The sequence below is a fragment of the Pavona decussata genome, unplaced genomic scaffold, assembly GCF_977016875.1.
Source record: "Pavona decussata unplaced genomic scaffold, jaPavDecu1.1 SCAFFOLD_322, whole genome shotgun sequence".
Taxonomy (NCBI): domain Eukaryota; kingdom Metazoa; phylum Cnidaria; class Anthozoa; order Scleractinia; family Agariciidae; genus Pavona; species Pavona decussata.
The window spans coordinates 269,600-411,641 of NW_028145712.1; the positions used below are offsets into that span (position 1 = coordinate 269,600).

General features: G+C 39.7%; 10 protein-coding genes and 1 long non-coding RNA gene across 13 annotated transcripts; 7 read left to right on the forward strand and 4 right to left on the reverse strand.

The window, feature by feature from the left end:
- Positions 1–523: 523 nt before the first annotated feature.
- Positions 524–14,084, reverse strand: LOC146453798 (centrosomal protein of 57 kDa-like). 3 transcript variants are annotated; one of them, XM_085096198.1, is made up of 9 exons: positions 13,927–14,084; positions 11,998–12,166; positions 11,463–11,642; positions 9,399–9,640; positions 8,534–8,614; positions 7,224–7,301; positions 7,013–7,108; positions 2,753–2,964; positions 524–1,623 (listed from the first exon to the last, which is right to left on the reverse strand). In XM_085096198.1, the coding sequence occupies exons 1-9, from the start codon at positions 13,945–13,947 to the stop codon at positions 1,251–1,253; spliced, it is 1,452 nt and encodes a 483-aa protein (XP_084952324.1). In that variant the 5' UTR covers positions 13,948–14,084; the 3' UTR covers positions 524–1,250. The 3 variants fall into 3 exon arrangements, with proteins under 3 accessions (XP_084952324.1, XP_084952323.1, XP_084952322.1); XM_085096197.1 differs by having other exon boundaries at positions 8,537–8,614; positions 13,915–14,084; XM_085096196.1 differs by having other exon boundaries at positions 13,915–14,084.
- Positions 14,085–14,172: 88 nt separating this feature from the next.
- On the forward strand, positions 14,173–44,673 carry LOC146453799 (presequence protease, mitochondrial-like). The gene is made up of 31 exons (XM_085096153.1): positions 14,173–14,358; positions 15,076–15,143; positions 15,819–15,865; positions 16,467–16,573; positions 17,028–17,179; positions 19,089–19,203; positions 19,433–19,529; positions 19,923–20,030; positions 22,470–22,522; positions 23,036–23,162; positions 23,469–23,557; positions 25,162–25,293; positions 25,913–26,026; positions 26,266–26,362; positions 27,412–27,489; positions 27,905–27,997; positions 28,936–29,035; positions 29,645–29,713; positions 29,803–29,850; positions 30,646–30,775; positions 31,916–32,036; positions 33,460–33,536; positions 34,749–34,914; positions 36,563–36,663; positions 37,689–37,797; positions 39,171–39,283; positions 40,340–40,393; positions 41,013–41,081; positions 42,360–42,474; positions 43,316–43,449; positions 44,018–44,673. Exons 1-31 carry the CDS (start codon positions 14,297–14,299, stop codon positions 44,124–44,126), a joined length of 3,054 nt encoding a protein of 1,017 aa, XP_084952279.1. The 5' UTR covers positions 14,173–14,296; the 3' UTR covers positions 44,127–44,673.
- A 1,531-nt stretch (positions 44,674–46,204) lies between these two features.
- On the reverse strand, positions 46,205–57,292 carry LOC146453800 (uncharacterized). Its single transcript, XM_085096167.1, has 3 exons — positions 56,916–57,292; positions 49,397–49,753; positions 46,205–48,600 (listed from the first exon to the last, which is right to left on the reverse strand). The coding sequence occupies exons 1-3, from the start codon at positions 57,211–57,213 to the stop codon at positions 46,667–46,669; spliced, it is 2,589 nt and encodes an 862-aa protein (XP_084952293.1). The 5' UTR covers positions 57,214–57,292; the 3' UTR covers positions 46,205–46,666.
- A 131-nt stretch (positions 57,293–57,423) lies between these two features.
- On the forward strand, positions 57,424–73,690 carry LOC146453801 (uncharacterized). Its single transcript, XM_085096154.1, has 9 exons — positions 57,424–57,958; positions 61,716–61,858; positions 63,199–63,348; positions 64,187–64,242; positions 66,640–66,790; positions 67,124–67,251; positions 68,505–68,736; positions 69,986–70,832; positions 72,092–73,690. Exons 1-9 carry the CDS (start codon positions 57,725–57,727, stop codon positions 73,016–73,018), a joined length of 2,868 nt encoding a protein of 955 aa, XP_084952280.1. The 5' UTR covers positions 57,424–57,724; the 3' UTR covers positions 73,019–73,690.
- A 2,135-nt stretch (positions 73,691–75,825) lies between these two features.
- LOC146453802 (threonylcarbamoyl-AMP synthase-like) lies at positions 75,826–82,774 on the forward strand. The gene is made up of 5 exons (XM_085096217.1): positions 75,826–76,030; positions 76,752–76,959; positions 78,244–78,481; positions 79,056–79,192; positions 81,423–82,774. Exons 1-5 carry the CDS (start codon positions 75,973–75,975, stop codon positions 81,484–81,486), a joined length of 705 nt encoding a protein of 234 aa, XP_084952343.1. The 5' UTR covers positions 75,826–75,972; the 3' UTR covers positions 81,487–82,774.
- A 2,040-nt stretch (positions 82,775–84,814) lies between these two features.
- LOC146453803 (putative ZDHHC-type palmitoyltransferase 8) lies at positions 84,815–88,423 on the reverse strand. The gene has a single exon (XM_085096204.1). The coding sequence runs from the start codon at positions 88,329–88,331 to the stop codon at positions 87,315–87,317; it is 1,017 nt and encodes a 338-aa protein (XP_084952330.1). The 5' UTR covers positions 88,332–88,423; the 3' UTR covers positions 84,815–87,314.
- A 31-nt stretch (positions 88,424–88,454) lies between these two features.
- Positions 88,455–90,977, forward strand: LOC146453804 (uncharacterized). The gene has a single exon (XM_085096205.1). It carries the CDS (start codon positions 88,572–88,574, stop codon positions 89,580–89,582), a length of 1,011 nt encoding a protein of 336 aa, XP_084952331.1. The 5' UTR covers positions 88,455–88,571; the 3' UTR covers positions 89,583–90,977.
- Positions 90,978–91,930: 953 nt separating this feature from the next.
- On the forward strand, positions 91,931–97,196 carry LOC146453805 (heterogeneous nuclear ribonucleoprotein Q-like). Its single transcript, XM_085096193.1, has 3 exons — positions 91,931–92,494; positions 93,650–94,186; positions 95,733–97,196. The coding sequence occupies exons 1-3, from the start codon at positions 92,072–92,074 to the stop codon at positions 96,675–96,677; spliced, it is 1,905 nt and encodes a 634-aa protein (XP_084952319.1). The 5' UTR covers positions 91,931–92,071; the 3' UTR covers positions 96,678–97,196.
- A 6,955-nt stretch (positions 97,197–104,151) lies between these two features.
- On the forward strand, positions 104,152–108,934 carry LOC146453806 (uncharacterized). Its single transcript, XM_085096139.1, has 5 exons — positions 104,152–104,317; positions 104,443–104,511; positions 104,857–104,901; positions 105,110–105,160; positions 105,694–108,934. Exons 1-5 carry the CDS (start codon positions 104,152–104,154, stop codon positions 108,846–108,848), a joined length of 3,486 nt encoding a protein of 1,161 aa, XP_084952265.1. The 3' UTR covers positions 108,849–108,934.
- Positions 108,935–113,722: 4,788 nt separating this feature from the next.
- LOC146453807 (uncharacterized) lies at positions 113,723–117,177 on the reverse strand. Its single transcript, XR_014859420.1, has 2 exons — positions 116,781–117,177; positions 113,723–114,587 (listed from the first exon to the last, which is right to left on the reverse strand). It is a non-coding gene; the product is annotated as an uncharacterized LOC146453807 (long non-coding RNA).
- Positions 117,178–117,606: 429 nt separating this feature from the next.
- On the forward strand, positions 117,607–121,632 carry LOC146453808 (heterogeneous nuclear ribonucleoprotein Q-like). The gene is made up of 3 exons (XM_085096190.1): positions 117,607–118,152; positions 118,822–119,358; positions 120,186–121,632. Exons 1-3 carry the CDS (start codon positions 117,706–117,708, stop codon positions 121,029–121,031), a joined length of 1,830 nt encoding a protein of 609 aa, XP_084952316.1. The 5' UTR covers positions 117,607–117,705; the 3' UTR covers positions 121,032–121,632.
- Positions 121,633–142,042: the final 20,410 nt, after the last annotated feature.

The window sequence follows — 142,042 nt, forward strand, 5'->3', positions numbered from 1 at the left end:
CTCGAGACTCTCTATAGGAGGAAAAAGGGTTAAGAAAGAATGTTGGACTAGACACTGAACGTGTAGAACGTCAGCTTCAAGTAAGCTTTGTATTTCGTTGCACTGTACCCCTCGTTATTTCTTCCCTTTCGTTTGTTTGTTAAGCTTCTTAGATAGGTCTTTATTTCTCATGCATTATCGTTCCAATGACCGTTCCTTTTGTGGATATACCACCACATTTACAAGGTCCTCCTTTGACATGGGTTAATCAAAAATGTATCGTCTCTGCCGATGAACTTATCATTGAAAAGAAGTGAGAGGGCTGTGAGGAAAAAACCACGACGCCGTAAAAATGCCCTAGGGCGCTAGACTAATGCCCGACCCCCGGGACGGACAATATGTAAAAATGCCCCACTAAATACCCGTAATACCCGGGGGGAGGTTGATACTACTGGAATTGACTGATACATAACGTCTAAACATGGTGTACACCTACGCATCTTCAGTTAGAAGGAATAGGATATTGAAACGTACCAGAGAAATGTTTTAAGTAATTGCGTATATATCATTTATTGGAATTTACAGATTGTCAGCTCATCTGAATTTACATCTCATTGCGTCACTGATATGTTTGTACAAGGAACCATATATTATTAAATAAGGAGCAAGAAATAAAACCCGTACATTAATATACAATGGAATACTCTTGACTGTGAAATAGACTGTGAAGTGAAGACAAGGCCAAATGAAGCATTCAGTAGACAACGGCTATCTCAAGGCTCAGGGCAGGGGATTCCGTAAAGAAAGTTTTTAAAGGGAGGCTCCGTCCGAACGCAGAGCCGTTTTTACCCTCTTACATGTAGTATGCGAAAGAGTTAGTGGCGAAATTTAAAAATAGCATTATAAAAGGTCGCAAGAAAGACTGTGCATAAAACGAGAAGAAACTTTCAAAAGAGAAAATTTTACATAGACCCAGCCAAAAGATATCTGTTTTAAAGATAAATCATTTCAAAAATTTCCTGGCTTGCCTCGATAGGAAGCCACAAAATGCTTGCTTTGGCCTAAGAGATCAAACCGATTCACTATAAAGTAGATGATGAGTATTAATAAGATTAATTAGTTATACGAGAGCTACATTTGAAAGTTGAACCGCGTTTCTGTAAGGCCAGTCTGTTTGTAAACCTTACCCCTGTATATTAACTTTAAACCCACCTACTCTACCCCCCACATGTAAACTTTGTCATTCCCCACCCCATCCCCAGCCCCAGTCCCTAGTCCCAGTGATACGGATTCTTCTCTAATGAATTTTTAAGTGTCTTCACTCCTCGGTAAACGGATAACGTATTCTTCGGTGCCCCTTCCGGAGGGGAAGGTTTTGTCGCTTTAGTTTTAACAGTCGTTATCACTTCAACCTCTCCACCACTCGCCGGTAGAACAGCGCTTGCGCTCTTGGGTCTGGCCGCTGGTCTTGATTTTTGTTGCTTGCGTTGTTTTTTTGCCTTCTGTTGCTGGCGCCTAACCACCGCTATTTGTTCTCCTTTTGCTTCCATGCGGGCTTCTAAGCTTTCTAGTTCTCGCCTAAGATCTTCCTGTATTCTTGGATCATCCGATTCTTGTATTTGACGAGAAAGTTCGCGGTGTTCGCTGTGAATAAAAAGTAAAGATAACATTTGAACTCAAATAGCTCTCTTGCTGCTGTTTTGGAAGCTATTTAAGGACAGTGCCTACTAATACAGCGTATTTTGTGCTGTTTATGACTATGCAGGAAAACCAGATTTTAGCAAGGGCTATTGGAATCCGAAAAGAAAATTGGGGGATAACCACTCATTTTTCAGAGATAATCAAGCAACAATAATTCAAAAAGCAGTAAAATACAAAGCAACGTATGGAGTTTTTCCATACTGAAGCTTTATTATCTCTGAAAAATGCATGGTTATCCCCAATTTTCTTTTTGGATACCAAGAGCACTTGCAAAGTTCTGCTTTCTCCGCACAGTTTTAGACCCCGCAAAAATATCCCTGTAATAGTAGGCACGACCCATAGGAAATCCGAGTATCACGAGATGCGCAGTAACAAAAGTAGGCACCGTCCTTAAGTCTGTTCAAGACGTTCATATACGTGGAAGGGGTGGGAAGAAAACTGTTACACGAGCCAATAATAATTAAGTGGTAAGGGGAGACTTGGGAGTGAAGACGATTCCCTCGAGGGATGATTTTCCTATGCGCGTTTTGTCCACCCTACTATCTCTAGAAGAAACAACAGACTACTTTTAGTCTAGGTCCATATACACAGGCCAGCGTTTCAAAACCTCTCGTTGATTGTGTCTTCGACTGAGGCCCCGTTTATAAGGAGAAAACTGTTGTCCCGGGAAAGAGGGTCACCCTCCCAGCCGAGTCAACTTCAGCCAGGGTTTATATGAGAAAAAGTTGGCCCCTTTTCCCGAGCCAACAGCGCTCGCGCATGCTCTGATTGTCTCGCCTTGACGGAGTCGACCCGGCTAGGCGAGCCAAAGTGTTTATATGGGAAAAAGTTGGCCCGGCTAGGAGGGTGACCCTACCATCGAAAAAGCGTGCCCCGGCTAGGCGGGTCACCCTTCCAGCCGAGCCAATTTTTTGTTTCTCATGTAAACGCTCCGCCAAGTTTTGTAAGGAAATGTAGGAAAAGTTGGCTCGCCCAGGCGAGTGACCCTTCTACCCGGGGCAACTTTTCTTCATATAAACGGACCAAACGGAACACTTCCTTATAAAAAAAAAAAAAAACTTAATATACGTACAAAGTTATGTGTCCAAACTCATCCTGCAGTCCCAAAAGCAGTTCGTCAAAAGCGTTTTCTGAGTCACTGGAGCGCGGTGTTGAGCCCGTACTTGGTGTGTACCTCTTCTGAGCCCGCCTTGCGGCAGCGTTGCATAGCGCGGGGTTGTGGGCCTTCATTAACGACAACACAGTCTGTACATTGGCGCCAAGCGAGTGCGACTTCGTGGTTGACTGAAAGGAAAATAAAAAATTGACGTAGGGTTAGTTTGATACAATTCACACTTGCTTGTTGTTCCAGGTCGGAAAAGTACATGTCTTGGTCTGAAATTAAATAGGGTGTGGGTTTGGAAAACCGAGTCGCAGACCCTCACCAAAAAGTCTGGGAAGTACCCCCTCCCCCCCCCCCCTCCCCGCTTCGGGGTAGTCGCACTTGACTGTTATTTCCTTGGGTATATTTGTATCTTTTAGTGCTTCAGTGTCCCAAATAACACTGTTATGTTTTCATCCTAAACAAAGTTTTCCGCCTGCTTTTCACGTGAATTTTGTCGTAGATATTATTAAGGACGGTGCCTACTAATAGCGAAGTATTTTTGTGCGGTTTATGACTATGCGGGAAGAGCAGATCTTAGCAAGGGCTATTGGAATCCAAAAAGAAAATTGGGGGTAACCATGCATTTTTCAGAGATAACTTAGCAATAATATCTCTAAAACTGAAGCGCCAAAACATAAACCAATGTATGGGATTTTTTCCCTAAATTGAAGCTTAATTATTTCTGAAAAATGCATGGTTACCCTCAATTTTCTTTTTAGATACCAAAAGCATTTGCTAAGTTCTGCTTTCTCCGTATAGTTTTAAACCGCGCAAAAATATTCCTGTATTAGTAGGCACCACCCATAGGAAACCCGAGTATCTCGAGATGCGCAGAACGTATGCGCAGTAACAAAAGTAGGCACCGTCGTTAAATTGGAAGCAGGTGCCGTCCCGCCACGGGGGCAGAGTAGGAGAGGGCCCTGGGAACGAGGTTGGTGCCGTCCAATTTGGTCTGTTTCTATCGCGTGATAGTTGATGAGGGCGAAGCTCGCATCAACTATCACGCGATAGAAATCGCCAGCTCATAATCTAATTGTTTTAGTATAAATCTACTGGTCGTTCAAAACTAAACAAGTAAATTATTTATTTCCTCATCGCAGACACTTCGAAAACGGGAAGAAGCGGGCGCCATTTTGTTGGAAATCGCTACTCACTATCTATCACAGACTAGATAGCGAGTAGCGTAGCCAATCAGAGAACGGCATTCGTGATAGAACACTAGTAGATTTATACTAAATCTCATTAGATACTAAAGGAGACTGACTCCTTCCAATTTAACATGAAAGACTATCTCCAAACACACGGAACTGCCGTGGGCACTAAAATGGCAGTAACTTTTGCCAACCGATCTTAGCAAACCACTAACGTGGAAAAGGTTCATTGACGATGTATTTTGCTTGTGGAAAACAAACAAACAAAGAAGAAATAGAACTTTTCATTGAGCACGCAAATTCGTACCACCCTTCCATAAAGTTTACCGCTGAAGTCTCACATCTTGGACACAACAGCCCGGGAGGGTACTCCCTATAATGGCCTATACGGGGAGGCTCCACCCGAAAGGGGTACCTTTTCACGCTTCGGGTATATGAAAGGGTTGGGATTTCACTAGTCGAAGTATTTAAACCATTTAACCGTCGTTTCGTCTATGCACCCTGCTTGGTGAAGGGCATTAATGAGGTGTTTAATAACTCTCTGGGATGTATCTCTTACCATTGGTTTGTCTAGTGGCTGATAGTTATTTCTATCATCAAATTGTTTCTGTCCCTCGTTGATTTTGTTTTCTCTGTTCATAACGACGGTTGTTGTGCCTTTATCTGCTTTTTTGAGAATAATTTCTTTGTTGTTAATAAGCTCCTTGAGAGCTGGGCGCTGGCAGATTATTTTTAGGTTTAACCAGTGGAGTTTCTTCTTCTAAGTAAGTCTCAAGAGCAACTGATCGTTGAATCGGTGGAATCCAACTGGATTTCACGTGAAATGGATGCTGATCAGTATTTTTGTCATGATAAACATATTGAAGGCGCATCCTTCTGGCAAATTGGTTGAAGTCTGAAATTAGCTGGCGCCTCATCTGGTCTTCTTTCGTGACAAGTGTTGGAATGAATTTCAAACCTCGAGAGAGTAAATTGATCTGTGTGTATTACCCTACGAGCAGAGGCCCTTCGATCTTCCTAGATAAGTCGGGAAGATTGATAAGTCCCAACTTATCTAGGAAGATCGAAGGGCCTCTGCTCGCAGGGTAATTGTGTATCTGAGAGGTTTTTGATGTGCTGCTTGCGTAACTCTATAGTTTCTCTAGACTTTTTTTGTTGTAAAGTATTTTTTCCGCGCTCTTCGTTTGTAATTTCTAACAGTGAATGTATTTCTATTTGTCCCTTTCTCCCTTCCCCCTTTTGAGCCAGAGAGCACACTGGGATACGATTCACTTTGTTTATTCTTGGAATCATCAATCTTTGACAGCAATTGCGTTAACATGTCGATATTCGTTTAGATATTCGATACTCACTACTCGTGTTTACATTTCCATCTCTTGGCGCCGATGGCGTCCTGCTTTTTCTAGTTTGAAAAACACTAGTTTTGTATTCTCGCGCTAAAGAGCGAATAAATTCTTGTTCGGCAATTTTTCTCGGTAGCATCGAGCCTATTTCTAAATTGTTCGCCTGGCGTGATATTTGCACGCGCGTTATATCTAAGAGTCTGAGGACAGGTTCCGTCCTTGATGTTTGCCCTCAGTTTCTTTATGGCCGTCTCAGATCTTTCGATCGTAGTATTGAGGGACGTAACTTCCATGGCTCGGCGCGGCTTTTTGCCGTCTTGGCTCTGATGCCGGTTCGGCGTATCTGGTTTCCGTTTACGCTCGTTGGGCTTCTTTGATCCTGCACCAAGCTGGTTTTGCACTGGATTTCTCATAGCTCTTTCACGGGTAGGCTGAGGTGCTGGATTTTCCCGAGTTGGTTGAGCATCTGGGATCTCAATATCCCCTGTGTCTTCTTCGGTCTCGCTAAGGTCAATATCGTCTCCAATGTCTAGAACGGACTCATTGGGATCTTCGGTAGCTGGCTGGTTATGTCGCAGTTGATCATCTTCTGTTAGAATTTGAAAATTCTCCATGTGGATGCGTAACTGAGGCAAGGCTGCAGTTTCGATTCTATTTGGATCTCGTCAGTTGCTAGAGGTATATCTCTTGGATATAGGTAATGTTCAAATATCAAAGCCGTATTTATGTCGCTTAGCGGATCCAAAATGCGCGCCTGTTTTTCTATTGGTCTAGAGATTCTGACCAATGAGCAACCTCGTTCCCAGGGCCTCTCCTCTTCACGTCCTAGTGAAGAGGAGAGGCCCTGGGAACGAGGTTGACCAATGAGGTGTGAGCGCGCTGTAAATTTCGATCCGAGAGACAGTTGTGTTTCTTTCGAAGCCTTTCTCGTCAGTATAAGGAGCATCAGTGATTATTCGTTCCAAAAAATACATGGTCTTGAGGAGTGTAAAGGTCTTTTCCTCAACACCAAAAACAAAACATATTAGAGACTTGCTGATGGCGTCGCACGTTTGTCTGTTTGTCTCGCACGTAGGCATACCTCATAAAATCAAAAAAATGCTTATTTTTCGGTGATACTTTAGTAAATGTGAAGACTGAAAACCGATGGAAAAAAATTCGTGCACAACCTTAAGGTGCTAAAAAAATTCTTGCACAGCTCAAAGGCGAAAAAAATTACTAAGAAGACAAAATTGCCCAACCCCCTCCCCCCTCAAAAATAAAATGGTCCATCCCTTAGCTTACGAAAACCCTACAAACGTTTAAACCCTAAAACGGACTGAGACCGGTAAAATAAGAATATTAAAACCGGTCTCCCGGTTAGAGCACCAAATCTCCCGGGAAATACTATTTCACAAATTTCGTTATTTTCGTGATGTCATAAAGGGAAACGGCCCTTGGAGGCTCTTGGCTGTTGCTGACACGGTTCTGCTGGCTGCCCCTGAAGATTTCTAGACGTCTCCAGATTTTTGTACTCCGGGGGTTGGCAGGTATGAAATATCGTAATCTGCTTTTACTCGTTCTGGACGTTGAAACACACTACGCGGTCATAGGACTTTGTTAATCACCAATATGAGTATTTACAGACCACGCAGTTCTTATCCCATCATTTTATCACCACTTGTACCCCAGCCTTCACAGTTTTGTTTACTTACCTGACCAACAACAAATGGAATATTTCCTAAGTTTAAACGATAATGATCCGAGGGTTTGGTGGTATGGGTCGGTCTTTTCGGCTTGGCCTTTGGAACCTAGAAGTAAGAATCACATAACTTAGCCTAACAGTGTTATTTCTTAATAAGTCAAGAGCGGAACAAAAACAAACAAACAAACAAACAAGCAAAACAAATCCAAATCCAGACGTACTTTTCTTTTCTTCTTCTTAGGCTTTGGTGGAGACGCCATATCCATAAGTATCCTATTAGTTTCTGCCACTGATTCCAACTAAAAGGGAAGAATGTGTTAGAAATGTGATGTTAGGTCAGTCTTTGGCCTGGGCGCAGTTGTTCAAAGCCCTGGGTTCACGTGAACTTTGATTCAAGTTTAATTTTTAATCAATAAAGATTCTTCAAAAAGAATTTTGTCCCTTAGTTTGACTTGGGCTTTTTTTAACGAACGAGTTGTGAAAACCTTGGTTAAATTTTAATCGGGAGTTAGCGTTTATCGGCTTTCGAACACCCGGACCCTGAAACACAGGCATACTCAGAAAAAGAAAATCTGAGTGCTGCTACAAGGAGTTGAACCTAAGACCTTCCGATTACTAGTTGGGATACTCTACCACTGAGCTACAGGAGACTCTGGGGAGGTAAATGTAGGTCATTAAACTAAGAACATGTCATATGAACCTAGTTAAATTTGAACCTTGACCAGGCAAAAAACATGGACAGCTTTTTTAGTCCATTAGTTTTATTTTTACGTTTCCTACCCCTACTTTAAATTTCTTATTTTTAATTTTATGATTTTATGGTCACCATTACATTCATAAAACAGCTGAAGAATAAATATTACTCCTTTTGTTTTTAATATGAAATTTTATTTGAAAACAGCTGTGAAAAACCTATAGTGAGGAACTTGTATTGTAAAGTATCGCTTGCGCAAGAGTTTTCAGCACAAAGAGGGCAGCAACACGGATTCTTTTGTAGTCTATGCGTCGACGCGAGACATATTAAAAGTGTTTCTTTCAAGCCTTGGACTTTAAGACATTCCATTAAATATTCTTACTACAGAAGAGCGAAAGAGCCAATTGCTGTATTTTTTCCGACAGAGCGCACAGAGTGCCTTTACCATTCTTTGTTTCACTTTTCAGCATCAATAAGCTAGCTTGAATTTTAATCATTAAAAGTAAACTAAATTCAGTTGACCTTATCTTGCTCCCTTGAAATACTTCTAACATGATTCATTGGTGAGAGGGTGATAGCGGAGTAACAAATAGTTACGAGAAGAAATGACCAGAATATTGAGAAATGTGTCATTAAAAACAATAGGCCATTTCCGAGCTGCTGTGAACCTCATTATGAAAGCGAGGCTGAGTATAAAGCTTTCCATACAAAAATTAGTTTTGTTTGCATATGAATGAAAACTAATTTTTCACAAAACTTTGCACTTAGCCTCGCTTTCATAATGAGGTTCAAAGCAACTTGGAAATTGCTACTTATATATGTATGATAATTACTAACAACCTCGGCTGTCTTGTCCTGCACAAGTTTTCTTTGGTGAGCCTCCTCTCTCAGCTTGTCTTCTAATTCTCTGATTTTACTCTTAAAACAAGATTAGCGCAATGAGTTGGTAATACATGAATGATACTGAATTTGGATAAGCACTTCCCTGCTAGCAGAGGTCTCTGATGCCATCAGAGACCTCTGCTAGCAGGGAAGATAAATACCAGTATATATTCAAAATAAAGCTATTCATAGTTTCTGATCCTGGCCATACATGTACACAGCCAATGGCACTTACTAAACGTTTTCTTACATTCAAAGTACTTTCAATTGCTTTCAGTTGAAGGGCTTGGGGCATAACCAACCTATAGTGCATTTCAGATTGCAATTTATTGTCAGTTTTGCCTCAGATTCACCGGCAGGATTTCTGCATGTGGCCTTGCATTCCTTGAGTAAACGTTGCTCCAATGTTTTATCCGCTGCTTTAAGCCTTGTTTACACGTACAATGTAACGACGCAAGCATTTAAGCACAAGCACAAGAGAATGGAATGATTTACATTCTCTTGTGCTTGTGTTTGTGCTTGCATCATTGCGTCGTACGTGTAAATGGTAAAACCAGGACGACGCAAAACAGCATATATTAAACATGGGAGCAACGTTTCCTGAAGGAATTCAAGGCTACATGTAAAAACTCCAGTGAATCTGAGCTGAAACAACAAAATGCAATCTGAAATGCACTATACATGTTGGTTGGTTATGCCTCCAGCCCTTCAATTAACAACACAGTAAAAAGTAACTCCTATTAAATACAAATATTACTTTTGGCTTTTAAACAATAGCAAAAAGCTTGTTGATCAAAGCAATACATGTACAGTTACTCACTTCAGCTATAGAATGCTGTGCTGTTAATTTCATATGATCTCTCTCCAACCCAGCCAGTTTACCCAGCTGCCCTCGGATATCATCAGATGATTGCTGAGCGGCTTGTTTGGCCACCATGGCCGATCTTTGTATTGCACTGTCCCTATCTGCTTCAGCGGTCTGAACCATCTTGCGCATGTAATCCAACTGTTTTTCAAGCAAGTTACAGCGTGCTTCTGCACTTTGTAGATCATCTTCTAATTCTAAAAAAACAAATATTTCCCATAACTTGTAAGTAATGCTTATTATGCTCATCAGACTAAATATTTAATATTTATCTGGATACTGTGTAGTTATTTTTAAATTTACTGGCCTCAGACCCATAAAGTTGCTCTTAGAGGAGGGATATTACCTTCCGCTCCAAGCAAAACTATGTGTGGCAGAATAAACAAGCAATATAGGGAAAAACATAGCGTACAAACATTGTCAGCTTGGGGGTGAGGGGGTTGACGCAATGCAAGCTATTACATGTACATGTAACTTACAAGATCCTGTACAATTTGTATAGGAAATCAAATGGTGATAAGTGAAATTAGGAAATAATTTCATGCACACTTTTTCAAAATTCTAAAAAAATTCCCGAGCCAAGAAATAACTAGAAATTTCAATTGAGAACAGGGCAAAAAACTCCCACTCGTCCGCCCGTCCGAGACGAGTACTCTCATATCTTGGACGAGTGGATTTCCAAAAGCACTTGTCCTACGGGACGAGTAGAGTTTGCCTAAAAAAAGATGTTCTTTTCTACTGAGGTCTGAGTTCCTAAGCATTTTGGACATTGTAAACTAGCAACTTTCCCGTTTTCGCCTCTGTTTTCCGAGAATATTTGGTTCTGTTGTTTCGATGAAGACTGGGATCCACATACCGTATATGGAAATGACGACCTCGCTTGAGACAAGGTGAACGATGCAGTTAATGTTGTGGCAAGTTTTGTGATTATAAGAAGTAATAAAATCTGTGAAAAAATATGAAGAAAGTCGAATTCGAAAATTTCAACCAACATGGAAAAAAGAATTTCCCTGGGTTAAAATTGACCTGGAGAAGAATGAAATGTTCCGCATTGTATGCCGCAGGTATCCAACAGTAGCCGATAAAGCGAGTCGGCTTTATGTTGGCATCAATGGATCGTCGGCCACTGATTTTCGCCGTGATTCTCTGGTGAGTCACGAGAAGAGCCATTCTCATTACTTTTGTTTTCAATGAGCTAAAAGCGAAAAACCATAGCAGGCGCCGCTACAGCGAATAAGCCGTAAAATCGACGAGGAGTCAAAGGAGTCATCTTAGATCGCAGTTTTAATACCTCATAGATGACCTGCATTTTCTCAAGTTGTGTATAAAGAACGTGAGTGATCCCCGATGTGTCTGTATGAAATGGTGTTGTATTGGAAAGTGCAAAAAACAACATAAATTGAAATAAAATAAATACTCGAGATTTGGTACAAAACAGATTATACAATTTCTACGTTTTTTTATGACATTTTGTTATTCACTTTAATAATTTTTTCGGACTAGTAAATTTAACTTTCGGACAACCAGAATCTGAACGTTACTCGTCCAATGGACAAGTGGAATAATAAAAAAGTTTTTTGCCCTGGAGAAAATGCAACCAAAATTATTTCTTAATTTCATGAGTATACCATTTGATTTATCTTTTAATATCATGGGCAAGAAATTATGCTCACGATTGTGAGTTTCTGACTTGTTTATTTTATCAAAAAAATGTTGCATGGCAATTTCTTAATTTGATGTGTGAAATAATTATAAATTAAGGCTGAAATTTCATGCCAAAATTAAGGAGTAAATTACCGTATTTGTCACCCATGATGTTATTATTAAAACCTGACAGTGTAAGGTTTCTACCATAATTTAAAGGTACACTTCCACGGAAACCCATTCTTATTAATTATTAATAAGAGAAGTACAAAGAAAAACAATCATGTATTAACTAATAAAGAAAATAAACTAAAGGTGAATTTAGATTTTCTTTGTGCATCAATTTTCCTTCACTCCCAGAATGCTGCAACTTACGTTGATTTTGTTTTGCAATCACTCCTTGTGTTGATTCTCGAGCAGTGAGTTCTTTCTGCAGCACATCTTTATAATGCCTTGACTCTGTAGCTAATTTCTTCAAGTTATCCTCCGCGTCTGCTCGCTCCAACTCAAGATTCCGAATTTTTTCTTGTAAGCCCTTTAGTGCAGACACCACAGCTATTATGAAAAATGGAAATGATAAATCAGAAATATTTACCACATGCTCTGGTTCAATGAAAAGTAGCCTGGCTGTTTGACTTTAGGTTTAAAGCCTCAGAAAGATTTACCAGGCCCCAAGATCCAAGTTGATTCCATGTTGACGTTCTGGTGAGCCATAACTCAAATACTTTTAATCAGGACATTACTAGTTTTGATAGAACATCCACAACTTCTTGTCTAAGAGCATGACAAAAGGGCAGTAACCATGTACATTTAAAACTACTAATACTGACTTTGTAACTCACTAAATAAAAAAAAACATCATTCTCATTAAAAGTCTGCAGTAAAGAGGGGACATTATAGACTACTTTACCTCGGCTGTTAGTGTGGGAAAAAGTCGTCCTTGGAGACGGATGGAGATTGTCTTGAAAAGAAGATACAGAACCAGTGGCTCCAGCGAATGAGGACGAAGAACGGACACTAGCTCTGTGCGGTGAGTCTACGCCATATCCTCTGTAACCAGGCTGGTATGAAGGAGGGGACTACAACGAACATAGGCACTGATAAATAATTTGTCCAAACGGTCAAGAAAGCAGCAGACTGACAATAAATTGTCAAAGAGAACAACATTTTTTAGTTTGCAAAACATTTTTTAGCTTGCAAACTAGAAAACATTGTTGTCTGTTTACAATTAATAAATAATTATAACAAAGGATTCCGCAGATTCAGAGGTTTGAATAATGCAAAGGTCTATCAGTGTTAAGCTGCAGGGTGGGGAGGCCAGACAAAGGATGGGCATTTCAACTTGGCTGAAATTTTTTGTTCAATTGTCCCAGTGCACAGCATTTGTGAATGGTCAAAAAGGTCACTAGTAAGCATCTTTGAATATTTTGTTAAAAACCATTGAAAGAGTCAAAAGTCCCCATTATGGGCAGATGATTGCTGTCAAAACCCTTGCCTATACCCCACTTCCCCACAGTGACCCAACATTGATAGGTTGATTAAGCCTTATTCACTTAATGATTTCTATGAAACTATTAACCCTCAAAACTCACAAGTTCAGTTATCAGGTAAAATCACTTAAAGAGGTAATTTGATTAATATGTTTCACTGTCTACATATGACTACATGTTCTTATAACTGGTTTGTGTACTCATGTGCACACCTTTCAGCTTTAGTAATGCACGCCATAATATTAAAATTACACCTGTGTATAACATTAATGGAGACAAAGCGTGCAGCTTAGGCACGCATGGAATAAAACCATACTGTACCAGAGAGACATGACTGATGAAATAATACTATTTAGTACTATATCAAGAACACTTTTTACAATAACTGTTAATATTCCTGCACACTGATCGGCTCGTAGCTATTGTCTATAAGAGTACAGACAATAAAAATGAAGTAAGATGTAACATGCACTCTTTTTCAATGGAAAATAAAGCCAATTCTGCTTGTACCTTTTCCATGTTATTGTAAATAACAAATCAACGGCAGTTTTCTATGGTCTATACTCTTATAGACCATAGAATGATGCTGTAAAATTTCATGGTCTATTTAACAATTGTTCCGCGAGTGCATGTTGGATATGAGATGACAGATAGCCTACAGTGCATTAAGCACTGAGTTGGCTATAATCATCTCATATCCAACAAGCACGAGTGGAATGATCTTTTTTTGGTCGCTGTATCTCAGACATGGTATAATGGCCGATATATCATAGCTGCTAAGCCAATCAAATCGCTGAAATTGCATTATACAATGATCTTTTTCTTAAATAAAAGAGTACAAACCATGGAAAGCTGTTTCTTAATAAATACATTGCAGATGTAAGCAGCTGCACCGCATACTGCTTGGTTGTAACCGTTTCATGCATAATCATGACCTTATCCTTGTCCCAGAGATTTTCTTCCTTCTTGTACCTTAAAGAGGATTGAGCCGCAAAGCTGCGACAACGAGCTGCAACGTTCTTGTCTCGATGCGTTGCGGCTCGTTTAGTTTGGGGAAAGAGAAGAAAACCTCCGGCACCAGGGTAACATGACCTCCAACTTGCAAATTGCCTTACAAAAACGCTTCCACGGTTTAGTGTTTGCATCACACCGAATACTACTTTTTGTCTTAAAGCCGATTAGTTATGTCCGATCATCAAAACAACAAGAAAACGGATGGCCTTTTCAAGAAACGGATGTGCATAAAAAATAAACAACTATGCCGAGTCAAAGTCAAAAGCAAGCTGTAGATCAGAGTGTAGGTCGAGGACATCGTAGCATGAGATGTAGATACCTACAGAATGTCTTACCGCACCATCCCTGTAATCCATACTTCCTCAAAACACGGCTACATAAAAGAATTCTATGCAAGCTTTGTAATCGACGCGAAAAACAATCTTTTACGGACAAAAAGAACTCATTTTCCCTAACACTTTGTTACGATAAACGCTTCTTTAGCGTCCGTTGTCTACAGCGATTTTCTGCTGTATGACTGCGGGCTCAGAAAACAATTCTTACTGTCCCTACACCAGAGAGGCATGATTTGAACAGGCCTGGATACCTAGTTACTTGCCGCCATGTTAGTTTGTGGTACATTTCTAAACATGTGGGAAAAATGCAAGCTTATCTGTCTAAAAAACTGTTAACTCATTTGCGGCTTCAAGGGTCATCCAAGGAACAATGTGGAGAGCCAACCGCTCTGTCCTTTCACCGCAGTGGAATCAGCTGTGGCGCTTCAAAAGGTAGTCGCAACTCTTACACTGCTTACATCATGCGCGCGTGAATCGAAGCGGAGGTTTTCACAAAAATCTTGTTTTATAAGCTTACCACATGTACACCGAGTTGACAGCTCATAATGCCTACAGTCTGAACAAGTTAACTGCCAGATATTGTTGAGATTTTGGTATGAGGTGTAGTATAGACAGATGAAGACGGAAGGTCTTGAGTAAACTGCCCAGCAAGCTTACGTAGTGTGACCGACTTTCAAAACCTATCAATTCGATATTTACTGTGCAGTTTGAATATGTCCGCACCCAGGAGTATTACGTGAATTAAACAATTTTTTGATTTATTTCGCTGCTTTAAAGGTGGAAAAGTGATATGCACCTACCCACCCATTGTTCTCCACCCCCCCCCCCCCCCTTCCTATTCTTTGATTTCATTCATTCCATTTATTGACACCTTCCAATAGACAATCGTTTCCATGTGAGCCAAAGTTTGTAATAAAGTGGTAGGTTAAGAGATTAGGAAAACAATCTTCACTACTGATCAAGCTTTGGTATTTCACATGTTCAATAAGCATTCACAGAATCCACTTCTACGCTACCGTAATTACAGCATTTAACCACCAAAACACAGCTTTATCCAACTCTTTTGAGGGCAATTGAGTGTATGTTATTGGTAACCGGTGGAATAGCAAATTGACTAGATCAGTAGGTGACACTGTTCACTGTTTGCAGAAGTGCCCTGAAACGTGGCCTTTGTGTAATCAAGGAGGAGAAGAAACCCAACTGTTTGGAAGCTGCAAGTGAGTTGACAAGTTTCTATTCTGTACTACATGAAGGAACCTTAACATGTGTATATTGTAACGCTCATAGACTAGCAGAAGCATTTGATCAGGCTCACCTTGATACATTTACATGACTGTGTATCACATTTTTGGCATTAGAATTCATGACAATTTTGAACAGAGTTTATCAGATACAGGTCAATATTTCACTTGTGTGTATGTTGTGGTTTAAATTTTTTTTAAAGCAGTTTAATTTTTTATTTTCCTTTGTGGAGTATTCATATACATAATCTGAGACAAAGGGAAAGAAAAATCAGACTGGTTTGAAAATTTTTGAACCAAAGAAAATTTTGAACCACAGCGTTATATAATGTTGTATAGTGTTGTGGTTCAGTTTTATCCTTGGTTTAAATTTTATTGTGCATCATTTCAAACTCATTATCATACATTACTGTATCCAAGAACAATAGGAAGATGAAATAAACCAAGGATAAATAATTATTTGAACCATAGCATTATATGTCTTAAAATATTTCTTAATTTGAACAGTTCACCTAATTTAAATCATACAATTATTGTATGATTTAAATTAGGTGAAATAAATAAATAAATAAATTAATTAATTATTTTTAATTAATTTATAATTACATTGACTCATGGTTTTCTTTCAAATTTCTACTCTTGTTTGAACAGGTCATTTTAAGTCAGGTGACAGAATAAATGGCTATACAGTCAACAAGGTAAGTTTCTAGCAATCTTCTCCCTTAGTTGCAAAGTAAACATATTTCGCTAAGTATAGTTTTCCCCAAAATTATCTTATGGTAAGAGAAATTGACATGTTGAGCTTAAAAGCTTGGACATGATTAGGAAGGAATGAGGGAAGGTGTACAGTGATCTGAAATTTGAAACAAACACCAGTTTCACTTATGCATAGTATACTGCAGGAGGTTATTATAAATTTGTAGCACTGTGGTAGATGAAAATAATCAGGATTATTGTTGTTCAGAGATGTTTTGAATTATAGTGATTAAAGTTTGGGATGTACAAATTCAAACCACTACATATACATCCTAACTGGGGCCTGATTAGGCAACAGGGTGAGAATGAGGGAGAAACAAGAGTGCTGTCTGGAAAGTGGAAAGATAGTAAGAAGCAAAAGGAACAGAAGGAAAGGAGTTGGGCCCATCAACGAAGGGAAGGGACTGTGAGAAAAGGCTAGAGGAGATAAGAAGTTTGAAGTATTGTCTCCCCACTTTTCATCACGAATACTTGAAGACTGGGGCATACTGCTTTGTTCAACAGTGTTGTCTTTTAATGTTGGTCCTTTTCTTTTTCCCTCAGGTTGTATCCATTCCTGAGCTGTTCTTGGTGTCTGTACAACTGACTCATGACAAGACAGGAGCACAGCACTTGCACATTGCGCGAGACGATTCCAACAATGTCTTCACGTAATTTATTCCTTCCATGCTACTTTTTATTAGAAGCAGATAATACTAACAGTGTAAAGATCCGACAACTTAAAATTAGGCATTCACCCATTTTAACTCAATATTTTGCTTGTTCTCCCTAACAAATGGTGATTACCCATTTGCACACCTGGATACAGCTCTACGATCTCCATTCGACAGGTGGTTCATCTACGCATCTACCTAATTTTACTGATGTACTGTAAACACAGGCAGATGTTAAGTTGCACCCTGAGTTTAGAGGCTCAAAGTTTAGGGGAAAAAATTTTTCAGAAAAGATTCATGTTCAATAAATGTAACCAAAACTCAATACTTTTCTTTGCCAAATTTTATAAAAATCACAGGTGAATTACTTCTCATCACTTACAGTATGTACACATATTTGCATGCCTATGTTTTTATTTGTGAATTTATTTTTAACACACGTTTGTTTCAGCGTGGGATTCCGTACTACCCCTATGGACAGCACAGGAGTTTCTCACATCTTGGAACACACTGTGTTATGTGGCTCACAGAGATTTCCAGTCAGGGACCCATTCTTTAAGATGCTCAACCGATCCCTTTCTACCTTCATGAATGCTTTCACAGGTACTAGTTTTACAGCAGTTACCAATAACACGCGACCTATCGCCCTCAAAATACTCCGATATAGTTGCCTTTTGGTGGACGTCAATGAAAGAAAAGCCGTTGAAATTGTTTTGAATTCTGAGAACATTTCAAGACAACAGAACAAAGAAATTGACAGTTTTATCTGCTGACAGATGGTAAACTTTATTAAAGTTGATTTCCAAGACAGGTTATCTAAAAAATGCGCATTGTTTAGACGAAGCCGTATTTTTTTATGAAACATTTGAAATCGCCACACCTGACAATTAAATCAGCAATCCGTGCAAGTGAGCAAATTATCACATGCAGTGAAAATCGAAATTTTTAATTCAAAAATACCTTTTATTTGCGCTTGATCTGGCTGGAGAATCAATTTAAATAAAGTTTACTTTCTCTTAGCGAAGTAAAATTCTTAGTTTCTTGCAGGGTTACCTTGGAATCTTGTCAGAATTCAAAATAATTTCAACGACTTTTCTTTGATTGACGTCCACCAAAACGCAACTTTATCAGACTCTTTTGAATGCCGTAGGTCGCGTGTTATTGGTAACCGCTGTAACTCCCATAAGTCTCCTCAGTGATACAAATCCAAACTAGAAATTGGAAGGTCATAGGTTCCACTCTTGTTGAAAGAACTCAGATGTCCTTTTTCTGAGTATACCTGAACATTTCACTGGCTAAAAAATTCAAAATCCGTCTATCTTTGTTTTTCACTTGTTTTTAATCCAGATGTGAGTTTTCCAGTACTTGAAGCATATACATTTGACAGCAGAAGTGGGAAAGGAATGTACTAATAAAACAAATTGGGTGCGCCTAGATTAAGTTGCATCTGTTTATAACCCACCGATCAATTTTCGTGCGATTTAATTGGCTCCTTTAATTTATGTCACGTGGTGCAAATTCACAGGACGGTTATCACGCATCAAGCCCCGCCTGCGTCGATATTTGCTCTCCTATTATTTCCATTGAAAAGAAACAAAGCTAGCTCAAGAGTTTCACCTTTTCATCTTTATTATTTTACATGGAAGAAAAACAAACTCGTTTTGCAGATGTCCAGTCATGTTTACAGCAAAAAGTTGGTCGCAAAAGCTGTTCCGGAAAGTTCAAAAATGTCAACCAAACATGCTGTCAACGTCTTTGAAAGTGTAGAAAGTTACGAGTAGACTTTCAGATTTAGTCCTATGCAAACTAAGTCAGTTTGTCAAGTTTTGGTCCAATCACAGTGAAAATAAACTTCCTGTAAACCAATCAAATGTACTTGTTTACGTCAATCACGTGCATCCGCCATCGGATCATCACTGGCTTTTTTACAAGCGGTTTTCACGCGATATAAAATTAATGGGAGGGTTATAAAATAAATAAACCCCTTTCTGGCTTGCTGGTATGTCAGCCGATAATGTCCTTGGCTGAGAGATTGTCCTCAAAATTTCACAATTGCCCTCGAAGCTTCGCCTCTCGGCCAAATTTTCATTTTTCGGACAATCTCTCAGCCGCGGACATTATTAGCCGACATACCAGCCGCCTGAAGGGGTTTATTTCTTAAATATACCTGTATATAATAAAAATTATTATTGTATGACAAACAATGCGTGAGAACAACATAGAGATATCATGCACAGCAATGGCATGATTGAACAAAGCATTATTTAATTCCTCCCTTAACTTCTTTCCTTCCTTTTTTTGTTTTGAAATCCTTATTACAATGGTCTTGTCAGTTTTCTCTTCTTTTTATTTTTGTTCCACTTTTAATCCATGATTTGTGGTCAGCAAAAACCTCAAAGTAGCCAGCAATATCACCCGTCACCCATGCCCTTTGATGACCCTGTGTACATGTACTTGTCAGTACATGTACATATAACTTACATTTCTCCCGTTGTTTTGTGTTATTTGACAGCCAGTGATTTCACCATGTATCCTTTTGCAACACAAAATGCCAAAGACTTTGAAAACTTGTTGTCTGTTTACCTGGATGCTGCATTCTTCCCTCAACTGAGAGAGCAGGATTTTAGGTTAGTGCGTAGACATTTAACGAAAACATAATCAAGTGCTACAAAGATGTTAACCAAAGGAATGTTTAAGGTCACAACTAATTATAGTATTTTTTTAGACCAAATTCTCGCAAAAGGGGGCAATTACTTCTAAGTTTCCTTAACATGCCTGAATTAATAATAGAACTTTTCCTTTAAATACTGGCGCCATTAGTTAAAAGTAACATTTCTGTGATTATTTTTGTTCCAGGCAAGAAGGTTGGCGTTTAGAACCAGAAGACCTGTCCAACCCCAACTCTCCAATAGTTTTCAAAGGAGTGGTGTTCAATGAAATGAAAGGAGCTATGGTAAGAGAAAATTGGCGGTTGGTAAAGTCATCAAATTTTAAGGTTTAATAAAAAATAATTTAATTTTGTTGCATAAGAAGTGTAATATTATAATACAGTCAACTCCCGAGGTATCTAGGGTAAAATTATATAGAAAATGACCTGAAAGGAAAGGAAAATTGGTTCTAGTTAGCGCGAGGTTCGAGTTAGCGAGGGTTCGAGTTATTGGGAGTCGATTGTAACTTATTCTCCTCAAGTAAAACCATAAGAAGTGCATTGAGGAGAAAATGGATTTTGATAGTTCATTAGCCACCTCAGCTGTATGTAAATAATGAAAAGTGGTTTGAAAAAATTTCAAATGAAACACAAATTTAAACCACAATGCTTATCATGTGTTTTCTGCCATTTCTTTAGTCAACCCCGGAGTCACTGTTTGTTCATCACGCCCAAAGGAACTTGTTACCCAGTCATACATACAGTCACAACAGTGGAGGAGACCCTCTATGTATTCCTGATCTGACAGTAAGTAAACATTAGGCTTTAAATGAGCAGTAAGAGGGCCTTAGCTTTATCTGAGCAGTGTTTACTTACCAAGTGATAAGAGGTAAAAATTGCCAGTGAACAGGCTTTCATGTGGTCAAGCTCGGTCTGGGTGGGAGTAATATGTCAACAAGGTACAGTGATTATATGCCAGTCTTTCTGTGTGATTAAGTCAGAATGTCAATAATATTCATCAATACAGTGGAATTTTTTTTCATTATTCAATCCCTTAATTTTTCGAAACTCCCAATTCTTCAAACCAAAAATTTTTTCCCTTGGACTTGCTAGTATATAAGTTAAGTTAACTTAAAGTTACCGTGTACCTTCAGAGAGAAAGTTTTTGGATTTTCACTTTTTTTAGATAAAAATAAACTTCCCAGTAAGATCTTACAAACAAAAAAAGAATTTTCGAAAAAGAGTGAGTATTTGCCGAGAAATTGGGACGTAAGCGATTTCCACTGGAAGTTAAATTTTACTTTGATTGACAGCATATTGCTGCCGGTGTAACCACCCATTGCGATATTTGTGCGAAAGGTCTTTCTATAGAGATGTGTCTTAAATCCCTCACGTTCACGCACTTCGAATATCCTGTATTTAGTGGAAGAACTTGCGTTTTTTCGAGTACGACACTGACATAAAAGAAGACAAAAGCTTTAAGCTACACTTTAAAGTAGGTAAATTAAGGTCTTAAAATCTTCCAGCGAAGCGAATATTTGGAAATACGCTTGTTAAATGTTTCAATTTGCGAGTCCGTGAATCGCACTTCATGAGCTTCCTTTTTTTATTTGCGGCTGAACGTTATCAGATCACTTGTGTTCGGGTGCGTCAAACTTACAAGTCTCGGCAAGCGAAAACAAAACAAAAAAGCAATTGAAAAATGACGCTAAGAATCATGTCTTGATCTTTTCTCATGTCGCTATAAGATAACTAGTAAAGGGTAAGCCGCCGCTTTTGCTTGTAGTGTTTTCACAAAGACTTACTGTATTACGGTTATTTCCAAAGCGTCAAACAGAGTCAGCTCTTTTAAACGGTTCCGTTTAAACATTTTCTTTCAAGCATCAAACGGATACTTGTTTCCTATTTGCAGCATTAACAATTTGGGACGTTCATTCAAGAGCAGATTTTCACCCGAACTTTCGATAAGCAATTTCCAAACTTCGCTATTCTCAACAATATTTCACGCGAATAGATTTATTCGCCGGCTTTTCGACAGAAGAGCAGCAAGAATTTTCGTTTTGACTGAGACAATACATGCGGTTACGGTGGTTCCCCAATAATTCCGTAGCGCTTATAATTTTACCCTCCTCAGCTTCTGCTTCAATCCAACAGCTTTGCTTGATGAGGTCGGCTTCAGTCCCCATTTTGTTTTTCCCATAATCATTGCAGATTACAAAATCGACGTGCGCGTACAACAAACACAGCAGATATCCAACAAAATGGTGAAGGAGTTGATTACTCTGGAACGCGAGTACGTGCAAAACTGCGAGAAAATTTTCACAGGAGGTGACCGGAAGAAAAAGTAGCTTGCAAAATGATTGGCTAATTTTCCATAAAGGCGTTAGGGGGCGGTACTTGTTTGTGTAGCGAAAAAATTTTTTTAAAGCGCTATTTTCTCAAATTTTAATTTTTGCTTGCAGGGGACACTTTCGAGAGTTACAACTCAGCAACGATTTGGCCGATTTCAGTAAAATTTGGCCAGATGCTAGAAAAATATATAGCCAACAAAAACGTGTCGGGAATTCGATAATTCTAAAAATTCTTCCCTTGAAAGCCATTTCCATGCATTCACTCCGCATGGTTTTCTCGCAGTTTTGAAAATGTTTGGTAACTTTTGAACAAAATCGAATCAAGGAAAACCCCAACACGCTTTTTAAGATTTTGGGATCCTGACCTGGAGAAAAAAAACAAACTTCCAGAATATAAAAATTGCATTGAGTTGGAACTCTTGAACGATGACCTGGACCTTCAAGTTCCGACTTGATTGAAAACCTGGGAATTTATTTTCTTGGAAAAGCAATGAAATATTTGAATACCCAGTTCTATAAGCTTTAATTTGATATAGGGTTTTGGGTATCTGTGATGTAACTGAGTGGCGCTATATCCGTTTAACTAAAGCCACCCCTGAAGGTACACGGTAACCTTAAGTTGCTTGTATATAATAATAAAGGGTTCTGAAAGCAATCATGTACAGTGGATGACAGTGAATGACAGTTTCTGTGGTGTGAATGAACTTACTACATGTACACTCTGCAGGAGTGTTACTGACATTGCTTTTGCCCGCATAAAGTTTTGTACATATAATCCATTGCAAAAAGTTGATTTTGTTTCCAGTCCTTGAATGCATCACTCTGCATGCCTATCCTATGACAAACCATGATGCATGTTTAATTGATTAATTTTTTTATATATTATTCTCACTAGTGGCAGCAGTTAAAGGATTTCCATGCGTCACATTATCATCCCAGTAATTCCAGGTTGGTGTTGTCGTTTGTTAATAATTAAAAATATGTTATTTAAGTAGATGATTAAATGATTAAGTAAATGATAAGATGATTAAATTAAAAATTAAGACACAGCCTTGGGGGGGGGGGGGGGGGGGGCAGGGGAACTCTAAACCAGACCAAGTTCAGCTGCATTTGAACTAGGGGGTTGCATCCTGAGACAGTGGAATAACACTTACAAGAGAATATCAGAGACAGAGCAAGAGCAGTCAAAATTGTAAACTAATGGGCCTAGTGCCAGAGATTTTCTTCTGACCAGTAGTTTCATCCCTGGCCATCTACTTTACAGAAAAACAATGCATCAACAATACCCTAGAGAAAAGTCCTTGGTGTTTGTTGTTGTTGTTGTTGCTGTTTTTTGGCATTTTTCCATCTACATCTGATCTGCATTCAAAAGAGAGTGACAGCCCTGAATTAAAATGCTTTTAAAAATTTCATAAAGATTTACTATATAGAAAAGATTTCTTAATATATTTTTCTTCCCAGATTCTACACTTATGGAGACCTACCCCTTGAAAGTCATTTGGAACATATTGAGAATAAAGTGTTACGTCACTTTGACAAGATTTCTGTAGCAACTGACATTCCTCCTGAACATCGCTGGACAGAACCTGTAAGTCATCTTTATAATTATGTAACACCGACTGCTGAATAATACAATACAATACTTCAAGCAAACTTGATTGAGGGGTATCACATAAAACTCACAGACTCACTATAAACATGTCATCTGTGAACTCTTACCTTTAATTAGGGGACTTTTCGTATCCATGGTTAATCCAGTTTGAAGGTACGAATATCACACATTTTGGTAGGAAGTTATGCATGGTACAGCTCTGTGTATTAGGACTTATGTAGTTTTCTGAAGTTCAGTTCTGTTGCTTTGTTAAACTCTTCTTTACTGTTCTGTTCCATAAAGAGAGAAAAGCATGTGAGTTGTCCTGTTGATCCCATGGCAGCAACTCCTGACAAGCAGACTGCAGTTGGATTACATTACTTAACAGGAAGGTTTGTGATTGTATTGTTTCATTTGCATCTTTAATTAGAAAGTAGAAATATTTATTTATTATCGTGCAGTTCCAGAAAATATCCATACTCCCCCCCCCCCCCCCACCCCCTTCATCACCCAAGGAAATTCCAGTAGTGTTTATATAATAACTTCATACTTTGCTTCTAAAAGTTTGACTTTTAAGCCCCCACCCCCTCGGAATTGCCATGACTTTCCATGGGGTGGGTATGGAATTTTTTCCTAGAATTGCACAATGACCTCTGCCTCACATCTTATTTATTTATTTTTATTTATTTTGGTACACCACAAATACAATGTAAACAAAAAAAATAGATGTAACAATGGCGAGGAGACCTAAAGGAAACTATGAAGCTTATATTAATTAGGTCTCCTCAGTTATTATTTTACAAGATGAAATCAAAGAAGAAGATAAGAACACGACGATGGATACAATTACAATTTCATACAATTACAATGTCAAACGGAAGGATATATTATGAAAAGAAAAGCTACAAGAAAAGTTAATACTTAAACACATTTGTATGAAAACTACTAATAGTTATAGAAAAACGCCTTAAGTGCTTTCTTAAAGGAGATAGAGGAGGACGAGTTGATGATTTCGGTACCCAAGGAGTTGTAAAATTTAGGTCCTTGGTAAAAAACGGAAAATTGTTTGATGTTAGTTCGACAAAGAGGCAAATTATATAAATGAGAGTTTCTTGTATGATATGAATGAATTTCTCTCTGTTAGGTGAATTTACTGTCAAAGTTTAAAGGAAGGGTACGGTTTTGGTAAGAGTACATGAATAAACCTAATTGAAATAGGTGTATGTCATGAAATTTTAAAATACCAAGTTTTCTCATTTCTAACATCTCACATAGATCTCACAATTTTAAGAAAATGGAGAATAGGACTGTCAGGTTCTCATAATTGTGCCAATGATTTTAACTAAATTCAACTGTTTGTGGGCACAAGGTTGTCATTTGTTATGTACATGTTAGGGACATTAATATTATTGCAAGTACTACATGTATCTTGTGTTTACACCTGATCTTAATGAGATACACTGGCAGTGCCAATCAATGTGGCATTATACATCAATCAACAACACCCGGTAATTATTATTTATAATTTATTAATAATAATAATAATAATGATTATTATTATTATTATTATTATTATTATTATTATTATTATTATACTGTATTATTATTAGTGTATGTGCCTAGTTTAGAGTTTAGGGAATTGCAAGGCCTTTCTCTGTGTTTTCCTGTATTGCGTAACATTGTGCAGTTCTGGAAAGAAATTGGAAATTCCTGGGGGAGGGAGGTCTTAAAAGCCCAAATTTTAGAAGCAAAGTGTGAAGCTTAACTGGAATTTCCTGGGAGGAGGTGGGTTCAAGCGAAAAGCCTTTCATGGGTGGAGTATGTAATACCATATTATCTGGAACTGCGCGTTCTTACTCCACAGTGCAGCTCAAAGATAAACAAACATCGCATACGCTTACCATACGCAAGTAATACATGTATGCGTATGTTGTCATACACGTACGTCCTGCCTTTGATATTCATTGCATGTGTTGACATTTTTTTCTCTCTTCAGAAGCACCACAGATGCCTTTGAGAACCTCACTATGGTCATCCTGTCATCTCTTCTTGTTAGTGGTCCAAACTCACCATTCTATCAGTCTCTCATTGAACCTAACATTGGTTCTGACTACTGTGCAGGGGTGGGGTAAGCATGACATTTTGTACATTTTTTAGGGGAGAAGGATGGCGCAGTAAGGGGAATCTTTTATTATCTCTTGTATGTGTGGGTGGGGTGCGTGTGTGTGTTTGTGTGTGTGTGTTGTGTTAGCATCGTATGCAGGATGACGTAGCACGTGTATTTATTTCGTAATTAGTTAAAAAGAATACAAGCAATGTAAGTATAATTTCTGTAAGTAGGTCAAGCAATGTAATGTAATTTAGTAATAGTAGTGTAACTCAAATAGTCATGTAACGTAGTATTGTTTGTATGTGTCGTAGCACTCGTTTCCCACCAATGTGGCCCGGGATGGATTCCCAGCCTCAGTGTTACATGTGGGTTGAGTTTGTTGTTGGTTCTCGTCCTTGCTCCGAGAGGTTTTTCTCCAGGTACTCCGGTTTTCCCCTCTTCAATCTGAATGATTGTGCAAGCACTCCCTGCATATATTATTGGCATGAAATAAATTGGATATAAATTACATAAAATTATACAGTACCACCTTACTATAAGCTTAGTAGGAACTGGAACACACCTGTATATGTAGCACTCTGACATGATTGTGTTTTAATTGAGTATCTAAGCTGTGATTTGTGTGTTTTCCCTATAGCTATGACAATGCAACAAGAGATGCATCTTTTTCCATTGGTCTCCAAGGTATCAAGAGAGAAGACTACCCAATGGTTGTGGAAACCATTCATAAGACCTTTGACAAGGTTATTGAGTAAGTGTTATTGAGTTGTCAACTATTCAGGCTATAAGTGGCATGACTTTGTACACTGTATTAAACCCATTTGACTATCTGCTGATGGTTGAGGTTTTAACTACTTCAACTGAGATACCTGCTTTTTAAGCCTACTGCTGATATAACATGTTATTTAAAATTAGCTTTCGGCCACTCATGTTGATGTTCTTACATAATAATTGTTTTTGAATAATGGAAATTTATTCTTATGATTGCAGGGAAGGTTTTCCATCTGAGAGAATAGAGGCAGTATTACACAGCATAGAGCTGGCCACCAAACATCAAAGCAGTAATTTTGGACTTGGACTGATAATGGTACTTACAAAATACACAATCATTACTTTCTCATTGCTTACTGAATTTGAAAAGACAGGGCTGTGAATGAACACCTTATGTCAGTAGGACCCTGCTGATTGATACATGTACAACCATCAAGTGCTGGGTCACGAATAATGTGCAGTGGGCCTGCACCTTTCAAAAGCTCTATTTTCATTGGACCCTGATAACCTACAGCTCCATTGTTTTTTTGTGTCTACGTGCATTGTTTCATTGTTGTTTCTTTTGTTTCCTCGACCAATATTGCAAGACATTGCAAACGGAGCAGGTCGCACCATAATGTGGTCATAGTAACGGGTGGTCTCACGTTATACATACGTGTAATGTCTTTTTATAAAAGATGGCAATGATTAACTCATAACCTCCCGTAAGCGACCACCCAACATGTCAAGCCCAGGTGGATGGTTACCGAAGGTGGCCGCTTACGAGAGGTCAGACCTCAAGGGGTCTAAATTTTGAACTCATTAGCATAAGGTGACTCCAGAGGTTTAGCAGCCACAAAAGCGTTTTTCAACTTTCCAGAATTATATTGCCAAAGAATTTCTGTCAGTATCCAAGTTGATGGTTTACCTGTGGTAAATTACCTAATACGGCAAATGGGAGAAGTTTATTTCGGGACACCCAGTGCCTGATCCAATTGTGCCATTCATGCCCCCTGAACTACCCAAGAATGTACATGTGATAATGGTACAAACTAAAAGGCAAATTGTCCAACTCCTGACAGGGGATAGATATGAGGGCATATGGCACGTATGTGACAAGTGGCCGCTTACGGGAGGTTAAAAACAAATGAAAATTGCAAACTGGTCATGGTCGCCTACGAGAGGTGGTCGCTTACAAGAGATTCCAACTATAGTGATTTGACTGGGGAAATTTTAGTATATTCAAAAAGTGTTCGTTCAAGAGAGGTGGTTGTCTACGAGAGGTGGTCGCAAGGGGAGGTTTGACACTTATTATACTGCCATTGGGCATAATCCAATACCACAGCACTCAGTCTTTGAATCCCTTTATTTATTATTTTCCCTCAGGGGATTATGTCAGTGTGGAATCACGACGCCGATCCTTCTGATTTTCTTCCCATTAATGACCGTGTGCAGCTGTTTAAGGTATGTGGCAATTACTTAAAACTTTTGGTGATCAAATTTGTTTACTGGCAATATGCATGCCAACCGTGACCCCCACGCATCTCCCAACCCCTAACCCTTGAATAAGCACCTCCTAGATGTCATAAGTAGCCACCCTCACCAATCAATCATAAGAGAAATTATCAGAAATAGTGCACATCAGAATAAAGAAGGTTTTATGTTCTCCATTTTAATTAATTGTTGAGGACTAGAAATCATCCACATCAATTTGAGATTTCCAAGAACCTTAGTTAGCACTTATTCAGGGAAATTCAGTATAATAAGAAATCATGGATTTTCTGCTAAACGCTAACAATGCACTTTACAATTCCTTCCTTTTCATTTAACATCTAACTAACATTTAACATCTTATTCTTTGCCTTTAATGTACTTTCAGGAAAAACTTGCAAGTGGCCCATTTCTTCAAGACAAAGTGAAGGAGTGTTTTAAGGACAACCCACATTGCCTGACTCTTGTTATGAGTCCTGATGTATGTACATAGATCTACTACTGTACCTTCGAGTTTATGTTTCACTTAACCCTAGTGTCCCACCAATGTTCAAATCTTTGCAACAATAAATTTTATTTAATCAGAATCATACCTGCAAGTTTATCAAATATGTTTCACTTAACCCTAGTTTCCCACCAATGTTCAAATCTTTGCAACAATAAATTTTATTTAATCGTTAGTTCTTAGAATCATCATTTCAAATTACAATAAAAGAATGACTTTTCCAGGAAGCTTTTTGCTCATAGAATGGCCAGTGATTTTTCTTTGGGGGCTACTGTGTCACAGTCAGAAAGAAAGTTTGAATCAAGAATCTTCAGACAATACTTAGACAGCACCTCTTATCCTGAACTGCATTGATGGCTCCCCATGATATGAGTCTGTGAATGTTTATATGTTTTATATATAATTTACCTTTGCTTAACTTGACAGGGACACTACAACACCTTGGGCCAATTTCCATAGGCCTTTGACTGTATTCCATTCCCCCTCCCAAGGAGAAGTCAATCCCAGGTCAAATTATTGTGACCATAAGGCATTCAAATAATCCAAAACTACATTTAGTCAACTGTGTATTTACTGCTATCCAAAAACAAAAATGAAATAGGTCAATCTTGATATTAATATTAAACTTTTAACTTGGCTCTGAGGCTTAGGGGAGTAAAACAAAAGAAACTATATGGAGGTTCAAATGTGAATAATTAATTTCTTTTGTCCTAAATTCTGCTTAGCCTTGGAGCCAAGTTACAGTTTTAAAATATTGAAATGATTTCAATATTTCAATATTTGGTCTATTTCTTTCCGGATCTTAAAGTTTCCACCACTAAACAATTGCATGCATTTCCTAGTAGCAGTGCATACTTGTCCACATTTCATTTTGTTCCATAGAAGGTTCACTCTAGCACTCTTTCCTCCAACAGCCAGAATATGAGAAAGACCTAAACAGAAAAGAACAAGACAAGTTAAAGAGCAAAGTGAGCTTATTATCTGAAGAAGACAAAACCGTGATTTATAACAAAGGTGAGAAAGTATTCTAACTGTACTTTTCATATTTTAACCGTAAATCAGTTGATTAAATTATCTATCAGTAATAATTTTAAAAAAGTGTAATATGGTTTTGAGCAAATATTTAAGAAAATCTTCAAAGGAATGTTGCTAAAGCCAAATTTGATAATTCATTTTTTTTAAGGTTGGCCTATGCATACATGTATCTAATCTGTTGTGCCCTTATCCTAGACACACTTAAATGTTACTTTGCAAATGCCTCCACTAAGGAGCATATATGGATAATGGTGAACTTCTAGGAACCTTAACAAATTGCTGGGGGTGGGGGAATATTGGTAAATTTCTAGGAACCTTAACAAATTGCTTGGGCTTGGGGGGGGGGGGGTGGAGGGGGTACCTAATTCAGTGGACTACCATTCCATCTTGGGAGGTGTACATGTAGCAATACTCCCAGTTGCCTCATGCTACAGGCAACCATTGGTTGTTTGTCCGACTGTCTGTGGCTTTTGTGTGACTGTATCCATTTTAGGCTCAGGTAATAAAGGCAACAATTTATTGAAAGGTGACCTACCGTGTACCTCCTTGCAAGCACTCTCTCAAGTCTCATTTTTCCCCACTTTTCAGGTATTCAACTGGCAGAACAACAAAATGCCACAGAAGATGTGTCCTGTCTTCCAAAAGTGGTACTCTCGGGTATGTGCTACAGATTGTATTAACTAGAATGATACAACTATGTAAACATTTACCTTTTTTGAACTGTTTACTATTGCTGGTCCTTTTAGATATTGATCCTTACATCAAGCCTGTAAGTCTGGAGCACTACATATCAGGTATGTAATAAAAATAAAATAAAAATGTAAAAAACACCAAAAAACTATCACCCCATGCAAATTACATGTAATGAAACAACCTTAACAGGTATTCTAACGAGCCAAATTCTGAATCAACCACATTGAATTGAAATGTAATTAATTGAATTCTTATTGATCAAGTAATAGATCAAACACGAAAAAGTGTGTTTCATCAGATATCCAAACACTGAGAAGTTGGTTGAAAAAACAAGGCGTAGCTGAGTTTTGTTAAACAACTTTGAGGTGTTTGGATATCTGTCGAAACACACTTTGGAGTCTTTGATATGGATTCTCAAATGAAGGGGTGCGTGGAAAAATGTCTTAAGTGACATCTGATTGACTGCTTAATTCTCCTAGCAAATTGCCTTGTTCTTCCTTCTATGAGCAAAGGAGAATTTGACATAAGATCAGATGTCACTTAGGGCTTTTTTCCACTCACCCCTTCAAATGATTAATAATTTTTGGAGAAATTCAAGGCTAAAGTTGGCAATTAGGAACACATATCCAAACCACGGTCACGGTAGTGATGTTCTTTGTTTTCTTTTGATGAATTATTAATGAGTTTGAGAAGCACTTTTGAAACATTAAACAATGCCTTTTGTTCACCAGTTAAACCATCAAGCATGGTTTATCATCATGGTGGAAAATGTGTGAGCATTTCAAGTGAATCAAACTTTCCCATGCACAGTGCTGCATAATGCAGTGAGTTGTTTAGAAGTGTGCACCATAAATCATTACCTGGTGTGACTGTGTATTGTATGTTGTTACCAACAGCTGGTGTTCCTGTACAGTATTGTGAACAACCCACCAATGGCATTACGTACTTCCGTGCAATTTCCAGCATCACTGATATTCCTGATGATCTGAGACAATATCTGCCTCTTTTTTGCTACATCCTGACCAAGTATGTCAGCTTTCATAAGCTTCAATAATCATGATTTTGTTCAATGACAAGAATGCAAGAATTCCGGAGTCTCTTAACCTGGTTATCTTGTGCGAAAATACCTCAGTATTAGAGGCACGGTCCAGAACGCTATCGTGAGTGACTAAGGTCCCGTTCAGACTAGGTGCCTGTTCCTGGTTCTCGGGCACGGGCACTAGTCTGAACAGAGCTTTTTGTCGGTGCCCAAGCAAAAATCTGAGCACCGTGCCCGGGCACGGGCACTGCCTCCAAGGGTAGCACTCGGGCACCGTTCCTGGGCACGGGCACTAGTGTGAACAGGATTTTGTCAGTCCCCACGTTTTTTCCTCATGCCTCCTTACGATACAGCAAACAAAATGGCGAGCACTGAATTGACGAAGGAGAACATTGGGCACCAAGGAGTCTGAACAACATCCTTTTTAGTGCCCGGGCACAGGGCCCAAGCACAGGCACCTAGTCTGAACAGGGCCTAAGTTACTTCAGATGAGCTCAATTTTGGCAGAGGCTGATTGTCATGCAAGAAACGTACTTCAGTCTGCATTTAGTTTTTCAGCCAAAGGCCTCAACACCAAGAATTCCCCACTCCAGAAACTCGGGGAGACTGGCGCGGGTGAGGGAATATGGGCTCGTTTGGGTAGACAGATGGAACTTGCGCCAATGAATAAGCGCATTTCTTAGCAATCAGTTGTATCTCAAATACTCTTTTAGGTGAAAACAAGAGCTATGCTACCCGGAGAAAATGCCAAAAACTGCACTTATTCGTCAGGGCGATGTCCATCTGTCGACCCAAACAATCCCACGATAACCACTCTTCTCACAATTTCTGGATTGGGGAATTAGCCTAGGTCAAATCTTTAATAGAACGGTTTTCAATTGAGCGTCGAAAGGAATTTTGCATTTGGTTTGGTTTTGCATTACTACGCTCTGTGATTGGTTAACAAAACTCGCGCCATTTTCTCAACCAATGGGAATCCAAGCCAAAACCAATCGTGTTTTGGCCGCACGCGTTTTCCCGCCCTTGTCACCAGTTACATGTATTTGCTTCAAAATCTGATTGGCTCGTTGTGTTGTTTACATCTGTTGCGATTGGCCAGAGTAATCACTTTGCTTGTTTTTCTATAGGATGGGTGCTGGGAATCTGAACCATCGTGAATTGCATCAGTTGATCAAGAGGAGGACAGGTGGAATGTCACTATCAACACACGTCACCACCCACCACAGTGATGTGAATGGATTGGAACAGGTAGGGTGGGGTGGGGAGAATGACTCGTATGGACTTGAGGGGAGGGGTGTGGGGAGTGTTGAGCCCAATGCATGTGCCAATCCATATAATGTTCACGATCTGACTCTTAGGTTTGTTACTGACATCCTGAAGTGTGGCCATTCAAGTAAAAGACCCTAAAAGCTAGTGAGCTGTACTTTTCCGACCGTGCTTTTATCAAGTTTCTAAATAAAATCCTTAATTTTGACAATTATAACAAAGTCCGTTAACGCACAGGTCACCAAAGCGTATGTGACACAGGCTACCATGCAAGCGTGATTTAAGAGTTTGTATGGAGTTAATATTAAATCGAAATTTAGACAACAATTTTCCCTAAAAATCCCACAAAAAATATACTAAAGTCTGAAAAAACTTACCCGCTGTGTTTTGCTGTGTTTTCAATGTTTATCTCTCAGCAGCTGGTCCACGTGCATCACTGTATTATGTTAATGGAAAGGTAGGAAACTACAAGTCGAATTTCAATGAAATTTGGCCCGTCATTTAAGGAGAGCACTTCCAAAACCTCACCTCGGGAGGGGGTGTGTGTGGTTTGTTAGGTGCCAAAGGCTTCCCGTGGATTTCCCCGGCTGGGCACATTTTAGTACTCGTGCCTAGGTTTGACCGTGAGTTTGTTCCAACATTCCAGCGACACGGCTCGGTCGGCGGCAAAAATGGCACCCGATTTGAAATGAACTTTGTTTTCAACGAAGGCCTGTGTCTCAATAAATAAACTCCTCCGTAAATGAGCTACCCAGGAGGGACCGCACATCATCCTTCTTGCCATATGGTGAGGCAGGTAAGCGAGAGCTTAAGTTTCAAGCAAATTTTAGCGAGGTTTTGGAAGTGCTCTCCTTAAATGACGGGTCAAATTACACTGAAATTCGACTTGTAGTTTCCTACCTTTCCATTAACATAATACAGTGATGCACGTGGACCAGCTGCTGAGAGATAAACCGCTCAAAACAGCGTTTGGAAGCACTGAAGAGCATTGAAAACACAGCAAAACACACCGGGTAAGTTTTTTCAGACTTAAGTATATTTTTTGTGGGATTTTTAGGGAAAATTGTTGTCTAAATTTCGATTTAATTTTAACTCCATACAAACTCTTAAATCACGCTTGCATGGTAGCCTGTGTCACATACGCTTTGGTGACCTGTGGTTAACGTGAATAGTATTGACCCGTTATGATTTTCTTTTCTGTTTTTGTTGTTTGTTTTTTTTTTGTTGTTGTTGTTAACTCATAAACAATCCGCACATGAATGAGATTCTTCAAATGAAAACTTAGAAAATCCTTTATTCACATATTTATTCTAATGCACTTGGAAATTAAATTATACTGCAAAGGAGAATATTTAGTGGCAAACTTTAATGAAATTTGACTTAAAGACGAGTTTCTCTCTTTCAGGGCCTTGAATTTTCCTCTCACTGCCTTGACAAGAACCTTCCACACATGTTTTATCTTTGGGGGGAAATATTTGCCAGGTTTGTGTTGTGAATTTATCGGTTTTCCACTTCTCTTTCAAGTCAACAGCCGTCGTATAATCAACATAAAATCACCTATAAAAACAAGATGAAAAAGGTCCTTTGATAAGCCTTTTCGTGTACTGCATTCTTAATCGTTACGATCATGGAATTACCGCTAGATTAAAATATCATGTGCACTATGACAGCGGTTTTACACTTAAAGGAAACCTCCACTGTTGAAATAAATTAGCATTAAATTGTTGAAAATGCAATCTAATTTAAATTTTTTTTTTTTGTTTTTTGTTTTTTTTGGAAACCATGGAAATAATATTTCTGTGTCGGACCAAACAGCATTTGATTATCGCTTATTTCGCTTTTAAATTTCCCGGGCGGCGCCATGTTGGAATTCATGACGTAACACGGTTGCTCAATTGTTTCACGCGAAAGAACTTCCGCTCACTAACAATGGCGACAACCGTATGACGTCATAAAATCCAAAATGGCGGCGCGCAGGAAATTTAAGAGCGAAAATGGACGGTAATCGTATCTAATTTTTAGCGTACTTGAACGTTATTTCTATTTTCAGACTAAAATTTAGAATTTAGACATTTCCAACAATTTAACGTCGAAGTTTGTCGCCAGAGTGGAGGTTCCCTTTAAGTTGCATACCACGAGCATAGAGTTGCTGTTCACTATAGTTTATGTGCAATCATAGTATACGTGTGTAAGCTATGTTATCGTAAGGCACAAAATCTCAGGTAACTGTACTTGCAAACATAAGATGGAGAGCATTGATACCATTAGTTGCACGATAGACGAGACACTTTTATCCAAAAATCCATCCCTCGATAGTAAATAGACCCATCTCCGAAATGGCGGCAACAGATTTGAATGAGTTAAAATTGAACTGAATGAAAAACTGATACTAGCACTGGAAAGAGCACCTTTACTTTAGTAACCTTGCAAAAGTTCAGCATATTAGGTGTTCTATCAGCTTAGGAAATGTAAGATGAAATTTGACAAATGTACAGACGTTTGTATGACTGGGGGTATACGACAAACCCCCAGTCATACAAACGTCTGTAAAGTTTTCATTTTTCAACTTACATTTTCTCAGCTGATATTACACCAAGCTCTATAGAATCGGATATTAACTCAGGTAATTTCTTGTGTAAGTTGCTAGGAAAAAGTGGTGTAACAGAACCTTTGAATTCGTCATATTTGTTTCAGACCTAGATTGGATGACACCAATCTTCTCCGTACACTGGTGAACTTGTTTGCTTCTGATCTGGCGACGTCTGTTAGTCATTCAGGGCATATGTATGCCATGATGATGGCATGTAGTTCCTTGGCCCCAGCCTCTCACCTAGTGGAACAGTTTGGAGGACTCTCTCAGGTATCTATAGCCTGCTTGGCAGGCGCTAGGAAGGAAAGGGATCGGGAGAAGGGTAATCGAGCACGTGCGCGACGCGCGTGGAGAGCTCCCCTCGCGTGTCGAATTAGGCGTGATGTACGAGTGGAGCTCCTCTCGCGCGTCCCATGTGCGCCCGATGTAACCTTCTCCCGATCCCTTCCCCTTTCAACTTACTGTGCAGGCCAAGTGCACACAACATTATTTCAGATTGTATAGGCCGTTGTAGTTAGCCAATTCCTGTATTAAGGTGCCCTTATTCATAACTGATTTGTTCCCAACACATACCTTCTAAAACAGGGTTCACAGCCTCGTGGAAGGCTATGCTAATTTACCAGGAAACAAGCATCATTTTAGGTTGTACGTTCGGCCATTCTTGTTGGGGAGTTCTTATATAAAGTTTTCCCTGTTCATAAATGATGCGTTGCCGGCGTGTATTATCTAAAAAAAGAAAAGCTTGAACGCCTTGCAGACGGCTATGCTAACACTGTTCTAAGCATTTTACCGAGTTTAACGCAACAATTATGTATACAATTTATAATTAATAGTAAACGTGATGTACGTAGAGTTTGTTAAGTTATGTTGTAGTAGTTACACCCAAATAGAAATGGAAGATTTGTTGAAAGAAACGTGTTCAAATGAAGAGTACAGTGTGTTCTAAAAATTTTACCGACATTCTTTAGGTAGAATGATGACTTACTGGAAAATTGCGATCCTTCGTCATTTCTTTGTCTTGCACTGAATCCTCTGCAGCGGCCACCTTCGGAGTGAATTTTCCATTCATTGCAGGAAGGGAGCCGCTATAGGGAGGCTTTAAATTGGTGGATTACATGTCTGCCCGAATTTTGGAGAAGGTTGCCGATGAAGACTTGAGTGATCATCCTCAAATGACACCGAATCACGGATTTTGTGGCCCCGGGAAAGAGCAGAATGATGTAAAAGAGAGAAAAAAGGAGGAAGAAGGGAAAAGAGAGGGGAAAGACTATGAAATCTTTTGTCTTTATATTAACAACTTTGGCACTCTCAAAGAAGCATGACTTGGGCGCGCTTGTTTTCTAAAATCTGGCTAGACATGTATGTGTGAATGAACACTTCTGTTACTGCGCATACGTTCTGCGCATCTCGAGATACTCGGGTTTCCTATGGGTGGTGCCTACTAATACAAGGATATTTTTCCGCGGTTTAAAACTATGCGGACAAAGCACAACTTGGCTAGTGCTTTTCGTATCCAATAGAAAATTGGGGGTAACCATGCATTTTTCAGAGAAAATAAAGCTTCAATTTGGAAAAAAAATAAACTCCATACATTACTTTGTATTTTACTGCTTTTTAGAACAATTGTTTCTTAATTATCTCTAAAAATGCGTGGTTACCCCCAATTTTCTTTTTGGATTCCAATAGCCCTTGCTAAGATCTGCTTTTTCCTCATAGTCATAAACCGCACAAAAATACTTCGGTATTAGTAGGCACCGTCGTTGAGACAAGAAAACTTGGCCTTTGTAAGGAAGTGGCAGTTTTAGAGCTTCAACTGTATTATTTTTAAGTACTCAGCATGCAAACAATTCCATTCATTACTCTTTGTGAAAAATATTATTAACGGCAAGTGATATTGCTCGATGTCGTCTCACTTTAGGTCTTATTTATGAAGAAGCTGGCTGAAATGGAGGATTTAACTCCTATTGTTGAGAAATTCAGCACCATAGCAGTGCATGTGTTGGAGGGGACACAATTTAGGTGAGAAGAGGAAAAAAACACGAGTAACATAGAGAAACTATCCTTTCGTTATGTGGTGAAATGGCCCTCAGGGTTTTTTTTTGTGTGTGATTAGCACAGATATTCTAGATTTTGTTTGGGGCATTTAAGAACGGTGCCTGCTTTTGTTACTGCACAAACGTTCTGCGCATCTCGAGATACTCGGGTTTCCTATGGGTGGTGCCAACAAATACAGGGATATTTTTGCGCGGTTTAAAACTATGCGGAAAAAGCAGAACTTAGCAAGTGCTCTTGGTATCCAAAAAGAAAACTTGGGGTGACCATGCATTTTCAGAGATAGTAAAGCTTTAATTTGGAAAAAAATACGCTATTCATTGCTTTGTTTTTTGTTTTTGTTTTTTTTTTTTTTTTTGCTGTTTTTAAGAATAATTGTCGCCTCATTATCTCTAGAAAATGAACCGCTACCCCCCAATTTTCTTTTTGGAATTCAATAGGCCTTGCTAAGATCTGCTTTCCCCACATAGTCATAAACCACACAAAAATACCTCTGTATTAGTAGGCACCGTCCATAATGAATACTTTTCATGGGTATTAAAAGCATCGATGTTAAGGGTGTTTTGAAGGAATTCCACGAATGTGCTGGTGCAGGAGTTCTAGGCTTGCACTGTGAACGGCAATGTTACACAAGATTTTTCGATGGGAATTCAAAGAATATACCGACACAGCATGACCAGTATTTCAAACTTACACTGTTAGTTCCTTTCACCATAAAGGTCCCTACAAATCCACTGTACTGTATATTGTTGAATCTGAAAATGTGTTTGTGTGCAGACGAAGTATTACTTTTGAGTGTGTGGACAAACCTAAATTGCTGGCATCAATTCAAATGAAAGCTGATAAGGCGACCATTTGTGTGGCACTGTTGTCCTTTTATTGCTGTTTTAATTATTTTTCCCAAGGTTTCAGTCACGGCTGTTTTGGTTTCAACACCCACAAAAAGAGTGAATGTGATCGAGTGATCTCTTTACTGCTTCGTATCATTCCAGGTGTGCTGTGAACACAACCGCTGAAGGCCGCGAGGGAGTGGAAACTGCTTTGGAGGGCTTTTGTGATTCTCTTCCCAGTGGAGTATATGAGGAATCATCTCATGTGAAGGTATTTTCATTAAAGACCGTCCTTGGTTCATTTCTAATGAATCGCTCATTACTTTTGTCATTAACATGGAAATGGAAACGCATTGACTTATATAGCGGCTTCCAATTGAGTGTCCTAAAACCAAAACCAAAGTCATCACTCTCGCCAATCGTAACAGATGTAAACAACACACTGACGAGCCAATCAAAATTCGAAGCAAATACACGTAACTGGCGCTAAGCGCGGGAAAATGCGTGCGGCCAAAACACGATTGGTTTTGGTTTGGATTCCCATTGGTTGAGAAAGTGGCACGAGTTTTGTTAACCAATCACAGAGCGTAGTGATGCAAACCAAAGCAAACGCGAAATTACTTTCGACACTCAATTGAAAACTGCTCTATAGCACAAATTCTATATGTGTGTTACTGTACAGCCAGCACTATAATGGAGTAGGGGGTAAGTTCCTAAAAGAACTGCTGTGCTGCGTCGGTGGGAAGTAGAAACGAATGTTTGGTTTATCAACAAACAGCTCAAGTAATGTGTAAAACACGAGCAGCAGTGTTTTATCGGGATTTAAAACCACGAGGCGCAGCGGAGTTGTTTTAGATCCGATAAAACACGCGCTGAAACACGCGCTGTGAGTTTTTTTGAACGGCTTCAAAAACATTCCTGGAAAAGCGTGTGTCAAGAGAGTTCATAACAATGATGCTTTTGTGAACGTTGGAAATTAGCATACGAGAAAAACATTTAACACTGCATACTAATAAGGAGGAGGTTTTATCGGGTTTTAAAACCACTGCACGTGATGTTTTCTCGACCATTTGATAGGCCAACGGGCTTATGAATTATTAATGAGTGTTTGAAAGTAAATTGGCCACCGTAAAGAGATTCGAGTGCTGACGTTTCGAGCGTTAGACCTTCGTCAGAGGGAATCAAGGAATTATATGAGTTTTAGTATAATTAAACGTGGAAAACACGAGTAAATTAGTCGAATGAAAAACGTTCTTTGATTCCGCGGGGATTGAGATTGCTGGTTTGGAAGATGAATTTTTGTTCTAAAGTTTTGCGGCTTTCTGTGTTACCATGATGAAGAGAAATGCCACAAACTGCCATGTGTTTGTATGTTTTGATGAAAAGAAATAACGAGAGACCAGGCTTGAGATTGGCTAATGCCAACGATTGGGAATAGTCCTTTCAAGTCCCTTTATAAAGGAGTTATCACTGTTATAAGACACAGACATGTTCCACACTTGTTGATATATCAACAGTATGGCAACATTGCGATATCTTTTTCAACTTTCGATATTTGTATCGTGTCAAAAGATATCGTGGTCAGTCGATGCCGGCATCAGTATATCATTGCAGCCCTAGCTATAACTTAGTTGTCATTTGTAGAACCCAGACTACCAACCGAAAGGCGTGAAGACTCATTTTGAGGTGCCTTTCCCAGTCAATTACATCAGTAGGTGCCTTCCTACTGTGCCCTACACCCACGAGGACTTCCCCAGGTAAGTCGTGTAATCTTGTCAGGGTGGTGATTTAAACTAAGGGGCTGTTTACATGGAGGTGGGGGGGGGGGGGGGAGGGGGAAGATCCTAGTACAAGGAAGGTCCTAGAAGCCAGCGGATAATACTAGCGCCATATGTTTTCTGTATTCAGTTTACATGCAAAAGGTTGTACTTGGCTCTAGCGCTAGGATTTCTCTAGCTGAGAGTTAGGAAGATCCTAGCACCATGTAAACTACCTTCGCTTGGAAGTTCCTAGCACTAGCGAGGGAGAGGGACTAAAAACAAACATGGCGGTTGCCGGGCGTTCACCTGCAAAAAACCGACAGTTATTTTTCTTTTCCTTCTCCACTTGGTAACCACCCCGACCGAAATTTCTGCATGTAGACTAAACGAAAAGTTGTTTCGCCTTCTAGGATCTTCCTAGTACTAGGATCGTCCTCCTTCCCTGTAAACAGGGTTTAATCTAAACGTTTTTCAGCAAGAAATCATACTGCCACGGATTCATTGAATTCTGCTGAAAATTTTTCTTCAGCAGTAGCCTTGAAACTGCTTGCCTAAAAACTCCTCGGATTCTGCTTGGATGGATTTAAAGCGGTTGTCATACATTCCCGCCTTCGGTGTAATTAGCAATGTTGCTGATAAGCCTCTTGGCAAAAAAGTCAATGTGGGAATTTTGTTCGATTTTGCCCTTATCAGGACTGGTGTAAACTTCACAAAGTTATCAAAGAGGAGATTTGAAGTTCACACACATTGTACAAAAATATAACCTTCAAAGCCACAAATTTGCAGACGACATTATCGAGAAAAGAAAGTCGTTTGTGCGGCCTTCCCTGTCTTCCTTGAAAGCGTTTTAGAATGTCATGTTCGCACCCGTCAAGCTCTCCGTTGAGACAATGTAACCAAAAAAAAAAATCCATTGTATTCAGCGGATGTTAAAATGGATTGCTAAAATTGAATTGTGTAAACTGTTTTCTCTCATCGACCCCGAGTCTCTCGCGCAATAATTTTCAGTCCCCTTTGAACAGATTTTGACTTTCAATTTCTCTTGTCTTTCAGGTTAAGAATTCTTGCTAACATGCTTTCAGCGAAATTTCTACACCGAGAAATAAGGTAAGCATTGGTTCAAGTAGGATATGTTTAGGAGAAACCTGAAGAATGAGTTATCTGTACTTCGGTCTTTTAGCGAAAAATATTGTCTGCTCTGCTTGTTAAGTTGACGATGATTTGATGTTACATTCGAGTTTCTTCAGTGAAGATGTTTTCGATTGTTTGTTGGTATTTTTTTTTCTTTTTTTTTTTTTTTTTGCTGCTGCTTTTGGCTCAACATTTGCCCGGATCTACGGTTGGTAGAAAAGTCCAGCAAGAGCTACTGTTACTGACCAATCAAATGGAACTTTTTGTTCTTCCTCACTTGGCGTCCATTTCATGTAATTTTCCTCAAATTCAGATTGGTTCATTGCGCTGAGATATATCTAGCCTGGGGCGTACGATAGACGATGCCTTCACGCAGTTTACGACGTTGCGTATGTTTTGTTTTGATCTAAAATCTCACGCGCTGCTTTTTAGTTGCAAGAAGAGGCAGTAGTCTCGAAACATCTGGTAAAAAAATGTTTTCCAGCCGAGATATCGAGTCAAAACAAGTTTAATAGGTTTACGACAGTTGTGTTACTCAATATCCGATCTCTTATATTTATCAGCAACCAGAGCTTATTCCAGGTTTTCGTTTCAGGGAAAAAGGTGGAGCATATGGTAGTGGAGCGAAAATTAGCGGCGGCATCTTCTGCTTCTATTCTTACAGGTAACAAAACGGCAAATTATCTCTCACTAAGCTGTGAGAGCAGAAGCCTTTTCCGCCTTTTCTTGATTCACTCGTAAAAGACGTCTTCTCTCGCAGGCTGGGCTGAATTTTCCGCTCCGAAAGGAGCGGCCTTGTTTAGTGAATCATATCCCATCTTTGATCATGGCGGTCTGTAAGGGACAGCTTTGCTAAGCGGACAGCAGTTAGGGACACCTCCTGTAAGTAGACCGTTCTTGTCCTGTTGCTAGGGACGCCACCTCCCAGGGGACAACTCCCATGGTGGGACATCATCACATGTGCTGTGGGTCAGTAGTGAACACCTCCCACAAGCTAGGGAATTCCTCTCATCCCAAGTCAAAGTGGACAGCTCTGATAAGGGTTCTCTTGTAAGAAAACACTTCTTGTAAGGGGACTTGGCCCGTAAGCTCGCATATTAAACGACGTTCTTCACAGTAGAACCCGCACCACTGAAAAACACCTCCTATGAATGGACACCTCCTCAGTGGATACTTCGAGCGCTTTCCATTAGTGAGGACTGGCCGGCCGGAACAGTCATTTCGTAAGTGGAGTGCGCCATATGTAAGGTCGGGATCTACAAATTCTTCGAAGTTGCATAATCAGAGAAATCAGTGCCATTTTCAAGAAATTCGAAGAGCTGGTGTATAACCAAATTGGAGAATTCCGTCCGCGAAATGACCGGTCAGACCGACTAATTCTGACAGATTGAAAGTACCCTTAGTCATGGTTGCAGTCAAACACACTACATTTTAACCTGTCGTACGTGGACACCCCTCGTAAGCTGACGCCCAGTTCCACATACAAACACTACATTCTTACCTCTTGTGGTGCCGGACATAATGCCAGTTACACTACATTTTTAAAGTGGCACCTCTTCCGAGCTGGTACTCAAACGTGTTCCGCTTATTTATTTATTTATTTATTTATTTATTTATTTATTTATTTATTTATTTATTTATTTATTTATTTATTTATTTATTTAATCAGGGACAATTCATCAGCTACAAGTAAATAAATCATTACAAAGGTGTATGTTGAAGATACTGAAAATTCAGATATAAAAATTAATAAAAAACGGCTTTCCACCAATGCCGTACCTTAGAAAACTTGTTTGAGTGCACGTTTGAATTGCCCAAGGGACTCTGCTTGCCTTACGTCGCATGGAAGGCTGTTCCACCGAATGCGCCCATGTAAGTAGAGCTTAAGGTTGTGATGGTGCGTATGTTGATAAAGTATCATTTATTTTATCTCTTTTGCCAGAGATCCCAATTTTGAGGAGACATTGTCAGCATTTGAGAACTCAGTTCAGTGGGCAGCTGAGGGAAAATTTACAGACCAAGACATCGAAGAGGCTAAGATTTCTTGCTTAGCACAGGTAAGTGTCAAGTGAAGGATTCGATTAAAGTTGCTTTACTGAATTGTTTTCTTCCATGCAATCTGTGCGCCTCTCGCGACGAAATGCTTTAAGTTCAGGAGATCAGTTGTCTTACCTTGTAGCAAGATGCTGTTACACCAAGTAATTTATTTTCAACTTGCAATGCACCGTCATTGATGGAGACAAGTTTCATGATACTTGTAAGGGTAAATGTGTCACGCGTTGCAGGTAAAAACTCGCAGCCGTTTTCTACTGGTAAGTGCGCTTTATTCACGAAGTTTGAATATTATCAAGTGCTGTTCTTACTGCTTATAAGCTCCTCAGCTCTAACAACCTTGTAATTGTCCCAAAGTGGAAAATGCGTACTATTCCAGTGTGCAACATTTATCTTGCAGTGGGGGGGGGGGGGGGGGGGTTTCTCATGGTTTGGTACCCCTTTGGGTGCTAAAATATAAAGTGACCTCCGTCAGAGGTATGGTGGTACCTTTTTTGTTATTGAGCCGAAAAGTATGACAATGCTTTCAAAAATCTTTACGAGTGGGAGGCATTCGAAGGAATAGCCTTTATCGCTATTACAAATTGTCAAAATGTCAGTTAGTGTATTGGAATAGAGTTGGTACCTCTAAGGGTTAAAAAATTGTTTGGACCACGCCCTCAAAACAGAATTCTGGTGCCTTTAAGGGGTTCTTTTCAAAATTTCCAACCATTTAATTCTTCAACTATCACTTTTATATTGGAGTTCCCCACCCCCCACTCCGTTTGTGAGAAACGCGTTGGAAATTGCGATCAAACAACCCCTGAAGCACTCACCACGTCTTGCTGATTGTACTTGATCTCATAGCTTGACAGACCAGTATCGCCCAGTAATCGTGGCGTTATGTACTTCACTCAAGCCGTGACTGATGAAATGCGCCAAACACAAAAGGACCGCCTGTTCAACGTCACCAGGGATGACATCGTTCAAGTGGCTCGCACGTGAGTATCATGTGCTTTGTTTGCGGAACTATCTCGCCGCTCCTTACCTCCACGTCACTTCCTTTTCATCTGGCATTCGTGAACCTTTCCCTGGTGGGGGTGGGCTTGGGAGGGTGGAGGGTAACCGACAGCAGTTCCTTTTTCATCCTCGTAGGGGTGCGACATTTAACATTTTCGTAATTTTTAAGGTCGCAAATATAGGTTGCGAACGAGAAGGGTAGCAATTAGTTTCGAGCATTAGAAAGGGACAGCAAACTTCCTGAGAACACATTTCAACGCAAAGACTCGTTTGTCGTTGAAAAAATAAGGCTACGGTTTTTCTTATAGGTATAATAAAGAAATACAATTGTTTTGTTTTATGTATGTGAAAGGGCGCCATTTCTTAAAAATTTGGTCTTTGAATGGAGAAGGAGTTGAGGTTCCGGGTGGACCCTCCATGTTTGCAGCTTATCGCCCCCATCCCCCCCCCCCCCCCCCTCTCCTCCACCCTGGAACCGGAACCTGCTGGCCTCTTTGTTTCTCTGTTTTAGATCTCACAGACAAGAATTAATGTTCTCTTTATATGTAGATACCTGGCCTCTCAAGTCATCCCTAACTCGATCGCTGTTCTTGGGCCTGGAAACAAGATTACAGCCAATGACAGCTCGTGGATTATAAGAAGGGAGAGTCTGAGTTAGCTGTCACCGGTTGCAAAGCTGAGTTCCACCAAGAAATCTCGACAAGGAAACCCAGCCAGCCCCTGTGGGAAATACGTGATCAAGAAAGACCGCGAACGAATCTCGTTCCGGTTGCGTTCACAGTCATTGCCAGATGATTTGTAACATCAGTCTCCTACGCAGCTGTTATTAGGGTCGTCATGCAACATCCACAAGCGTTGCGTGACCCTAATAACGGTTGCGTTGTATGGAAATGGATTGCAACTCGAAAACAATAGGCGGCTAAGTTTTTTTAAAAGTCCTTACCCTTTTACCTTGGAAAGATAAAAGTTTTTTCTCCATTTGCGAAAATAACTTCAATCACATCTTCATTTTGGAGTTGTAGGAGCATTTTATGCTTGACACAGTTCACATGAAAAAGGAAAAAATTCCTTTCTGTAGCCCCTTTGAAGCTATCGCAATTGCGAGTTTTGCCACTGTCTCACTTAGTATTACCATCACTTTCTGGAAGCAAGTAAATGAAATTTTTTATATCATGTATGAAAGAAATATAAACGCTTGAAATTACTTTCTGTTTGCGTATGGTGAATTGTTTGCCCCATATCTTAAGTACGGCTTCGATAAAAAATGGATAAAATTGAGCACGGTTTTGATTGATGGTCCTTCTGTCTTTCAAATTATGTGTCATTTGCCTTGTTTTCAAAGGTTGATTAATGTCTTCTTCGTTGTCAAGAGAAGCGTTTACGTGCCATGCCGTTCATCTGTTAGCGTAAACACAGTCGTGCTGTGTTATGGAGCAACCTTCTCCAAGAGTCTAAAAGAGCCAACTCTTAACGGGAGTTTAAGGAGTGTCTGCTCTATCTGTTCCTGATTCGGAGGTATCCATTGACATATTTTTATTTCGTACATCTCATTACACCTCACGTATATTGCATGTGTTGTAGTGGCCAGGGTAAACAAATAAAAAATCATGATGATGTGTAACGAGGATAACACTTCGTAGTCGTTGATGTCGTTTCCTTTCCGAGAGCACGTGAGCCTCGTGAAGTGGAAAAGAAGTCTTCTCTCGCTTCACGCTCTGGGAAGGGAAAGACCTACACAGGCACCCTTAGATGCGTATAAACCGAAATTTTTGGGAAATGGGTTCACGGATTTGATTTTGATTTTGAGACGTTGGTAAGACAGAAAGGAGAATCGACGAAGGATTTTACGAACATCTTCGAGACGCTGAAAGGAATGAGAAAGATGCATCCAAGCCAGTCGGGACATTTGAACCTCCCTAACCATTCTTGCAAACATATGGCAGACTGTGCCACTTCTCTACATTATGGTGATACAGAAAGCCGCAAAAGTTTCGAACAAAAATTCATCTTCCCAATAGTCACTCTTAATCAAAACGAAATCAACGATCGCTTTTTTTTTTCGATAGCGTAGCTCTACTTCTTACAATATTAATCACATACAACCTACAATTTCTTGATTTGCATCTGAAAGGGTTTACCAGTCTCGGAGCGCACTATACAAAATCTTGCCGAATTTTTAAAAAGTGGCCAACGAAAACCTGGGCTCTTTTCAAGAAAAACACCGAAACACAGGTTTTCTGGCCGCGAGAAGGTTCACGATGATGTAAAAAGAGACGAAAGGAGAAAGAAAAGAGAGGAGAAGGAAGCTTGAATGGAGCTGTTTCCGTTTTCTAAAACTCGGGTAGAAGTTTCTGTTAAATGTCTTGAAAAGGCCCAGAAACGGCGAAGACAGACCATTTCTAACCCAAACTTAGCTGTTTTTCATGGTTTGACAACATTCCGGTGAAACATCTAACCGAATTTTTTCAAAGTGACCGTTGAAAACTTGAGAAATTTTCTTGAAACGACAGCAAAATTAGGGTTTTTTGGCCCCGAGAAGGTTCATGAAGGCGCAAAAGAAAGAAGAAAGGAGGAAGAAAAGAGAGAAAAGAGGCGGCTTTTCTTCTTCTCGGTTGTTGTTGTTGTTGTTGTTGTTGGCCACTTTGGAGATTCGCAACCCCTTTCTCAAAGAGGCATGACTTGAGCTGGCCCGTTTTCAAAAATCCGGGTTGATATAAATCACGCGAAAGATATATATATATTCTACTTTCGGTTCTTCATTGAAAACCGCCTTCAGATATATACCAGTAATACTGGCGGGTTAAACTAACAGATAAACAAGCACTTATTTTATTCCTTATATTCAGATCATGCCAAGGGATTGCCTCTTCAGTCCCTTACGCACGATGACACGGTGACCATCTCGCTCAGCCAGTTAAATTTTTTAAGGACACCCTTTTCGATGGTCCGGCCGGAATTCAAAACTGTGACCACCCTTTATGGGGATAGGCACCCTATCAACTTAGCACTGAGCCCAGTAATGCCATATGATCTGAAATTCGGTCTATAAGGAACCTAATTGGACATTCTCGTTAACGAATGACTACATTAAACTGCAGTATCTTGAACGTTTGTTTGATAGTTCCTTTGTTTATAGTTCATTGAAAACGATTTCTTTCTCACACAATGTCATAAAAGTTGTATTTTGTCGTTCGTTAGCTATCCTTCTAGTACCCAGACTCCCTCGGCAAAGCCGCCTTTGGACGGGTGCACACAACCAAGCATTTTCCCACCACTGTTCAGTGTAACAGCCGCGCCAATTCCCGCCACGTCGTCCGCAGTTTTGGAATCCACTTCAGTAAAGGGCTGTCCATACTCGCCAACTTCTTGCAAGACATTCTCGTCGATGGAATATTTTTCCACTTGAATGTCCTGCTGGAAAGACCGAGGGCTTGAAGCAAGAAACGTTGGAGCTTCGAGCGCTGCTTTCGGATTCATTCCGCTGTCCAAAATGCTAGTCAAGTACTGTGGGATGGCAAATGAGTGAGATGGACCAGTGCATGTCAGAGCTAGCACTGGTGCGAGGCCGGTATGGAACACAAGTTCGCCCCTTTCCTCGGGAATAGTGTCTGGTTCCCACGGGTCAGGGATTCCTAGATGAGGAAACTCCCTTGATTCGTGTTCTTTGATGAGCTCACCTTCTCGAATTTCCTCCCTTTCGTCTGTTTCTTTTTTTAGCGTCTCTTTTTCTTCCATTTCCTTTTCTTCCTCCTCTCTTTCTTCTTCTTCAGGGTCGTTATCTGCAAGATTTATGTAAATATTGGGCTGTTCCTTTTCAGAGAGAGCCCTTCTTGGTACAGGCTTCAAAGGATGAAGTTGAGTAGGATGCAACGTCTCCGATTCTTCCATTGGGGTTGGAATAGATGTTTTTCCGTTGCTTGATACCTTGGTTGAAGTCTTGACCCCATCTCTCATCTGTTCTGTTCTTTGATTAGATGGTCTTTCGCCCAAGGGCAAAGCAACATGGTTGTATTCCTTGTATTCCTCTTCTTCGGAATTTTCTTCAACACTGGAAGGTTTAACCAATCGTTCCAGCTGTTTACGTTCTGATGATTTGTTCCCTGGGGATGAATGCGCAAATGGTTCCTCTTCCAGGTGCGATCGGGCCCGATTGTGCGTTCTGAGTACAACCAGTTTTTGCGGTACCTCCACCACCTTGTACCTACGAGGCTTTAGACCGTCCCTTTTGTCCGCATGCTTCCTTCTATTTTTGCTAGTCAAAGGAGTTTCTCGTCTGTGCCGTCGCCCTAAATGTCTGAGCTCCGGGAACTGTTCTTTGAATATAATCACGGGTTGGTATGCCGAAGGTACTCTACTACCAGTTCTGGTTCCTTTTATCAACGATTTCAGTGCGATTCCAGAACTAGGAAGACTCACTCCCTGCACGAACAATCCAGAGCCCCAAACTCCGCTGTCTGTACCATGGACCAAAGAACACACATTACCGCTTCTGTCCACTGCAGTAACTCCAGATGAGGCATGCTCGTAGTGCTCCATGTCCATCTCGACGCTGGCTACCATCTCCCGCATGAGTTCGTTAATCTCTTTCATGTTCTCGACAGAGCTAATTTTGTCCCACAGCTCCTCGGCTGCGTCTTTTGTTCTTCGATCCGACTTGTCCAAATCGATACCAAGGTGTTCCTTTATAACGTGCTTTCCATTGGGTACAGCGTGAGCGAAAAACGAAATAAAAGAACTTAGACGAGAGATAGAGGCGAGCCAAAAAAGCTTCGTGGAGTTTGTCAGGTACGAATCAGTGGAATCCCCGATTCCCGCCAACTCCATCAAGTTCAACTTTTCTGCAAGCTCAGCACCACCCCATTCTGCACCTGACGTCAACACGTGATACCTCTGGTACAAGGTACTTGCGGGCGCGGGTGATCTCACGTGATAATCAGTCATATCTTCCATGGTGATGTATCCCTCCTGACTCTGAACAGTTTCCACCATGTCCTCGGCCCAGGGTCCCTGGTAGAAGTAATCCTTGCCGTGCTTGGAGAGGCGCTTGAGGAACTTGGCCAGTTTAGGTTGTCGGAATCGTTCGCCAGCTTTGTAGAGCTTCCTCGTTTTGGGGTTGGTGAAGATATACTTCCCTAATGAACAAAAGATAGAGTTCAGGCCGCGGTGTTCCTAATTAAAATGTATGTAATAAATTTTTGGGAAAAAGATTTCTTGCTCAAAGTTAGACTGAGCAAAAACAGACCTCATTGTGGAAGCTTTATTCTAGGCGAAATTCTAAAACGTTTATTAACTACCGTATTTTATGGTGTCTCATCTGTGGGTCTCCTTTTCAGATAACTGCCTTTTGCACTGTAAATCCGGTAATAGGAAAATAAAAATAGTACGCATTACAATTGGCTATCGAGCATTTCCGGCGGAGTTTTGAATTTTTTCTCGTAAATGTAGAATAGTTATTAATTACGGTGCATGCCTACTAATAAAGAAGTATTTTTGTGTGGTTTATGACTATGCGGAGAAAGCGGATCTTAGCAAGGGCTATTGTACACAGAACGGCTGCGAGGGAGACAAGGGCTATTGAAATCCAAAAAGAACATTGAGAGTAACCACGCATGTTTTAGAGATGATTAAGCAACAATTATTCTAAAAAAAAAAACAGAAAAGTACAAAGCAATGTATGGCGTTTTTTTCCCAAATTGAAGCTTTATTATCTCTGAAAAATGCACGGCTACCCCAAAGTTTCTTTTTGGATACCAAGAGCACTTGCTAAGTTCTACTTTCTCCGCATGGTCGCAAATAACCTTGTATAAGTAGGAACAACCATAGGAAACCCGAGTATCTCGAGATGGACTTCCCAGGACCTACCACGAATACTCAGGCAATTCAACCTACCTTACGACGTAATATAATTAACAATATGCGACTTCCTACCTTCCTTGGTGCGGAGAAGATTGTTCGGATTGTAGTTCTTCCTCATTTCCTCCGCTAAGTGTGCAGGAAGTTTAAATCCTTTTGTGGCAAAGTACAACGCGGGCTCCAAAAGCTTTGACAGCGGCAGCAGCCCGTACCCCTCTGAAGCTGTTGACACGGCCGCTATGAAACCTGGGACGAGTACTGAGGCTCCGTTGCTGCGGTCGGTTTGATGTTCAGGGATTTGGGATGGATCTATGTAGTATGGTTTGTTCCAGCCCCCGTCAATGTTGTATGTATCACCCGTTGAGCTGTCGTAGTACAAAATGTTGGCTGTCCCGGCATAAGATACATGAGAGCCAGCTGATAGGGCGATTTCTATGGAAAAAGAGAAATGTAGTCAAGACTTTGCATCGTCAACTAGTAAGCCTAAGCATTGCAGTTTACCGATAGGCAAACACGATACGTAAGGCTGGGAATTAAAGTTCGATATCTTCTAATGCGTCTCGGTTCTGTTCTGGTATAGTGAACGAAACATTTAAGACTAAACGAAAGGGAACAGTTGAAACTAAACTATATATAAAGTAAGCCGGGGTTACTGAAAAATTGCCAACTTTTCAGTTAACGCTGAGTGACATTGCTCAGCTGCAAAATTCTCAATCTCTCTACCCCTTGAATACCCCTTTTCTTTTATTGGATTTCCAGCGAGTTTCAGTCAGGGTTGTCATCTCATAACTAGCTTCCATGTCATAACCCTGCTCCGACTGATTTACCTTAGACACAAATAGTGGATAAAACCAAGTATTCGTTTTCATTCCCCTATCAACGCAGCATCACAATTTCTTTAAAAACCTACTCCACTATATCCATCAGGAAAATTTACCTTGGAAAGCGTCAACTCAGTAAACTAATGGCAGCAAAAGAAAAACTCTTTATAGTAGACGATGCTTATAATCAATTAGACGTTCTTGTTATCTTTCGATACACAGGGCACTCGCGTAGAATAATTGTTATTTAAGTAACTAATGGTTTTATTATAGGAGGGAAAGGTCATGATTGTTGTCTTAAATGCTGAATATTTCACTAAATGGACTTAAGCCAAGTTTATGTAACAGGACCAGTTGTCCAAACAGCGGATAACTTTTTCCAGTGGATAAGTTTCTATCCAACGGAGAAAATGTATTAGTTGGAGTACATTTTATCCGCTGGATAGCAATTTATCCACTGGATCAAAGTTATCCGCCCTTTGAACAACTGGGGCCTGCTTGATAATTCCAAATGACGTTAGACTATCGATCGATCCTGAAGGTCGGCCTTTACCTACCAAAACTGCGAAAGAATCACTAAATAGCACTTTTTAATAATCGGATTGCTTAGGATAACCTATGCAGTTAGAACCTTATTAGAGTTAAGCCTCTTAGTTCCAGGTGTAGCCTTTGGTCTGCTAAGGGAATGCTACTTTGTAATCCAAAATATAAAACATCAACGAGCCTAAGGAGCAGAAGCTGTAAAAGCGCGATCACCTCCGAACAGTTTTGGAACGAGTTTCCAGCACAAATGTGGAACACCACACATGGCTTTTTCATAATCCGCAAAGACTTGTTTTATAGTTTACTTTTCTCTGCATCTATTGATAATTTCGCTATAAAAATTGCGCAATATATGTCTTTTAAAATGTTGTTATCAAGTTAGTTCTGGTTCGATTTATGTATTATAAAGAGTTAAAACTATTAGCCCTTGTGACTGTTATCTCTCAGTAATTTTGCAGATTTCACTGTCTTCAATTACTCGATCTGCCATTCTTTAAGATGTCAATGTAGAGAGAAAAAAAAATCGCAGAATTAATAGAGTTCTTGACTTTTTTTTTGGCGACACAGGGTAAAGAGTTGCATAACAAGACGTGCCGTGTTCCAGAAATTTAAAGATAATCCGTGTTTATCTGATGTGCAACTAAGCCAAGCGATAAGACGTCGGCTGATTTCTACGGATAGCAGAACGATCAGATAAACGTAGTTCCATATCCACCTGTCCTTTATTACCCGTTAAAGATTCAAGAAATGTAAGATTAGATTCGATTCAAGTTCTCACCAAACGTAATTGATAGTAGCTACTTTGGTCATTTCAAGTGGAATGGGATAAAAAGAGATACCTACTTTGAAGAACTCGTCACACGAATCCTCAATTCAACCGCTTAGACTCCTAAACAGCAAATTATCCACCACACATTAATCTAAGTTGTAACAGACAAAGCGCACCTCCGTACACCGATAAGCAGAGATAGAAGCAGACTCTCCACAATTTCAAGAATGCAACTGGATTACTAGGGTGGAATGCTCTGGAACCTCGCTGATAAACAACTCCGCAGTGCAAAAGATTCTGCATGGTCAAAGTAGAAAATCCAATTTACTTAGAGAAATAGAACTTTAATTTGACAATACTACTGGAAGTACTTCTTTTCCCGGTCTTCTTCCAACATCTTGAAAATGTGAGGAGTATTACACAGTCATGGTTCCAGTTGACAGTGGAAAGAATAGGTTTAGTCCTCCCAGAACTGCGATTTACACCCAAATGAAACTAGCCAGCCAGTTAGCGGAACTATCCCTGGTAGTGCTCTGTGTTCAGTTTTATGCTGTATAACATCGATAGAGCCATCACTGTTCAACTGAATTTGCTAAATCTGCAAATCAAACCTAAGGTAAAATCTCCCACCTCATGTACCAAAACATCATAAGCCGTGAGTCAACGGACTCATTCCAATTCAGTCCTGTCCAAATTATATTGATGCACCAAAAACCTGGGTCACTCGTTCTTTTCACCCGAAAAGTTTTCTAAATCTAGGTATTTCAAGCAATTCTTATAAATATAGCTTCTTGGCCTTCTTTATTAGGAATGTCAATGAATGGAACTGTCTACTCTGCACTTGTAATTGTACTTTACCACTTTAATTAAAAAAAATTGGCGTCTGCATTGTACATTCGGGCGATTGAAAACTTTGCGAATTTTTACTATAAATACAACTAAAAAAGAAAACAATTCATCTAAAGGTGAACACCATGATAGTGATATAGATAAAAGCCAGCAGGAGCCGAACTAATATCAAGCAATTTACTATACTCTTTAGAGGGCCAAAAATCGTCGATGGAATGCCCCAGTTTGCCATTATCAATTTACGTCTTCCCCTAGTCTATCCACCTTCAAAAGAAAGCTTCTTGATTTCCTCAGTTAATTGTGTGAAACGTCCGACTCTGTTATGTCTTTATAGTCTTACCACCGTATGTTAAAAATCTAAATACAATCAATTATGTCTTTACTAGTCTTACAGTCCTAACATATCTCCTAGGAGACCTCTCAGTATAAGCCCGGGGGTTTCTTGAGGTCTTCTCGCCACTTCTTACTTCTTCTTTTACTATTATTATTCACTGTAAACTTATGTAAGATCTTAGTCTATTATTCACTGTAACTTTCTATGAATGTATGTCGTGGTGAATAAAATAAAATAAAATAAAAAATAAAATAAATGTCGAAATATCTCATTGAATTACATTCACCGATCCATCCGGCTGGTTAAAAAGATACCACAAGAAGAACCAACTATCAGAGTACTTTCACACGGTGCTGTGTTTGCTCTTCCATTTTTCTCCGTAAGAATCTCAGGAAGCGCCTAATCTAATGGTAAACAACCTTTGAGTGTCAGGCGACTCCATTAAATTAAGCAGGTATCAAAACTTAAAGCTCTCTTGAGTTCAGATCTCGATAAGGAACTCTGATAAAACCATTGCTTTTTGATTTGCAGTGCATCTATCAGTGCAATTGAAGGCGACACTAACAGAATATCGGATTGTGAAGGATATAATGAAAAAAGAGGAATCTGACATTGCAATTATCATTTGAGTCAAGAATGACGGAATAAATTTCTTACAAAACGGCGTTTAACATTACTTTTTTTTTTTCTAAGGAAAGGACGAACGCTATTAAGTCCAAATTGCGTTCATGGCGCACCGATTCTTGACGGCTATCTTCTCATAAAATGATCTCCAAAAAAGAGTTAGTAAATGATATACCGAACCAGAACTAACAAGCTAGTAGACATGACCTCTAAACAAGGGCAAGGAGATGCACTAAAGCTGGTCCACATCACATTTATATGCTGCTAGCTATTGTAGCTATCGGGACCAAGTTTGCAAGGCACTTCGATCTTCCAGTGTTTTTATCTGAGAAACAATATATGCAGTTACGAGTTAAAAGACCGTCCGTTCGTTCGTATATCCCACACAGTCGAAGTAATAAAGTCACAAGAAACAGTTTTAAAAAAAGGGCGAACCTCAGAGTGACAAATTTAGAACACGTGCGCAGAAATAATCACGGCTCGGGTGAAACATTTCGTGATTGTTGTCAAGCATGCGGTACTGACTAGCTTATGTAAGCCACCGACGTAGTTTGGAACACTTGGTGGTCGCAGGGGCGTGGTTATAGGGGCTTTGAACGATCTTACCACGAGAGTTTTCGTTTCCCAACTTCTACAATTGCCTGTTTTGTGGGTACAGTGTTTGCAACTTCAGTCCCGTTAACTGAGAATGTAGTTGTACGATCCTACAGTGATCCTATTTGAAAGATATTTGTAAGAGAGTACGCCGCGCTTTTAATCATCGGGGCCCTTTTGAAGCAGTGATAACATGCAGTTGTCGAATGATTGTCTTGTTAATGAGTCGACATCAAAATCAACCATCTGTTCTTTAGAAAGCCTCAGTTGTGTAAACGATAATCGCGTGATGCCAGATCGTTGAACAAAAACAACTGAACAAACTTCCACGGACTGCGCCGAACGTACACCCCAAGCAGCAAGCGTATGTTTAATATAAAAAAGATGAATTTTGACGGTATAAAAGTCTTGTAAACCGTGCAGTGGTCTAATGAAGATTCTCTGAAATAATTTTCTAAATATTCGCTTTGCTTTTCAAAGAGTCTCTAATTGTATAATGGTGTTTTAACGGTTTCGCCATGATATTGTCTAGACTATTTCCACACTAACAGACTAAAACATCTTACCGTTAATCCTTTAATTCTTAACATTAATCGGTTTCTAATTTCTCCTAACGGAACATCAGTGCATTGGCAACACTACTAGTGAGGAGAATTGAACCTCTTCCTGACCAGCCAGGGTAGATGCTTTAATCATGTGATTAGTACACATTTTCAGCCTGTGAATGAAATACTTTGAAGGACCATGCATTCAACACCCTGCGAGCAGGTAAGCAAAAGAAAGGCTCTGCTAGTAGGGTGTGCATTCAAATGAAAGCTAATGAAAATTTCTTCTCATGACACTGTGTTTTTGTTTTTGTACAAGGTAACTCTTTTGTGGATGACATCAGTCTAATAAAAACGTCCCCAAAGTGTGACCATTCAAATGATTTTATCCGACAGAATTGAGTAATTTGGCCACCGTAAAGAGCGTTTTGATACGTTCAATGTAAATTGATTATCTTGGTTTTGTATCGGAAACCGCTCAACAAAGAATGTGCGGTTTTATCAACAAAGTTGACAAGAGTTGATAAAGTACTTTGGCCACCGTAAAGATATTCGAGTGCTAACGTTGCGAGTGTAGCCCTTCGTCAGAATGGATCCGCTCTGACGAAGGGCTAACGCTCGTAACGTCAGCACTCGAATTCAAATCTCTTTACAATGGCCAAATTACCTTTATCAACCAACCAAACATTCGTTTTCACACGCCACCGAGGCAGCACCACAGTTTCTTTAGAAACGAACCCCCTTATTGATGAATGTTCCATTCAAATACTTCCTGCCCAGCGCACTGTGGCCGTTTTTCATAATGTGTATAATAAGGTGGCTCTTTCAAGTCTCAGCGGAAGGGTCCTAAAGTGTGAGCCTTGAGAAAACTTTGCTGATACTGTTTTCAAAATTAAAAAGATGGTCCGTCTCACTTAGCATACAGTTTGTCGATAGAATCCAGACTGTCGATGACCAATCACGCGTGAAAGACGGTGATGTACGGTGGCATTTAGTTTGTTTGTGGTCCATATTGCAAAACCAAGAATCTGCATGCGAATTATTTCCATTAGTCAAGCATAACGGTTGTAAAGCAAAAGGATGTTTAACGTAATTGTCAGAACCGGCATCAGTTTGGAAAATTAATCATTTTGGGTTCGATATGGATAAGGTTGATCAAGATATGATACACGCTATTCTAAAACCCTGAAAACCTCTGCACGTATAAACTGCACAGAGGTTAATTACTGTGTAATTATGGCACTGGAATATACGTGATGTTTCTGCGAAATAACCACGGCTGGGGGCTACGAGCTTGTAACACAACCTTGCAAAAATACTCACACCGGTCAACTGTACCGGAAATTAAAAGAGCATTTAACTCGTTTGTAAGTGTTACCCTGATAAATTATAGATAACATTTATCAAATGATTCACACGCTTGTTCGTTTGATCGAATGACGGTCAGCTTGAAGACCGCCTACGCCGGTTCATTTTTAAGATGGTACAAAATTTATTTTGCTCAGTAGTCAGAGAAAACAGGGGACTTTTCAGAGAAAGTCACTGCGAGTTTTATACGCGCGCCAACCAACTTTTCTTTTCGTTGTTGTTCTGAGGTTGTCGGTCTTAATGTAGTGGTATCAACTGAACATGTTTTCGTGATCTGAGTAGGATGGCGTTTAGCTTTTAATTTGCGCCCGACAGAGAAAAAACAATTGGGGTCAAAGTTTTTGAAAGTTTGCCCAAGTCGGAAAACTCACAACACACGGGTTGGAATTATGAAATTTTTTACCAGCTTCAAAACGTTTCAAAATGTTATTGACTTTTCCGTTTCCATTTGTCTGATTTAAGATCAGTGAACTCTATCAAGTCGTTATCAGTGAAATATTTTACAAATTCAACCTTTCTGTTTTCTTAAGCGGCAGACAAACAAGAATCTATTCCAGTTTACGTCTGGGAAACTCCACTCCGGGTTTCAAAACTTGCTCAAACCGGAGCAGTTTTGTTCAACAGCACAGAAAAACAAAGGATCGATAAAACAGAGGCAAACATGTGAAAAGACATGATTTTTTTTTTACCAGTTTGCAGATGAAAACAAGAAATTTTGAACCTGGACCTTCTAAGAGTTAATTCACTACAATTCTGAGTCCAACGTAAACATCTTGTTCCAGAACTCGAAAAGTGCGCGCGTAGGCAGAGAAAAAAGGCTCCTAACTGCCCACAGAATAAGTTTATCTTGAGACCAGAAACCATCCAATCAAAGCCCGCCTAAATAAACAAGAAAAATGTTCCTGCACCGAAAAGCTGTCTTTTTCCTTAGCCGTTGTTTATCAATCTGCAAATCCCCTTTACGCTAATTCCTTGCATGAAAGGAAGCATTCTTTCAGGCTGTCTATAATCGCAGACTTATCTCGGTGGCAGGAAATGAACTTCCCCGAAAGTGCGCACTTAAGTTCGTAGGCAAGAGTTATTAAAATCAATACAAACGAACTGTTTGGAAGTGTTTCACGTACATGCTAGGTAAATTCAATAGTACCTGTTAGAGCTGTTGTTAAGCAAGCGTCCATTGCATTCCCGCCTTTTCTCAGTGCCTCTTTTCCCGCATGTACCGCCATCGCGCTGCTTGTTCCCGCCACTAAACCTTTTCCATCGCTGAACGCCAATGGTTTTGGACGTCCGCGCGAGTAAAGCGGTAGAGACAGGCCTTCTAGTTTTTGAAAATCTCTTGGAGACCATGTCTTAGGGGAAAATGAAACGCTCTCTGGGGGAAGAAAAGCAAACGCACCCAAGAATAATCCCAGGAGAAGAAGTGATTCAAAATTCCGCCGATTCATGGTTGAGGTGTGCGCTCTTGAAGATTCGGAGAATAATCCCGAAACACGAAATTGTGTTGATTTTATAGCGTGAGTTGGTAATTTAATAGTTTTCATTGTATTTCTAGCTCGAGTATCGAAATTTAATAGCTCTGGAATGTGACACTTTCAAGAGCGAGTAAACGTAATCTCAGATATTGTCGTGGTTTGCGCGCGCATGCACGCAAGTGAGGTCAAACACGTGTGAACATTTTGACGGCGACATGACATAAAGACGTTTGATCAGATTTCAATTAATAATGATTTGTTTAATAAGAGTAAATTTTCCTGGAGTGATTGGCGAATCATGTGGAGTGTTTGAAATTTTTTGAATGTCAGCTTTTGACAGTTGGCAAACAATAACCTGAGCTCATTTTACATGTAATGCTGCTCGGATTCCGTCGATTTCGGTTTCATCCCGAAGAGGCGCATCGAAAGAATCTTCTCATTTCAATAACGCAGAAGGCCTGACTGCTGGGTTCAACGAGATGACATGAAAACTGAATTGAGCGGCATAACGTCGCCGACGGAAAGACGACGAATGGACGACGAATCTCGCGAGCGAGCGAACGGCTTTTTGCCCGCGGTTGTCGCTCAAGTGGCAAAAGAAGAATTACAAAAATATCTGAAATGCAAGCGGATAGGCAATTACCTTCTTGGGAAGACAATAGGAGAAGGGTCATTTGCGAGAGTCAAGCAAGGATTTCACGTCCTTACTGGAGAGAAGGTAAGGAATATTCAGAGATAAACACGCTAACAACACAATAATGTAACACTGGTCTTTAATCGTAGTTTAGACGGGTAAGCTTTGTAACTCCGTAGTGGAAACATTGGTAAGTCCCGGCACAACCGCTAATTTCTTAAACAGAGCAGAACGTATCATTAACTTACTGCTGTACGGTCACGATTTTGAGAGACTTTTCTCGATTACTAGGTGAAACAATACGGCCTTCCGGCCGTTCTGGCCAACTTGACAACGAAGGCTTAAACGACGGAGCCCTGTCAAGTCTGACAAACAAAGTGTGAGGATTATGTTGTAGTCGCCAAAACTAATTAGACAGAAAATTGCGAATTACTTTAATATTATAATGATTTTTCTTATTTGTCGAATTCACCATGCGTGGCAAATTTTTACAAAACGCCCCATGCGCCAAGCTGTGTACAAAATAAAAGTGGTTGTTTTACGTAAATGTTAGGAATGTACGAACGTGCTGAAAGTTTAACGGTCTGGCGTAATAAGTAATAAAATTTGCTCTTGAACCGGGCAGCAAATTGGATCTAACCCTACATCCCACGCTATTTTTGTTGAATTTTTTCTTCGCGTGAATTTACCGAAAATAATCATCATGGCGACAAAATTTCAATTTTCGTGCCTGTGCGCGGGTATAGTTAATAGGTTTATAGTTTATGTGAAAAAACCAAGAGTCTTAATGACATCTAACATCTCAACGTGGAGTGATTTCTATCTGATCCAGTCCTAGCACCTTTTTGCTGTTTCATTTGCACATAACAAAGTAGCTTTAAAAAGTGCGAAAGCTGCAGCATTATAAAACGAACGGAGCTTTTCAAAATCTGTCACTACTTCTTAGACAAAACAAGTCAAATCGTAGTCATTAGGGAATATTAAATTTTCAAAACGAGCCAAGAGGAGAGTTCAATTGGTCACCGCTTTACTGATATTAATTACACACTGTTGTTAGGGCCTCTCGTTCAACTCAGAAGTAGTATTTAAGTTAAGATGTCTGGCGCTCCAGTCATGTTTGACCACTCTCGCACCGTTTGCTATCTCGCAGACAAGTCTGTCCGATTTTTAATAACACAAAGCCATAGACTGTGTACACAATACCGGTTTATTTAAACAAAAACATTTTACAATGAAAGGCGGGGGTTATACGATGTTGACATTTCTATTAAACAAAAAAACTATGGTTCAAAAATTAGAAATTAGTTGTATTGGCTCTTGTCTGATTAAAGGTGAATATTCCATCATGACATGGCATCACTAAAAACTGCATTCCTCTTTGAAAAGTATTAAAACGGAATATCTAGCGAGCCGCGAAAAATGGCTCCACTTTAAGTTTTTTATCATTCATATTATCAATATATTGGACTATATTGGCTCATAGGATTTGACCGCATGAGATATTGATATGAATGTAAGGGAATCTTTCGTATCCGCAAGTAAATTGCCAAGTGAACGATCTCCAATTGAGCTGAGCGTTATACCTGTGGTGTCCTGTGGCGTGAAAATGTTACAAAATAGCCGGCAGCCCTACATTTTATTTCTAAACTTGGAGTGAGCGAATAGCGTTTTAGCAACGACAAAGCTTATCTTGTATGCGTCTTGACATAATACGGTCAATTTGAAAAGATTTAAAATTTCGTCGATGTCGCTGCATGAAATTAGAACTACGAAAAATAAGTGGTTTAGAGGCAATGCGATTTCAAGATGACGGGATGGCTTTGTATCAAAGTTTTTGTCCTCAGAAAGTGGCCTTTGAACGGGTTGAAACCTAAGTTTGAAGTGTTCCACCATGTGATTTGAATACACATGAAATTCGAACTTAAAGAAGTTGTCCTTTTCGTTCCGTGAGGAAAAAAAAAGCTTTTAGGTATGCGATTTCAAGCTGAGGAGTAACAGTGGATCCCTAACCAAAGATTAGCATTTTTCTCATGCGGAAGCGGATTGATAACTCCTATGACACACTTGTGACAGAAAAGTGGATACAGCACGGCGGCTAATGAGCAGGTCACACGAATTAAACTGACCTACATGTGTTATCCGAAAGATCTTTACTAATTACATGTCACTCAAAGAATGGTAAGCGATAAGGGCCGGATCCAGTGTACAAAGTCAGTGAAGGGTTAAGAGATTTTCCCTGCTTCTGCAATGTTTATTTGCCAGATATGAAGTTTTGTCATTTTCTGGTGACAAATTTGAGTAATGTGTTGAAGTTGTATCGTAAAATAATTTTGTTTCGTTTTAACTATCAAAACTGCGCATGCGGTTCTTACGTTTGAGTCTGCGGGTTCAAAGACCTCCAAGTATGACGATTTTAAAATCAGTTGAGCAGTGCTTTGCTGTCAATGCCCGGTGTATTCAACAATTATACCACAAGCGCGCGCGTTGAATATGCGTGGCCACGGCCGGCGTAACACGCCTCATTGGCTATACTCATTTCATATCAAACAAGCGCGACTGGATTAAACAACCAAGAAATATGGGTAAATCTTCCTAATGTTATCAGTTTTGCAAGAAGGATCCAGGTCGGTAAACCATATAATGAATATAAACTCAGTGATTCTTTTTGAAGAGAAGCTTGACTTCAAAAAATATCTCGATCAGAAGGCTGCTGGTTCGAGGCCGGTCAGTGCATTCTATTGTTTTCTAAGACAATTAAGAAACTTTAATCCGCATTGTCTCCCTTTACCCAAGGATGCAAGGGATACTAGCAAGAACGTAACCATACAAAGCTGTTGGGAGTAGGAGATTGTTTATATGATATTAAACGGTATGACTTTCACAACGACTAGAGATAATTTTTTTTAGCGCGTTCAGGTGAACCATTTTCAGGGCGGTGTGAACCTTTTTTCGCAAAGAAATCGCTGAAGCTAAAAGTAAACGAATAGTCATCGGAATGGCAATGTCAATCCGGTACAGCTACTGGGGTGATCTCGCATAGAGATAACTTGTACAGGTACGATGGGAGGCTTTGGAGCAGTATCATGTAAACAAATATGGTGCTGCAAAAGAGAACCGAGATGAACTCGTAGCAGTTTGGAAGTTGTTCAAAAACATAAGCACAAGCGCAAGCATACGGTAAAGTAAGGGAACTGAATATGCGCAGCGGTTTTTTTGTGTGTTTATCTCACACCGGTTCGCAGTCTTGATTCGTGAAAAAAGCACAAAGACAAGCGACAAACGTATGCGCAGTGTTCGTGATTTTGAGTGCTTATGTTTGTGCTTTTTTTTCGCCGGTTTCTACAAGTGAAATAAAGGGTTTAACCTAGAGTGTGGCATTGTGGCATTGCAGACGTGCACCAAATTCACCTAAAAAGAGTATGTCCCTGTTACAAAGAGATTTGACAACTGTTTTGAAATCGTTCTGCACTGCATGCCTGGAAAGCCTATGTTACAAATCTAAACTGCCATCAAAGCATCTCGTGACCTTTTCGGTTCACAATTATATTATCTCATAAAAAGTTTCCTGGCCATCTCTCATAATATTGATTTTACACCTCCGATTTATTGTTAATTTAATGTTCTGTGTACGAAGCTGAAAAATCTTGGGCTCCTTTGGTGAAAAAAGCCTTCTTACAGAAAAATCTCCGAAGGAAGCCGAATTGGTGCTCGAATAAACAAGGAAAATTCGCCCATACACCAGCATAATTAACAAATGAAAACAGCTTGGTTTCCTTTCCTTGTACTTACTGTCTACTACCCAACACTTTACAAATGCATTTTCTTTTCGTGTTCATCGTAGGTTGCCGTAAAGATCATAGACAAGAAGCAAGCACATCAAGATAAATATGTTGCTAGAAACATGCGACGTGAGGCAAAAATCATGCAAATGGTTCGACATCCTAACATTGTTCAGCTCCTTGAGGTGGTGGAAACGGAACACAGGTAAATGAATAATTATGCACAAATATCACCTCCCAAATAATTATGTGTTGTTTGTAATGCATCAGTCAATTCCAGCAGTAAACCGCCTTCCCCCCCCCCCCCCCCTCCTTCCCCACCCTCCCCGTATTAGTAGGCCATTTTTCCACATTGTCCGTGCATTAGCCTATCCCAGGGCATTTGACAGGCTCGTGATTTTTGCGTCATAGCACTCTCACTTCATTCCAATGATAATGTAAATCCACAGAACGATCGGTGACTGGAAAGATAATGAGAAATAAAACTTGTTTGAGACTTAGTTTGGTCTGAAATGATTTTCATTAGAATGAAGATAAGCTCAGAAACGAAATAATCCCTTTTTTTTTGTTTAGGTATCTGGACATTTGAACGGTTTGTTTTCCAAAAATCCTAATGCTTGGTGATCAGCCCGGGGGTGGGAGGTAGGCACTGCTGGAAGTGACTGACGCATAGACTCCGGTCACCCTTTCCCCATAGAACATAATACGAGAATTCTCTCCGTTTGTAAGGAAAAAGCGGTCGTTTTGGTAAAAAATCAAACGGAACGGTCCCTTCTACTAGCAAAAAAATCTGATACCTTCAGAGGTTTTTCGTTTTTTCTCTTTTTTTTACCGGATTAGTTGGAATTTCACCGTACCATTTGCTTCGGCACACTAGTTCGATGTTGCTGGATGAAACACTTACACGCGGTTTCTTGCTCAAAATTTCCTGTGAAAAGGGCCGTTCCATTTTACTTTCTATCGGAACGACCGCGTTTTCAATAGAAATGAAATTGCACTGTTCCAAATGACGGAAAATTCTTTCCGGTTTTTCTATACAAATGGAAAGCGCTCCAGAAGTTCGCATTAGCAAGCCCAAATTAATTACTCTAACCAATCAAAACAAAAGTAAACAGAGCAATATAAACTAATCAGAACTCAAAGCGAATACCTCCTGCAACCGGCGCCAAGCGCGGGAAAAGCGTGCGGGCAAGTCACGATTTGGTTTGGTTTTGCTTCTCATTGGCTGAGAAAGTGGTGCAATTGTTGTTAACCAATCACAGAGCGTAGTGAAGCAAAACCAAAGCGAACTCGAAATTACTTTCGATACTCAATTGAAAAGGTCTCGTTAGATTCTGGTTTGGCTTTGGCCTCACTACCATATAACCTGACATGCTTTCACTGTGTAGGACTTTTGGTTTTGTTATTCAGGCTTTCCTTTTGGAGGGAGGGAGGTTGGAGATCCAAATTCGAAGATTTATCAATGAACAACAAGTCATCAATAAACAACAACTTTATTTCGTGAAGAATGAAACTTTAACTTGCCCGTACGATTCAACTTTCCAGGTATTACTTGATTACGGAGCTGGCCGCAGGGGGAGATCTTATGGATTACATCTGCTACCGGAGAAAACTCGGCGAGGTAGAAGTTAGGAAGTTTATCCGGCAAACTGTTTCTGCCGTGCACTACCTTCATCAGGGAGGAATTCTCCACAGGTAAAGTGGCAACTTCATATATCCTTTTAATCCCTGACGCAAACGGCATTTTGTTTTCTCATTCAAATCAGTGACTATCCCTCATTTTGCTACTGCTCTCGAGACACAGATTAGTGTGATGTATGTCTTACATGACGTATTCATTTGAAAAACGAAATTGAAAAATTGCAGAGGTGACGTGGTCACCAGCATAGAAACAAGGGGTGAGAAGCTTGTGATTGCAATTCGAAGAGGACAATTTACTTGACAAAAATTCATATAAATTTCCATATGTTTTTAACATTATGGCATTTTGTCAACTGACTCTCTTAGGGTAAAACGAATACGGGGTGAATGGGAAAATTTATTAACCGAATGTTGGAGAATTAAACGAAAGGGGTATTTTCATTTGATCTTAACCAATTAAAGTTACGCTCCTCTCACCCTGTGCCCTCGCGTTCCATTAACTAAATCATATCTTAGCTTCCCTCTCCCTTCAGCACTTTCCTGACTTGCCACAACTACGTCTTATTGTGCCAAAAGAGAGCAATGAAAACGAAAACGAAAACGAAACCTTGAAATGAACTTGTATTTATGTTTCAATCAGTGATAAGTGAACAATATAGAATCTTGAAGTCAGAGTGTCCAAGACTGACTTGTCAAACTGTAAAGTCAAAGAAATTTTCAGTCAAAGCCCCAACATACGATGAAGTAAAGAGTCCATTGTGATAGTATATCCACTGTTAGAAGTATACGTGTTTACTGTTACTATAAACTAAACGTATACTATAAACGTGTTACGAAACGTCTAGATTGCGGATTAAAATGAATTCACATGCATTCTTACTTCATCATACAGGGATTTGAAAGTCGAAAATCTACTTCTGGATGACGACTACAACATCAAGATCATAGGTAAACTTTTAACTAAAATTACGTCATGCTACACGCCTGAATAACTATGAACTCATACTCGCAGCGCGCGTGGCAAAGGTGCGCAACTTCCCATCAACCCCTGCTTCCGCGGTGGAGGCGCGGTGCATGGTGTTGTGGTCAGCGCGTCGGACTTACGATCCAATTTTTTCCTTGGAAAGATCGGAGGGCTGCTAGCTCGAAGCTTGGTTTGTTTCTACATCGTTTTGGCTCTGTACAACAATGAATGTCATTTCGTATTTTTTCTCTACACCCGAGTATACATAGAGGAAATTACACGGCGGCGCGAAGATAAGAATTTTATTTTGGAGTGGCAAAAACAATATTTTACGAAAGAGCGCAGCGAGTGAGTAAAGTATTGTTTTTAACGCTATAATAGGCCATTTGTGAGTTGCTTTGGACCTCATTGTGAAAGCAAGGCTAACTGCAAAGTTTTTATTATGAAAATTAGTTTTCATTCATAGTCAAACAAAACTAATTCGCATATGAAAAGCTTTGCACTTAGCCTCGCTTTCATAATGAGGTTTAAAGCAACTCGGAAATTGCCTATTACCGTCCAGATTTTCTTTGATTTCATACAGCGTAAATGACCAATCTCGTCATCCTTCATCGGATGTAAAGGTGCGAAAAACCACCACATCATTTTACAAAACTGTAATCTTTTACCCATCAGAGCGCAGATCAATGATATTTAAAAGATAAGTCTTAAACAGCGGAGGCAGTTGAAGTGTAAACTATGTAATGTTTAAAATACAAGCAGCAGTGTTTTATCGTGACTTAGAACCGTTTTACACCCGGTAAAACATGTCTGAGCTGATTTTCAAAAAGGTGGCTACAGAAATTGAGCACATTTTGAGACTTTCTAAGCTGAAGGAATATGCTAGTCATTAACAATACTCCAGTTACGGTTTATCACAATAAAGTAAGGTCAGGAAATACTATGAAAGAGAAAAGAGGGGCTTTTCTTTGGAATTAGACGTGACATTGACACCCGAGTGAAATGAGACATGACCTGTGATCCGACTAAACAAGTGTGACACTTGGTAATTATTAACGGCGCCAACGCATCTTAAATCTCAACCAAAACCCGGTCTTTAAGCGCTCAAGACTAGCCTTCCACAAAAGAATCGGCTTAATCGGGGCAAACCAGCGTTTTAAATTGATTTTCCGTGTTAATTATAAGTTCAAGACGTAATGAGAATCACGCCGAACGAACATCTGGAAATTATTTATGACATTGAGTCCGGAAATCCGTCCCAAAACCGCACTTCTCGACTAATCGATGACTAGCCTAACAACGCTACAGTTATAACGGCGAAAAATAATAGAATAGCTTTTCAAACTCACGCTTCTTGAAGAGAAAATCCTTGCCCATTCTTGCTAGTGTTTTCCATATCAGCTTATATCCCGGATGTTGAAATCAACATTTGAAAAGGGAAGGGTTAGCGCCCTTTTCCACCACAAAAATATACTAAGTCTTTGGCTGGGTAAACAATTCGCGAAAATTTCACGTTGCCCGAAAAGAACTCATCCCTAAGACCTACTTTTTAAAGCCAAAGACTGTCACCTCCTCAAGCAAAGCCCACAATATACAAGCCTTTAATAGTCCAAGCCCGAGTAACTGAAAATTACTCGTTTAGCTTAAAAGAGGACTATTGGTAGCAAGCATATTAGTACGAGGCAGAAACTGCACTCGTAAGACTTCTCCCCTCACTAGACTTAATGATGTCCTCAGGAAAACTTTGCTTCAGGAAGCCAAACGAAACGCTAGGTCTAATGACTTAGTTCTGATCTCAGAGCGCGCGCCGAATTCAAAGCCAAATCGTTGCGCGGTTAGAAGACGTTTGAGAGAGAGTGGGGCTAGGTTAGCAAATCAGGGAGGGAGGGGGGGGGGTAGTAGAAAAATATTTTGGTTTTATAAATATTTGCTAATGACCATTGTAATCTATTAAGTTACTGATGTGAAATTCAATAAGAAACGCTAAAAAAAAAAAATAAATAAATAAATATCTTAAGAAAAGGTAACAAAAACGTCAATTTCTGTAGCCACCTTCTGGAAAATCAGCTCAGATGTGCTGCGAGTTTTTTGAACGGCTTCAAAAACATTCCTGGAAAAGCGTGTGTCAAGAGAGTTCATAACAATGATGCTTTTGTGGACATTGGAAATTAGCATACGAGAAAACATTAAACACCGTATACTGATAAGGAGGAGGTTTTATCGGGTTTTAAAACCACTGCACGTGATGTTTTATCGACCATTTGATAGGTCAATGGGCTTATGAATTATTAATGAGTTTCTGAATGCTAATTTTAAAGTAGACTCGACGTATTAAAACAGACTTACTTAGACAGTGTCTTTTGTACTTTCTTCTTTTCCAGACTTTGGTCTCAGTAACACCATGTTTGTACCTTTCTCTGACGGCCAGTCCACCCGGGAGTTCCTCAAGACCCAATGTGGGTCCCCAGCGTATGCCGCCCCAGAGATCCTGGGTCATAAACCTTACGGGCCTGAGGTGGACGTCTGGAGTATGTAAGTACAACGAATTTCATGGATGTTACTCGTAGTCTAAAAATGAAATAAGAAAGGCTTTACTTTTCTTCTGCTTGTTGTCTTCGCTAATTCACTCCGGCGTCTACTCATCTACCTTCAGTATCAGGGTCAGGCGAGTGGAGGCAAGCACGAGGCGAGCGGGGGACTCGCCAAGAAAACATAAACGCGAATCTCACGTTTGTCTTTTGCCGTAGACGCGATTCTAAATCTCTCTATTTGCTTTTGCGTGAACGTTAAACGCCGTTTTCAAATTATTCAACATCTCGTCCATCGCGCGCTGGTCAAAACTGACATTTTCTCTTTTCCTTTCAGAGGGGTAAATATGTACGCAATGTTGACTGGCAAGCTACCCTACACGGCTGAACCTTTCCACATCACCACGCTCTACAACAAAATGAAAAACAATGACATGAATCCCATTCCTGATCATCTATCTGCTGGTAAGTTTGTACATTTGGGCCATCGGTGCTGTAGTCTAAAGCCCCGTCTAGACGAGCAATTTTTATGTGGCAACTGTATGTGGCAAATTTTACTTGCCCGTGTAGATGGCTCGACAAATATTTGTTGTTAATTTGCGTCAGTAATAATTTCGCACAGCGGAGATGACCATGGAAAGGCAAAAAGAAAGATGGCACCATGCTGGATGAGCAAATGTTAGGGACTGTAGGGACTGGGTTCTACGGATGACGTTAAAAAAATTGTCACATTTTATGTGGTATCTTGTCTACACGGACAATTTTTTTTATGTGGCAATTTTTATTTGCCACATAAAAACTAACACGCCAGCTTTTCAGCAAATGCAGTTGTCACATAAAAATTGGTCATTTCTCATCATCTACACGGGCAAATAAAAATTGCCGTATAAAAATTGCTCGTGTAGACGGGGCTTTAGATATCAGCGGTCTCTTTCTCCCAACCCAGAGCCCGGGGAGGGGTGAGGCGCATGTGTTTCCCCGCGCTTGACGCTGCCAGGCGGCTCAAACCCAAGATAGGAAAATACACGAAAAACTTGAGCGCTTTCCATTTGTGAGGAAAAACCGGTCGTCCCGGAAATCTGATGGAACGGTCCTTTCCACTGCAATTTTTTCGGAAATAAAGGATTACCTTCAAAAGTATTTCTCTATTCTCGTTTTTACCAGAATTACCGTAATATTACTGTTCCATTTACTGTGGCACATTAATGCTATGCTCCTTGGTGTGAATTCACGCGGTTTGCTTCCCAAAATTGCCAGTAGAAAGGACCCTTCTATTTGATTTCCCTCCAGTACAACCCCATAATAACGGAAGAGTTCGAGAATCTGTTCCATTTGACAAAAACTTCTTACCGGGATTTCGATACAAATGGAAAGCGCTGCTTGACGCTTGCCTAGTGTTGTGTTACAACTGTTTGAATTATAAAGATTTGTATTGGAATTTTAGAAAATTCTGAATGATTGGTGTAGCCCTGTATTATAATCCTACTGAGGCATTTTTCGATTTGTCAAAACATCGAAGAGATAAGAAGTCTAGAAAGATAAAGCAATTTTTTTTTTTAAATAACAGGAAGAACCTGCCTCCCCCCGTAAACGTTTTACTTGGTTTTTCCTTCCCTCTCCTCCTCCTTCTCACCCCCCCCCCCCCCTCCTCCCAAAAAAAAAAAAAATGAAAAACGCAACTTGGTTGTTTGAAATCATTTCCCTTTTCTCTACAACAGCATGTAAAGACCTTATCCGGCGGTTTCTCACGTTTAACCGCGAGCAACGGATAACGCTTGAAGAGTGCCTCGGCCACGAGTGGCTGCGGAAGGGATATGATGGTCCCGTGACTCCTATCCTGTTCCCGAATTACCCGCGGGATGAGGAGATGGACAAGAACATCTTGAGGCACATGACGGATAAAATGGAGTTTGAAGAGCAGGAGATTATTGACGCAGTCACACAAAACAGGTTCGTCGGTGTACTAATGTCACATTTGAAAATCTTTGAAAAATCTTTGAAAATCATTGAAAAAAAATAGGTATCGTTTAGTTTGCGTCAGAACGAGCGCAATGTGTCAACAGGCCGGTAACCCCGAAATCTCTTCTAAAATGTTTAAAGATACCTTATGCGCGCGTTTAATCTCAATAATTTTTTTTCGAGTTGCCAAGGGGAATCTGAGGACATTAGTGCGTGCTGTGATTGATGAAATCGGGCAAAATCCGCAAAATTTTCATGCTACACGTTATTTGAGCGAGATTGAGTAAGAGTAAGACTTTTCAAATCTAGTTCACGTGCTTTAGCTTGATTCTAGAATCTCCTTATATCTGCTGGTAAACAACGAAAAGGAACGGATGGTTCGCAGGAAGCGACTACTTTGAAATTTCGAAGTCGTAACCCTACTCAGATCTAAAGGCCCTTATTAATAGACCCTTCTCCAAAATGGCGGCCGAAAATTCAAATAAGTTAAAATTAAAATCGTATACCAGCACTAGAAAGAGCACTTTTACTTTAGTAACCCTGCAAAGTTTCACCATATCAGGTGTGATATCAGCTGAGGAAATGTAAGTTGAAAAATGAAAAATTTACAGACGTTTGTATGACTGAGGGTATGACGTTTATATACCCCCAGTCATACAAACATCTGTAAATTAGTCAAATTTCATCTTACATTTCCTAAGCTGATATAACACCTAATATGCTGAAATTCTGCAAGGTTACTAAAGGTGGTATTTCCAGTGCTGGTATCAGTTTTTCATTCAGTTCAATTTTAACTCATTCAAATCTGTTGCCGCCATTTTGGAGAAGAGTAAATTCACTCCGTATCGTTCACTATTCCCTTGTAAAAACACACAGCTGTATCCACCATATGCTAACTAATAGAAGGATATTTTTTTATTATTCAACACACCGTCACACTCCCCAAATTTGGTCATGGTACACTGAATATTCGTCGTCCGTAGTCCGTAGGCAACAGATATCCTGCGATATACGTAATTTCACCGTGTGTCGGGAAGAAAAAGGACAAAATAAATATCGTATCATGTTTTCTGCCCAAAAACTGTGCTTTGTTATCAATTTGTTTAATAATGAGACAATTATCCTGCTCAATCTTGCAGAAAATCCCCTGATTTTTAGCCAGCGGCCTCGTCGGCTAAGTATCAGGCAATATTTTGCTCGATTTCGCAGGATAATAGTTAATTCTGCTCCTTCATCGCAGGTCTACCTCATCAGCCACTGTGTACCACCTTCTGAAAAGGAAACTAAAAAAGTACTACATCAAGCATCCTGGAAAAGCCCAACGCCCAGCGAACACCGACACAGTGAAACAAAGCACTGAATCTGTAAGGAACTCTCGTGAAACTGCACAAGAAAAAGAAAATAAAAATCAGGTTATAAAAAGACCCGAATGCACAGTGGCCACAGCTGTGCTGTGCGATTTTAATGACAAAGAGGAAAAAACACAAAGAGAAGAACAAGAAATTAAAGATGAGGATCCTAAAAAGCTGAAGGTCCCAACGTGCCGCAGACGACTTTCTTCTCCGAGTCAAGAAGATTTGTCAGTTTTAAATGGAGAACTTTCCGAGAACGCAGGCAGCCCCAGAAATGATACAGGTACCGGGAAACTTGGCGAAGATGAAACCGATGGTGTAGAGAAGGACGAAACTTGCAGTGTTTTAAGCACTGCAGGGATTGAAATCACCAGAAAGGACTCTTTGAATTATTCGTCGGTTGAAGTCATGGCGGTGAAAGGTCGCAAGTTGTCCTTGAACTTATCGCATATTTCACTCGAAAGCAAAGTGACAGTGGACCAGGAACCGCTGAAAAATGCGTCTGATAAGAATTTAGATGAGCATGGAGATAGAGAAAGTAAGGAAACCGCGGAGAACGTTTTCAAAGAATCTCCTCGACGCGCTGAATTAATTCCGAGCCTTCCGCAGGACAAGACGTCGAAGTCACCAAGGCATCCAGGCCCTAATACGCCATCCATAGGCAAAGTTTCTCTTATCAATTCCAAGATTATTTCTATCCCACTGCAGCAAACGAAACAGGATTCGCCCGATAAGGTAACTGCGAGGAATTGTATTTTTCAAGTATAAGGGTACGTTCGGTTGACCCTATTCCGGAAAATGAATACATACAATGATGACAAGAAATTCCTTCAAAGAGGTTTTTGGACTTACTGGAGTACAAAATGACTCTTAGGGTATCGTGTGTCAGCGAAAGTTTGCAGAAATGTCTTCTCAAATTTACTTAAGAAGAAAAATCTAATAGCTATTCCGCTTATTCTTACTCCGAAATACAGTCAATCGAACGCAAGCTTAAACAGCGTTGTACAGTAGCCTCTATTAACTGTCTCTGCTATCTCCTTCAAAAACTCATTAATAATTCATAATCCCATTGACCTATCAAATGGTCGATAAAACATCACGTGCAGTGGTTTTAAAACCCGATAAAACCTCCTCCTTATTATTATGCGGTGTTTAATGTTTTTCTCGTATGCTAATTTCCAACGTTCACAAAAGCATCATTGTCATGAACTCTCTTGACACACGCTTTTCCAGGAATGTTCAAAAAGCTCGCACGTGTTTTATCGGGTCTAAAACCACTCGGCAAATCCCGATAAAACCCTGCTGCACGTGTTTTAAACATAACATAGTGAGTGCCCACTTTACAGCTTTAATTCTTTCAGACGTAGACTATTTTACTTTCTCTCCATGTTTAAATCATTTTACAGCATTCAGGGATTTCAGATCACGCTATCTGCTATCTAACAGAAATTGGAACTAATCCCCAGTTGTCCTTATAACGAGACTCAATGACTTCAACTTCAAGTTTGTTATTAATTTTCTTAAATTTTTCATAAATTGTTGCTGCCTGTTAATACTGAGCCAACGTGCCAATCAAGACGGGTAGTAAAGGAAGAAATACGATAATGAAAAACAGTTGGATATAAATAAAAATGGATAATAAATTAAATTAAATAAGAAGAAAATATTAATTCGTCCATTCAATTTACAATTTACAAGTTACAAAAGAGTTTTCATGCTATACTTTGAAGTGATTTGATGTTTTGAACAACTGAAGGTGGATCTTCGTTCTTAAAATCTTTATGAGCATCTTGTGTATTTGATTTCGGGTGTTTGCCTTTTAGTTGTTTTAGGTGGCTCGGTACGGTATTCTATAATCTTGCTCCGAATCTAAAAAAAAAAAAAAAAAATGGGTTTTGTATTTCTAGCCTCGAGCGCAGTTATGACTCCAGAACTGAACAGCGCTCTGGGATAACGAATCTCAATCACTAAACGCAATCATTTCTACTTCCCAGGTCAAATTCCATAACAGAAGGTTTTCCCTTCCTCAATCCTACTTGCCGTCCAGGAATCTGGGAACTAACCAGCAGAGACAACATCTCACCAGTCCTTTTAGTTTCACATCGCATCTGTCCCCCTCGGACTCAAAGCAAAGAAACAAAGATTCGCCCGTTCTGCCGCCATATGGTCTGTGCTGCCAGTTAACAGCGGTTAAAGCTCAGGACGAGCCTAGCGAGCCTGTGGCACATGCCAAAGAAGACAATTCACGTGGTGAACATGTGGCTCAGTGCAATGGACTAGATTCTAGACATGCGCAAACGCGGAGAAGTGTGTATTGTCCTTCTACGTCTAAAGACAAAGAACAACAGCGATGGAAAAGGCATTCAATCGCCACGTCAGGAGGTAAAGAGTTGCTGAAAAGTATAAACAACACTTTAGGAAAATTGATGGAGGTACAAGAGAAAAATGAACCGGTAAAAACGCATGGTCAAGAGAATTTACTTTTAAGGTCACGCTTACCCCCTGCGACACTAAACGGACCACTGAAACGTGAGACGCCCATAGAGGGTGTTAAATTGTCTCTTATTCAGGAGAACGCTGGAGTAGAGCGAGTTAAAGAAAGGAGAAACCCTGGACTGAAGATAAGCTGCAGCGTGAAGGACAGTCACTCGCATAAAGCGCCGGCCTTATCGAGGTCGAACTCGACAAGAGAGCAATCTTCAAACAGGGAAAGGCAAACTAAATTAGGACCGTATGACAGGGCCGCTCGGAGGCGGAGGAGAAGGACGATCGAAAACAAAGCTCCAATCACAACAAATAACGACGCTTTATCGAAACTGGATGAGAGCGCAAGCTTACGACGTCATTTGCGCGATGACAAGAAGGGCAGTTCTCATGAAACTCTGCGTCGATCACGTGATTCGTTAGAAGAATTTATCTGACAGGTCACGCGATAAAAGGATAAAAAAAAGTAACACATATGATACGACACAAGGTTAACTTTATTTATACAGAACACCATGTAGCATAAAATTTTCGGGTGATCTAATTTTTCATTTCGCAGGTTTTTCAGCCACCCGCAGGAATGTATGAGCACGAGCGTATGATAGAGCGGTTTTCAATTGAGTGTCGAAAGTAATTTCGCGTTTGCTTTGGTTTTGTATTACTACGCTCTGTGATTCGTTAACAAAACTCGCGCCACTTTCTCAACCAATGGGAATCCAAACCAAAACCTATCGTGTTTTCCCGCGCTTGGGGCCAGTTACATGCATTTGCTTCGGAATCTGATTGGCTCGTTGTGTTGTTTATATCTGTTGTGATTGGCCAGAGTAATTACTTTCGTTTTGGTTTTACGACACTCAATTGAAAACCGCTCTAATCTCGAAACACGAGTTACGATCAGAGGGAGGAGTCTCTATTACTCGTGTCTTACTGTTTACGCGCGTCCTCTTTGTTTATCTTGTAGCTTACATAGTGTAACTATACAAAAATTTATAACAAAAAGTTTCTATATATTTATGATGTCAGCGAAAAAAAGCCACTCGTTGGAGTGTTAGCCCTCGTTAAAGAAAATTTAATTAAGAAAATCGTTATAATTTTATCCAAAGTAATTTTGAAATTTTATACACTTAATGTATGGTCTCGAGGGAAACAGTTAATTTTCTTTTCGTCTCGGGAAACATCAAGAATGGAGGGAAAACAAAACTAACCAGTATCCCGAGGGACCATACATAAATGCTTTGTTATATATTTAGACTTTCCCTTCAACAATCACAGCAAAACAAACAAACAAACAACTGAGAGGGCAACAACTGCGGCCCGGTCGGAATACATTTGTGTTTAATCAGGGGCACGTGACCAAGAATCAACCAATCACAATGCTCGTTTTGTTGAGTGAAAGTCTAGGTATATAACGAAGAAGGTTATTATCTTGAGTTCCGAATTGATAATTACTTATTTTTAAAGAAATTAAAAATATTTTTGAAGACAGTATTATCAAATGTATTGATAGAAATAAATTGTTAATTTGCTGCTGAGGTTACTAATTATCTGATTCCGTCTTTTTTCTGAATTCAAGTTTAATCAACAGTTCAACACAAAGTGAAAACAAAGCCAGTGTGGCTGCGTACAGTTGACGGCGTTTTGAACGCGGAGACAATACGGCAAATATGAGATTGGCGTTTACGTGTTTCTTGAGATGAAAAAATAGATGAAAAAAGTACAAGACAATTCTGACCTTTTATTGTTAACGCAAAACTACTAATTTTCCTGAGAAACTGAAAACGGCGAGTGGAAAATGTAAGGTAAACATGGTCACGTGGTCATTTTTGCCGTTTGCCGTTTGCCGCAAACGTGATGCTTAGTCTTTCTAATGTTCGCCTAATTAGAGCGAGACAGGAGCGCGCAAACGCTAAGATTTGATGTTTGAGCCAAGAACTCACCTCCTCCTCAGACTTCTCGTGGCTTCTCGCTAAAACTGTACCACTGGTCGAACCTAACACGGTGGATATATCTTCGCGCGCTCTGATTGGCTACTCCAGATAGTATTTCCTGTTCTCCTCCTGGGAGACGACCCTGGGACGGGACCCTGGGAACGAGGCTTGGATTTCGCGCGCGAGTTTTTCGGTTTTAGAGTTTATAGGGTTAGGGTTAGCGTGACCGCAGGTTAAGGGCACCTTGTACCTCCAAAATCCCTGCATGATTTTCCGTGCGATGCTTTTGAGAGTGCAGACCTAACACTAACAGTCGGCATTAACTCGTTGAAACGTGAGCGCAATTTTACGTATTTTTGAACACATGCATAATAAACTTGTGGATAGTCCCATGCAGGCCTCGGTTGTTCAAAGAGCGGATAACTCTATCCAGTGGACAAATCGCTATCCCGCGGATAAAAAGTACTCCAACCAATACATTTTTAATATCCACTGGATAGCGACCTATCTGCTGGATAAAATTATCCAGTCTTTGAACAACTGGTTCCAAGATTTTTCAAAATAGGCCTTATCACGGTTTTCGACGCCATTTTGACGAGTAGGCAAACACGCTTGAAATAACAGTGTTTGTATGGAAATCCGATGTCAAATAATTTTCATAAAACATCGCTTCTGAAAAATTCATGAATTGGAAACTTTTGGCACTAGGAAAAGGATTTTAAGAAAAAAAATTGGAGGGATGTAGCTGTGCCAGAAAGCATCCAGTCGTGTTTTGAACTTTCCATACATTTGTCTATATTTTTTTTCCCGCGAACTATATTTAGTAGCAGTTCACGGCTGGTTCGCTACACAGACAAATGTATGGAAAGTTCAAAAAACGACTGGACGCCTTCTGGCACAGCTACATCCCTCCAATTTTTTTTCTTAAAATCCTTTTCCTAGTGCCAAAAGTTTCCAAATCATGAATTTTTCAGAAGCGATGTTTTATGAGAATTATTTGACATCGGATTTCCATACAAACACTGTTATTTCAAGCGTGTTTGCCTACTCGTCAAAATGGCGTCGAAAACCGTGATAAGGCCTATTAAAGAATAGACGCAAGAACAATTTCATTTGTCGAGAAACTGCGAGTAATCTTTCTGACTCAGCAAATTTTTTCTCGCGATCACGTGCCGCAAGATCGCCCGAAGACTCTGAATCGATATGCCTTCAGTCGTAAGGCGAAGGCCGATCGCGGGGACGCCGCGAAGGGGGTCCGTAGCCGCGTGGAGGTCTGGGCTCTTTACCATTACCAGTCTCTTAGCGGTTGCATCGCAGAAACAAGTATGGCGGATGATGGCGGACAAGCTTGTTAGTGGTGCAATGCTGAATCTTTTTGTTTTTGTTGCGAAGGCAGCTTTGTAGTTTTTGCTATTCATACCATATTGCTTTAAGGAGGATAGAGAAAATACTTTGGGATCTTAATGATGGATTCAAGCGTCAAAATTCTGAAGATTCCTTCGAACAAAAACCAGCCACATGGTAAGATAAAGAATGCTAAATTGAAAACCTAACATTAGCTTCGCATAGCTTTCCTAGAGTTTTAACTTAAGCTTACTGGCTAACCTTAATACGATTTCCTCTGTCCGAACCTTGGAAGCCATTTGCTCGTTCCCTTGAATTCTCATTACAACCAAGACTTGAAAACAAAGTTACAAATTAATCTATAACAAGCTCAAGAATGTCAGGATTGGTTAGACTTTTGAATACTTTACTTTGGAACCCTTTTTAGCAAAGAGCCAGGTTAAGTTCCTTGCAAATCATTATGAAAGGTAAAATCGCAAGGTGTTCAAAAATAATGTGTGTGGCAAGAAAAAATGTTTTTGAAACCTAAAATTTGAAACAACAGTGACAACAGATCAACGTGCTTTAGCCCTTTAACCCCTACTATCAAACAGCAAATTTTGTCCCCATACTTTTCTTATAAAATTACTGGGGAGAAGTTGTAAAAATTCACCTTGGGTGATTATATCCTTAATTCTAAAGACCTCAGAGGTTGCATAAGTATTGACATTACAAAGAGAAATTTGATGCTGATCACGGTTAGGGCTTTAAGGGTTAAGAGTAACCCCCAAGCCTTAACATGCACAATTTTTAACCCAATAAGCTGCAAGAATTTGAAACCCATATCAAAGATCTTTGGTAATGTACCCTGGACTTAGAAGAGCTAGTAACTTCAGCTGCGTTCTTTTTTTGTTATTAGAAAGTTCCTCGTTGTGCCAAAGTACTTTGAATGCTGCAGTCACTTCTCTGAAAGGCGGTCATGTCATTGCCCTCCCTACTGATACCATTTATGGCGTTGCAGCACTTGCGCAGTCCACTGAAGCTGTCAACAAGCTGTATGAAATAAAGAAACGACACGAGGAGAAGCCAGTGGCAATCTGTGTCGGAAAACTGGAAGATGTTCACAAGTAAGTTGTTCACATAGGTTTGCTAAACCCACCACTTGCTGCAGGATGGTTAGATGCTCTTTACCATTCTCCCTCAACTTACCATAAGTTCTGCTGTGGGATTTTAGTGTGGTTTAAATTAATGACAAATAAATAATCAATAAATTGTCTCCAGCAAAACCCCCTTTTGTCGTCATAATTTTATAGCAATACAGCTGTACTTGTGGTGAGATAGGTCAACTTATGCTTTTTCATAGAGATCTATCCACAACATAAGTGCTTATTTAACAAATTGTTTGATTTAGTGATAAATTATGTAACCCTTGCAAAAATTACCCCAAATGAAGGTTGGTTAATTCAATCTGTTATCTGTACATATAAACTAACTCCTGTAAGTTCAGTGCAGCCTTGCAATTTCAATCTTCTTATCAGTGGTTGTTTATGTCACTGTTGAGATAAAATAAGGTTGCTAAAGTAATGAAGCTGGGATAACAGGCTAGCTTAGGTGTTTGCTTACTGTATAAGTTAGCTTGGTAGCCCCAGATACAGATTTGTTATCATGAACATGTAACATTGGCAAAGTCTTCACCAACCAACCAACCAAACTTGGTTCAATTTTAATCAGGGATTAGCATTAATCTGCTTTTGAACAGCTGGGTCCAGGGTAAAGAAGGACAATGTAGAATCATATTTCTTGTCTAAGGAAATAACATGATGTATGTATAGAAAAAAATGGAATCACCTTTTACAGGGTGTTAATAAACAGCACCACAGGAAAGTACATGTAAGAACTGCCTTGTACAGTGTGATAAACTGTACCACTAGAAAGTATTGCTCAGTGTAATAAATTTGATATGAATGGTCACACATTAGGATTTCATCCACAGACTCCTAGACCCATCTAATACAGCATAATAAACAGCACCACCGGAATGTTCTGCTCAGTACCCTTCACTTGAATGGTCATAAACTCGAGGATTGTATCCATGGACTCAGGAAGGTAGAACTGTACAGCATACTTAACAGTACCACAGGAAAGTACTGCTCTGTAGCTTTTATTTGAATGGCTACACTTTAGGATTTCATCCAAAGAATCAAAAGTTAGAACCACCTTGAGCGGCGCAATAAACAGCACCACAGGAAAGTTCTGCTCAGCAGCTTTCATTTCAACGGCTGCACCTTAGGATTTCACCCACAGAATCAAAAGGTAGAATCACTTTAAATTAGTTCAAACTTTGAACCTGGGATTGAAGGGTCATTGATCAACATAAACAATAATTTGCTTGTTTCTTTTTGAATATTCAGATGGGGAAAAGTGACCATTGGTGATGAGATTCTTCAAGACCTACTTCCTGGTCCAGTAACTCTCGTATTTGAAAGGACTGAACAGTTGAATCCAGGGCTAAACCCAACCACGCAACTTATAGGAATAAGAATCCCAGATCATGCTTTTGTTCAGCAGTTGAGTTTAGCTTGTGGTGAGCCACTTGCTCTGACAAGTGCAAATGTGAGCACGGTTGGGCAAAGTAGCTTAAAAATTGAGGTAAAGTGAATGACTGTATTTTACTCTAACTAAACATTGCTTACATGTTTCAAATGTACATGTGCAAATCTTCTCTTTTGATCTGTATATAGTTCTTGTAATTTTGTACCTCTTCAATGCCCCCTTACTTACTAGAGGCAACTACCATCGATAAGCAGCCACGTCCTGAAGACTAGTTGACCTTAAAATTTTTATCTACCTTCTAAGTTTAATTTGGCTTCTGAGTTGAGGAAATGAATGTTTGCTATTACATGTAATAAAAGGAAATAAATAGATTAAGATAGATAGTTAGATAGATAGTTTATTAATAAATATAATGAAAACATTGCTGCCCAAAGTCTGAATTTCTTATGTACTGTTACAACTCATATCATTTACATAATACAAAAACTAAAAAAATTATTATAAATAATACTCTATGCTATAAACTTGTAATAGATAAAGCTAAATGGATAAAAGGGAAAATGCATACAACACCTTTAAAAACTAATCACAATATTGTTCTGTCAGTAATTGATAAAACGTTGATTTGATGTAAATGGTGATTTTTACAGTTACGTGTTCTTGTTTTCAGGAATTCAAAGAAATCTGGTCAAAGCTGGATCTAATTCTTGATGGTGGTGTGTTAGGACTGACCGAGCAGTGCCGCAAGGGGTCAACAGTGGTGAATTTGTCAGTTCCTGGCAAGTTCTCTATAATCAGGGAAGGAAGGTATATGGACATATTGTTTGTCCACGGTCAAATAGATAATTTCCAATAATTATTATTTGTGACTGTGTAGGTGTGTACTAATTGAAGGGCTGGGAGCAAAACATTGGCATGTCCTATGTTGAACTTTAGGTCATTTTTTTCTTTTTTTCAGATTTGCGGCACATTTATAATATGGCCTACAATAAGGTTTATTCCTAAGACATACCTCTGTATTCTCTTATCCTGTATGGGTCATCATTTTATGGAAAACTCCTCGGAAAAGACACTAATAATTTGGTGATTTGCAAAAACAAACTTGCCCTCATCCAATGTATGTAATTTTCACTGAAATGACGGATGTGAAAACACAAAAAAATGATGGGCTATGTTTGGGATATAAATCAATATTGAAAGAAATGTGATGGTGAGAATGATGATTATTCTAGAAAGTGATGCAGGCATACTCGGAAAAAAAAAATCCGAGTGCTCCTATCAGGAGTCGAACCTAAGACCTTCCGATTACTATTTCGGATGCTCTACCACTGAGCTACAGGAGACTCGTGGGAGCTAAGGCCATTAAACTAGGTTCATGGGACAAACATCCTGCATACTGCTAGGATTTGAATGTCGAACGTGTGGTATATGAAAGAAATGTGATGGTAAATTTCCAGCCTGGTGAATGAATGAGAATGATGATTATTCTAGAAAGTGACGCAGGCATACTCGGAAAAAAGAAATCCGAGTGCTCCTATCAGGAGTCGAACCTAAGACCTTCCGATTACTAGTTCGGATGCTCTACCACTGAGCTACAGGAGACTCGTGGGAGCTAAGCTTACTGGACACATTGTTTGCCAAAAAAAAAACCGGTGCAAATCAGAACAACACAAAATTTGACATACATGTAGGATAACCATGCTCTCATTAGTCCCTTTAATAATATTTACTTACAAGTTGTCAATCATCTGTCTTTGGTTAATTTGCATAGGTATGTACTCAAGAATTTTGTTATTTGGATAACTATATGAATATCTTTTAACAAAATCAAATTAAATTTTGATGACATCAACACGTCCTGCATCTTTTTCACTTTTTTCATCATTAATTTTATCTTAAAACACTTGCTAAAATCATGTCAATGCAATCTCAATCTTCTTGTCAGTAGTTAATATTATGTAACTGAGATAAATAAGGTTGCTAAAGTGACAAAGCTGGGATAACAGGCTTGCTTAGTTAGTAGTTTTAATGCTCACTGTATGAGTTAGCTTGGTAGCCCCAGATACAAAAAATTGCACATGCATTTAACATTAACTTTATTTTCATTTCAGGCCAAATAAATTTTGTTTCAGACTAAATTATTTGATTCTGGACCAATTTCAGACAAATTTTGAAACACTTTCATCATCCAGAAAATATTTCAAACATGAGGAAGAGGGTTCACTTGATTCCAAAACACCAAGAAGTCGGTTGGAAAAAACGAGGCATGGCCAAGCTTTTTAAACCAATTTGGAGGTGTTTGGAAATTGAATGAAGCACTCTTGACTCTCAGAAAATTCTCAAGCTATTTATAATTCTCAGAGAAATTGAAAGCAGAAGTTAACCAAATTTTATAATTTATTTATTAAGATCACATTTCCAAACCTCTTTCTCTGTTATGAAACTAAAATGAATTTCCCTTGTTTTGACTTCATGAATTGCTAAGTCAATGAGTTTGAAAAATAAGCTTGAAATAGGCTGGTATTGCAGTGAACTCCTTCTCTTTGCCAGGGCTGTCAACCTCACACATCTTCAAATATGGAGAATATGACTTTCCGGCCAGCAATTACAAAGTGCCTTACAGAGGCGTCGCATCAAGGCCAAATTCACAGGTTCAGTGGGAGGGGGGGGGGGGAACGTACATTTAAAACAGTACCAGAAAAAACGCTACACATTTCAGACTTTATTGTCAGAAAGACGAGTCTACGACAAACCGGGACCGAGACCGGGAGATACGGTTCAAAATCTGGAGACTCCCGGATTAAGGGAGAGTTGACAGCCCTGCCTTGCTGATGACAAGAGAAGTACTGTATATCAACTTAACACTAAATGAATGTAGAACACTGCACCACTGGTAAAAGTCTCTTTTTTTTTGTTTTTTTTGCAACTTCTTTTACAAAAATTTCTGCCTAACATGTTTGACAGACTTTTGGCTGGGCTGCAGATATGAGAGTTATTCATTTTATTCAATTAATCTGACTTAATGCTTGCTTTGCAGTGCCTATAACCAGACCATCAACATTCTTAGTGAGAAATATGGACTGGAGGATTGCAGTAGCTGATGTGCAGCCCACTGCTGCTCTGCTTAAGACATTTAAAGATAACTTAGAAAACCATTCAGCCAGATTGCTCCTCTGTCATTGCTTGCTGATGATGGATTCTCTGATTGGAGCAGCAAATGAGCAGACAAAGCAGTTTATTTACCGAGTTGACTCTTCATGTGTGAATGAAGACCTATGTGGAAGGTGCAAGCATGCCACAGATGCTTCAGAGAAGGGACGCCAGGGACGTCAGGCTGGTTGCTGCTTTCTTCTCTCCTTGACTTCTCCGGAACTGCTGCCACTCTCTTTGCAGCCTCAAAGGCCTCGCGCCCTGGTGGAAAGTCTGCCTAAGCAGGGATCTACCTTTGGCAGTTCTCCTCCCAGGTCAAATGATATGCTGATGGCGCAGCCTACAAGGTTGCAACTTAACCCGCTGCTTACTTTCTTAACCTGTGCAGCTACCTGACTGTATTGTTTAATGGACAAAGGGAAAGTTTAATCATGAATTTGAGCCTTTCCTGGCCTTTCCAGAAAGCCCGCCTTATGTGATATGCAAAAAGGGAAAAGGAAAGCAAGGAAAAGCAAACTTGAGGACTTCCCCCACCCCCTTTTCCCCACCCCCAACCTCTCCTCTTTCATCCAGTTAATCAAAGCTAAGTAAATACTAATAAAAGGCTAATTTACATGTACTGGTTAATCAGGCTAATTTGGTGCAATATGACAGAAAGTGAGTAAGTGGGCATAATTTATAAAAATCTGTGGTGCCCTGTGGTACATCTAGTTTTTGAATAAAACAAATTTTCACCCTGTGCTACTCCAACAGAAAAATAACATGTACTGTACATAATATGGTACATGTTTGAGGTAAACTGGCCCATGCGATTGAACCTACTAATTGGACTGATAAATCAGTACGTCTAAATTACATTAATTAGCCATAACAAATCAATCAGTGGTAAACTAATTATCAGTAATATTGAAATGTCATCCACTGGATCACAAGTAACATTTATTTACAATAAGTCAGATTTTTTTTATATTTTTTTTTTGACAAGTGTATATAAGGCAAACTGCATGTAAAAGTTGTGGTGCAAAATTATCCATTTGTATTACAAGAGCACAGCTGTTACAGTACAACTGCTCCCTGGAAGAATCGGATACAAATGGAAAGTTTTGCACAATTTCTATATTTAGATGCTGCAAATGATAATAATTGTAAATAAATGCAAACACCTCAAAGTAGGCTTAATTTATAGCTAGCAAGTAATAAAATGCTTTTATAGGAAGGCTGAGGTCTTTTTTATCCCTATATATCTCATAGCCAACCACCTATGGTACATTTCAGATCACTTGTTGTCATTTTAGCTCAGATTCACCCAAGTTTTTGTATGTGGCCTTGAATTCCTTCAGGAAACATTGCTCCAATGTTTTATCCGCTTCTGTGCACTGCATGACAGAATAATCTCTGCAGTGTATGGTAATTAGTGTTAAAGTGAACCCATGGATTTCCTACTGTGCGTTACAGTCAATCCACGTCACGTGTGACCAGTATTTTTGAAATTTGAAGGGAGTTTTTAATAATAATAATAATAATAATAATAATAATAATAATAATGATAATGATAATGATAATGATAATAATAATAATAATAATAATAATAATAATAATATTTAAACAGGAAAGATCTCTCACCCATTGGTGGTCTTCAGAGAGGTCCTGATCCAAAATAACATTAAATTATTAAAGGTTGGTACACAAATGACAAACATTAAAAAATACAAAAGTAAACTATAGAACAAAAGATTTAAAATATTTTTTTTCTAGACTGACATATGGTGTCAGAGTTCTTCAAGTCACTGTCCAAGGCATTCTAGTCTTTTTTTGAAATTTACATGTCAGTTTTGAACATCGCCCGTGAGATTTCAGAGTTCCCATAGAAATTTTCCTATTTTATTGTTGGTATAAAGCTATGGATTTTTTTTTTCATGACAGCATTAAGTATTTCAAGAATAACAATTCTGATCCATCAGTTGCTGACAACAAACTGGTAATAGAACTGAACTAACTTGCTGCCATTGTTTCAAACTTTGTTGTAAACTTCCCACTCTTTTAAAACACCCGAACATGGTAATTCTCTGAATCAAAGATGACTAGTTGTCCTTCACGGCTTAGTTGGAGAACATTTCCTCCACTGGATTGTGAGTTTTCGACAAGATTGAGGTTATCCGTCTTCTTTGAAGAACTGTGGCCTGTTAGCTATCAGTTGTTGTTATAAAAGTTAAGACCATGTGTTAAAAAAACTTTCTCCTTGGGATAAAGCATTTCCTTGATGTGTAACATAGAATGTGACTAACCCTATCAACAGATATCATAAGGAGTACTGATTATCAAGACTTTTATTTACAACCCCACTGAGGTTCTGAACTCAATGCCCAACTTAAAGGCTATGCAATGAAATGGCCATGGTTATACGGAATGTGGCCTATAAAAATACACCCTTTTAGGCAAAACATCCTATTTCAGACTTTGTACAGCTGTCTATACTTCTTCTGACCATCAGAATGGCTTGATCAAAGAACCATATGATTGCTTTTCTTGTCTTCCTTTACTTTGCATTTCGCTATTATCAGCTCTCGTAAGCTTGTATTGTTGCATTGTTTTAATTGTGTAGTAGCTATGGTTTTAGAGTTGCGGGTATTGTTCTGTTTTTTGTTCTATTGTTTTCTAGAAGGGATGCAAGCCAATCAGGTGAAACTTAATGTGAGCTGCTACAATCTCCTGAAAAATTATACGGGAAATTACACAGGCTGGCTGGCAAAACAAGTACCATTTAAAAGTAGAAAGGGTCAAAATTCAGACAGCTTTCTAAAGAAGTAGAAACTTATTCAGACATTTGTGAAAAAATGGCTCAATCAAAGCCACTTTCATGCACCTATACAAGAGCTAAAAGACTTGCTTTCTCTGGTTGTATAAATTGTTTTGTGACATTTCAATTGAAAATGAACTCCTAAGCTATGGAGATACAAGTCTCTAAGTTACTTAGCTTCTGAGCTTAACCCTGCAAGCTCTAACAGTGATTGGCATCAAATTTCTCCTTGTAATATCAATGCTTATTCAACTCCCTGAGGTCATGGGAATTAAGGATATGATCACTCAGGTGAATTTTCTTGATATAATTTAATACATTCTGCCCAGTTATTTAAAAAGAAAAGTATGGGGACAAGATAGGAGAATTTTTTCTTTAAAATATTAGGGGTTAAAGGGTTAAGAAAGCTCACATTGTCAACCACAAATGACAACACAAGTGACAAGTCTGAAACCAAAGGATTTTGCATTCATGCAACATGATTTCACACAAACAAACATTGATTTATTTGGTAACAAGCTCTGTAGTGTGTTGATAAATTGCCAATAAAGGATCCAGAAGATGTAGTGTTTATACACTTTGGTCTGGAGTAAAGAAGTGAAACTTGAATAAAAGAAAACTTTCAGGTAATCAGCCTGATAACAAGACACATAGTACTCTCCTCTTTACATCAGTCTGTTACTAATGGCTAAATAAGTGCTACCAAAAAAATTGATTGCGTATTGGTACTGACCTGCAAATCCAACCATAGTAGTCTATAAATAGGTGCATCACTGTTTCTTATTATTTATCCTTAAATATGAAAGTAAAGTGAGTCACTGCCAACTTGGGAATTACTTTTGTCCCATAGGTATTTATTAATTAGAGACCTTTACATTTGAGTACAAGCATGACTACAATACGAGATTTGACTTTAAAGTTTTTAGCAAAGTACTAGGAGGATTTATCCTAAAGTTTCATTTCACTCCTTGCGAACAACAAATTTGAAGCAGTTGTTTTAAATGATGATAGCTTATCCCTTTGGTGATATTTCCAAAAAGACAAGATCATCTATGTTTTGAGGACTTGTTTTCCCCACTATGCCATTCTCTCATAAACTCATAGTAAAATGATGATACGTATAGACTCGTTTTCCTGCCAAAATGACACTGGTTCACGGGCATGCACTCTTTCTCTTTATTTGGAAAAATAATTTTATTAGTACTTGCACAAGAATCTAAAGGACTCTATTTTTATTTAATACATTTACAACTTTGCACAACAACAGGCAAAGCTTTCCTTACTATGTAATGTGCAATAATTTATAAATAATGTTATTATGCTGGTGCAAAAGTTAAGCAACTAACCCTACACATTATCTTGCATATTTGCTAAAATAAAAATACTTGATAACCATAACTTCTTTTGACTGAATTAATTTTTGTGTAATTAATGTTGAAATACAGACTTTGGTGAAATATTTGTATCTCAAAAATTAATGGCGGAAACTGCAAAAGACATAACATTGTAAAATTTTGAAAACCAAACGGTATGAAATTGAGGACTTGAATCAGACATTTCCAAAATGTCTGAACTTAAAATCAAAGAAACGTTACTTCCTACAAACTTGAAAAGAAACATATTTGTCTGATAGATGAAGAGGAACAAATAGATAAACTAACTTCAAAAACATAAATACACAACTGAACAACATAAGATTTCTAAAATCTCTGAACTTTACAAATATTCATTAATTTTCCTAGCAATGAATATTTGCATTAATACTAAAAAGGAACAATACCTTGTAGATGAATGACAATAAATAAACCTCAAATACATAAATAAACAACTGAAGTTAATATAAAACATTCTAAACTTTGCAAAGGTACAATATTCTGAACTAGGTACCAACTTTGTTTACCGCAGTGCAAATAAAACCCTGTCGTTTTTGAACAGTTCAATTAACTAGGCTACATGCAGACATTTTCTCTCTCAAAATAAAATTGTTCACAGTTTTCGAATGTGCACTTGTGATAAAGGTGATGTTAGACTGTGAGCAGTCCCTCTTTTGTTCAAAAATTAATCTGTGGTGAAGAACCGAAAAAACAGAGCGAGCATGATATTTGAGGCTAATGCTCACTTGGTTTTTTGCATTCACTGCAGATTTTCAAGCAAAAGAGAGACTGCTCATAGTCCAGGTAATAATTCACAAAACTTGCCTCAAAGCAACATTGTGATATACAAATTGGAAAAAACTACCACAAACATGGCAAGAAACAGAAAATGCTGAAGCACTGCTTAGTGTAATAACATCTTTAAGTTAATTTTCACTCAGTTTCAGCACAGTGCCTCCTAATACAGGTCTTTTTTGTGAAGTTTACATGTATGACTATGGGAAAAGCAGAAGTTAGCAAAGGCTTTTGGAATTTCATATGAAACTTTATTGATTATCCCCCTGGATCATGCACTGGACTACTGCTTGGAAACATGCAACCTTACATGCAAAATCCTATCCTAACAACTCCTTCCTGCCCCCTCAGGTATCTCATTTTGATAATTAACTGATTTGTGCTTTGGAAGAGAAGCTATCGGAAAGATGTCAAAAACTAAGTCAAAATTTTGTTTAGTGGAAACATTATCAATGGCACTCAGCACTTAACAGTGTGACGTGCCTTACCGTGGCCACACAACAAACTTTTTTTGATTAGATAGAAGAAAGATCCTCCCAGTTAGTACGCAACTTGTTTCATCTGCAATTCAATATATGATGTTTCATATATTCATATTCATTTAAACTTCTTTTTACAAGTTAGCCATAAAATACAAAATGACGTGTTTTCAATAATTTGTTGTTGCGTCACTTGCCTGTTGGACTTTGCAAGGAGGAGTGACCGTTAATCAAATTTGCATATCAGGTGATTGGCTAACTTGTAAAAAAAGTTTGTTGGATGGCCATGGTAAGGCGCGTCGCACTGTAACAGTTGATATGACAAGGATAATACTTTACAAGTCTTTTGGCGGCAAGTCACTTTCCACATCACTTGGGTATGGAACAAAAAACATCCAGCCATGACTTTTCTTCCTAAGGATCAAGTTGATGAATCGAAACTTCTTCCTTTTGAATATGCTAACGTGAAAGATTCGGAGGAGCTCCTGCAGAGAAGAGACGTTGGAGAGGGTGTCGTAGAAATCAACAATGGACATGTCGGAAAGGAGGAGCAATGTCTGGAAACCAAACAAAGCAGCAATGAAACATGTAATTCCTACAGCAGGAGCAAAGAGTACTGCATAGTCTTGCAGTGGCTCACAACCTTCAGGCACGACGATGTTGTCGAAATCTTCAAAACCACGCACACCGGAATATCGGAGAGCACTAACCTGAGGCAGGAACGTCATGGTTTCTTTGATTTTATGGGCGACAAGGGCAGAGATGCAATTTTTAAACGGGAAGTAGGCGAGATAACATGCGTACACCAACCCAAAGAATGCGTAGCATAGGAAGGTGTAATAGTAAACGTAATTTCGGCGCCCGACGCAGTTGTTTGTGAACGGACAGTGGTGACACATCATCTCTACGCATGTATGGCACCAGCTGCAGTGATGGGTGCCAGCGCTTCTGATCCTCTGGCACTTGACACACATTTGGTAAGTTTTGACGAAATGTCTGTCGCGAATGAACTCATCCTGGTGCTGTGGATATCCCGGACACGTGAACACGGTCATGTAGTAGTTGAATACAGCGTTGGCCATCATGTAGTTGGTGAAGAAGATGTGAAACCACCCTAGCAACGAAGAATATGGCTGATCGGGGACATGAGCGTGCAGATAAACATTGAAGAATAGCCACAACAGTGTGGGAAAAACAAAGCTGACGGGCACGAGTTGGAAGTAGCTGACAACGGCTCGCGACGGCAGCAAGGTGCGGAGCTTAGGAAATATCCTCGGGAGGATTTGAAAGACAAGTGCGCCGACAACAATAACTGCAATGGCAACGCTAAAACAGATTACAATGACCGCCATTTTCGAAGCAGTACAAGCTCGCCCCCAGGGCAGTCCGCGCGTTGGAAAGCGACTTTTCTGGAGATCTTGGGGGATGGGGAGGGGACTCTGTGGTTGGGAAAGAAAGAATGTTTTTGTAGGAGAAATGGGACAAACGATTGACAGTGAAGTACACAGAAAACGGAAGAAAGTCTAGCAAGCTAGGAAGGCTTGGAGTAGCCCCGGAGTTGGGGAGTAGCTCGCTTTGTGAAACGTTGCTTCATGAATTCCCTCTACCCTCCCCTTCCCCAACACGAAACAAACACTTTTTTTTCCAGTTTCCCCGCGTGGAAGGCCAAGATGGCGTTTGTGTGGGTAATAATTTTATCCGTGGGACTAATTCAAGGCGTTTTTATCATCAGTAGCCTGCAAACCCTTTTCCCTCGTGGATCGAGAAAAACATGGCTTTATCGACTTCTTAAAGGAGTTCAAATCATGCCCGTTTTGTTTATTTTTGCTTCCTCGATTTGGTTTTTCTTCATGGTGATTCTGCCCATCGAGGTTGCAAGGCCCTACTCGTCGCTTAAAGGCGTTTGTTATGTCTTTACTGCGAGCTATCTTTGGGTAAACATGGTTTTCAACTACTTGGCGGCCATGATTGTTTCTCCGGGGTATCCAGAAACTCGACAAGAGCTCGAAGAAGAGACAGACATTTACATCGACTCCCTAAAATTCTGCAGCAAATGTTCCCGTGTTAGAGACAGAGGAACACACCATTGCAGTTCTTGTAACTCGTGTGTTATGTTGATGTCGCATCATTGCCCTTTTACAAACAACTGCGTTGGCTTAAACAACTTCGCTTACTTCTACTTATTTTTATTGCACTGTTCGTTGGGGCTTGTCTTTGCTGCCTATTGTACGTACAATCCATTCATGGTCTGTATGATGAACGACAAATCACCTCTTTACACACCAGGAGTTTGTAAAGAACTTGGTGACTATGCCGTCATGTTCCTTGTTGTCACCTTCGTGTTGCTGTTTATCCTTATCATGTTTACCTTTCACACATTTCTCCTCATTGTTGACATGTCCATGATTGACTTTTTAAAACTCTGCCAGAAACTTACCTGCAAAGAGTGGTTGAAAACCATTTTGATAGACAGGGGATTAAGAAGAAAGAAATTGCTAATGAGGAAGCTTTTGTTCTACAGAAGAGAAAGATGGTGGAAGTTTCTCATTCCAGCTTTTAATGAAATACCTGAACTTCTTCCTCCTGATGAATTCCTAGTGTAAATCAGAATCACCCATCACTACTAAACAAAACAGCCTAGAGGTTATCATCTCTCTTCACTGAAACTAAAGTGAGCTTGATAGCTCAAAATTTATTGTTTGTCGAATGGTTGTGTAGCATTGGTGTAGACCACAGTGCTTTGACCGCTATACAGCTGGTCTTTAGTAGGCAATGGTGTTGACTGGCTATTTATCAATGTATGGTGTCAACTGCATGTGTATGTAAGTAGAAATGTTGCAAATATCTACAAATATGTTACACAAACTGAGAAAATGATAAAAATTTTGAGCTGTCATTTCAAACGACGATGACTAAATTGAGCTTGCTTCAATATCAATGCTCAATTTTTTGTGAAAAAGAAAGAAAAAAAGAAAGTAAGGAAGAAACAAACAGACAGACAAACTCTGAAATTATGGAAGTTAAAGAAGTGGAGTTACACTATGTTTAATTTACATAGCTAAATGTCAATGCAATTTGTAACAAGTGATCATGGTGCTGTTCATTTTCAAGCGATAATTTGACAAGGGAGTCAGCTGAATTGATTTGGATTTGTGCAAGAAAAGAAATTTGTGTGTTCTATTTAAGAGAGTCTCATATTTTTGTTGTTACTCAATCATCAGATATCTCAGGGGTATTAATTAAACTACAGTTGAATCTCCCGTAAGCAACCTCCCAAAATGTCAAGCCAAGGTGGTTACTTACAGGAGGTGGTTGCTTACGATAGGTCAGACTACAGGGGGTTTTAACTGCTAGTTTAAGCCTAAAAATCACCGTACCAAACTACAACAGTTCAATGCTGTCAATGGGGAGACTGAAGATGTCTCTTAGTTTATAGTATTAAGTACCTGTCATGAGATTGGGTCTTTTGTCAAGTGGTTGCTTACGGGAGGACAACAATAGAAATATAAAAACCGTCAGCCCACAAAATGGTCGTGGGGTCTTACAAGAGGTTCCAACTACGGTGAATTCACTGGGAAAACTTTGGTGTTTTGGAGAAGTGGTCACTTATGGGAGGCGGTCGCTTACGAGAGATGGTCACTGGCAGGTTCGACTGTACCCTGAGCCAAAAGAAAATATGGAATGTAACAGCTGTGCAAAAATATGATGTGCAGAACCCAGCGGGGCACGCCTTGCCCTTCGTTAGACTGCAAGCAGTCTCTTATTTTTCTTTTAGTTAGTTTAGCCAGTATGTGATAGACAAGCAGTGAGCAGCAAAGCCACAAGCCCAGTGATAAAGACAGAAAGGCTTGAGCGCTTCTATCCTCATTCCTTGCAGCAATAAAGAAGCCACTAGCCACCTGTGCATTGTAGCTTTCTCAGCAAACTGAAAGTAAAATAACACTGCTTGGGTCTACCCTTCATCAGTGGTAAAGAATAAAAAATGGCATTATTTTTTATGCTTTGTTAATGTTGATTTATAAACTAGGCTTGTCCCCTGTTAAGACATGGTCCAAGGTTTTGAGCTGGAAACAGAAACAAATAGATTCAGACTGGCAATACAACAGTATATCAAAACCTGACACCATTATGTGTACAAGAAAGAAACATATTTTTACTTTATTTCATACCATGTATAAATTTATTCCTCGCGAAGCGAGGGCCGAAGGCCCGAGCGTAGCGAGGTTAATAAATTTGTCGGGCCGAGCCGGCCCGAGCGGAGCTAAGCCGCGCGAATTCGAGCGAAAAATATATTTATATATATATATGTGTATATGTTTATATCTTTGAAGGTGTCCGCACAATGACGTCAGACTGTCTGGCGTCGTCTGGAGCAAAATTTGCATACATCGAAAAAAAAATGCGTGCATGATCAAATTTCAACTGCAATGTTTATCAATATTCACTGGATACAGAACTATCTCTCCAGAATCTTTTCCCTTTCTTTTAGAAATCTTTTTTGTGAAAGATTGCATTAAAGAAATTACACGTTTTGTGGCCGCGGTAAATAATTTTCCGTGGGAAATAAATTCATCGAACACGGCAGCGCTGCACGCCCGTTGTACATTACGTCGCGTCACAAATAGATTTTCAACCGCAAACTAGCCCGTGGAACTACGAAAACACCATGCTCATCAAAAAAAAAAATCTTATGCGCCTTTTAATCTCCTCGTTTGATGCTACAATACGAGTAAAGAGGGCTTTCCACCCAGCCCCAGCTTCGCGAGGTTTTGCGAGTCACGTATTTCTAGTATATTGTGAAAATTAAAGCCCATAATATCCCCAAATCAAGATCGCAGTGGTCATGATGGTTGCTGACAGGAGCCTGGTGCTGACCACACGCATTGCACTTTCTGTGGGGGATGTAGTGGGGTTACATTTTGTATGCCACCCCTCAGGGAATCACGGTCCACCCCGAAAAAACGCGACGCACGTTGCGATCAGGCGTCAGTTTGCTTGCCGGAGTTGTTGGACGGTGGTCTTGCAGTCAAATTTAGCTGTTATCCATCGGCACTGTACGTTTTTTATCGTCTAAACTGTTTTATTTGCCATCATGGAACCCCAGATGCTGGTCAACCAAGGCCTAAGTGAGGCAGTCGCTCAGCGCGTGTCCGAGATCTTCGCTTCTGGGATTCTTTCCCCCGAAGAACTTGACGACAGAGCGTTCGAAGCTCTACGCGAATTCAACCAAGAAGGTGCTTTGGAAGTGCTGGATCAATTCGCGAACAGTGATCTCTCGCATGTGCAAAACAAGAGTGCTTTTCTGTGCGGAGTGATGAAAACCTACGTGACGAAATCTTCCTCTGGTGGCGAAATTGTGAACAGCGAGGCGGTGGCAAGCAAAGCCGACGAAGGCAAGATCAAAGCTTTGCTAGAAAGGACTGGCTACACGCTGGATATCACTTCTGGGCAAAGGAAATATGGAGGCCCACCTCCTGGCTGGGAAGGACCTGTACCAGGAACAGGAGGCAGTGAAGTAAGAATGCTTTAACAAAGTTTTTGGGGTTAAGCTTCAAACAAGCACGTGCTGCATGCTTTGAAGATATGAATGAACCGGAGTCTTTTTCAAAATTCAGGGATCGGTTGCACAACCATTCATACACAGCTTGGTTTAGCCTGGTATTATAATTCTCAAACACAGTTTTTAGAGCGCTGTATGAACACAACTGTTAGAAAATTGACTAGATTGTAAGTACTTAATACGTGTATAAATGCAAGGTTTAATTTTTGAACATCACAGGATTGAAGTTTACAACAAAAACCTATATGGTTGGTTCTGATTCTCTTCAGCAGAGAAATACTACGTAAAGACTCCACTAGTTCAATGTTGTTTTTGAGCCCAAATAGGAATTGCATTCTTTTGGAAAGGTTTAGGTTTAATAACGTAACGGGAATATATAAACTAAGTGGAAATGGCTTTCGAAAATTGTTTAACTGAGGCCCGGTTCAAACGAATTCAATGAATTAAGTTCATGTGAAGTACGGCATCTGAGTCAATTCAGAAGGGCCGATCTAGCCGATCTAAGTCAGATCGCCTCTGCCGTTTTTCCTGCCTGGCTCAGCTGGGAATAATGGCTGTGGACCGGCTTTGATTTAGACACCCACATTAGCAGAATTTAATACATAAACTGACCTAAATCCGTAATTTTCTTCAGTCACAGTATACTTCTATGAATTAATTTCGGCTGAATTATGTTCAGCGTCTGAATCAATCCAGTTGGGATTAAATAATTTGGGGGAATCGAGTCGTTTCCCCTCTACAAAGTCAATTTGCTACACTGTTAAGTATGAAAATGTGATTATTTCTCATTCTTAAAGTGAGTTCAGGTGAAAAATTATCTTAGCTGTTTCTACGTTTCACAGTGTTTGCATGAGAAGTAAATTGAGTTTAAATATTAGAGAATATGTCAATTTTAAAACGTAGTGAATCAACTGAACTGCAGTGTAGTGAAACGATCGGTAAGCAATTTGGGTCGCTCTAAATTCAAATTTGATTTGGCTCATGTGAAGTACGGCGTCTGAACCAGGCTTGACATTCTACCTCTGTTATTCTGGCCTGAAAAAAAAAAAAAGAGAATGCACCCTGAGAATTTGCTGTCATTTAATTGGTGTTATTTTGTTTTCCCCACAGAAAGGATGTTGTCAGGTGTTTGTTGGCAAGATTCCCAGAGACTGCTTTGAAGATGAGATCATTCCTCTCCTGGAAGAGTGTGGGCAGGTGTATGATTTTCGATTGATGATGGACCCTGAGTCTGGATTAAACAGAGGGTTTGGTTTTTGCACATTTGCATCCAAAGCTGAAGCACAGAGTGCAGTAAAGAAACTTGATAACAAAGAAATTCGTCCAGGCAGGAAGCTGGGTGTGTGCATCTCTGTGGCAAACAACCGCCTCTTTGTGGGCTCCATTCCAAAGAGTAAATCCAAAGATGAAATATTTCAAGAATTTTCAAGAGTCACCTCGGATCTGACTGATGTGATCGTGTATCTGTCGTCAGAGAACAAAGGCAAAAACAGGGGTTTTGCTTTCTTGGAATACGAAAGCCACAAAGCAGCCGCCCTGGCAAAGCGCCGTCTTCAAAGTGGCAAGGTGCATGTCTGGGGCATGACCATTGCCAAAGTTGAGTGGGCTGATCCTCAAGAAGAGCCAGATGAAGAGGTTATGGCCAAGGTGAGTGTGTGAATGGAAAATATTCTAGTCCTGGTCTTTGCATAATGTCATCTAGTTATTATCTCAGACTAGGGCTGAAGTTCATAAACTAACAGAAGTTTGGCATTCTTGTTGTGTTTTTGTTATTTTCAAACTCTACATTATGACTCACTTTTTCAAAATATTTACAAAGAATGCCTAGCAAAAGGTGTTTTACAGTCAATCTACATCACTCGTGACGGGTAGTTTTGAAACTTGATGGAGTTTTGAAATAATTAACATGTCAATTTTGAACATTGCCAGTGGGATTTCAAAGTTCTCGCAGAAATTTTCTCTAGTTTGTTGGCCATATTAAATGAATTTTTTCTTTACATTACAGTATTAAGTATTTCAAAAATAACAATAAATTGTTTTCCAAGTATTTTGGTTTTTTTTTTTTTTTTGTTCAGTTAATGCACCTTTTTTGGAAAGATTTCCAGAGATATGTTCATTTCATTCTCTAGATACCAGTTATGCGTGACATGGGTTGACTGTAAATTTCAGTGATAATGGTATTCTAAGAATGCAGTCTTTACCTGTGAATGATGCACACTTTCCCCTTATATTTGATCCTTGTAATTTTGGATGGGACACTGACTTTTCCAGTAATATACCACCAAATATTTCATAGTGCTCCAAAGTGAAAATCTTGACTTTGCAGTTGAATCACAGTCTTGTTAGTCAGTTCTTATGCTGAGTTGTTGGTTTCTACTTCCTAGTGAAGTATTTTCCCAATGAACCCCCTTGAACAGAAAACAGTAAAACAGGAATTTTAGTACCTTTTTGTCCTCCTGAGCAATCTATATTGCATAGCACATATTGTGTTATTTTGTATACAGGGATGTTTCAAAGCGCCAGTTACCAGCAAATTTCTGAAAATCTTATCAAATCAAATTTCTTTGTGCATCATTGACACCACTGGCTGAAAGTTCAACACAACGGAAATGCTTGAGGCCAATTTTTAAGGTGCACAGTCCAACAGAGCCAGCTGGGTTATTAATGAGCATGCTTAGGTTTTTCATAGTTACATACCTGGTATTGGCTTTCTAAGCTAGAAAACTGATTGCTTTTACCTTAAAGGAGAGGTGTCATGGGGTTTTTGTCCTCTTTGGTTAAAAATGGTGAAATAAGACCTTCATTTAGCTACAAGATAATTCTAGAACAACGAGAGAAAAGAAATCAACTCAATTCTTGAAAGGAACGACTTGGATCTGTTCTAGTGCGTTTTGGAAACAAAAATGTGAAAACTTGAAAAACATAAGCCTAACATTTTTCAAGTTTCAATGCATTGCGACCTACTCTGTCTCTGGCCAGAGGCACCAATCGACAGTTTTATTGTACTGGGGTGATAATTTATAACAAAACTAGACAATAGTTTTTTGTTTGTATTGACAGACAAACATTTTTGGGTTTTGAAATGACATCAGATTTGCGTGATACTTCTTCTTTAAAGCTAATTTTGCATCTTTAGAAAAGCAGATAATGGTAGTGGTAATAATAATATTTTAATTTGTTGTTTTTTATACAGGTAAAAGTGGTGTATGTCAGGAACATCTCTCCAAGCATCACAGAGGAGAAAATCCAAGAAGCGTTCAGCCAGTATGGTACTGTGGAGCGAGTGAAAAAGCTCAAAGATTACGCTTTTGTCCACTTCACTGAGCGTGAGCATGCTCTGAGAGCTATAGAAGAACTCAACAACCAGGTCTGGGATGACCTCTCCATTGACGTCTCCCTGGCAAAGCCACAGCCAGCGAACAAGGACAACAGACGGAGAGGTGGAGGAATGGGAGGAGGTCCCCGTGGTGGCCAGCCTCGCGGTGGTGGACCCAGGGGCAGAGGACGTGGTCGAGGGGGATACAACCAAGGGTATGATAATAGCGGGTACGACATGTATGGTGGTGGTGGCGGCTACGATGATGGCAGTAGCTACGATAGTTACTATGGTGGTGGTGGTGGTGGTGGTTACGGCGGGGGTGACTACAGCAGTGGTGATTACAGTGGTGGAGGTTATGGTGGAAGTTATGGTGGAGGTGGATACGGTAGTGGCGACTACTCCAGCCGTGGAAGAGGGTCAAGGGGTGGTCAGAGAGGTGCTCCAAGGGGTGGTCAAAGAGGTGGAGCAAGAGGAGGCCCAAGAGGAGGTGGGCCAAGGGGCGGTGGTGCCAGGGGAGGTGGCCGTGGTGGCCAAGGTGGTGCTGGCGGATCTGGCTTTGGAGGTAGGGGTTCACGTGGTGGTCCAGCTAGAGGAAGAGGAGCTGGTGGAGCGCCAGGAGGGTATGGTGCACAGAAGCGCAAATTTGGTGGTGATGGCTATCAAGGTGGCGGTGGAGGCTACTCGGAACCAAAGAGGCCATATATGGATTACAGCAGCCAGGAGTATGGGCAGCAGGAACAGTGGGGTCAGGAGTACAGCTACGGAGACCAGGGAGATCAACAGTGGTACCAAGACACCTGGTCACAGCAGCAGTGGTAGTGATCAAAACCCAGATTGGCAGCCATTCAACTTATTCGACCAGATTAACTGTCATTGAATTGATCTGTTTTGTTTGGAGCCCAATCTTTTCTTTCATGCTGATTGGATTGGAAGCTGGGTTAAAGTTCAAAGAAAGCAGCATGCATGTAGTTAAAATGCCAACACAAAAGTGGATTATTCTTTTTTTAGCAAAAATGTACAAAAACAAGTAGTGTGAACCTTTAGGAACTTTCAGAAATTAATTCCCAGTGATTTTTTATGAAGATTGATAGTAAATTGTGTAGCATTCTGATAGATTATCCATTTATTGTTCAAATTCCAGTTTTACCATTTTATTTTAAAGCAAAATTGCAATAGCCTTAAAACGTTTAGACAAAAACTATTGCCAAAGGTGAGTTGTAAAAAGATTGCAACCCTTTGGTTGATTTAGTTGGTTAAATAAGTACATTCTTACAATCACTATTAAAATAAAATTGCTTTACAAAATTTTGCTGGCATGTCAAGCTGGCTGTAAAATTGTATGTTGTCGTTTGCTGTGTCCAAAACGAAGGTGAAATTGCATCAGGAAAATTCATGATGAAATTGCACCAGCAAATTTCAAGGAGAAATTGTTGCGAAATCACCTGAAGGAATTCACAGAAGTTTGCAATAAAATTGCTTCGAGAAATTTGACAAAAAAAGCCAATCATGGTGAAATTACTCTGAGAAATTTACTGAAGAAAATCATGGTGAAAAGTACATCATGAAATTTATGAAAGGTAATTTATGCAAAAGACTTAAAAACTGTCTTCTAAGATTCGCAGAGTGGCAGTTTATGTTGGTAAGTATGGCATTAAAGTAGATTAATTCAGATTAATTTAACTACAGTCGAACCTCTTTGTTACGGACACCAAGGGGACAGGAATAAGTGTCCGCATTATAGAGGTGTCCATTTTAGAGAAGTAGGCTTTATATGGATTTCGGTCTCTCAGGGACAAAGTGAACTGTCCGTAATAGAGAGGTGTCCGTAAGGAGAGGTTCCATTGTATTGGCTTATAAGACCACCCTTGCAATTTCAGTTAATGGTTGACAAGATTCGAGAAGGAGACCTTATAAAGCATTGGTGGATCTTGGGGGGGGGGGGGGGGGTGCAGGAAGGGGGAGGATGGGGATAAGAGAAGTGCCCCCTACTACATCAAGGAACAATGGCTGAAGATTTTTTAAATTCAACTGAAACATTTTTACTCTATGATCTGCCAGTGCTGAAAGTTTGTTAACTGTACTAAGCAATCATGACTTGTGGCTTTTCATTTCCCGGCAATTTGCATAATATTATTTTGATCAGAAGGGTTTGTATAAAGTTCATTTATGAATTTGTCAAAACCCCACTAATTTGAGCAGAGTTACAGCAGTACAAAGGTGGCCAAACTCCCACCCCCCAAACCAGGATGGCACTAGAATCCAAGACCTATTTGTCAACATATAAAACATAACGGATCATGGGAATCACCATGGAACCTCATTTTTAACCCTTTACGCCCTAACAGTGATCAGCATCAAGTTTCTCCTTATGATATCAATGATATCCTGAGGTCACAAGAATGAAGGATATGATCACCCAAGGCAAACTTCCTTGCTCTTTTAATAAGTTCTCTCCCATACGTTTATAAGAATAGTATGGGGACAAGACAGGAGAATTTGTTCTTTGATTTTAGAAGCTAGGGCAGAATTTAAATCAAAACGTACCAAAAGAAAAACTATATTAAGAGCAGGGGCTTGACCCGGTCCCTCCTTCAAGGATATCAGCCAATCTCATTTTCGAAGACTGGTTTACCAGAGCGTGAATTATGTAAAACAAAGGAAGCAAGACAGAAAACCATGAAAAGTCCATGAAGTTAAACCGAAATGGCAATGCATTTTAAAACAAAAGAAATGCAGTTTCGTCAGAGAAGTGTGTTTATTTTCTAATTTTGAATTTGTCTAAACTTTCCTTGGTTTCTAGAGTGCAAAGGTGACTTTTTGAGTCTCGGATAGGAGTAATTAAAAGAATAAGTATCCCCACACAAAGGTAGTTCTCACTAAATTTTATTTCAATGGTCTGTTTTTGTAAATTCATCCAGGGTTACCATCAGGGAAAATTCCGGAAATTTTTTTTTTTTTTTTCAAGTTCAGGGTAAAGTCGGGGAATTTTTCAGTGAAAAGACAGGGAATTCGATTTTTGGCTAGCCACTAGGTTTGCAAAAGGGCTGCATGTTAGCAAAGGCACGTGCGTTTCAAAAATTATCTGCAAAGGAATTGGTATATGTGGCTTCATTGTTAGCTATAGGTTAAGAATTTGTTTTTTGTGGTCATTGAAAATTGATTTGTTATCAGTGAATAATTAGGGAAAAGACGGGAATTTTTTTTTAATTCTTGTGGGTAGCAACCTTGGTTTATGTCCCCGGTTCAAATAAAGATGATGATCGACAGAATCAAAAGAACAACTCACTGTCACGCATGTGGCGTAGCGTCAATTGAATAGTAACACCAGGATTTCATACAGAGCCTCAGAATTTGTTACAACGCACAGGAAAATACTGTTTTCCAAAAAAAAGCGGTCATGCTTATATGTAAGGATCTCATCTACGAACTTGAAAAGTTAGAACCCTCTTGTACAGTGTAATAAGCAGCAACACAGGAAAGCACTGTACCATAGCTTTGAGTTGAATACTACTCTTTGAATTTCGTTCACAGACTCAAAAGTGGGAACTAACTAAATTGAAGGGGTACTATTCGTTGTCCAGTTTTTTGGCCGGAGTGGATGAATTTAAAGGGGAGGGGGAGAATTATATATCAAAATATTTGTACTTTGGTACTCTTTTAGGGCGAAGTTTGGCGTTTACTTCAAGCCACTAAAATTTGCAAAATAACAATGAAGTTGACTTAAGTGCAGTGAATTTGCTCATTTCAGCGTCCGCTTAAAGGAGATTTACTCGATGCCAAAAACAAAGTCAAATTTAGGCCCTAACAAATGTGATTTTTGTGGTGGGGAAGGGTACTTCTTCAGATTCACCCCTGTGAAACAACAGTTCCTTTCAGACAGAGGATCTGGATAGTTCATCTCCATGAAAGTGTGACTGCATATGTTGTCACACTTGAGTTTTAAGCGTCTTGTCAACCAACTATTCCGGAACAGGAATACACGGGAAAGTCGGTATTGACACGTTTTCGGAATGAAAAGATAGTATCAGGCTCTGAATGAACGGAATACGGTTGAGTCGGAATAAGAATAAGAGGAATTGCGTTCTTTTGGTGTCTTAGAGAAATAACATTCTGTCATTTTTGTTGCTCCCGAACCGGCGTACGAACAGCCAGATTCTCGCAAAAGAATGCGCTCTTCAGTAGATAAACTTCTGACAAGATTGGTCGGAAAATAGACTGTTTTTGAGTGGGGTTTCTTATCCTACCAAGCAATTTTGTGTTGCGCCGTGAGGAAGTCGAGCAGTCGATGTTTTTGTTTTCACTTTACTAGCATAGCCATGTAAAAGAACGTAAACAAAAATGTAACAAATGACAACAAAGCGAGAGTGGCAAATTACTGAGGGCTTTACTTCAGTCTTCGCTTAGAAATGCAATGAAACTTTGGCCGGAGAGTTAGTCATTTATTTATTCTTAGGCATTTGTTGTTAACCTTGTAGTACTTTTTTTCTTTTTCAGGGACTTCTACAGAATAGGGAAGAATCTTTCCTTGAAGTCTTTCTCTTTATTCATGTATTTCTTTGCCCTCCCTGAGCGGTGGGTTACCAGGAAATCATCTCCTTCCATATATCGAGTGTCGTTGCCTCTGGCTTCTTCCTCTCAAGTAACACTCCAACAGTCCTTATCTCTGCCCCTCCTATGAGCGGGTCAATTTGATGACATGCCTGGGGGAGCCCCCACAGGCTCCAGTAGCACCCGACCCCTCTCCTGTCCGCTGACAAGTACTTGTTTTGCCTTCTTTTTCTAATCTCCAGTCACTTTGAAATGATGTACAAACAGCTGACCTCCCCGCAGTTTGCGCAGACAGCCTTCCTTCTTTCCTTGATCACCAGGCTTGTGACGTTTTTCCAATGTTAGAGTCGCTTTTTTCAGGCGTTTACCCACTCTATTTCACCTGTACTATTCTTATCTATGTACTCATTTCTTCAAGAAAACAAAAACGCGAATCTCATGTTCCCGTTTCACGTTAGCCTGCGAACGCAGACGTATTTTCGGTTGTCGCCTCTCTCCGCCGAAGGAAGCGACAGCCGGAAATACGTCTGCGTTCGAACGCGATTCTAAATCTCTCTTATAGCTAAACTTCTCTAATTTTGTTTGTCTGCTGTACGATCTTTCTTGTCTTAGAGGCTCACGGTGTACTCGCCCACTACGTTGTTGACTTCCTGAACTTGACAGACAAGCAGGGAGACTTCAGTTGGAGGCGGGATGTCTGTGAAGTCGTTGCACTGTTGTGAGTTATTTTGCTATTGTTGTCGCTGTTTTGTTTTGCAAAATCAGGTGGCCAATAAAACTTATTTTAAACTTATTCAGTCTGGTTCATTTTTGTTCTCGACTGAACACTTCCTGCTTGCACTTGTTGGGAGGGGTCATTTAACTTAACGACGGTGGAGTGGTGGGGGAGGTTGGCAAATTAAAAACATTCTTGCGAAACTTTTGCAGAAGAAACCAACCTTGTGTATATCTTAAAAAAACAAGGAGAATTTCTTGCAATCTAGAGAAAGAAAATTCATACAAAGCCTTTAGTCAAAAAAGTGCAGACGGAAAAAAAAAATTGCTGAACCCCCTTCCCCCATCAATCAAACAAACAAGCAAAAAAAATAAAAAAATAAAAATAGTAATAATAATAATAATAATAGTAACAATAACAATAATAATAATAATAATAATAATAATAATAATAATAATAATAATACAAACGAATTAGAAAACGTGCCATCAATTGCGATAATAAAATCGTGCGAAACTCTCCGCAGAGTTTAAAATAGGAAGGAGAGGCGAAACATTTTGAAATACGAAAATAAAAAAACACTTGTTGCCTTAACAGAGAATTTATAACCAGTCCCGGCCGGGAAACTTTCTCCCAACGATAACCGTTACAGTCCATTTGATATATACTAGAGTGGACTGCAGAGTATAGTACCATGGAACGACATGTAACATGTAACACTGATAATGCACCATTAAATCCATAATACAAATTAAGCAACGTCTGCTGTGCTGCCATCATAAACCCCTACCAAACCGTAAATCCGGCTTTCAACTGAAGTACAAATATAAGCTCAGTTAACAAAACTATGCTAAAGAAACTAACAACATATGAAACTAGCAAACGCTTGTAAAACTGGCGCGAAACACAAAGCAGAACGAAAATAGCCGTATTAAAATAAGGTAAACGGGAGTCAAAAAAGTGTGAACAGCTAAGGAAAGAGAAAAGAACCTAAAAATTTCACGCTGAAATCATGCTCGGTGGCATGCATGTAAAGAAAATCTACTCTCCTAAAGGTCTGTTTAATCGGTTTCAACATTTCACCAAACGCAATTCAACATTTTCAAGAACAAAGCAAATGTTAAATCAATGTTGAAAGTTTAAACTGACCAATTTAAATTTGATTCAACAAGCTTTCAACATTAACGAGCTGTTCAAACGCCCCCGACATTTGGCTCAACAAAGTGTACGGAACGCATGTTGAAGCAAATGTTGAAACCGTCTAAACGGGCCTTTAGCCTGCGAGAGCAGAGGCCTTTCAGTACCGGCGGATGAAACAAAAGGCGGGAAATGCGTCTGTTCCCAATTCCCGCGGGCAACAGCCTCTTCCGTCACTCCGCAATCCATGCGCATTCTGCTGGCTCCATCACCGCTCACAGCGGATTTTTCTGTAGGAAGAAAACTGCACCAACTCTGCAGTCTGTAAGTTTTTCTGCACGCTGCACTTGATCACTGTTCGAGTGCATGGTTAGGCTTTCTTTTCCTCGAAGAGCGAAAAAAAGCGAACATAAAATTTTTCCTCCCAGGGAAGGGTGGAGGAGGTGGTTAGAGCTGATAGTGGGGGTACTACGAAAGGGGTGGTCTTTTCGAGCGTAGCCAACAAAGAGGGTGCGAAATCACAATTTTATTGTTTTAAAAGGCCGCAAAAGTTGGCTGCGCACCAAATACAAGTATAAAAAGGATAACAAGAACTGCACTGAGTACAAAATTTGTTTCTTGATTATGATTGCAAATTGTCACTGAAAAACCCTTATGGGGAGTATCAATAAAGTATTGTATTATAAATTTATTCAGAAGTTACTGCAAACCAAAGATCACGCGCGCTAGCCGCTAATAACGCAGGGAATATTCTTCATATCATTTTGAATGCTGTAGAGGACCTTAAAAAGCACAAAAAACTGCTTTGAATACTTTTTTGCCGCCGTATCTGTTGTTATAGAAATGCACGTGCCAGACGTCAAATAGACCAAACTAATTGCAACGGGATTTTCCGATGAGTCAACACCGAGTAGAACTGGTCCATAATAATAATAATAATAATAATAATAATAATAATAATAATAATAATAATAATAATAATAATAATAATAATAATAATAATAATAATAATAATAATAATAATAATAATAATAATAATAATAATAATAAACTTTTATTTACCCTTGGCAGTGTTTATAGCACAAGTGCTAGTGGGGCCGAGCATTAAACTTCACAAACAAATAATTTAAATTGAAAATAACATCGCTAAAAATCCCAACTGGCAGGAGGCAGACCAGCTGGCTATTTACAAACGCTGCCGAGGAGTTGAACTCGGGGCTACCGAGAAACAACTCTGGTCAGAGCGGGACTTGAACCCGGGACCTCCGGATTTCAAGTCCGGCGCCCTAAACACTCGACCGCGCCGCCTCCCTTCAGTGGGTGCCAGAGCTATAATGATTGGTTTATATTCTTCTGTCAATGACTTATAGTTTGAGGTGTAAGAAAGGAGTAAAACTTTTGGACCTTGTGTATGTGGTATGGCGTACAGTCTTTTTCTTTTATAAGAATATTGTTTTTCCGGCCCAGGCTGAATATTCTTATTTTTCTACCGATGTTAGGCAGAAAATATTCTTGTGAATATTCTTAGATGATAGCGTATGGCATTTCCGTTTTGGATTGTATTGGGGTATCAATAGCAAGGGAGACAATTGTCTGATTGGTCCGTTTGAAAATCATTTTGCGCATGCGCTGATCCAAGCCACGCAAAACAAGATGGCGCCGAGAGAGGAAGAATAAGTCATCATTTCTTAAAACAAACATAAGGAATGATTGCTTGTTCTTTTCTCTTCCCGAAAATTCGAATCTTTTGTGGACGGCTGCGTTTTTTAGGCGGGAATTATTGGCGGGTTTTTGCTACTGGCAAGCGTCGCGAAAGCTTTTTTTCAACATGCGAAGGACTGAGAGGTGCAAGAAGCTAGTGAAAGCTAGCTCCCTTCTCATGTTGGAGAAAACATGTATAGGTGTAAGTACGGCTGCAAAGTGTGCGGTAGAAAAAGCGGACCTTCACCTTTCATTAGGTGTGAGTCAGGCGTAAATTTATGTAGAAGTTGCTATTGCTCCGAGAAAAGAGACGAGAAACGAGCTGTTTTAAAGGAAGTCGCCAACGAAAATTGTCAAGGTACGTACGTGAGACATTTTGGTTTGTAACTTTACGGCCAGTTCTGTTCTTGTTGTCGGTTTTTAAAATTTAAGATGAAGTGCTCTTAGAAAAGTGACTTTGTTTGAAACTATTTTACGTTGCAGTGACGGAAAATGTAACGATTTATCCTGAAAGTGCAACCTGCAGAGCTGGTCTCACGGGAGGAAATAATGGTAAGCTGTTTTTAACGTAACAACAGCAACAACAACTTTTATTTAAATTGCGGTGGGTTTTAAAGCTAATATACTAAGTATTTAATGAATTTAAAACTACGTAATTTCGGTTAAATTGTAAAATAGCCTCGACCTTTTGCTATTTTGAAATATCAAACTGCAGTGATGGTGTCAAGCTTTCAAAACCGTCATTTTATTTGCGGTTTAGTTTTTTGTTTTTGTTTCTTTTTCGGAGAAAATGCCACCACGCGTAGTGGTTCAGTTGCTTGTAAAAAACGTTTTGGTTTCGGTCTAGTAATTTAAAATTTGCCTGGAAATTCACAAACTGTCTCTTTTTCCTCTCAGGGAGTGAAGCAATTCCAGGGGAAAAGGAGAATTTTGGGGTAGTAGGTAAGTGCTGTTAAGTACAATTAAAATACTGCACAAGTTCTCGTCCTGATTATTTTTATTTTCTTTTTTCTTCTTTCCATGCCTCGATTAGCTGTAGCTACACGGAATGAAAGACGAATTTTTGTATATTTTTATCTGCTTTTGCCGTAATAAAGTTTTGTTGTTTTTTAGTATAAAATGTACCAACTGTAACACTTTTTCTTTACAGTGAGTGAAGGTTTTGCAACGCTCGAGAGTGAGCTATACCTGAAGTTAACTGGTGAGCCTGTCATTGCATTATTTCACTGGAAAATAAAAAACAAAATCTAAAGTAATATCAAACAGTACATGAGTAAAATTTATCTTAAAAAATTGGGACACTTCTATCCTTCTAGGCTAAAAAAACATGTGTGTTGTGTGCTTATTAGGCATCAGTTGTTTCAGTCAAATAGGTACCTGATGCTGATTGAGGTCTGGTTTACACATGTAGTGCAGACGTTAATGTAAACACTTGTAAGTAAGACAACCACAAACAAACAGTGACAAATGTCTTTGGGTAGACTCCAGTAACAATGTAACATTTATTTAAATACAAGGTGAAAGTATATGATAATGTTTCCTTGAGCGATATGTACATGTATGCTCAGGCGAGACATGCTTTATAGATCAAAGATGTGTTTTGCACTCAAAACAACAGGCCCAAATTTTCAGGTTCAATAAATCGGTGACAACAAGTCACCATTTTGACTGCTTTGAATGGCTTTAACAAGACTTTGTTGTAACAGATTGTATTATCTGTTTGTTACATTTCAGGTGCAGATTTTAGAAATGAAATTCAAAGGCTTGAATCTGCCATTTTCAAAACTGTTGTCCAGAATGGCACAATACCCATGTATGAGCCTGATGCCTTCTACCAGTTCTGTTCCAGTGTTGGTGCAAATAATCTTTTTGATTTCATTTTTGCTTCAATTTCAACCTCCCGACACTCCAAAGAAAGATCTGAACTCAATAAGAAACGCACTGTTGCCTTTTTGTATCAATTATGCTTTTGTTTATCTCAAAAATGTGATGCTTTGCAGAAAGACAATGCTCTGTTCATGAAATTTTGTCACATGACAGATGAGGGTATTGATACCCAAAGATCCCTTGGCACTTCCATCTGCTCTCGAGGGGTCAAGAGAGAAATTTCTTCATTTTCTGTTAAAAATTCTGTCCTATTTGATGACATCGTGAAAAGTGCTATAGAAAATCAGCATTTAGTGACCTTGATGATTGATGACTGGACGAAAGTTTACACAAAGAAACGCCCAACCGATGCAAGGACATCAGTGTGTGACAATTTCTGCACCATCATCATCAAAGTCACCAAAGAAGTCAAGGCCATTCCTGCTCAAGAACTCAGGAAAATTCACAACCCTATTGGCATTGACATTCACAAACTGTCATCTTTTGTTTTTTCCCAACCTTTTTTTCAGAAATTATCTAGTTCTTTTGTTTCAACTGTTCCAGAGTTATCTGTTTTATTTTTTGATCCACTAATGGAAAGGCATCGATTGGAAGCCCATGATTACCATGCTTCTACAACAGTCAGAAGTATGCGATCATTTAGTGATGTGCATCTTCTTGACTTTGTAAAGTTACCTTTAAAGTGCAGGGATAACTATGAAACTGCCCTTGGGTTGGTCCTCCAAAGCCATCTAAAGGAGTATCTTTCAAGGTTTGTGGTTCTTATGCCTGGGGACTGGCCCTCACAATTCTTCCCCCGTCAAATTGTGTATAGGGCATGTCATTTAGTTAGGGAGGGAGACCCACCAGATCCCATCACTTCTGTGGTCCCTTGTATGGGTCCTCTTCATGTTGACCTCAACAGCGATGAAGACATTGTCACCAACTTCCTGCCCTTCATGCGGTTTGTATATGAGTCTGTTTTTCCGGGGAAGAAACTCGCGGACAAGCCCAAACCTTGGCGCACGCAGTTTCTCCTTGAGATAACTTATGGAGGGTGGACCTTGGTGAGAAATGCAGTGAAAACAGTCTTCCAAAAGAGCAAGGATCTTCAATACGGCACTCTACTTAACCTTCTGGACACTTACATTCCCCTCTCACTTGCCACGTACAACATATTATTCAAGCTAAATCGTCTGGATGACTACTTTTATGCTATCTTCAGGTTGTGGGTTATGTTCTTTTGTTTTCGTAGAAGACACTACAACAAGTCACCTCTGGTTTGGTTGAGCAATGTTTTGTTTTGGAAGGATGGTGGTGGCAGCAGAGACATTTACAATGTCTTTGCTGAAAATCTCAGTGTCATCGATGAGTATTTTGTGGAGCATGTGCACAGTGTGATCAGAAGGCAGACAAAGGTAAGTGATACGGATGAACAAATCCGGGAAAAAGTGCACGGCATCTTTGGTTCAAGTGAAAGACAAGCAAACTGGCGCTCCACCTACACACCATCCAAGAATTATCTTTTCAGCAGGCAGCAACTGACAGGCCTCTACTGCAAAGCAGCATCTGTTTTGACAAATGTCTTCACTCAAATTGCTTCAAACCAAAATGCAGCCACCCTCTTGCCCAGGCAACCAGGTCAAAGGAGAGATTGCTCTTTGTGGCTACTACCTGATCTGTTTGGCTCAAAGCCGATGAAAAGCTACATTCTTCCTGTCGGTTTCAACTTCAATCCTCAACCTGATCCAGAAAAGAGATGTGACAGCCCCTCATGCCATGAATCATCAGAATCCCCCTGGAAACTATTTGAAGGTTGCTGGCACTCTTTCCATTCATCTTGCTTAGAAGAACCGAACACTTGTTTCATCTGCAAGGATGGCCTTCAGAAAAACCTGCAGTCCCTTGCCAAAACAGCAAATGAAGCTTTTGTTCAGATACCACAAGAAGACTCCAATGATAGTTTCCAGGAAGATGCTGATGTCACTGACGAAGGCAATACCAATTCTGATGATGACCATGAAATCCACGTAGTTGGGGAAGTTAATGTTGATGAGATCTTGCAGCACTTGACAAGACAAATTTTCAGTCTCCAAGTCCAACAACCTTCTGCTAACAGGCCAGCTGTCAATCAAAATAGATCTACTAGCCAACCAACATCAGCTCGAAGACCTCGCCACTGTTCCTTGTGTGGGCACAAACGCCAGGGTTATCACAAACAGACCAGCGTAACTGGGGAAAGGGTTACACATTGCACCAATTGCCCAAATCAAATTTGTTGCCAGGGTGGGGGAGGAGCCCTTTGTTCATGTTCATGGTGTTCTCCACACAATTTATCTTCTAGTTCTAGTTCTTTAGGTGGGAGGGGAACACCTCATACTGCACCTTGTACTGCTCATGTTGTTTTTCAAAATCAGCGGGGGGATGTGACCGAGTGGGTATTATCTGTTTGCCAGTCAAATGTGGCTGGCCAGTCTGGAAGCAATGCATGTACCATCATTGCTGTTTTAGTTGCCATCAATTTTTTATTACCAAGTGGTTGGGTACTCCCAAGTCCCAAAAACAGTCTCTGTCAGGCATTTGTTTCCATGTTTAAAGAAATCATGGTCCAAGGAAACATTCTCCACCAGTGGCTAGGGTGTTCTCACCTAAATTATAGTGCCCCAGAAGTTATCCAGCACCCTGTATTGGGTATCAGTACAGTGGCCAGATGTGGGGATGAATACCAGTTCACTTCCTTCCAGCAATTTGCCGTGGAACTTGCCACCATTGTGACATCTCAACAAAGGAAACAAGCTGCTGTTATCATTCTTCCTCCTGACAAGTCAATGCTGCTTCTCATTGATGAAATTGGGCAACTGGTTCTCCTTGAAAGCCACAGACATATGGGAATCGGAGGAATTGTAGCGGCAGCTGAACCTCATAAGATCAAGGAAATGGTAAGTTACATTGAGCAAATGGCAAAGCGAGACTGGGGAGGGAATCCAGTTCCATTTGATGTTTCCTTTGTAGAACTATTGTAATATGGTACAGAGTACCAGATGCAACTAATTAATCTTACATGTTAAGACAGTGTTCTCAAATATGGTGTATGAGTGTCACCTAATTTCCACTTTTACATTTCCCAGATTTTACTTCAGCATGTGGAATCATGTTTGATTGTGTCGTGTTTTTTTCCCTTTGCACTGTAGCCTAGTTTTAAAGAAAAAAAATGGTATTTTGTCATTTCACAGTAAAAATATGTAAATAAAGAATGAAAAGAAAATGATTGTTATTGTTGAACAAAACAAGACAGCATAAAATAAATTTAAACTGACAGTGCAACAACAAATTTGCTCATACAAGAATATAAACCAAGTTACAACAAAATGCTGACAAATAATGATGGTAATTTTTAAGCTTGAATAAGAAAAATTTAAGAAAGATGGCATATTGAGAATATTGTAAGTATGGGACAAAGACATATTATTTCAGTCTTGTTGGGACTCAATCCCTTTTGGGCACCCTTGCAACACTCTGAATTTGCCAATGCTTAAAATTTACCACCTTTCATTATTTGTCATGTTGGTTGTAATTTATTTTCATTTATTGACTTCATTATTTTTTTTATAGACTGTTCAGTGTGAAATACTTTTAAAAGTGTTCATGAAATGTAAATGTTTGTTGCACTACTGAAAGATAGCAAGTCTGGTCAACCTGATGTAGCAAAAAAATTAAGACAATGTAAGGAGCGAGAGTTTGAGACGGTAATTTCCAAATATTTGTGTAATTATGATAATAAGTGAAATTAGGCTGCACTCATTAACATATCATATTCTTCAAAAACAAGTCAATGTTAAGACAGTGGGGAGGGGGCTCTGCTGTGTAGATACATGTATATGGTATTTTTGTTCATTTAATCATAACTATAACAAAATTCTTGAATCTGATTGGTTATCAGCAGGCCCTATTTGAAGATTAAAGTGTACCTAATCCCCCCAATTTTTTCTCTTAAATAAATCTTTGCACCTGTTCAAAACATATTGCGCTATTTGACACCTTTTTCAACCAAATCTTAACTTTTTAAAGGCTGTAAAAGTTACAAAATATAGCCATCATCTGTCCCATGACCGAGCTGGTGAGGGGCATGGGTCTATTCCTTACTTAACATCACAAACTGATTTGCATTGTATTAAGTCTTTGTGAAAATGCATGCAAAGCAGTTTGTGATGTCATGTCAGGAATAGACGCATACTCCTTACTAGCTCGGTCATGGGACAGATGATGGCTATATTTTGTAACTTTTACAGCCTATAGAAAGTCAGAAAAAAGGCTCAATGCGTTTCGAACAGGTGCAAAGATTTATTTAAGCGAAAAAAATTTAGAGTTAGGTGCACTTTAATTGGACGGTGTACATGTCATGCCTGATGTAATTGGACAGTACACGTCATTTGCATGCTCTGTAATTAAATCAATCTCGAAACTTACCTACATTGTTGTCCTCTATTTATTCACCAAAAAGTGAAAATGTTGGCTTTTTTTTCTTGAAATTTGTTAGAGTTATGATTAATAATTATTGCTGAGCTTGGCCTGGGGAACTGGGGACTTCGGCTTACTTGAGTGGGTGTGTCTTGCCAGCCCCTTGGTCACCTTAATTGGTAGTACTGGAGACTTCAGCTTACTTGAGTGGGTGTGTCATGCCACCCCCTTGGTCACCTTTATTGGTAGTACTGGGGACTTCGGCTTACTTGAGTGAGTGTGTCTTGCCACCCCCTTGGTCACCTTTATTGGTAGTACTGGGGACTTCGGCTTACTTGAGTGAGTGTGTCTTGCCACCCCCTTGGTCACCTTTATTGGTAGTACTGGGGACTTCGGCTTACTTGAGTGAGTGTGTCTTGCCATCCCCTTGGTCACCTTAATTGGTAGTACTGGGGACTTCGGCTTACTTGAGTGGGTGTGTCTTGCCACCCCCTTGGTCACCTTTATTGGTAGTACTGGGGACTTCGGCTTACTTTAGTGAGTGTGTCTTGCCACCCCCTTGGTCACCTTAATTGGTAGTACTGGGGACTTCGGCTTACTTGAGTGTGTTTGCCACCCCCTTGGTCACCTTAATTGGTAGTACTGGGGACTTCGGCTTACTTGAGTGGGTGTGTCTTGCCACCCCCTTGGTCACCTTTATTGGTAGTACTGGGGACTTCGGCTTACTTGAGTGAGTGTGTCTTGCCATCCCCTTGGTCACCTTAATTGGTAGTACTGGGGACTTCGGCTTACTTGAGTGGGTGTGTCTTGCCACCCCCTTGGTCACCTTTATTGGTAGTACTGGGGACTTCGGCTTACTTTAGTGAGTGTGTCTTGCCACCCCCTTGGTCACCTTAATTGGTAGTACTGGGGACTTCGGCTTACTTGAGTGTGTCTTGCCACCCCCTTGGTCACCTTAATTGGTAGTACTGGGGACTTCGGCTTACTTGAGTGGGTGTGTCTTGCCACCCCCTTGGTCACCTTTATTGGTAGTACTGGGGACTTCGGCTTACTTGAGTGGGTGTGTCTTGCCACCCCCTTGGTCACCTTTATTGGTAGTACTGGGGACTTCGGCTTACTTGAGTGAGTGTGTCTTGCCACCCCCTTGGTCACCTTAATTGGTAGTACTGGGGACTTCGGCTTACTTAAGTGAGTGTATCTTGCCACCTCCTTAGTCGCCTTTATTGGTAGAACTGGGGACTAACTTGAGTGACCATTGTGTCTCAGTTTGTATCTATTTATTGAGTTATGTTTGTTTTTCTCCCTGGATGTATTTTCAAATTGCAATGTGTAAAAGGGACTTAATTGAACAACTGAAGCCTTTTTTGTTTAAAGGTTGAGGGATCAAGTGTTTTGCTCTGTGTTTGAGCCTCCAACCATTATTTTTGATGCTGTAACAGTCACTTCAAATAAAAGTTGTATTAAAACATCAAGGAGACTGATCTCCATGTTTCAACATTTATGACTGCAATGCTATTGGGAAAAACATTCTCCCCTACGTTAAGGGAAAAAAATGTGCCTTAGTGACACAGTCTAATTAAAGGGTTCTCTCTCTCCTAAAACCCGGCAATTATTATGGAAAAAATATAAATCTACAGGTAGTTACATTTAGCCTGCCAAAATATATCATTACAGGCAATTAAGAAAAGGAACGTGATGGTTGGTTGATTTTATTTGTTTTGGATCAAAGGCAGAACAACAGAAACATTTCATGTTTTGCACTAGGCCCTGGTCTTAAAAATTAAAAAAATGTTTTCCAGGAAAATTGAAAGATGAATTATTGTCATGGTTGTAAACTTCTAGTCCTCAACAAAGTGTATAAAGAAGACAGAAGAATTTGTAAAATGGCACTAGGCCTTTAAGGGTTAACCCTTCAGGCTAAATGTCAATTTCTGAAATATGTTTCTTCCATAATAATTAGCAAGTGTCTATTATTCTCCTTTTTCATACCAAACAAAAAAGCAGGGCAGTTTCATGGTTGTTTTCCTGCACATTAGAAGTAAGGTACTGAAGGCTGTGCTTCTTTGGTAGGATCTAAGTGATACAAATTTGCTGTGCTGGAAATCCATTTTAAGGACCCTGTCTACAATATTTTCACTGATTAAATGGCAACCCAGTCTATTTACAGTGGTGCATTAGGAACCTCAATTAGAAACACTGATCATAAAATGTCCAAAATGAAAATAGATACTACATTCCTTTTAACCTAAGAAGAAAAACACTTTTTGGTGTGATTCATACTTAGATTCTCCCAAAAATAGCAGCAAAGGTCCTTTGGTAATCCGGGCATCATATAATATTTTAATGCCTAGCATTAACTTTTGAAATACCAATTACCATCTTGTGTTTTACAATAACTGTCCAAATTCCCGCGCGCTGATTGGCTCGAAGCTATTGTCTATAAGAGTACAGACAATAAAAATGACGTCAGATGTAACGCGCGCGCTTTCTCAACGAAAAAAATAGCCAATTCCGCTCGTACTTTTTCCATGTTATTGTAAAAAACAAATCGACGGCAGTTTTCTATGGTCTATAATCTTATAGATCATAAAATGACGCCATAAAATGTCCAAAACTTGGCAGTGAAACCACTCGCCTGCGGCTCGTGGTTCCACTTGAGTTTTGAACATTTTTGACGTCATTTTATGGTCTATAAGAGTATAGACCATAGAAAACTGCCGTCGATTTGTTAATTATCTTTGTACTGTGCTGGGGATTTCAGCTTACTTGAGTGAGTGTGTCTTGCCACCCCCTTGGTCACCTTAATTGGTAGTACTGGGGACTTCGGCTAAATTGAGTGGGTGTGTCTTGCCACCCCTTTGGTCACCTTAATTGGTAGTACTGGGGACTTCGGCTTACTTGAGTGAGTGTGTTTTGCCACCCCCTTGGTCAACTTAATTGGTAGTACTGGGGACTTCGGCTAAATTGAGTGGGTGTGTCTTGCCACCCCTTTGGTCACCTTAATTGGTAGTACTGGGGACTTCGGCTTACTTGAGTGAGTGTGTCTTGCCACCCCCTTGGTCACCTTAATTGGTAGTACTGGGGATTTCAGCTGACTTGATTTGAACATATCTTGAAAATTAATTATAATATCCAAAATCAAAAAAAATTTGGTAGGGTTATTTCACATTTGCACTGTTTAATATTCTGCCCAGTTTAAGGAAATTTTATTCGCATAAATAAAATCAATTCTTTGACTGTTCTTAAAAGATTTTTTGTATTAGCTTCAGAAAAATTGGTTCAAAAAACATTAGAATGTTTGTTGTCTAGTTCTGTGTAATTCCAGACAACATTTGTGAATAGTGCTTAAACAGGAAACACACCATTGTTTTCCAAAGTACAGACTGTGATATTGAAGACAAACTGCCAAATTAAATTGAAATATATAAAAAATGTATTTGCAAAGTTATTTATATTAATAAATTATTTGTTGTGTTATTACATGATATTATGAATTACTGCATCAGGAATAATTATTAACAGTGTAAGCAAATGTACAATGTGTGATGTGCATAAATATACAGTTGGTGTGCACAAGTATACAATGTTATGTATTAATAAAATGTACAAATAATAGTACAATATCAAAATGTAAATACATTATTTTGTAATTTGGTAGACACTACCAGACATTACATATCATTAATAAACTGTATATAAGAAAAAAGAAATTATTCCAAATATTTGGACAAATCTTTTAAAATTAAGTTATCATATGTACATTGTGTATATAAAAGCCTGTTTGTAAATAACTAATTAAAATACAATAATTCCTGTACAGATTTTATTAAGTCATTACTATTTTTCTAATTTAACAATTTGAGATTGTAAATGATGATCAACAAATTCATTATTAAAAGAGATGTTAATAACCAGTTTGACTTTTTATCTGTAGTCACATTTATCAATCAAAGCTAGGGTCTTGTTGATTAAAGCTTGACCGGACAATTAGCCATCTCCTATGCTGCTCACTAACAGATGACCAAAGATGGCTGATATTTTATGTACTCCAGAGAACGACCATGAAATTTGGTTCCTAAATATAATTTGTATGTTCTGAAGAGTCAAGGGGTACTTCACTTCTGCCATCATTACCCATTTACTGAAAGGTAAGAAGTTCAATACACAGATGGACTATAATTTCTATGTCTTGACAAGATATTCTTACAAAATTCATTGCTAGTTTATGATGCACTTCAACATGAGTTTTCATTTAACAAGTGAGCCTTGTGCCATACTGTATCTTTCATGTCATCTGTTTTGATCTGGGGTGGCAAAATAAAAAGCTTAGATCAACTTTAAATTACATGTAACACCCAAGGTCTACATGTACCATGAAAGGGAACACCCTCTGTGAAAGGCTTGTGTCCAACCCCAGAGTTGAAGCTGAGGCCAGATCTCATGACAAATTATTCTACTGTTTGCCACTTCAAAAAAATAGTAGAAATACAGTCAACTCTCTCATAGCAACCACTTCTTGTAAGCGACCACTTCGTAAACAACCGTTTTGATTCTCTTTTAAATACTGTTCCAAGAGCTCCCTCTTAAGGACGGTGCCTACTAATAATGAAGTATTTTTGTGCGGTTTATGACTATGTGGGAAAAGCAGATCTTAGCAAGGGCTATTGGAATCCAAAAAGAAAATTGGGGGTAACCATGCATTTTTCAGAGATAAGTAAGCAATATCTCTAAAAAGCGCCAAAATATAAAGCAATGTATGGGACTTTTTCCTAACTTGAAGCTTAATTATCTCTGAAAAATGCATGGTTACCCCCAATTTTCTTTTGAGATACCAAAAGCATTTGCTAAGTTCTGCTTTCTCCATAGTATATATAGTTTTAAACCGCGCAAAAATATTCCTGTATTAGTTGGCACCACCCATAGGAAACCAGAGTATCTCGAGATGCACAAAATGTTTGCGCAGTAACAACAGTAGGCACCGTCCTTAAGTGACCACCACTCAAATTTCTTAAGGGACCGCGACCACTTTTTAAGCCAGAAATTTGACATATCCTTTTGTTTTATGTTTCCAGTAAGCAACCACCCAACAAAATCATGTATGATGGTTAGTAAATCACACCTGAGAAGTGACAAAATTCAACTTTGAAAATGATGCTATCCACAACTGCTGACAGATAATAATAGTTTACAGAAAAAGAAAGATGGCTATAAATAGATCTGTAGGTAAACGGGAATTGTTACAGTGATCTGGTTCAAAATGGTATAAAAAGTTTCATCAGAAGAATGAAGAGATGTGGAAAAATAAAATAAATTAGTTTCCATTTGCCTAATTTTAGCTGCTAAAGATAATATTTTTATGAAATTAATTAATCAATCCAGTATTAGGCTTGTTTTGGTGATCTTTCCCGTAAGCGACTACCTCCCATAAGCGACCACTTTGTCGTGCCCAAAGGGTGGTCGCTTACAAGAGAGTTGACTGTAATACTTACATGACAACATAAACTATCTTTCAAAAATACCTCATTAAATAGAGATGCTTCCGACTCAAAATTTTCACCTGAATGTTGCTTCTCTATGCTTCCGTTCAACTTGACATAGACACGTGTGTGTGTGACAACGTGTCACGCCATCAACAGAGAAGCAAATATGTCCGCGCGCAAAGAAGAACTTTGACCGGAAAGAGTGTATTGGGGGTACACCTTAAAAATTTTGTTTGATGTCGGCAATTTATTAAGCTGTTCCTTGAAAATATCTCACCCAAGCCGATTCCCATATCACGAATTCGTTCTTTGGATATAAACAGAAATGTGGGGGCGTTCAGATATTTTCGTACTATTTAATTTCACTTGCGAACTACCGTTCTGACAACAAATGGTAAAAAAAATTAACGGAAACGTCCACAGAATTGACATTTGGTACAAAGTACGTTTAAACTTAGTACGACTTGGTGAGAGTTTGATATTACTGGTAACTTATAATTTGCTAAATCTGGAAAGGCCAGAAAGTATGATGTTAGAAAACTAATATCTTCAAATTGAAATTCGATCAACGCAGCTTTGTTCAGCTAGAGTGTATTGGGGGTACACCTCAGAAATACACCAAATTTTGGCAACAAGTAGTATGTTAATAGACTGACACCCTGTTCATGGGAATTCCCATATCACGAAGGGAGACAAAAGTCTCGGGGGTATGATGAGAAATTTTAATACGCGGTAAAATAAAAACTAAATTTTTCAATCAAAACATTCACTTCGACGAAGAATAAAAAGTACTGGTTTTAAACGGTAATTACAACCCTCAAATGGAAAAATAACTTCACCTCAATGCTGTAGTCGATTTTTATGAAAAAATAATGAAAACAGAGAACGCAGGCTGTTCTCGTTGAAGGACACCACGAAATTTAGAATGACAACAACACAGTTTCTTCATTGCAGCGAAAGGAAGCGAATGAAAACTAAAAATACAAATACAAGGAACCAACAATACGTTGTACTTACCAGAAAAGATATATTTCTTTCGCTTGGTGTTGGATAAGATGTGAAGCAGAACCTTGGAAAACAGAAAAATGCATTGACACTGGACTCGCCAAATGCTCGTTGCAGACAAACCGCCATCTTTACCGTCGACACATCAGATCAAAAGGGACTTTCGTCCACCGAAAAATTACCACAGGTGATGTCAAACAAGGTTTTCCGTCTCCGCCTTGAGTTGCTTTTTGTGGCAACATGCCTCAATTAGCTTGCCGACGAACCGTTTTTGAATGCTTTTCATTTAAAGTTTAGGTTGTCAAATTTAACCGCGTCGAAAACCGCGCGAAAACCTCGAATCACGAAAAACTAAAAAAAACGTTAAATAACTCGAGTTATTTCGAGCATGCGCAGACAATTGTCTCCCTTGCTGGTATCAATTATAAGTGTTTTGGAGTCCGTTCATCGAACTGTCATTAGCATCGAACATTAATTGGCTAGTGCAGGTTTTTATTGTTTTATTGGCTAGTTTTGCTGTTTAGAGAAAGGAAGAAATTTTTACAGTTGAGTTGAAAACGTATAATTGTATTTACAAATTTTCGACACACAAAATTATATTCTTTTCAAAATCTCAGCCTCGGGTTTATTCTTAAAATATTCTTAAAATTTCGCAAATTTCAGGCTCGATATTCTTATAAAATAGATTCTTATAAAATGAAAAGAGTGTGGTAGGGATACCTTTTCGCTAAAGCTGAAACAAGCGTGTAATTTGGCCATGTTGACGATTAGGAGTCCTGTGGTGAACTCACTTTGCATAACCCTGTAAGTTTCCTCGGTCCACCCCTAACTGCACATGCTCATTGTAGCGTTTGAGAGCACGTTGTCGATCTGTCCTCGTGTTTCTTGTGAAAGTGTTCTTCGGTTTTGTTTCCTTAACTTCACGCGCCATTTCATCATGGAATCAACTCAAGAACTATCGGAAGAAGCACAACAACTTGTGAACCAAGGCTTGAGCGTTCAAGTGGCGCAGCGAGTGGCGGCGATCTTCGAAACAGGCTCGCTTTCTCCGAGCGAGTTGGATGACAGAGCGCTCGACGCTTTACGCGAGTTCAACGAAGAGGGAGCCCTTGAAGTCCTAGATCAGTTCGGAAGCAGTGATCTTTCCCATGTTCAGAACAAGAGCGCTTTTCTCTGTGGTGTGATGAAGACCTATCGGGAGAAAAATCGACAGAAGGCGCAGGGTCACACGCCGGGAGCGGAGGCCGTGAAAGGTCCGAACGAAGAGAAGATAAAAGAGTTGCTGGACAGAACAGGCTACACTTTGGATATAACCACCGGCCAGAGAAAGTATGGAGGCCCACCGCCTAACTGGGAAGGCCCTGCTCCCGGGACAGGAAGCGAGGTATTTGAGTTCGATTTCTAGTTGAAGTTTGTATGCGTCATAGGTATAAACTAAACTTATACCTTGGCGAAGTTTGATGAGTTTACAACAGCTGCATGCATACATATTTGCTAAAGGAAGTAACGCATATGTGTCGTCGTCTTTTAGACGGAGACATTTGTAAAATGAAGCTCGTTGTTAACTAACAAGAGCATGTCTTTCCTCCCTACAAATAAGTACGTGTTGATAGATTCTCCCAGAACTAGAGCACTGAGTTTTCAGCTTCCCATACACTAGTCTAGTTATAGCCCACTATTTGCAATAGCTAAGTCAAATAGAGAGACTTGAAAATTCATGTAAGCACTTTAGGCCAAGTTTGGCTTTCCGTTTCCTTGTTCTCGTTCTTAAATGAATCTGCTTCTGGCACCGATTGTGTTGTTGTTAAAGCAGTTTTCAATTTTAGTGTTGGAAAATCAAAACCCACGTAATTACTCTAGCCAATCACTATAGCACAATGAACTAATCAGAACTTGAAGGAAATACTTGTCATTGGTGATCAGCCATTTTCTGCAGACCTGCTAGTGTTTTTGCTATAATTGGGCTGATACTTATAGGTGTACTTGGTTTATTCAAGGCTGATTGCAATAGTAGTAATTTTCTTGACATCGTCTTCTGTGCTTTTTTAAACAGAAAGTCTGCTGTCAAGTGTTTGTTGGCAAGATTCCCAGGGACTGCTTTGAAGATGAACTGATTCCAGTGTTGGAGGAGTGTGGAAGAATCTATGATTTTCGGCTGATGGTGGATCCATTGACGGGACAGAACCGGGGGTATGGCTTCTGCACTTACTCTGTGAGAGAGGAGGCTCAGGATTCCATGAAGAAACTTGACAATAGAGAGATCAGACCTGGCAGACGACTCGGTGTTTGTCTTTCTGTAGCAAACAACCGGTTGTTTGTTGGATCCATTCCCAAGACAAAGAACAAGCAAGAGATCTTTGATGAGTTCAGCAGTGTCACGGCTGGTCTTTCTGATGTGATTGTTTACATGTCGTCAGAAGACAAGTCCAAGAACAGGGGCTTTGCTTTCCTGGAGTATGAAAATCACCAAGCGGCATCCTTGGCTCGTCGGAGATTGACTAGTGGAAGAGTCAAAGTTTGGAATGTCCATGTTGTGACTGTTGACTGGGCTGAGCCACAGGAGGAACCAGATGAGGAAACAATGTCCAAGGTATGTTGTAATTCTTTGTTTTAGCTACAAGTGGCAAACCACAACAAAGAGTTTATTCTAGACTGGTGGCATTGTGGGATGACTGCAAATAAAATTTTAGGCATGTAAAGTTCTCTTTATTGTGTCCACATTCAAAGTGTAAACCTAGTGTCAAAATATGAGAGTGGTTTTCGGTCAAAAATCTAAGAAAACTTGCTTCCTGACGTGGCAAATGAAATGGTAAACTTAGAAAGATTTGGAGAAAACCACACTTTGAAATTCCTAAATAATTTAAAATGATCCGTTGACTCCCTGGCTTTGAAAGTTATCTGGAACACTGTAAGCCCCTCTGAAAATAAGCCATGTTAAATATTAGAAGTTGGAGTTAGTTGTTTCAAGCTTTTAGGCTGTTAGTTTTCTGTTTCAAGATGCTGTTACCGTCGAGACCAATCCATTTTGAAATGTAATCTCCCTCCAAAATGAAAGCAAGCCCTTCCCAAAATAATCCCTCAAAAACTCTGTGTATGGCCAGGGCTGTGAATCAGGATGAGGAAATGGTTTACCCTATTCCCTACAGTAACCACACATGGAACGGTCAATTTGCTGTCGTTATTTTCTTATCTATAATCAAATCAAAAGAATATGGAAGAAATCTTGTGATGGCTATGTCAGTCTTGAATGCAAAAATCAGTTCCCCTTGCCTGCTTATCTTCTTCTCCATTTTGAATCTTATATGACACGAAGTTGTTGATTCCTTTTCTTCCTAACTCTCATTGGGTGCAGATGAGAATATCTGATGCGGTAAACTTGACATCTAAAATGTTCACAGGTTTTGTTGTTAATCGCAGGTCAAAGTCCTCTATGTCCGGAATGTTACTCCTAGTGTCACTGAAGAAAAGCTCAGAGAGAAGTTTGCTGAGTTCGGTACCATTGAACGACTGAAGAAAGTGAAAGATTACGCCTTCATCCATTATGCTGAACGTGAGCACGCAGTGAAGGCGTTGGAGGCAATGAACAATGCTGAACTTGATGGACTCACACTGGAGGTGTCTCTAGCCAAACCTCAACCGTCACAGAAGGACAGGCGGCGTGGAGGGCAGTCTGGGTATGGTGCTTATGGTGGACCCCGTGGTGGTCCTCGTGGCGGCCCTTCTGGGCGTGGCCGTGGGGGACATTATGGCGGTGATAGGGATGGCTATTATGGTGGTTATGATCAGGGCTATGATGATTACTATGGTGGTGGTGGTTATGGTGGTGGTTACAGAGAAGATTATGGTGGCAACAACTATGATGATTATTACTACCAACGCCCTCCTCAACCTCGTGGAGGTGGCCCTCCTCGAGGGGGGCGTGGTGGTCCACGTGGTGGTCCAGGTCGAGGTGGGTACTCAGGAAGAGGTGGTGACCGAGGCGGAAGAGGAGGAGCACCCCGTGGTCGTGGTGGAAGGGGAGGGCCTCTGGGACGTGGGGGACCAAGAGGTGGAGGTGTTGCCCCAGGCAAGAGGAAGTACGGTGCCGACTCGATGCAAGCACCTGTGGAGTATCCTGAGCCAAAGCGCAGGTTCATGGGTCAGAATCAGGGAGGCGGATGGGGAAGCCAGCCAATTGCTCAGCAGCCTTTGTATGACAATAGCGGATATGGGAGCCAGTCAAACCAAGAGTGGTACAGCGACAGTTATAGCCAGCAGTGGTAGTCAAGAAAAGAAAAATTTGGGTTACGGCCAATTTTGATTTGGCAGCTCATTCCATGGCCTTTCTCTGTTTCATTTTGGCTTTTAGATGTTTGGCAATGTGATAGATATAGTGATCCAGCTTTTCAAGTTATTTGGCTTATTAGTAACTCTTTGAATATGGATTCAATTTGGAAGATGCTGAAATCTTTGGACGAATGGTTTTCTTGTGTTTCAATTGGACTTGAAATGCCAGATAAACTTGTTAGAAGTTTTAAAGTTATTTTAGTTATTTTCAGGCATGACGCAAACAAAATTATATAGCAACTTTTAAACGAAGTAGATTTACTGTACTAAATATCAGTTTCAGATTTTTTAAAAACTTGAGAAAGTTCGTCATTGTATTGTGGTTTTAACTTACAGTGAATTATGTTTAGTCTAGTCAAAAGTTGGAAAGTGTAATTTGGTCTGCAGTTAGAACTTTTAATTGTGTTTGGTATCTTACTACAACCAAGCAATTGGACTTGTAAAGTTAGTTGAAACCTGACGACTCGCAGCAAAAACTGCTAAATAAATAAAATTTGACCCCAAAATGCCAAGGGCAAAACACGAGGCTGAAAGCCAACATTGTAAGAACCTGTGTGTTGATTAATGTACAAAACATTCCCTTTGCAATCACCCAAAATCTCCAAAATATTCTGACCTGAAACTTGTCGAAATCCCAAGTCTTAAAAAAATCACAGAAGCATGGCTTTGACTGACACATTGATGGAGGTAAGTATTTGCTTGTTTGTGCTTTGTTTGTTTTTATGATGCAGTTGTATTCCTTGCTGCTTAAGTCACCCTGTCATTGGTATTTTCTAAACTGATTGGCAAAAAGGAAAAGACTGCTCTGGCTTTGTAACAGTATTTACTAAGAGTGGATTAAGTCTGGTTCATGCTCATGTGACAGTGTATAAGTAAAAGCATAAGAAAACTAATTGTGAATGAAACGGTGTGAGATAAGCACATCTCAAAGCACGTTTCTAAGCGCTTTTTTGAAATATTAAAACATCATGCAAACTCACTTCTTTCGAAAATATTTTTAGGCAAACCACGTACTTAGTTTCACCTTGAAATACCGTCAACTGATTGACACTTTCAATTCAGTAAACTGGAGTATTTTTCATTTATTCCAATCTTTTAGTGGTCATTTCATTTGATGAATCTTAGACAAGACACAACAGAAAGCCATGACCGATATCCTGTCCCCGGCCACAAACAGTTGCCATACATGCACAAGATACGGGGATTTTTGTTTCAACCACCAGTATAGTATTTACGCAGTTATTGCTCAGACGCTACTTTTGTAGAGATGCCAGTGCTGGCACTGTTATACAACATGTGCTTTCTCAGGCTAGTTCCTTGTTAAAATAAGTATAAGTTGTTGAATATGTTAAATTTTGCAACACCCTGCTAACCATACTGCACGTCATGCACTAGTTCACACAGTTTTTCTTGTGTTTTTGTTTATTGCACTGTGAACTTGGCTTTAGTGTTGCTAAGCAACAAACCAGTGTGCCAAAGAAAGCAGCATGCTCATGGCAACTATGATCTCTAGTCAAACTTAAAGCAGATGCTAAGAAGTATCGTCCATATTGAATACCTTATGCGCCGATTAATTTGAACCTTCAACATTTGACCATTTTCCATGCTCAGGGAGTAGGTTGTTTGACATGAATGGCCTTACAAAGGGTGGGGGATTTGAACTTTAACTCAGTGTGGTGGGGAATTTGAAACTGAAGTGTCGAGTTTACAGCTTCTTGTCCTTAGGGTGGAAGGGTGGGGGAGAATTTAAGTTTTGAATTGATTGGAGCATCATTTGTACTGCAGTTTACTCATTTTTTCATAGTCCTGTTTTCCTGTCGTTTCAAGTTTTGGCAAAATTAATAAAAAGGTAAAGGCACTCAGCAACTATGAAATAAGTGCAGCTGAGAGTGAAAATTCTGAAAACCAATCTGAAATTGTTTTTGTGTAAAAATCAAAGTTACATAAACTAGCAGATGAGGCTATGGGGTAAAAAGGGAAATGAAGGGTTGCGTGGAAATAAAACAAAATTACACTGAAAAAGGCAAAACAAACCAATAACAGAAACACAGGCCATTTAAAAGCACTCAATAAGACTTGTTTCTGTCACTGGCAAAAGAAAACTAGAAGCCAGAAGCCAACAAAGACAAACTTTCCTTCTGGTACTTGATGTTTAAAGATTCTCTTTTCAGTAATGGAATTTTCTTTTAGCTCAAAGCAAACCTAAAGACCAACATTCTCAAACATTTTGTTTGAAAGTGGTGACGATATGTGGGCATGCTACATGCTTGACCGCTATGGACCCCCTGGGTAGAAGTAGTACAGGGCCTGTGGCATCTTGGGGAATGTGAGCTAGACCCCCCTCCCCCCTACCCCTGGCATGAGCACATGCTTATGAGTTCACATTTTGAGATCCAGTGGAACCTCCATTTAACAAAGTGGCAAGGGAGCACTGAGGACTTTGTTATATAGAGGTTTGTTAAATCGAGATTCAACTGTAGTAAGTAAGCTCAGTTTGGATGTGAGTGGTGTGGACAGTTTGTGGTTCTTGCATGAAGTGTCGAGTGAGGATTTTGGAGGGGTTGGGTAGCCACTGATCAGATGATATGACAGGCTCTTGGGTTGACATCCCAAGAGATGGGTGAATATCATTGATAGGGTTCCAACCACTTTTTACTGATTGATACAACAATGGCAGTTTTTAACAAATTCCTAATCATTGGTGAAAAAGTTACGGTCGTTTTGTTGACATAGTAGGTTGCCAAAGGAGCAGTTTCACCTATTAAAAACACCCTTAAGTTTGAGCTGGTAAAGCCTCGTTCTCCCATAAGACCAGAGTTTTATCCCGTTAACCTCCCCTCCCCCTCCGTATGGAGCGCTAGTCCAGCACAGCGTTGCACCCAGCATTTCGTTGCCGGTGAGAGAGAGAATGTGGTCAATGTGGGGTAAAGGAAACAACCGAAAAAGCCAATTAGCTTCGGCAATCTAGTTCATTCATTTATTTTTGGGGGGTGGGGGGAGGAAGCAATGTGGCATTTTTTCCCCCTCTGGCTTGTAAACAATTTATACAGGTTTAACAATTTCAAACTAAGTCAAGTGTAAATCTCATAGCCTAAGGAAATGTCTTGCAAAGAAATCGTTCTTTTAATGACCGTAATTAACCTGCTAATGCACACCTATTTCTGGCTGTTCCCACCAAAAATAGCATTTCGTGTTGAACGCCTCCGTGTATTCTTGGTTTTCACGTGACGTCACCAAATTCTAGAATTCAAAACTGGGAGGCCTACAAAATTTTTACCTTCATTCAAGGAAAGATTACCTAAAAATATGTCTGTTCACAATTTTTTTAGTTCGATATCGTGCTTCCTTTTGAAAATAGAACAGTTTCAATTTCCTAGTTTCCATCGTGCGTGACATCAGGAGGACGGCCGTGACAGAGCTTTTCCGTATCTTAAAAATGACTCTTCGGGTGATTTTCAGCATTCTAAACAATTTAAGTTTGAGGAGAAATATATATCTAAACATTCGAAGATTCACAAGGGCAAACAAACCTCTTTTCTGGCAAAAGTGAACTCCAGATGTTTTTTCCTATTTCCGGCCGCCATGTTTGTGCCCCTCAGAGGGACACAAACATGGCGTCTCCATACTAAGCCCTATAAATTTATGTGGAACATTTTGTCAAATAACTCGAGTACGGAATGCCGCACAGACCTGACACTTGGACAGATGCCTTATTTATTTATCCTCTATACCATGTCAATTTCTTGACTTCGTTAATGGAATGGTTTAGATTTTTTTCAAAAGCAGGCCAAAACATTTCAATCGAGTTAACGCTTCCTCTATTCTGACATACTGGGCCTTTTCAATTCCGGTAATTGGCCGAAGATTTGCGGCAATAACTAATTTTTATAGATTGCATAACTTGGGTTATGTCGAGTTTGTTTTCTGTAATCTTGTTCCTTTAAAAATTTTCTCAAAGTCATTGACTCGTGAAGTAAAACGTTTAAATCACTACTACATACCGTGAAGTGGTCTTAATCACCATAAAATATGGTAAACGTTTTCTTCCAATTTCTCCCAAGAATTATGGTTTGAGAAGCTGAATGTGTCGTCCGATTTCCAAACACCGAGAAGTTAGTCAAAAAAACGAGGCAGACCGAGTCTATGTAACCAACTTCATGTATGGAAATCGGATGAAATGCATTTGCCTTGTGTTTGATATATTACATGTAATGGCCAGGGATAAGAGAAAATGACATTTTTTACGGCGTTAAATAGATTAAGGCCATAAAGGTATGCGGGTGTCCTATAAATTTCAGGATTTCAACGAAGAATTTGAAACTAATACTAAGGATGGAGTACCAAGGAAGGAAAAACCTTACGTTAGACGGCGCAATGGGGTGTTAAATCTTGTAGTAAGTTCACCAACAAAATTTCGTTTTTTTTTTTTTGGTGGGGGGGGGGGGGGGGGGGAGAGGGAAAGCGTGTGGCTTGTATTGGGATTTTTACGGTACAGTTTAACCCCGTTGACACGGAAACCGTTTGGACCAGAAAAACTAGTGACCGTATTACGGAGTGTCCTTATTAAGCGGGGTTTCCACTGTCTCACTGTCTAATCAGCTTCGTAAAGCTATACAAGAGGTGGGGAACCTACCCTACTTCAGAGGTACAGTAAAATCCCCTTTAAGGACACCCGCTTAATACCGATAGCTCGTTAACATTTACGGACCGTTGTCCTTGCTCCACCTCGTACACTTTCCTTAAAATTTATAACCGCTTAATAAAGACACTTAGTGATACGGACACTTTTTCTAGTCCCATTGGCGCTCGTATCAACGGGGTTTGACTGGTTTAACGTGGGTACTACAGGAACTCTGACCTTACCATTCAAGATTTTGTAATCCATATAGAATGGTTACTGTGCATCCGTATTTCAAATCTCCTCTCTCCGGCCGATCCTAAATTTTAAAACCGCGGCAAGATGAACGGAGATAAAAAGGAGATTGCTCAACTCTTAAAGAAAGTAAAAAATAGTTAAAAGTAAGTTGATGGTGAGAATTTAAAATTCATCAGATTAGCTGTAGTGGGAGTTGTACACTGAAAGTCGTTCGAAGGATAGCCTTCTTTCTGTTTATGTTAGCAGAGATGCCTGAGTGAAGGGGGTATTTGGGGCGGGCTTGCTTGTTAATGAATGTTGATCTCTTTTATCCACAGGTTACCATCATATCGTGATATAAATGCCGGGAGTTAATAGCTGGTTGCAAATACAACCTGCTCCAAGAACTTTTAGAACGATTTTTCACACTGTTTAGTACGTGATTCCCGCCCGACCTTGTGGTTTTGCAAGTGTCAGTGATGCGAAGCATGGTGATTCTTCAAGATAACCCCAGTAAGTATCTGCTGTAGTTGATGTTTATATTGTCAACATTAAAGAGTTTGAAAACGAGTTTATCAAAAGGCGTCCTTGTTTTTATTGTTCCCACCCCCCCCCCCCCCCCCCCCTCAAATCCGCGCACTCTTTGAGTCTGAGCGGATCACAACCCGTTCTCTTTAAACAAGGGCGGGTCTTTACAGCCGACATAGGCGCGGTTGCAAGTGAAAACAGTTGCACAAGATTACAATTAAACGCCGAGAAACACATGCGGAAACACAAGGATGGAAATAATTTGATCATTGTGTTTATTATTCCTTGCGTTGCTGGTGGATACTAGTTCTGGGCCAGCTGCAGAAGCTCTTTTGGCTGGTCACGTAATCTTTCCTCCTTGTGCGTGATCTTTTTTTATTTCCAGACAAGCTGGATGAAGGATAAATATCTTGGGCTGCGTCCGCACTGAAACGCTTGATCGGCTGATATATGATATGCACAGGACGCTCTCTATGCTCGTCACGTAATTTTCCAACCCACTCTTTGGGGAGGAAAGATTGCGTGACGAGCCAAAAGCGTCAGCGAGGCACAAGAGTTCTGTTCACGGAAGCGATTTCTGTAACATTTTAAACGGTTTAAGAGCGGATGTCTGTAAATATCAACCAGAGGTGTGCAATAGCGAAAAATTCAAAATTCTCAAAAAAATTCACAACATAGCCCACGGTAAACTATTGCAAGAAATACATGTTTTACTTCGATCCGATAATTATTTTTGATGTGAGGCTATGATCTTGAATTCACCGCTCCTGAACCGGGTTTTCGGTGTCTGACACCACATGTTGCGAAGACCTTGTTTTAAAAATCAAACCAGTTTTGTTCCAAATAAAAAACATCCAGTCTGATAAAGTACATAATTATGAACATCATGAATGGTATCTTACTCATCTGAAGTGAAAATTAAATATTTAGGAGATTTTTCAATATTTACAATTTTTTAAGCGATTTCTCGTAATGCCAAATTGACAAATTTGCGAGGCTAAAATCATCAACTGGTACATGGCGTTGAGGATAAAGATTTACACCACGTGAAAGAGCATCATTTCTTCTTATAAAATCCGCTTTCAAAACTATGGGCAACACAAAAGGAGATTTTTGAGGCCGCGAATTACAAGTAGTACTTTAGTGAAATTTGAGCTTTTCTGTCACGGCATTCCGTTGCTAAAACTCAGATAAACACAACATGAAAACGTTTCAAGCAACAATGGTTTATTAATTCTTGCTACAGGGCACTGCCTGTGCATGACCTATGCTTGTAAGACTATTTTCCTTGGTTTTCTATCTTTAAGGGGCAGTGTCGAAAGATTTTAGCGGAGTTCAAAAGCCGTACACGGGTCAGCTTACGTTGTCAACCGGTCGCAACACTAGTAAATATGGAATAAAATGAAACCAGGACTTCTTTCATTCAATCTTACTTTGAAAAAAATGGAGCAAATAGCTAAGAGTGCTATATAATTCATACCTTTGAGCGGCCACACTGGATGTTTAAGAAATATGGGACATCAGTATAGGAAACATCGTAACACCTTACTGGCCGTTTTATACATTTGGTCACAAAGATTGTGTTACATACATTTCACCGGTAGACCGCTGACCTTGCACTTACGTACGCCCTTGTCCACGGGATAGAAATCGATGTTTCGTCCAGCTAGACCCCAAAGACAATTAATTATATAATAAGTTCAAAGTGAGATTACGGTTTTGGGTTACCATAATTTTATCTGGTTGCGTCTACACTCGCGCAGTTGTTTTGATTTTTGATAAAGTTTTTCAAATTTTAGTCTAACGTAGCCTGCGAATACAGCCGCCTCTCATCGCTCCCGTCCCCGAGGGGCGTTTCGCGAGGCTACCATGAATGCTACTCAAGGAGAGTTAAAAGCAATGTGACTGTCTAGTTCATCTGGATAAGACCCAATTTTCAATTTATTGTTCACACAAATTATCTGTTGTATGATAGTTTTCATACGATAAAAGATAGTTCATCCATCAGTAATGGAATTTGAGCAGACAAAGTATGGTTTCTTTTGGCCTTAATGGGTCAAAGTAAGAACACGATCCAACAAGATCATGTTGCCTGAATATATGGTGCTATGCTCTGAATTTTTAGGCCCCATTTATATGGAGAAAAGTTGTCCCGGGTAGAAGGGTCACCCACCTACCCGAGCTACCCTGGGCGAGCCAACTTTTCCTACATTTCCTTACAAAACTTGGCGAACCGTTTACATGAGAAACAAAAAGTTGGCTCGGCTAGAAGGGTGACCCGCCTAGCCGGGTCACCCTTTTGCGATGGTAGGGTCACCCTCCTAGCCGGGCCAACTTTTCTCCATATAAACACTTTGGCTCGCCTGGCTGGGTCAACTCCGTCAAGGCGAGACAATCAGAGCATGCGCGAGCTCTGTTGTCATTGGGAATGTGCGAGTTCAATGCCACCGACTTCAACGCCGACAAAGTCAAATTATATGAAAAGGTATATAAATCATTTGGCGTTTAGTGTTATCAAGTCATGCCACAACAAACGCTTGTATCTCAGTTTTGTGTGATTACGGACTTAACGACAGGCGAAATTCAACGCGAAAAGAACTTGAAGTGTCACGCGGTTAGATTCAGTCAAGAGAGGATCAAGGGGTACCCCTTGATCCTCTCTTGATTCAGTCAACCACGACTTGTGTAGCCTTCGCAAACCGATTTTGCCCGGCAAGTTTTAACTTCAGAATTGTTTAACTTGGTTTCAAAAACCATAGGAACCAGAATTTCTTGGGTATAAAAAGCCAACGTTTGTAAACTTAAGAAAAACAACTGATTTGATTTGCAGACTTCGAGGCGGTTTTTTTTTTTTCGCATGTTTTCATGATCTCTAGACGGTCAGCTCTTGGTTCGGGCAAAAGGGTCAACTTTTTTCTCATATAAACGCTCGCTAAAGTTGACTCGGCTGGGAGGGTGACCCTCTTGCCCGGGACAACTTTTCTCCATATAAACGGGGCCTTAGAGTACTTGCGAAAGCCGACAGGCACTAATATCGAGGTCATCTTGTGGATAAGTCTAGATTGCACAAATGTGATGCCCCGATCTCCCTTCGTTTGCTTGAAATGATTAGCTGCCCAACTTGGAGGGACCGGCGCAGAATCGGTTTAGGCAGCGCCGTCTGATGCCATAAGCATCTCGATGTCTTGAGCAAATAGACCTGATTAGATGGCTGTCATCGATTCCGAAGATATCAAGGGAAATTTTGCCCTGAAGTTTAGTCAGTTAGTTTTGTCACTTTGTAGAACTGGCTTTACAGCCAAAGGAGCGTAAAAATAAAAAAATAAATAAATAACTTTTATTTACCCTCGGCAGTGTTTATAGCACAAGTGCTATTGGGCCGAGCATTAAACTTCATAAAGAAATAATAGCGTAGCTGTGCCGTCCAGGCTGTGAAACCCTGGCCCTCTTTCTGACAAAAATTGCTCCCCCCTACGCTCCTCCCTTATTCCTACTGACAATGTACTGTGGTCGACTGTAGCAGGTGTGAGTCGTACTGCAGGAAATATTGGGGAAAATAGGGACGACAGTGGTGACGCAACCCCGTTTCTTACCCCGCCGCCTCCCCACTAAGATCCCCATTCTTTACGTCAGGAAACTGTAACAGTGACAAAGCACAGGGCCAAATAACTTTTAGAAAAAATCACTAAAAATCGTAAATGTGTGTGGATGTAATAACCAGTAATTCAAAATCAAATTGCAAGCGTTATTAAAGGTAATTCTTATTTAAGGTCAGGAGTTTTGCGTTACATTAATTCGATACCTGCTCTGCCTACGAGAAGCTTCAGCGTTCAGTCAGCAAACCCAGTGGCCCTTAAATAGTTTCGAATGTCTGTTGTACAATCTCTGATTGGAATACATTGGGTATTCGCTGGATTTCCAACACTTTGTCCACATTGTCCTCCAACAATCGAGGCATACTCACACAATACCATTTCGGCTCAATTTGTTTGAACGCCGTGAAACCAGAATCGAGCATTAAAGTTGGATTGCAGAGCAAAATAAACAAACTGAAGCGATCTGAATACCAACGTGGGCTAACTGCACGTTTAGAAAGTTCAGTGACAGAAAATACAGCTCACAAGTAAATCGCAGTTACAGTTTGTATCGAAGGGGCAATGAAAAATTACCCTTGGCACGCGCCCGGGGGGTACCATTCGAGCAGAGGCCCTTTGATCTTCCTAGATAAGTCGAAGGGCCTCTGCTCGCAGGGTACCCGGGGGTGAACCTTTATATAAAAATTGACGGGGGTGATCGTAGCTTTCGGGGGTTAAAATTCGTGGTTTGATACCTGTCAAAGGTATGGCGGTACCTTTTAGCCAGTTTTAGGGTATTGAGCGAGAACATATAAGAGAAAGTTATTATAAATATCAGTCAACTGTCACTAAGCGTATTCATTTTAGAATTGGTACCACTAAGTGGGAAAATTATACAGACCACGGCTACAAAACAAATTCTGGTACCTTTTAGTGGTACTTTTTTAAAATTCATGACGATCAACTCGTCAATTTGATATAGGAGTCCCCCTCCCCCTGGGGGCAAATGGTCTGCGCAAACTGTAACGCAATCTCTGCCGTTAAACGTATTTTTAAATCGCGACAAGATGCATGTATCGTTCCTGATTGATGTGATGGTTTCTACAATGTACAGAAAGCTCGCTAAAAAGGTATGAATTACGTAGCACTTGTAGCTATTGTTTCATTTGTTCTAAAGTAAGATTCAATGCAAAACATTCTGGTCCGAATTCAAAACGTAGACTACGTAAACTGACCTTTGTGACCTTTATACGCTTTTGAACTCGGGGTCTAATAAAACTGCTACAATCTTTTGTGCCTGCCCGAAATGATTAAAAACCATGGAAAGTAATATTATGAACGTGGGCCATAACCTATAGCAAGTACCAACAAACAATTGTTGTTTGAAACGTTTTCATGTTGTGTTTATCTGAGTTTTAGCATCGGAATGCCCGTGACAGAAAAGTTCAAATTTCACTAAAGTACTACTTGTAATTCGCGGCCTCAAAAATCTCCTTTTGTGTTGCCCATAGTTTTGAAAGCGGATTTTATAAGAAGAAATGATGCTCTTTCACGTGGTGTAAATCTTTATCCTCAACGCCATGTACCAGTTGATGATTTTAGCCTTGCAAATTTGTCAATTTGGCATCACGAGAAATCGCTTAAAAAATTGTAAATATTGAAAAATCTCCTAAATATTTAATTTTCACTTCAGATGAGTAAGATACCATTCATGATGTTCATAATTATGTACTTTATCAGACTGGATGTTTTTTGTTTGGAACAAAACTGGTTTGATTTTTAAAACAAGGTCTTCGCAACATGTGGTGTCAGACACCGAAAACTCGGTTCAGGAGCGGTGAATTCAAGATCATAGCCTCACATCAAAAATAATTATCGGATCGAAGTAAAACATGTATTTCTTGCAATAGTTTACCGTGGGCTATGTTGTGAATTTTTTTGAGAATTTTGAATTTTTCGCTATTGCACACCTCTGGTTGACATTTACAGACATCCGCTCTTAAGTGGGTAGGCTTACCTCTGAAGGTCCAACCCGTTAACTTTACATACCAACTTTTATCATGAAATGATTTTCCCTTTTTTGTATCCTAGACATTTTTTTGTCAGTTCTTGCTACACGTTATTCGCCATTTACTTGTGACCATTTATTATTAGGCCCGTAGCAAGGCTAAAATAACTGGGGGGCCCGAGCAAAATGGTTAAACAAAACTACTCCCCTCCCCCCCGCCCGGCCCGTCGCCCTAAAAAACAGACAGATCGAGGAGTTTAAAGGGAAAGTATCATGGAGTTTTTGACCTCTTTTGATAAAAATGGTGAAATAAGACCTTAACTTTGCTACAAAATAATTCTAGAACAACGAGAGGAGAGAAATCAACTCAATCCTTAAAAGGAACAACTCGTGATCTGCTCTAGTGCATTTTGGAAACAAAAATATGAAAACTTGAAAAACATTAGCCTAACATTTTTCAAGTTTCAATCCATTCCGACCTACTCTGTTTCTGGCCAGAGGCACTAATCGACAGTTTTATTGCACTGGGGTGATAATTTATAACAAAACTAGACAATTATTTTTTGTTTCTGTTGTCGGACAAACATTTTTGGGTTTGGAAATGACAGCAAATTTTCGTGATACTTCCCCTTTTAGATGCAACGAGAACATAAAAAAACTGAAGCAGTAGATTTAGTAAGCAAATCAATAACTGCACCTGCTTCACACTTAAGGATTGGTTCATGCTTGGCGTGCGTATATCGAGTTATGGATGCACGCGGGAAGTTTGGAGAGCACGAGAGAAGCGTAAGAGTTGCTCGAGGCGTAGCCGAGAGCAACTCTAGCTTCTTGAGTGCTCTCGAAACTTCCCAAGTGCATCCATAACTCGATATACGCACAGCTAAAAGCATGAACCAATTCTTTTATAACATAGTGGAAATAAAGTAAATGATTCCTGGAAAACAGGTTTTGTTCTAGCCTCCCACGCAGTCGTTTTTAGGGGACTCGTATTACCTCCTCCCCATAAACGCCTGCTTACCCAAGCGCCACATTCCTTTCCGCCGCTAAGCCAATCACAGTGAACCTTCTAAAATCTGGAAGGTTGACCTTCAACCTAGTTCCCAGCGTCTGGGAACTACAATCTTGGACAGAATAAAATGAGAAATTAAACCCCCCCTCCCCCCAAATTCAGTGATGATTTCGCGCGCAAAGCAAAACGCGCCATTTTTCCATCATTGAAATGGGGGGGAGGGGTGGTCTTAATTTTTCATTTGATCTGTCCAAGATTGTCAGCCCGCTTTAAACGTGACAAAACAAAGGGAGTGACTAATTAGTAGATTATTTGTCAACACATTTATCGGGCTATATCAACTGTGTCTGACGAAGTCACGCGCGTCACAACCTGAAGGCGGTATCTGTGTTTAGGTATTACAAGTGCGATATTTTGGTAACAGAGAGTAAATAAAATACGCAATTGTTGGCACAACTTTCCAAAAAGTACTGAAAAATCCTCACACAACATGCCCTCGAGAAAAAGAATATCGGAAGAAACAAAGGCTTCAATCAGATTCCTAAAGATGACTACAAATCTCACATTAAAAGAGATCGCCGAACGCTTTCACGTCTCGACAGCAAGTGTTCACCGCGTAACGAGCTCAAAATACAAGGATGTACATGAGAACAGGAGACATTTGAGCGGCAGAAAGAAAAAGCTTACTCCTGAACATGAAGCGTTGATTCTTAGAACCATTGAAGGGTTAAGAGAGCAAGAGGGTTCATTTTCTTCGCGGCGCCTGATGGAGAGGACAGGAATTCGTCATGTCACTGATGGAACGGTTCGGCGTTTGTTAAATAGAAACGGGTACTTCTTCCTGCAGGCTCGTAAAAAGGGACTAATGAGTCAAAGCGACAAAGAGAGAAGAGTAGAATTTGCTAGACGGATGCAATTAAATTACCCTCAGAGTGTCTGGACGGACACTATCGCGTTTTACTTAGATGGGGTCTCGTTTATTTACAAGACCAACCCCATGGACCAAGCCCGAGCACCCAAAGGGAGAGTAGGGCGAAAAAAATCCGAAGGTTTAAACCAAGGGTGTTTGGCTAAGGGAAGTAAAGTCGGAACAGGAGGTAAAGTTGCCAAGATGATGGTAGCAATGACTCACGGTGGAGGAGTAATAATTTGCGAGAGATACGAAAAAATGGATGCAAAATATTTTGCATCGTTTATTGTCATGACCAACACTTTAACACCATGTTTGAACGATCTGCCAAGGGATTGACTCGCCTCTGGCTGCAAGACGGTGATCCTAGCCAAAACAGTAAAACAGCCCGTGAAGCTATGGCTCGTTGTCACTGCGAACTATTAAAAATACCGCCGCGAAGTCCCGATTTAAATCCTATTGAGAACATTTTTCACATTGCTTCCAAAAAGTTGGAAAAAGACGCCCTGAACGAAGGCATCACACATGAGTCGTATGAAGAATTCTGTGATAGAGTGCAGAGAACAATCAGTGGTATTTCTCAGGAGGTGATCGATAAAACTATCCAGTCTATGAGTGGTCGCATCACCGGCATAATACAAAACAACGGAGAACGACTAAAATATTAACTCCTTGGGTCACAGTACTCACTGACCGGCCATCGCCTACTGGAACTATGTTTCCGGAATGATACTTCAAACGTTTTATTGACGGTTTACGATGTATTTTGCACGGTTTATGGCTGGTTTTGAACGGTTTCAAACGGTTTTGGACGATTCCGGCTATCAGTAAAATATATTTGATTCAAATCTTTCATTTGTCTCTCACTGCAACAAAACCGTGGTAAATCGTGGAAAATCGTTGCTAACAGTTTGTAAACCGTGCCAATAGAGACTTTCAAATAAGAAAATCGTTGTAACTTCTCAAGAATTGAAAAGTATCAATAAAATGAAGTGTTTACAGTCTTGTTTCAAGATCTTCAGTGTAAACAAAGACAGTGTTAGAACTTTAAATTCACAAGAGCTTGAATGTGTAGACGCAATAGCACATGGGTTCAGCGCGTGTATTGCGTACAGTGTGCTGAACGTAGATGTTACCTCTGGTTCGAGCCCCTCTTCTCCTCATCATAATCTTTTTCTTTTTTTTTTTTAAACCTTTCTAGACTTTTCTTCTTTTCTTTTTTCTTTTTTCTAGTTTTCCACCAGTCTAGTCAACAGCTGCAAGCTAGTTGATTTACACGGGTTTTGGCCCGTAATTACAAAAAAAAAAAAAAGAAAATGGTTTTCCATCTCATGTACGAGAGCCTCTCTTGTCTTTTATTCATTAACACGAATTCACTTCCCAGTACCTTCATAATACCACTGGAATGTAATGTTACAATATAGCTTGAATTGAGTACAAGCGTGTTCTGACAGGTGCTTTTTCAGTTTTCCACTTTTTTATTTGCCTTGCAAAAATTTTTTAACACTAAGGCTGCAATAACTCAGCCTAATGCGACAATAGTCATGACACGCAACTATGCCTATTTCATCTCCATATTAATAGAATACACACGACTCACACTTTATCAAGATTTCCTTTTAAATACAGTACTTATGTGATGTTTTCATTTCCACACAGGACCACTGTTTTCGTGTGGTTAAGTTTCTTTGCGCTAGGTTTAGTTTAAAAAGCGGGATTGCAGGTTTCATCTTATAGTATTTGACCTATGAAGCTACTGGTAACGTCAGTGTGAACGTCGGACAATCTTGGACAGAATAAAATGAGAAATTAAACCCCCCCTCCCCCCAAATTCAGTGATGATTTCGCGCGCAAAGCAAAACGCGCCATTTTTCCATCATTGAAATGGGGGGGAGGGGTGGTCTTAATTTTTCATTTGATCTGTCCAAGATTGTCAGCCCGCTTTAAACGTGACAAAACAAAGGGAGTGACTAATTAGTAGATTATTTGTCAACACATTTATCGGGCTATATCAACTGTGTCTGACGAAGTCACGCGCGTCACAACCTGAAGGCGGTATCTGTGTTTAGGTATTACAAGTGCGATATTTTGGTAACAGAGAGTAAATAAAATACGCAATTGTTGGCACAACTTTCCAAAAAGTACTGAAAAATCCTCACACAACATGCCCTCGAGAAAAAGAATATCGGAAGAAACAAAGGCTTCAATCAGATTCCTAAAGATGACTACAAATCTCACATTAAAAGAGATCGCCGAACGCTTTCACGTCTCGACAGCAAGTGTTCACCGCGTAACGAGCTCAAAATACAAGGATGTACATGAGAACAGGAGACATTTGAGCGGCAGAAAGAAAAAGCTTACTCCTGAACATGAAGCGTTGATTCTTAGAACCATTGAAGGGTTAAGAGAGCAAGAGGGTTCATTTTCTTCGCGGCGCCTGATGGAGAGGACAGGAATTCGTCATGTCACTGATGGAACGGTTCGGCGTTTGTTAAATAGAAACGGGTACTTCTTCCTGCAGGCTCGTAAAAAGGGACTAATGAGTCAAAGCGACAAAGAGAGAAGAGTAGAATTTGCTAGACGGATGCAATTAAATTACCCTCAGAGTGTCTGGACGGACACTATCGCGTTTTACTTAGATGGGGTCTCGTTTATTTACAAGACCAACCCCATGGACCAAGCCCGAGCACCCAAAGGGAGAGTAGGGCGAAAAAAATCCGAAGGTTTAAACCAAGGGTGTTTGGCTAAGGGAAGTAAAGTCGGAACAGGAGGTAAAGTTGCCAAGATGATGGTAGCAATGACTCACGGTGGAGGAGTAATAATTTGCGAGAGATACGAAAAAATGGATGCAAAATATTTTGCATCGTTTATTGTCATGACCAACACTTTAACACCATGTTTGAACGATCTGCCAAGGGATTGACTCGCCTCTGGCTGCAAGACGGTGATCCTAGCCAAAACAGTAAAACAGCCCGTGAAGCTATGGCTCGTTGTCACTGCGAACTATTAAAAATACCGCCGCGAAGTCCCGATTTAAATCCTATTGAGAACATTTTTCACATTGCTTCCAAAAAGTTGGAAAAAGACGCCCTGAACGAAGGCATCACACATGAGTCGTATGAAGAATTCTGTGATAGAGTGCAGAGAACAATCAGTGGTATTTCTCAGGAGGTGATCGATAAAACTATCCAGTCTATGAGTGGTCGCATCACCGGCATAATACAAAACAACGGAGAACGACTAAAATATTAACTCCTTGGGTCACAGTACTCACTGACCGGCCATCGCCTACTGGAACTATGTTTCCGGAATGATACTTCAAACGTTTTATTGACGGTTTACGATGTATTTTGCACGGTTTATGGCTGGTTTTGAACGGTTTCAAACGGTTTTGGACGATTCCGGCTATCAGTAAAATATATTTGATTCAAATCTTTCATTTGTCTCTCACTGCAACAAAACCGTGGTAAATCGTGGAAAATCGTTGCTAACAGTTTGTAAACCGTGCCAATAGAGACTTTCAAATAAGAAAATCGTTGTAACTTCTCAAGAATTGAAAAGTATCAATAAAATGAAGTGTTTACAGTCTTGTTTCAAGATCTTCAGTGTAAACAAAGACAGTTTTAGAACTTTAAATTCACAAGAGCTTGAATGTGTAGACGCAATAGCACATGGGTTCAGCGCGTGTATTGCGTACAGTGTGCTGAACGTAGATGTTACCTCTGGTTCGAGCCCCTCTTCTCCTCATCATAATCTTTTTCTTTTTTTTTTTTTAAACCTTTCTAGACTTTTCTTCTTTTCTTCTTTCTTTTTTCTAGTTTTCCACCAGTCTAGTCAACAGCTGCAAGCTAGTTGATTTACACGGGTTTTGGCCCGTAATTACAAAAAAAAAAAAAAGAAAATGGTTTTCCATCTCATGTACGAGAGCCTCTCTTGTCTTTTATTCATTAACACGAATTCACTTCCCAGTACCTTCATAATACCACTGGAATGTAATGTTACAATATAGCTTGAATTGAGTACAAGCGTGTTCTGACAGGTGCTTTTTCAGTTTTCCACTTTTTTATTTGCCTTGCAAAAATTTTTTAACACTAAGGCTGCAATAACTCAGCCTAATGCGACAATAGTCATGACACGCAACTATGCCTATTTCATCTCCATATTAATAGAATACACACGACTCACACTTTATCAAGATTTCCTTTTAAATACAGTACTTATGTGATGTTTTCATTTCCACACAGGACCACTGTTTTCGTGTGGTTAAGTTTCTTTGCGCTAGGTTTAGTTTAAAAAGCGGGATTGCAGGTTTCATCTTATAGTATTTGACCTATGAAGCTACTGGTAACGTCAGTGTGAACGTCGGACAATTGTCAGCCCGCTTTAAACGTGACAAAACAAAGGGAGTGACTAATTAGTAGATTATTTGTCAACACATTTATCGGGCTATATCAACTGTGTCTGACGAAGTCACGCGCGTCACAACCTGAAGGCGGTATCTGTGTTTAGGTATTACAAGTGCGATATTTTGGTAACAGAGAGTAAATAAAATACGCAATTGTTGGCACAACTTTCCAAAAAGTACTGAAAAATCCTCACACAACATGCCCTCGAGAAAAAGAATATCGGAAGAAACAAAGGCTTCAATCAGATTCCTAAAGATGACTACAAATCTCACATTAAAAGAGATCGCCGAACGCTTTCACGTCTCGACAGCAAGTGTTCACCGCGTAACGAGCTCAAAATACAAGGATGTACATGAGAACAGGAGACATTTGAGCGGCAGAAAGAAAAAGCTTACTCCTGAACATGAAGCGTTGATTCTTAGAACCATTGAAGGGTTAAGAGAGCAAGAGGGTTCATTTTCTTCGCGGCGCCTGATGGAGAGGACAGGAATTCGTCATGTCACTGATGGAACGGTTCGGCGTTTGTTAAATAGAAACGGGTACTTCTTCCTGCAGGCTCGTAAAAAGGGACTAATGAGTCAAAGCGACAAAGAGAGAAGAGTAGAATTTGCTAGACGGATGCAATTAAATTACCCTCAGAGTGTCTGGACGGACACTATCGCGTTTTACTTAGATGGGGTCTCGTTTATTTACAAGACCAACCCCATGGACCAAGCCCGAGCACCCAAAGGGAGAGTAGGGCGAAAAAAATCCGAAGGTTTAAACCAAGGGTGTTTGGCTAAGGGAAGTAAAGTCGGAACAGGAGGTAAAGTTGCCAAGATGATGGTAGCAATGACTCACGGTGGAGGAGTAATAATTTGCGAGAGATACGAAAAAATGGATGCAAAATATTTTGCATCGTTTATTGTCATGACCAACACTTTAACACCATGTTTGAACGATCTGCCAAGGGATTGACTCGCCTCTGGCTGCAAGACGGTGATCCTAGCCAAAACAGTAAAACAGCCCGTGAAGCTATGGCTCGTTGTCACTGCGAACTATTAAAAATACCGCCGCGAAGTCCCGATTTAAATCCTATTGAGAACATTTTTCACATTGCTTCCAAAAAGTTGGAAAAAGACGCCCTGAACGAAGGCATCACACATGAGTCGTATGAAGAATTCTGTGATAGAGTGCAGAGAACAATCAGTGGTATTTCTCAGGAGGTGATCGATAAAACTATCCAGTCTATGAGTGGTCGCATCACCGGCATAATACAAAACAACGGAGAACGACTAAAATATTAACTCCTTGGGTCACAGTACTCACTGACCGGCCATCGCCTACTGGAACTATGTTTCCGGAATGATACTTCAAACGTTTTATTGACGGTTTACGATGTATTTTGCACGGTTTATGGCTGGTTTTGAACGGTTTCAAACGGTTTTGGACGATTCCGGCTATCAGTAAAATATATTTGATTCAAATCTTTCATTTGTCTCTCACTGCAACAAAACCGTGGTAAATCGTGGAAAATCGTTGCTAACAGTTTGTAAACCGTGCCAATAGAGACTTTCAAATAAGAAAATCGTTGTAACTTCTCAAGAATTGAAAAGTATCAATAAAATGAAGTGTTTACAGTCTTGTTTCAAGATCTTCAGTGTAAACAAAGACAGTGTTAGAACTTTAAATTCACAAGAGCTTGAATGTGTAGACGCAATAGCACATGGGTTCAGCGCGTGTATTGCGTACAGTGTGCTGAACGTAGATGTTACCTCTGGTTCGAGCCCCTCTTCTCCTCATCATAATCTTTTTCTTTTTTTTTTTTAAACCTTTCTAGACTTTTCTTCTTTTCTTCTTTCTTTTTTCTAGTTTTCCACCAGTCTAGTCAACAGCTGCAAGCTAGTTGATTTACACGGGTTTTGGCCCGTAATTACAAAAAAAAAAAAAAAGAAAATGGTTTTCCATCTCATGTACGAGAGCCTCTCTTGTCTTTTATTCATTAACACGAATTCACTTCCCAGTACCTTCATAATACCACTGGAATGTAATGTTACAATATAGCTTGAATTGAGTACAAGCGTGTTCTGACAGGTGCTTTTTCAGTTTTCCACTTTTTTATTTGCCTTGCAAAAATTTTTTAACACTAAGGCTGCAATAACTCAGCCTAATGCGACAATAGTCATGACACGCAACTATGCCTATTTCATCTCCATATTAATAGAATACACACGACTCACACTTTATCAAGATTTCCTTTTAAATACAGTACTTATGTGATGTTTTCATTTCCACACAGGACCACTGTTTTCGTGTGGTTAAGTTTCTTTGCGCTAGGTTTAGTTTAAAAAGCGGGATTGCAGGTTTCATCTTATAGTATTTGACCTATGAAGCTACTGGTAACGTCAGTGTGAACGTCGGACAATCTTGGACAGAATAAAATGAGAAATTAAACCCCCCCTCCCCCCAAATTCAGTGATGATTTCGCGCGCAAAGCAAAACGCGCCATTTTTCCATCATTGAAATGGGGGGGAGGGGTGGTCTTAATTTTTCATTTGATCTGTCCAAGATTGTCAGCCCGCTTTAAACGTGACAAAACAAAGGGAGTGACTAATTAGTAGATTATTTGTCAACACATTTATCGGGCTATATCAACTGTGTCTGACGAAGTCACGCGCGTCACAACCTGAAGGCGGTATCTGTGTTTAGGTATTACAAGTGCGATATTTTGGTAACAGAGAGTAAATAAAATACGCAATTGTTGGCACAACTTTCCAAAAAGTACTGAAAAATCCTCACACAACATGCCCTCGAGAAAAAGAATATCGGAAGAAACAAAGGCTTCAATCAGATTCCTAAAGATGACTACAAATCTCACATTAAAAGAGATCGCCGAACGCTTTCACGTCTCGACAGCAAGTGTTCACCGCGTAACGAGCTCAAAATACAAGGATGTACATGAGAACAGGAGACATTTGAGCGGCAGAAAGAAAAAGCTTACTCCTGAACATGAAGCGTTGATTCTTAGAACCATTGAAGGGTTAAGAGAGCAAGAGGGTTCATTTTCTTCGCGGCGCCTGATGGAGAGGACAGGAATTCGTCGTGTCACTGATGGAACGGTTCGGCGTTTGTTAAATAGAAACGGGTACTTCTTCCTGCAGGCTCGTAAAAAGGGACTAATGAGTCAAAGCGACAAAGAGAGAAGAGTAGAATTTGCTAGACGGATGCAATTAAATTACCCTCAGAGTGTCTGGACGGACACTATCGCGTTTTACTTAGATGGGGTCTCGTTTATTTACAAGACCAACCCCATGGACCAAGCCCGAGCACCCAAAGGGAGAGTAGGGCGAAAAAAATCCGAAGGTTTAAACCAAGGGTGTTTGGCTAAGGGAAGTAAAGTCGGAACAGGAGGTAAAGTTGCCAAGATGATGGTAGCAATGACTCACGGTGGAGGAGTAATAATTTGCGAGAGATACGAAAAAATGGATGCAAAATATTTTGCATCGTTTATTGTCATGACCAACACTTTAACACCATGTTTGAACGATCTGCCAAGGGATTGACTCGCCTCTGGCTGCAAGACGGTGATCCTAGCCAAAACAGTAAAACAGCCCGTGAAGCTATGGCTCGTTGTCACTGCGAACTATTAAAAATACCGCCGCGAAGTCCCGATTTAAA

Bases quoted from the DNA above. Each gene is read 5' to 3' on its own strand.
- LOC146453808 (XM_085096190.1), top strand. From the start codon at position 117,706: ATGGAATCAACTCAAGAACTATCGGAAGAAGCACAACAACTTGTGAAC. The intron at 118,153-118,821 runs GTATTTGAGTTC...TTTTTTAAACAG, and splicing joins CTCCCGGGACAGGAAGCGAG to AAAGTCTGCTGTCAAGTGTT. The intron at 119,359-120,185 runs GTATGTTGTAAT...TGTTAATCGCAG, and splicing joins ATGAGGAAACAATGTCCAAG to GTCAAAGTCCTCTATGTCCG.
- LOC146453805 (XM_085096193.1), top strand. From the start codon at position 92,072: ATGGAACCCCAGATGCTGGTCAACCAAGGCCTAAGTGAGGCAGTCGCT. The intron at 92,495-93,649 runs GTAAGAATGCTT...TTTTCCCCACAG, and splicing joins CAGGAACAGGAGGCAGTGAA to AAAGGATGTTGTCAGGTGTT. The intron at 94,187-95,732 runs GTGAGTGTGTGA...TTTTTTATACAG, and splicing joins ATGAAGAGGTTATGGCCAAG to GTAAAAGTGGTGTATGTCAG.
- LOC146453801 (XM_085096154.1), top strand. From the start codon at position 57,725: ATGAAAACTGAATTGAGCGGCATAACGTCGCCGACGGAAAGACGACGA. The intron at 67,252-68,504 runs GTAAGTTTGTAC...TCTCTACAACAG, and splicing joins TCCTGATCATCTATCTGCTG to CATGTAAAGACCTTATCCGG. The intron at 70,833-72,091 runs GTAACTGCGAGG...TCTACTTCCCAG, and splicing joins AACAGGATTCGCCCGATAAG to GTCAAATTCCATAACAGAAG.
- LOC146453804 (XM_085096205.1), top strand. From the start codon at position 88,572: ATGAATTCCCTCTACCCTCCCCTTCCCCAACACGAAACAAACACTTTT.
- LOC146453799 (XM_085096153.1), top strand. From the start codon at position 14,297: ATGTGGAGAGCCAACCGCTCTGTCCTTTCACCGCAGTGGAATCAGCTG. The intron at 23,163-23,468 runs GTAAGTCATCTT...TGTTCCATAAAG, and splicing joins AACATCGCTGGACAGAACCT to AGAGAAAAGCATGTGAGTTG. The intron at 27,998-28,935 runs GTATGTACATAG...TTCCTCCAACAG, and splicing joins CTCTTGTTATGAGTCCTGAT to CCAGAATATGAGAAAGACCT.
- LOC146453806 (XM_085096139.1), top strand. From the start codon at position 104,152: ATGTATAGGTGTAAGTACGGCTGCAAAGTGTGCGGTAGAAAAAGCGGA. The intron at 104,512-104,856 runs GTAAGCTGTTTT...TTTTCCTCTCAG, and splicing joins TCTCACGGGAGGAAATAATG to GGAGTGAAGCAATTCCAGGG. The intron at 105,161-105,693 runs GTGAGCCTGTCA...GTTACATTTCAG, and splicing joins GCTATACCTGAAGTTAACTG to GTGCAGATTTTAGAAATGAA.
- LOC146453802 (XM_085096217.1), top strand. From the start codon at position 75,973: ATGATGGATTCAAGCGTCAAAATTCTGAAGATTCCTTCGAACAAAAAC. The intron at 76,031-76,751 runs GTAAGATAAAGA...TTTTGTTATTAG, and splicing joins GAACAAAAACCAGCCACATG to AAAGTTCCTCGTTGTGCCAA. The intron at 79,193-81,422 runs GTATATGGACAT...CTTGCTTTGCAG, and splicing joins TCTATAATCAGGGAAGGAAG to TGCCTATAACCAGACCATCA.
- LOC146453798 (XM_085096196.1), bottom strand. From the start codon at position 13,947: ATGGATTACAGGGATGGTGCGGTAAGACATTCT. The intron at 11,643-11,997 runs GTAAAGTAGTCT...TTTTCATAATAG, and splicing joins TTCCCACACTAACAGCCGAG to CTGTGGTGTCTGCACTAAAG. The intron at 2,965-7,012 runs GTAAGTAAACAA...TTTTCCTTTCAG, and splicing joins TTCCATTTGTTGTTGGTCAG to TCAACCACGAAGTCGCACTC.
- LOC146453803 (XM_085096204.1), bottom strand. From the start codon at position 88,331: ATGGCGGTCATTGTAATCTGTTTTAGCGTTGCCATTGCAGTTATTGTT.
- LOC146453800 (XM_085096167.1), bottom strand. From the start codon at position 57,213: ATGAATCGGCGGAATTTTGAATCACTTCTTCTCCTGGGATTATTCTTG. The intron at 49,754-56,915 runs GTACTATTGAAT...CTTTTTCCATAG, and splicing joins CTTAACAACAGCTCTAACAG to AAATCGCCCTATCAGCTGGC. The intron at 48,601-49,396 runs GTAGGAAGTCGC...TTTGTTCATTAG, and splicing joins TCTTCTCCGCACCAAGGAAG to GGAAGTATATCTTCACCAAC.